The 112,412-nt window shown below is 40.0% G+C and overlaps 9 protein-coding genes across 9 annotated transcripts in view; 4 read left to right on the top strand and 5 right to left on the bottom strand.

Moving 5' to 3' along the window:
* Positions 1 to 965: 965 nt before the first annotated feature.
* LOC102228223 (polypyrimidine tract-binding protein 1-like) lies at positions 966 to 30,523 on the bottom strand. The gene is made up of 15 exons (XM_023339471.1): positions 30,413 to 30,523; positions 20,902 to 20,935; positions 14,376 to 14,436; positions 13,534 to 13,706; positions 12,500 to 12,646; positions 12,260 to 12,388; positions 11,283 to 11,393; positions 11,035 to 11,212; positions 10,010 to 10,087; positions 9,576 to 9,718; positions 8,882 to 8,915; positions 7,108 to 7,200; positions 6,074 to 6,290; positions 5,897 to 5,974; positions 966 to 4,365 (listed from the first exon to the last, which is right to left on the bottom strand). Exons 1-15 carry the CDS (start codon positions 30,487 to 30,489, stop codon positions 4,233 to 4,235), a joined length of 1,686 nt encoding a protein of 561 aa, XP_023195239.1. The 5' UTR covers positions 30,490 to 30,523; the 3' UTR covers positions 966 to 4,232.
* Positions 30,524 to 30,864: 341 nt separating this feature from the next.
* LOC102237041 (SCL-interrupting locus protein homolog) lies at positions 30,865 to 40,656 on the top strand. Its single transcript, XM_023339823.1, has 13 exons — positions 30,865 to 30,908; positions 31,689 to 31,970; positions 32,199 to 32,282; positions 32,364 to 32,450; positions 34,105 to 34,258; positions 34,325 to 34,428; positions 34,505 to 34,613; positions 35,041 to 35,841; positions 36,381 to 36,480; positions 36,550 to 36,727; positions 37,785 to 37,875; positions 38,670 to 38,968; positions 39,983 to 40,656. The coding sequence occupies exons 1-13, from the start codon at positions 30,865 to 30,867 to the stop codon at positions 40,509 to 40,511; spliced, it is 2,862 nt and encodes a 953-aa protein (XP_023195591.1). The 3' UTR covers positions 40,512 to 40,656.
* Positions 40,657 to 41,643: 987 nt separating this feature from the next.
* serpinc1 (serpin family C member 1) lies at positions 41,644 to 48,807 on the top strand. The gene is made up of 8 exons (XM_005808416.2): positions 41,644 to 41,749; positions 43,467 to 43,821; positions 44,945 to 45,160; positions 46,162 to 46,299; positions 46,440 to 46,658; positions 47,538 to 47,712; positions 48,211 to 48,275; positions 48,387 to 48,807. The coding sequence occupies exons 2-8, from the start codon at positions 43,468 to 43,470 to the stop codon at positions 48,561 to 48,563; spliced, it is 1,344 nt and encodes a 447-aa protein (XP_005808473.1). The 5' UTR covers positions 41,644 to 41,749; position 43,467; the 3' UTR covers positions 48,564 to 48,807.
* On the top strand, positions 41,784 to 43,460 carry LOC111609656 (keratin-associated protein 4-6-like). Its single transcript, XM_023339092.1, has one exon. The coding sequence runs from the start codon at positions 42,222 to 42,224 to the stop codon at positions 43,221 to 43,223; it is 1,002 nt and encodes a 333-aa protein (XP_023194860.1). The 5' UTR covers positions 41,784 to 42,221; the 3' UTR covers positions 43,224 to 43,460.
* Positions 48,808 to 53,676: 4,869 nt separating the features above from the next.
* Positions 53,677 to 61,464, bottom strand: zbtb37 (zinc finger and BTB domain containing 37). Its single transcript, XM_005808415.2, has 4 exons — positions 61,096 to 61,464; positions 59,186 to 60,143; positions 57,778 to 57,877; positions 53,677 to 56,756 (listed from the first exon to the last, which is right to left on the bottom strand). Exons 2-4 carry the CDS (start codon positions 60,133 to 60,135, stop codon positions 56,235 to 56,237), a joined length of 1,572 nt encoding a protein of 523 aa, XP_005808472.1. The 5' UTR covers positions 60,136 to 60,143; positions 61,096 to 61,464; the 3' UTR covers positions 53,677 to 56,234.
* Positions 61,465 to 67,813: 6,349 nt separating this feature from the next.
* Positions 67,814 to 71,627, bottom strand: s1pr1 (sphingosine-1-phosphate receptor 1). Its single transcript, XM_005808383.3, has 2 exons — positions 71,410 to 71,627; positions 67,814 to 70,421 (listed from the first exon to the last, which is right to left on the bottom strand). Exon 2 carries the CDS (start codon positions 70,302 to 70,304, stop codon positions 69,180 to 69,182), a length of 1,125 nt encoding a protein of 374 aa, XP_005808440.1. The 5' UTR covers positions 70,305 to 70,421; positions 71,410 to 71,627; the 3' UTR covers positions 67,814 to 69,179.
* A 13,159-nt stretch (positions 71,628 to 84,786) lies between these two features.
* dph5 (diphthamide biosynthesis 5) lies at positions 84,787 to 92,122 on the top strand. Its single transcript, XM_023340109.1, has 7 exons — positions 84,787 to 85,032; positions 86,165 to 86,289; positions 86,686 to 86,794; positions 88,789 to 88,909; positions 90,357 to 90,396; positions 90,476 to 90,582; positions 91,316 to 92,122. The coding sequence occupies exons 1-7, from the start codon at positions 84,898 to 84,900 to the stop codon at positions 91,546 to 91,548; spliced, it is 870 nt and encodes a 289-aa protein (XP_023195877.1). The 5' UTR covers positions 84,787 to 84,897; the 3' UTR covers positions 91,549 to 92,122.
* Positions 92,120 to 102,535, bottom strand: slc30a7 (solute carrier family 30 member 7). Its single transcript, XM_005808382.3, has 11 exons — positions 102,384 to 102,535; positions 102,027 to 102,128; positions 100,981 to 101,094; positions 100,814 to 100,901; positions 100,273 to 100,402; positions 99,996 to 100,190; positions 99,873 to 99,920; positions 98,106 to 98,241; positions 94,199 to 94,289; positions 93,940 to 94,089; positions 92,120 to 92,578 (listed from the first exon to the last, which is right to left on the bottom strand). Exons 1-11 carry the CDS (start codon positions 102,461 to 102,463, stop codon positions 92,531 to 92,533), a joined length of 1,182 nt encoding a protein of 393 aa, XP_005808439.1. The 5' UTR covers positions 102,464 to 102,535; the 3' UTR covers positions 92,120 to 92,530.
* A 3,678-nt stretch (positions 102,536 to 106,213) lies between these two features.
* vcam1 (vascular cell adhesion molecule 1) overlaps positions 106,214 to 112,412 on the bottom strand; it is a 14,948-nt gene continuing 8,749 nt past the window's right edge. The window contains exons 7-10 of the mRNA XM_005808413.2: positions 111,248 to 111,550; positions 110,251 to 110,523; positions 107,733 to 107,993; positions 106,214 to 107,653 (exon numbers count right to left, since the gene is read on the bottom strand). Coding sequence (XP_005808470.2) covers positions 107,493 to 107,653; positions 107,733 to 107,993; positions 110,251 to 110,523; positions 111,248 to 111,550 — 998 coding nt within the window. The 3' untranslated portion in view covers positions 106,214 to 107,492. The remainder of the gene's footprint in view (positions 107,654 to 107,732; positions 107,994 to 110,250; positions 110,524 to 111,247; positions 111,551 to 112,412) is intronic.

Consider the following 112,412-nt stretch of genomic DNA (forward strand, 5'->3'; position numbering starts at 1 on the left):
AATAAAACCAGACTTCAGTCAGTTTTTAATTTGCAAAGTTTCACGTTTTTCTAATTATTTTGTCATTTTAACCACGTATCACATGAGAAACTTTTTTATTTCTATTCAAATATTTCAGTTTGATGGAAAAACAAAAACATTTAAGGCATAAAAACTAATTCATGTTCTAAAACACAATTAAGGACAGGATAAACTTACTCATAAGTACAGTTTTAAAAGTTTATAACTTTTACATTAATCTTAATTTCTTTGCCTCAGTTTCTGTATAAACTTCATGTTTTCTTCTGGAGTTTGGCGCCCTCTGCTGTTAATTGACCTTTTTTATTAATATTTTTGTTCTCACTTTGTGTTAAGTCGTTCCCTGTTATGTCAACAAGAATTAAATTTGTTATATGTGAAAACTGAAGGATATATTCTGGTTAAAAATACACACAGCGCCTTTAGTCTGCAGAGGGATAAAGACTCATCCAGACTCAAAGTCCTCAGAAAATGTAAGGCTTGAAGAATTATGTTTCCTGAGAACCACTGAGGTGATATTTAGAGTATTGTGAGTCCGGACGAATGTATTAGGGCCATCCTGTTAGGCATAAACAGAAGAAAAAGTGGTGTAAATTTCTGCTAAGAAAACTCAAATTATGAGATTAATCTCAGAAATTTTAAAATAAAAGTCCAAAACCCAAGAAATTTGCAGGAAAAAACTTTTCAAACTCAGAAAGTTAAGTTTTTTTCTAGAAAATGTTTTAGACTAATCTCAAAAAATTTTTTTTGTTGTTGCAAATTGTCAGCTTTGTGTTATTCATGTGTTAACTATGAATTTGCACCTCTGGGCCACCGTAGTTTTCAGCATTCACCTGATTTTAAAATCCACTTTTGGACAAAAAACTCCATAAAAATCAAAAGAGGATGTGCTTCTTTTTTATGCTTATGTCCACAAAAACAAACACAAGAAACGACAAAAGTCCAAATGTTTAAAAAAAAAAAAGATTTATTTTTTTTCTTTGTGACACAATGTAAGGCTCAGAACTTGTTGCACACTCAAATCAAAATATACACGTTTCATTGGATATAAAACCAACAATCACCTCTCAGATAGCCGTGTATAAAACATGTATGTACAGTCAGGTGACCTTTGACCCGGTTCGGGCTCCTGCTCCACCGGACAACGAAAGGTCACGATGCATTCAGGTGCACCCAGGGAGAAACTGAACAAGCAGCTGGACCGCTGTGTTCGCAGTGAAAAGCTTCTTCACAGTAAATAAAAGGACTTTATGTCCAGCATTTGGAGTGTTTTCATTGGTCCACTTTACGTCATGGTAGGAAATCCTCGTAACTCTCGACACCAACAGAAACCCTCAAAAACCACATTAAATATATAACCAAACTATTTCTTTTAACATAGTTGCAAAGTAAATGTCATTTAAAGACAAAAATCTATTAAATATAATGTAGTATTCTTTGTTTTATAGAAAACATTTCAGCCAATAAAATGAATTCAGATGTAGTAGGCGTAGTCAAATCAGACCACTGGAATCGACCAACCAGAGGAGACTTCTTTAGCTTCAGCTAAATCAACGTTTCTCATCTATGGAAGAATTCAACTGCCAAAAGTGGGAAATAAATTCAGGAGCATTATTTTTGTTACAGTGAGACATAAAACTCATTCAAACAAGAAACTTAAATGTTAGAGATTTAAAACTTGTCAAAATGAGACATTTTATCGCAATGACTTTTACATCTGATTGTAACACGAGTTTCAAGTTTAACGAGTTTTATATCTTGTTATAACATGAAACTAGTTATAACAAGATGTACTTTTTTTAAAAAAATCACTATAACAGGAAAGTTTGATGTTTTAACAAGTTTTATGTCCCATTTAAAAGAAAAGGTTGTTATAACACATTTTACACCTGATTATAACATTAAAGTTTGTTATAAAGAGTTTTGCATCTTAAAGTTTCTCATTTTAACAAGTTTTATCTCTCTTATGAAAGTCCCTCTTTTTAACAAGTTTCATATCTTTTTATAATGTGAGAAACTTGTTATAACACATATAAAACTCAAGTTTCTCGTCTTAACAAGTTTTAAATCTCCTTAAAATGAGAAACTCTCCTTACGAGTTTTATATATTCTTATGTGAAAGTTTGTCACAAAGAGTTTTACATCTTGGTATAACACAAGTTCCTTGTTTTAACGAGTTTCATATTGTGTTGCGTGTCTCGTTTTAAATTGTTAGAATGTGAAAATTTAATGTTTTGACAAGTTTCATCTCATTATAATGCAAAACTTTTTTCTTTCAGCTCCAAAGTTTCACACTATGGCGAGATATAAAAGTCATTAGGATGAGAAATTCACATAAGACATAGAACTTGTCAAAACATGAAACTTTTGGATAATAATGTAAAACCCTCTCCAACGAGGAACTTTGTTGTTATAACGGAATATAAAACTCATCAAAATGTGAAATTGTCACATTATAACAATGTGAAACTCAGTATAGAGAAAAGGTTTCACATTACAACATGATAAAACTTGTCAAGGTTTCATAGTATAATTAAAAAAATGAAAAACATTTATGATGTAAAACTCGCTATAATGAGTAAGTTTGTTTTAACGAAACAAGTTTAATATCAACTTTCCCGTCGTAACGATATGTAAAACACGTTAAAACGAAAAAGTTTTATATTATAACGTGATAAAACTTGTCAAAATGTGACATTTTCGCATTGTAACATGATTTTAAAAGTCACTGCATTGTGAAATTTTCACGTTAAACATCTGAAATGGGACGTTGTCTCTCTTTTCCTTTTCTAATCGAAGTTCCTCGAACTTTTCCCAGGTGCACTGAACGCATCGCCACCATAAACCTCAGCAGCTCATTTCTACGACGCACTTCGTTCAGACAGCAAAATATTGCGTTACGCTGAAAATGGAGTTGACTTCCGAGTGGCTGGAATGTCGACAGTTTGTAAAATTAAGACATAAATGAACCAAACCAGCAAACTTTGATTAAACTGTCAAAATATTTCACTTTGTGATGTTGCGACTTCAGCGCCAGGTTGCAGGCACGCCGCGTAACCAAACATGAGCAAATCGGTTGAAGTCATTTACATTTTCACAGGAAAAAAAGAAAAACACCACCAATAAAAGCCTGAACCACTATTATTTTGTTTTTTAGTCCTTAAAAATCAGAAACCTGAGGCAGGTGGAATTGTTTGCATCTAAAAAGGGTGTTTTTGGTTTTAGCTGTAGTGGATCACAAACGTATAAATTAAAAACGTTCCGAGAGACACGCAACTAACAAAACAAACAAAACAAACATTCATCTTCGGGTCGAAGAAGGCAGCGGAAACGGCCGAGCTCACCGACAGCAAGGAAAATAAAACAAAAGCTCAGGAATGATTAAAATATTGCTACAATATATGATTACATAATGATTGCATATTTTGGAAAGAAAAGAGCCAGAAAGTGACGAGAAAGAAAAGTTAAATCTAAACGACGTAGCGAAGTTGCTAAAACACTCAGTTCACATGTTTGATGCTACAGTAACCAACATTACAAAACACGAACAGAAAAGCACTGACAACACCAATAAAATACACAAAAATAGGAATATATCTGCAATACATCTCTACAGTAAACCTTTATCAACTGTAAACCTGCTTTTGCCAATTCAGAGGCTTCGTTTTTGTGTTTGAGTCAGAATAAGGCACAGGGGTCATTTTAAGGTCAAAGAGGCGTCTCCAGGGAACGCCCGGGTGAAACGTGACAGTCAGAAGCTACGACTTCCCAAACTGGGATCATCATTTAACAATCTTAATTTTTTATTAAATCAGGCGAGAATCAGAGATTAAAGTGATCATTCTGAGTTAAAGTCAGTTCTGAAGGATTTGTGAAGGCCGACTTTAATCAGTGATTAAAAGTCAAAAGGCAGAAGACGCTAAAAACCTCCCAACAAGGAGGACAGTAAATTCTGACAACCTGACCTTTTATCAAACAGTTAAAACTCAGAATACTGACTTTTCTCTGATTTTAGAGAATAATTACAGGACTTCAGAGAACCACCTCTAAAGTGTTGTATTTATGGGATAATCCTACCTTTCTCTGAAGGTAAAGAGTCTAAAAAATAAAACAATCACAATAATTTAACATCACAGCAGACTTTGTGGTGGTTTCTGCATCGGAATGATTGGAGTGTAGTGGACGCCGTATAAAAATAATAATATCTGTCCGGCTCAGATAGATGACTTGGAGAAGGAGACACGCAGGTGGTGTGTCTCGCCCAGGTCGTGGTTATGGAACGTGATGAGGCAGTCGATGGCTTCCTCCACCGAACCCATCTGGATCAGAGCCATCTTATGGTCCTTCCTGGATGAGAAAAAACAGACGTTTCATCCCAGTACGCTTCAGGAAAACTAAAATTCAGAATCACACGCTGTTAAAGGCTCCTAAAACCAATCACGCCTCCATTTCCCTACAGAATGGGAAAATAAATGTTCGCTAACGGTGACGACCACTGGCTTTAGCCGTCAAGTTGTTAGCATAACACGCAAAATCTTAAATTAGGGCTGGATAATAAATCAATAACATATGAATATAAATAGATAATACATCTGATAGAATATTAAAGATTTAGAATATTCACTGAACTCCGATTCAGAACCGCACGGCATTCTGGGAAATTAAGGCAGAGGAAAGGTTTAACTGTTCATCCTGTCATAGCTAGCTAAGCTAGGCTGGTGGAGTCATCTAGCTCACGCCCTCTTTGGTTACCTAGCAACTCACTCAAAACCTACTTTTTTTCTACTCTGTGTCGAATACGCTAAACACAAAGTAGCTGCCATAGCAACTGACTGGCAACAGCTCTACTAGCACTAAAACACTAAAAACACTCAAATATTTCCCACACAAAGAACAGAACACTCCATCTATTACAGTTTTATGTTTTCAGGCTTATTTTGCGATTATTAATAAGTGATTCCTGTGGTAGATTAGCTGTTAGCTAATTAGCTGTTAGCTAATCTAACAGCAGTGGTTGATTAGCTATAAGCACCTATTCTACTGATGACCTGTCACAGTTGGTGTGTTGGCTGCCAAAGGTTGTCAAAGTCAAGCTAGCATAACTAATCTACATCCCGCTCCTGCCATTTGTTTTCAACTGAAACTTTCTCCTGACTGTGTTATCTAGTTGCTGTAGTGTTTATAATTAGTAGCAAAACACCGCGCCCCTTTTCCCTTTATACATCACACGCAAGCTCTCGCCTTCAATCTTTCTGCTGGAAGGAAAAACCTGTTTGCTGATGACGACTAGCATTGGTTTTAGCTATCAAGTTGTCAACATAATATGCAAAATGGTAAATGTAAGCGTGTTATATAAAAGAAAAAGGGTTGCTGTGCTTTGCTAACTGACAACTAGATAAGATCAGGGAAAAGTTTTATTTAAAAAAACAGCGAAGCAGAGGGATGTATGTCAGCTATGCTAGCTTGACTTTGACCGTCTTAACGTGTAGATATGTTGTGGAATTCTGTGTGTTTCTGTTTAGTTAAAACAACTGACTGACAGGTCATCCGTAGAGCAGGTGTTTAAATGAGCTAATCATCCACTGCTGTGCTCATAAAATGACTTATTAATAATCGCAAAATAAACACCAATCCTGAAAACATAAAACTGTAAGGGACTGAAGAAAAGACAGAACCAAAGTCAAACAATATGACTTGTTAAAAGTTCATAAATTAAATGTAGAAATGGTTTAACAACAGGATACGGTTCTTCAGAGCCAAGTCTGTGGTAATCAAGGTTGGGGATTTAAACTACACACACACAGTTGCTGACGTTTTAGTAACAAGAAGTTGTAATATTATAGGTTTCAATGTTAGAAAGATCAAATCAGTGACTTACTGGAAGAACTTGAAGGCCTTGACGATGGCTCCAGAGCTGGAAAACAGCATCTTCAGGTCGTCTTCAACCACAGAAGGGCTAAAAAACGCAAGCAGACCAGTTTTATAAGAGCGTTGGCACTGTTTTCTTACCTTCCTTCTCCGGTTTGCAGAGTCTGGCTGAGTTCTGGAGACTTACGGGATGTTGGAGAGGTGCAAGGTGGCGGAGGGAGGAAAGATGTTGGAATAGTTTTTGGAGCCGGGCTTCTTGAAGCGGTGCAGCGGGGAGTTGCTGTAGTCTTTGGTCAGGCCCTGGTCCTCATGTCCTTCACGGGGAAGCTGGACGCTGGTGTGTTTGGACAGTGTGATCCGGAGAGGTTTCCCATGCAGCCGCTGGCCATTCAGGTGGCTCATGGCTGCAAGACAAAGCAGGTTAAAGGTCAACACCTCTACATTCATACGTTCACGTTCTGCTCTTAGTTATTAGCTTTATTTATAGCTAATGGCAACATCTAGATGCTACAGACCTTCATATACAGAAAATCCATACAAAATGGTTTCAATAAGTCTACTAGGGCTACAATGATTTATTAAATTTTTGGTTTTGAAGAAATTATTTAGGAAAATCTGGATTTTTAGTTTCATCAATGCACTCCTTGAATGATGTCAGGATGCACATGGCGGCCATCTTGTTTGACAAGTTTGTTTTAAAAGTGGCCCATTATGTTTCCTGGAACAGGATAGGATAGGTCTGTGATGGGGGTGTCCAAAGTGTGGCCCGGGGACCATTTGTGGTCCGTGATAGGATTTTGTGATAGAAGCCAAGAGTGGTCAATTTTTACCATCAAACACAAAATTGATGACACAAAAAATTGTAAATTGTTTTTTTTTCTAAATAAATCTGAAACCTTTTTATGTTTTGGATCATAAATGATATGCAGAGTTCATAAAAAAACATTTTCAATGTAATGAATTTTGTGGCCCACCAGCAGCTTAAATTTGCCACTGCTCTCTGGTCCATTAAAACATCTTCATTACATTTTTTCCACAAAATCATTCTTAGATAATGACATTTAAGTCTGGTTGCCAGGTAACGGGCGGAACTCTGCTGGGGTTGCCAGGTGACGGGCAGAACTTATAGATTTTTTAATCACTTGTTCTGTTCTTAGAAGCAGTAAAAACCCAAATTTAAGAATAAAAATGGGGTCACACTGAGCATGTGCAGACGGTTACCTAGCTGAGCCTGGGTACTGTCACACATCTGGACCAGAGCGTTTTCCTTCTTGTTGAACAGGATCTTCACTCTCATCACGTCTCCATAAACACCTTGACACACAGTCAGAAATTAGAAAAAAACATTTAAATATTCATCTTAGTTTGAGTCACGCTGTGTCATAACCTGCAGTCATAAACCCTACAAGACGTCGTGTATGAAGCAGAACACTGACCCTTCGTCTTACTGGTAAACACGATTTATGGAAATGTTGAACTTTGATGGAATATCAAACTAACATGAAGGAGGCTAGGAGTAAAAAAAAAAAACAACAACAAATTGGTAAATATAACTTTGAAGGCGGGGATTCCTGAATGATTATTCACAGGAAATGCAAGTGAAGAAATTAAGGACAAGGGTCGGAGAAAATTAAATAAACGATGGCAGATTACACCATGTAGACACTGAATTACGGGTTTGATGAAACAAAACCAAGCACAGCTGGTCCAGCACTGAGGACATGCAAACTGAAAGAAACCCAGCATGCAAACTTAAACTGAGGCTCAGTGAACTGAAATGAAACAACAATACATGCAGCTCCTCAGAGTTTGCAGAAGCTCCAGACTGAAAAGCTCCGGGTCGTTTGGAACCAAGACGACTTGGTTTCCATCAGGAAAGCAACTGGAAGGAAGTCCTTACTTTTATTAATATCATCATCATCTTTGACAATTTTTTCATTCTTACGATCAGTACCATTATTATTTTACTGTTTGCCTTATTTTAACCATCTTTGCCATTTATTGCTTATTTTTTACTACTGCTATTAATGTTATAGCTATTTTTGATACTATTTATTATTTTCTTTTACTATTTTTTTCACTATTCTTAGAATTTTGTTAGTATTTTTACTATGTTTACCATCATTACTACTATTTTTTTATTATTACAATTTTTCTATTTTTACTACATTATTTTTAATTTTAGAACTTTTTTTTTATTACTATTTTTACTATTATTATTGTTACTATTACTGAGAGGACACTGAGAATTTCCAAAAAGAAAAAGGTTTTCTTCAGAATAAGAGCCTCAGTCTTTGTATGTTTGGGTTTTGAACAACTAATGGCAATAAAACAGGAATAAGAGATAAGATGGACTTTCAAAATAAAGTTTACAGTTAATCTTCAATATAAAAGCCCCAATTTTTAAAGATGACAAGTGCATTTACTTAAAAGTAATAATTATCCATGTAAAATGATTTCACTGTATTTTCAAAATAAAGCTCAGTCTTACAAATGTTAGCTAATGTATACATTTTCAAATATGGTATTCTTCTGCTTTATTAATAAAATATGTTCATCTGTTAATTGTATATATCAAAAGACAAAAATACTCAAAACAGATGAAAGAAGTTTAAACTATTTTTGCCTTTTTTCAACCACTTAATTAAAACGAATCCAATTAAGTTGAACCTATTTACATGACACAAATATTAAACCATTGCTAACAGGAGCTGATTGGAACGTTTTGCTGAGATTTTGCCAACTTTCAACTTCCAACTGAATTACTGAGGCCAAATATTTAAACTTGAAAGGAGCATCAAACATCGGAGGAAAAGCTCCACGTATTGCAGATAAACTCAAATCAACTCAAAAGGTCGAACAAAACAAGCAGTCACTCATTTCTCATGAATCAAGAAACATAAATCAAAAATAAAATAAAAAGAAATTCAAAACAAAAACCAGAACATCCAGGTGGTACTGATAATTCAAAAATAAGAAGCTAGTGACAACATACCGAAGAGAATAAAGAGGCAGTGGGGCGTAACTCTCTTTAAAGACAGCAGAGAAGGCAGCGGAGGGACAGGACAGGTAAAGGTGGGAGGGCAGGACAGGTGGAGGGTCCGAGGCGTTTCCATGGCAACAAATTAAAAGGGGAAGAGAAAAAAAACAAACAAAAAGACAGGTGAGGGGTCAATCAGAAGGATAAATTACCTTTGGAGAGGATGGGGTTAGATAATGTCAAAATAAAAACCTGAGTCAAGCTCAACATCCAAACTTCTTCAAATCTAACAAAATGGAGTCAAATTTTAGTTTGTGCCTCTGACATTAAAAAAAATGTTTCCAGAGGTCATCAGAGGTCATCAACAGTATCTTCAAAGCAAAAGCAGCACAAGAAAATTATTGCTGCACAAACCTTTGACACCATTTTGTTAGACTTGACGAAGGTTGGGGCCGACTTCACTCAGGTAAAATAATATCATTTCAAACATAACTCAACAGGTGTGTGTTCTGTGTAAGGATGCAGGTGTTGAGGGGCTGATGATGTCATAACAGGAAGTCAGAGCTAAAAACCTCAGAGGAAGTGTTTGTGTTTCAGAGGCAGGAGCTCAGGATTCCCCACTCAGCTCTGTGATTTTAGACATTTTGATCAGATATTTTCAGCAGTTTGGGGTTAAAGCGGGTGAGTGTTTCCCGTCGGCGCCGCTCACCTCAGGGTTCAGGTTGCTGACCAGCAGAACCGAGTGTCCAGCGGGGATGGAGGGGAAGCCCAGCCTGGCGGTGGCGGGGAGGCCCAGGGAGGCCAGCGCTCCGGGGAGAGCCGGCAACGTCAGGCCCGGGTAGGCGGAGGACACTGGGAGAGGAAAACACACCTGAATAAAACCACGACTATTACACCAGGTGTTGGAAAAATCATTTTCATTTTGGGACAAATCAACATCATCAGTGGCGAAATCGGTTTAGAAGAGGAAAACGAGCCGCTTCAAAAACTTTCGGATGAATACTTTTACGTCTTCATCAAATAAACAAAGACAATCAGCTGAAGTTTAGCATCAAACATTTTTTACGTGGAATATTTGATAAAACATTCCCGTTACTGTAACGCTGGCCTCTGATTGGCCGCAGCTCTTCAGGTGAAACTCACTTGCTGGCTGGATCGCAAACGCCGGCGGGAAGCCGTGCGTCGCTCCGGCGTACGGCGCCGCAGAAATGATTCCTGGAGCTGCAGAGAGGAATCAACACAGAAACGTTCTGCGTTATCGGAAAGGAGGATCTGAAGCTGATTCTACTTCCTGTCTGGTTTCTTTGCAACTTTTTTAAAATTCTGTTTCTGTAGATCAGAGACTTTCAAAGTGTGGGAGAGCAAATCAGCAACCGCCTAACAATCAACAGTTAAATCAGATACATAGTTACTAGAAAAGCTTCAAGCTTTCGTCATAGGATTAAATTCATAATTAAGTTTTGCATTAATTACTAATTAGCTTGATCAATAATTATATGTAGCAGACATCAAGTCCCTTATTCAAATACATTCAATAATAAGCCCAGGCATAACAGGCATTTATTTCACTAATTATACTCCAAACATTAACATTTCAAAATGCATCACAAACACCAGAAAATAAATAAATGAATGAGTCAATGACATTTTAGCCAAATTAATAAAGAACCTTAAATTATTATTCAAAATTCACATTTTGCACATTTTGTACTTCAGTTTGTGTCTCTGTTGCTCTAAAGCCAGGTAATAATGCTTTAGAGGGTTTATAAGGTAATAATTGGGCATCATTTTGGTACGGTGAGTGTAAACGCTGAGTCGGGGGCGTGGCCAGCAGCAGCTAACTAGGATTTAAAGAGACAGGAGGCCCAAAAACGCCTCGTTCTGAAAGAACTGAGCCGCCTGAAAGCTGAATATCTAAGAATGATTTTGTTCAAAAAACAGTAATGCTTTGCAGCCAATAGACTGATTCTGAATTATTTAACTCCATATTGAGTTTTAGGATGTAAAAGGCTTCAGCCACTGACAGTCAGCAGTCTAAAGACAGCGCCCCCGGTGGCTGGAGGGATGAACAGGTTGGGTAAATCTTTGTAGTTGCTTTATTTTTGTGAACTTGCCACCCTTTGCAAAGCCCTGCAGACGTCAGCAGACTTTACATGGGCCGTCCTTACCGAAGGCGGCGGCCATGGCCGGGTGCTCCAGGGCGGGCTGGCTGTCTCCGGACGGCAGGTCCGGCCGGGTGAAGTCCCGGCTCTTCTCGTTGTTGTATTTGACGTTGAGGCTGGTGAGTTTGGAGAAGCTGATCCTCAGGGTGCAGCAGCCGTTGTAGATGTTCTGTCCATCCAGAGTCTGGAACACAACAGAACCGTCAAGGAACCGCTCCGCCGCAGCACTGGGAGCTGGGAGCAGCACTGGTTACCAGTTTGGCTGCCTGGGCAGATGAGCCGTCTGAAAACTGCAGCAGCGCCTGGAACTGGTTGTTCTTGGTGAAGATGATGATCCGCAGCACAGTGCCGAACTTTGAGAAGATCTGAGGGTCAAACAGGAGCAGAGACACAATTTCAGATAAAAGTTTAAAGGGTTTTAACTTCAACCAGCAAGTTTTGAAAGACAGGTTCCCTTTTAATTCTTAGAATCATTTCAACGCAGAGCCAATGGATATACCATCAAAAACTATCATCATTTTCAATTCAAATCGCTTTTTTGCTGCTAAATTATTAAATAAATAAACATACAGGCTCCAAAACAAAGATATTAACAGCTTTTAATCTGTTATTCGGGTTCTTAAACAATCAGATTGGATCAAAGTGTTTCAGGAAGTCCTGATCATTCATGAAGCTTCTTTAGAAAAATGGACTGTGGTTGCCGACAATAGCATTAGCTGCTACATGTTAGCATTGAGATGCTATTTTAGCCAACTCCTTTCAGCAGAACTTGAACACAGCGACAGTATTTTCAGTGTCCAATGAGATCGCTGAGCGAAAAGCGACCTCATCGTCCATCAATGTTGTTTACAGATGTTGCTCGCGCGTCAGATTTATGGTTGTACCAGAAACACAATAAAAAGGGAAAAAAAACTATAATTAAAAACCCAACTAACTGTAAAACATTCTAACGTATTAAAATCTACTTAATCAAAATTAACACAATATAAACATATATGCATGTAATTAACCTTGATCAAAACAGTCACGTTTATTCATACTAGCTTATGAATACATGTAATTAATCAAAATTGACACGTTCCAGAAGGCTGACTTTGTAACTGTGTTTATGTGGCTCTGAAGGTTCAAACCCAGATTTCAGCCTGATCTTTAGTTTCTACCTGCCATATCTGAAGCTAATCGTTCCTCTCCAGGTGTAAAAATAACGTCTAGGTGAAAGCAATGTTCTCACCTGGCAGAGGGCGTCCAGGGTGACGGGGTAGAGCAGGTTCTCCACCACCACCCTCAGCACCGTGCTGGGAGCTGCCATTAGCGTGTCCACATGGGAGGAGCTGAGGGCCCTCAGAGCTGCCTGGGCCCTCTGGTAGAAAGAGAGCGGTTAACGGAGGCCACCAGGGAGCCAACAGGGGCCACCAGGAGGTCACCAGGGACCACCAGGGGACCAGCAGACTGGAGACAGAGCGGGAGTTACCTCCTGGTTGGGGGAGTTGTCCGTTTTTAACTCCTTGTGGTTGGAGAACTGCAGGTAGACGGGTTGGTGTCGGATGACGGGCATCATAGTGGAGTAATAACCCACCATGTTCTGAGCTGCTTCCTCCGAGTTCATCTCCAAGAAGGCCTGACAGGCGACACGAAGCAGACAGACAGTCAGGGCTTCTGCAAGTTTTAACAACACCTTAAAGCTGCAGAGTCACTTTTTCAAATGTTAAAAATGCCACCATGTTTGTCATGAGATAGATAATCTAAAAAAAGATTAATCTTTTCCCAGAACTGCTATTGCCTTCTGAAGAAATTAACCAAAAGCAACCAATCAGAGCCAGGAGGCAGGTCTTAGCGCTGTCAATCAACCCTGTGTATGCACTGGCCGCTATAGGAAAACTGCTTATTCACCGTCATCAGTGGCTATGCTGACTAGCTTTAGCATTCATGCTAGGGTTTACTGATAGAGAAAGATGTATCAGGGTGAGCAGCGTGTGCATGGGCATGATTGATGGCACTACAACCCACCTCCTAGCTCTGACTGGTTGTTTCTTGAAGGCAGAAGAGCTCAAATTTTTCACAGATTGTATATCTCATACCAAACTGTCACAACAAATATGTGAAACTATTTTTTATAAAAGCTACACACTGCAGCTTTAAGGCCCTGCTGTTAGCACGTAGCTAAAGATTTGGTTTTTTTTTAGCTTGGATCAAATGTTGGGAAAACACACAAATTCCTGACTTTAAAATAAAATGTTGTGAACCTTAATTTTGTATAAATTTGAAGTAAACCAGTGAAAAACATTTTTTTAAAATGGTAATTGTTCCATATAAACAGCCATTTTAACCAGCTTGCTTCTGTTTCCCTTATGCAGAAACCAAACCACTGGGACAAACAAGTCAGATTCGTATCCACTTTTACCAAAACCAAACAGATTGGAAACATACAGATAGAGATACAGAAACGATATATATTCTTCAGTTTTCAGGATGGGTCGGTCTGGGCGTCATGGCGACGGCCTGTACCTGGTTCTTGGCTTTCAGCATCAGCAGGTTGGTGACGTCGCCGAACGGCAGGCCCAGGCTGATGACCTCGGCCTCTGTGATGTCGCTGGGAAGCTTGCGGATGTGGATGACCCGCGACGGCAGGCTGGGGCCTCTTATGTCACCTTTGAACTTCTTGCTGTCGTTGCCATTGGCTGCAGGAGCAAAACGTCAGAACGTTCAACCACTAAGTGGTGAGGTCGTTTTCTTGACCCCCTGCATGTTATTGTTAATATTCAGAAATTTCGCACATGTGCACAACACCGCAGGGCAATAAGACGGAGGCATTATTAATCCAGTGCAGTGTGCCACAGCAAAGAGAAAATATCGCAGAAAAACCACTGAAGAAGAACTCAAAACCACTCGCATTCTGTTTTCTCGCTCTCTGTGTCGGCTACGCTACACACAAACTTGTTTCCATAGCAACTGACAACAATGACACTTTATGTTTCAAGTTTCAACACCCAAAAACACTGAAATATTTCCTACACAAAGATCAAAACATTCAGTCGGGTACAGTTTCATGTTTTCAGGCTTGATGTTTGTTTTATGATTAATAAGTGATCGCTGTGGAAGATTAGCTACCGCTGCTACTAGCTAAGCTAACACTCGGTGGTAGATTAGCTAATTTAATCACCTGCTCTACTGATAATCTGTCAGAGACTTGACAGCTAAAACCAAGCTTAAACAAAACCTTTTAAACTTGAAATCATTCTTGTGTGGAAGAAATCATGATGCAAAATATCACAGATGATCATATTTAACCAAAATTTAAAATTTGATACAAAAACAATGAAAACTTTCCCTTTAGGTGACTTTCTGACCTGTGGTGCTCATGATATACGGGCCGTTGGAGACGCTGGAGAAAAGCTCGTCAGATCCTCTCTGGAAAAAAAATTAAATTGATCACATTTAATATCGGCCACAAAACATTGAAGTTTTAATTATGGAAACAGTAAAAACAACTTTCTGAATTAAAGAGGTAGAAAATCACAGGTGTGCTAACGAGTTTTCCTCCTGTACATGAGACTGTTGGGCAGAAACCCATTATTACATTCATATATAGTTTCTCCTTTAGAGTCGCTCTCAGGGAAAGTGAAGCAGTGGCACACTTCTACCAGCAGATGGCGACCCACAGATGTAAATGTGGATTGAATTTGAATCAAACAGCAGGAACACTAGAAACCGATCATGTCACCCGAACATCACCTGCAGCCTCTGATTCCCGCCCCACCAGCAGAGGGAGCCGGGGGGTAAATTCCTGAACCAGTTCAATAAAAAACAGATGCTGACAAACAGGCAGAGTCTCATTCAGCAAACTGAACCGCCCTCATCTCCAGCTGAAGGACTCAAACTACAGAGTTCAACCTGAATGTTTCACAAGAAACCCAGAGTGAAGGTTTCAGTTAGGATTCACCAATAAAAAAAGCAAAAACTCAGGTAAACTTTTAAGTATAAAAAATGTTTAAAGTTGACCAGAAACTTGTAAATCTGATGAGGTAATTATGTTATTGGAAGACATTAAACTATGCCTAAACACCAACTATTAACACATAAAAAAGGCAACCATAAACAAAATAGCTTTTTTTAAATAAAAAGGAATTTTTACACTTTAATACATAGCTCCCAACAGGTCTGAACCGGGCATGATCCGCGCCATCTTGGTAGGCAGGAGGACTTTACCCACCACTGTGAAATACTAAGATAAATATCCCTGATATTTACTGTAGTACTAGCAAAATTAGCTTAACTAATGTAGCCTGCGTGTTCGGTTCTACATGTACTTATTCTGCCAGTCACTAAACCTTTTAATTCACCCAAAGAGTTTGTACGTCCTTTAAAAAGCCGCTTAAACACTGATTCTATGTGTTTATAGACTTCAGGCCGTGAAGCTCCTCCAGGTTGGACGCACGCTTCATGTTCACCAGGTAGTTGTATCATAGTATGAGATTACAGGCAGCTTGTCCACGTTGTCTGACATATTTTCCTTCTCCGTGTCATTCGGGTCGATCCTGACAGCCGCCATTTTGTTCATGTATCTTTTCTCTCACATTGGTCAAGATTGTTTGTTGGTCTGGAAGCCATGGATTGATTGCTTGGATTGCTTTGCGCTGTGATCGCCTACCAAGCCAGCGTGGATCACTTACGGTTCAGACTTGTGTTTTTTTTGACAATGGTGGAAAACTGACATATTTGAAATGGAAACAGAGCCGGCGTGTTGATCGGAACAAACATCAACGCTCAAAAAGTCTGAAGAACTATTATTGATCAGGACTTTTTTAAATTTTAGAGGCTGTTGGCTGTTTGGAAGGAGATAAAACAAAACGAAAGTTGGTTTTCAACGTTACGCTACATTTCTCTGCCTCATCGTTTCATCTTTGCAGGAAGTCAAAGGTTTCTGGCTTTTTCTTTCTACCTGTATAAAGCTGCTGGGATCTGCTTACCAATCCCCCCATGAATAATAAAAGCAGCAGAAACCCGAGCGCTTCTCTCCGCTGAGCCCTCTATCTCCGTCTCCATCTCCGGCCGACAGCTGCTGGACAAAGGAGCCGAGCTCCGCTCAGCGGCCGCCAGCTAACCGCCATGAAACAACCGAACCGCCGCGCTGCTCCTCCTGATGACATCACTGATGATGTGGCTGGTTGCTCCGCATTGAGAGATTGAAAATAACTCATTGTTGATGGAAAACATAATAGAAAACTGAAGCTCAGGAATTGTTTCCATGGTTTAAAGAAACTGAAAAGCTACCAGTGCTGATCTGAAGATGTCTCCCAGAGTTATGTAGTAACTAGTTACATTTACTCAGATTTACCCGAGTAATCTTTTTGAAAAAATGACTTTTAGGAGTGTTCTTACTATGCTGTACTTTTTATTTTTACTTGAGTAATTTTATTATGAAGTATCGCTACTCTTACTTGAGTAAAACTTTTGGCCACTCTGCCCACCTCTGCTGCTTCGAGATAAAGCTGAATGTTTCTGAATTAAACTGGTTCCTGTGCAGATTTATGACAATTTCTGCATTTAAGAATCTGTCAATCTTTAAGGCCGTTTTTCCTTGTAATAGTTCGGTGGATTTGGTTTGATTGGTGACCAAAGATGAAACATTTGTTCCATCTCCAGCTGCTGTGGTTGTTTCTCTGCTCTGAGTCAAACCAACCAAACCCTTTGAGCAACCTGTTCCCCTACTGGCCTGTGGGGGCGCTGCACCAAGAACCACTGAAGAAAGTGACAGAAGAAGACACTAAACGCAACTTCCTTCTTCAACAAATGGAAAGAAAAATGGAGTGGCGTCAAGGATTTCTCTTTAGTCTTTTGTTAAAGACAATGAGCCATTTCTCCTGCTAGCACTAGCCTAGCGTGTTTGTTTTGGTTGTATTTACCCAGAATGCCCTGCGCTGTAGTCTACTTCCTGATTTTGTAGTGGTCTCCAGTCCGCTTGGCGTTCACATACGCATTCTAACTGCACCAGAGTTCACTTCAACTGAACCCAGACTGAGGTTTGGAGGTGGAGCGGAGTTCACGCTTCCACAAATGAACTGGACTTTCTAAACAAGTGGACTGGAGTCGGATTAAAGCGGACTGAACCGGGCTGGCGTGAGTTAATCCCAAATCTCATTTCACAGTAAATTACATAGTAGATGATAAGTGTCCAAAGTGCGGCCCGGAAGCCATTTCTGGTCCCTGGACTGATTTATTTTGTGACCCTCAAATCCAATAAATTATACAAATCTGACCAGGTGCTTTATGCAGACAGACTCATTTATCTTTAGTTCAGGTAAATATTACCCTCCAATTAAAGTCTTCTTTCAAGAGACCATATTAGGTGCAACACAGAGTGTCTGTATTTCAATAAACATTCTCATTTCACTTTAATTTCATAGCAAACAGACCCTTGTGTAGTAAGACATCCAACTTGTAAATAAACTTATAAATATAAGGTGATGCATCTTGAATCAGGTTAATCACCAGATTCACAGAAATCATCTAAAAAGAAACTAACTGAACCAGATGAGGAATTGCTGCATGCTTTCCCAAACACTCTCAGATGTTTTTATCCTAAATGTAGGCCTGTCTGAACACGACTCCACCCTGCTCACCTGCTGGCCCCTTCACCATTCATCAAACTAATCACCTGGAAAGAAATGTCGATTGGAACATTTTACCAGTTTTCTTCCCAACATCAGTTTATCTGGAATTATTCCCGACATTCACATTCACTGTTGGGAATCTGGGAATTCCTGAAACCTGCAGCTTTCCTAACTGTGGATTATCTGGGGGTAAGCACTCAGTCTGGCTTCAAGTTACTCGCCCGAGGTGAGAGGAGGAAACCGGAGAGGAACCGGAGCGCCCCCGCTCATCGCATCACTTCCTGCTCTCTGATCCCCTCAGATATTACCGTTTCTCCTGATCAACGCCGTTCAGGAATGAAAACGAGGCAGGACTGAACACATGCTAACAACATTGCTAAACAATAAGCGATCCGCAATCAACACGAAAACAGAAAACCAGCTTAAAAACTAAACGTCTCATAAAGAGTAAAAGAAAGTACGGCTCCATTTTTACTCAGCTGGGATAGTTTGGAAAAAACAATTGTTACAGCTGGATAATAAATCAATAATAAAATACATTGAGACAATATGTCAATATCAAAGGATAATATGTTTGATCCAGAACCGCACTGCATTCTGGGAGATGTATACAGAGGAAAGGATTTTAGCTGAGCAGAAGCTAACTAAGCTAAGTTGGTGGCTTCAACTCACTCACTCATTCTTTGGTTGCCTAGCAACAACCTGCTGAGTAACTTACGCAGCAGCAGTTTGTTTCTCCACCGTCCCTCATACCTGTTTATAAATAAAAAAACAGTGGAGTATAAATTGTACATGAAACAGGAAAGGTTTGGTAAACTAATTATCTATACGTATCAATATCGACTGATATGAAATGTTTATATCGTGATACATATTTCAACCATATTGTTCAGCCCTAAGATATATTAACTTTTATTTATTCTCTCCATTTAAGCATAAAAACTACAAATTTCCACCATTTTCAGTCTGTAAACACATCAAATATAACTTATAATAAATTTGACTTTTTGATTTAACGCCTTGAAATTGGGCCTCTGTCTCTTTAAGAAGCTCCTGCTCTTTCTGAAGCTCCGCCTCCAGAAAATCATCCCAACATGGCCCCTCTATTAACCCTTTAATGTTTTTACCAGTGTTGCTCTGAGCAGCAGCTCCTATAATGAGCTCATCAGATGTTTGCTAATTACTGCCAGCTAGTCCGAAGGAGCTGAGTGAGGGAGGAGCTGTGCCTCGAAGGCGGGGCTAGGTCCACCCAGGCGTTTTGCACAGCTCAATGGTTGCCATGGAGATTAAAGGATTTCTCAAACATGAAAAAATCAAAGGAAATAACATAATAACAGGATGGAAATTTCACATGATACTGCCTCTTTAATAAATGTGTTGTTGCGATTCCTCGGGGTTTTTAGCAGGAATGTGACGCCATTAAACATATCATTCAGTCCCGGTAATAATGCATCGCTGCATTTAACCACTGCAGCGCTGGACTTGTGGTGTTTTTATGCTTTTGGGACAGCTAAGCAGTATGAAGGTATGAGGTGACCTGCAGAAATCCTGACAGTAAATCCACAACTTCCTGCTCTCACCTTGAACAGAAACACTTTCATGTAGTTTCTGAGATGTACAACAGGCTGCAGAGCAATCAGTTTAAACAGCCACACCAAATACAGCAGAAACATATCGCTGGAGCGATCACAAACCTAAACATTTCCTCAGTTAAAAATAAAAAAGTCCCTTGGAGCGTGCTGTGGTGGCGCAGCGGGTTAGCACGCCCCACGTTTGGAGGCCTTAGTCCTCGACGCGGACGTTGCGGGTTCGACTCCCGGTCCCGACGACCTTTGCCGCATGTCTTCCCCCCTCTCCTCCCCCTCCTTCCTGTCTGCCTACTGTCGAAAAAAATACGAGCCACTAGCGCCGCAAGAACTCTTCGGAGAAAAAAAAATAAAAATAAAAAAGTGAAGACTCGTCTGTCTTCAGCAGATCGTCGGCTGTAAATGCTCCAACACGCTCTGGTATCTTCCAGTTTTACTGTCCAATTACTGCATTCCTTAGAGATGTGATAAATCGGCCTAACGCTGTTCACACGATGAGAAACAAACTCCAGTATGGCTGCTGGCGGCTCAACGTGACAAACAGCAAATTAAACGATAATTATCACAACAGATCTGTGGAATCCATAACTGCTACTGTTGAACATTTCTTACTGTGGCAACAGATAAGATATCAAATATGAACCTGATGAAGAGCTTTCTAAAATGAATATAAACCAAGTTTTTAACTTGGGGCTTAAACGATTAATCGTGATTAATTATCAATATTAAAGGAATTACTAACTTAAATCAAGCACCTCTGTCAGGGGTGTTAAAACTGTGGTCTGGGGGCCATTTGTGGCCTCTGAAATAATTTTGATTATTTCAAGCACAAGCAAAGCAAGGTAAAAATTTGGCCAACAAAACAGAAAATTACCAACAACCCTGAAATGTTTTTTAAAATCATCAGTTTTTCGGGTGTTTTTTAGGGGTTAGTGCGACCCATATTTGGAGGCCTTGGGTCCTCGACGCGGCCGTCGCGGGTTCGACTCCCGGACCCGACGATATTTGCCGCATGTCTTCCCCCCCCCTCCTTCCCCATTTCCTGTCAGCCTGCTGTCATATAAAGGACACTAGAGCCACAAAAGTCCCCCTGGAGGGGTAAAAAAAAAAAAGATCAGTTTTTCTTCTTTTACTTTTGTCTTGGATCTCTAAGGATTTATAGATTTAACAGGTAAAACAAAACCACAACATTTTGAAATGCAAAAATGAGCTTAAATTATATTTTTGGCCAATGAGTACCTTAAATTTGCCGGTTTTGGCCTCAGAGGAAAAAAGTTTGGACTACATCTTGATTAAAAAAAATATATACAGTAAATACTAAGTCTAGTAAGGCATTTGCACTAGAAACTAGACCAAAATACTTGGTAAGATTTTGAGTTTTTGCAGTGTAATCATTTATAGAGATCATGAGGATCAGATTTCTCCGTTTACAAACCAGAAAAATCAGGAAACAAGAAGGAATCTGGGTAAATTTTAGGAACTCAAATGTGTTGAACTGCGATTTCTAATCCATCATCATCGAGAACCGTTATTTACCAGATTTAGTTTGCAGTTAATAATCAATAAAAACCACAGAAAGCTTAAAGATGAATCCTCAAACTGGAATGTGAGCAAACAGAACAACAAACCAGCGGCGAGGACAGAAAGCAGGAGGAAGAACAAGCAGAGGTGCCTACCTTAGTACCAACTGTTATATCGTGGTGGACACTGCTGTGAAGAGAAGAAAGCATGTTAGAAGCAGCAGGGAGAAAAACTCAAAAACAGCAAAAAGAAAATAAACAAATAAAAGGGCAGAAAACGGTCGAGGTTAAAGAGACGGCGCGAGCGGAGAGGCAGGAGACGGAGAGGAGCCCAGCAGAGACGGCAGGGTGAGACCAAGCAGAGCCGCTGCACCACCACCACCAACAATTACTATTATTATTATCATGACTCACTAAATACTAAATTAGAACCGTTTCTACAGTTGGAACCAAATCCAAAACAAAAAACTGTGATTTCATTTTAAAATAATCATGTTTTAGACTGGAATTAAACAGCCAAAGTGTAACAATGTGGGTCAGAACTGAAGCCACTAAAGCTGCATTAGATCAAACTTTTCCACTGACTAGTGCAGTTAAAACAACTATCATATTTAAAGGGGCAATGTTATGTGTTTTACAGGCACATTGTTCCACTTTATAGCACAATCAAGTAATTATGTTAACATCAGTTGTTATAAAAATGCCAATTATGACTTAAAAGAAATTTACTTTGTAAGTTAACACTCTGGAAAATGCCCTCTCTTTTTAAAACTCAGAAACAACATGATGATGTGGGTAAAATGGTATTAAGTGTTCTTTAATTCACTTTTGTTGCCCTATTGTAATTTCACTGAGAAAATCACACTCTACGCTGATGATATTGTTTTGTGTTCCATAATACTTAGTTATGCGTTTCCCAGGCACATTGTGCCATTTTAAAGCATAATCAAGTAACTATATTAACTTCAGTTATGAAAATGCTTTATATATCAAATATGACTTTAGAAATTTGACTTCCTGATTTAACGCCTTGTAATCAGGCCTCTGTTTCTTTAAAATCTCCTGCTCTTTCTGAAGCTCCGCCTCCAGGAAGTCATCCCAACATGGCTCCTCTATTAACCCTTATATGTTTTTACCAGCGTTGCTCTGGGCAGCAGCTCCTACAATGAGCTCAGCAATTCCACCAGCTGTTCGTTAATTGCTGTTGGCTAGTCTGAAGGAGCTGAGTGTGGGAGGAGCTGTGCCTTGAAGGCGGGGCTACATCCACCAAGGCGTTTTAGAAACTGAGTGGTTGCCATGGAGATTAAGGATTTCCCAAACTTTGATAAAACACTACATTTGTGAAAAATTAGCATGATTTTGTATAAAAACACAAGGCTGACTAAAAGTAGCATTTTAAAAGTCTGAAAATTAAAGCACAGAGTTTGAATGATGGAGCCTGGACAGTTTGTTGATCCTCATTCTTACAGAAACATAAAAACAAACTCCTGCGTGTCGTCAGGCGATATTTGCAGCAGGAAATGATCTAATGCAAATAATGAACATGAGTTCGATCACAGCAGATGTTTTGTTCCTGTTAAATCTGCTTTGGTTAACAAACCGTTTTCTCCAAAAGTCAACCAAATACAGCCTGATGTCGATCAAAATGCTTTAAATGAACTTCTGAAGCAAACCGCAACAAGTTCAACAGCTTTTAGGAGCATGGTTCTGTTTGTTTTACTCCTACTGGTTCAGGAAAATGTGTCAAAACTTTTAACTGAAAAGATGAAACAAAATTATCGCCAAAATCCTGAAGTAAACCTACAGCAGACAAAGAGGTGTCACTATGCTACAATAAATACAAAACAAGCTTTCTGTGGACACAGAGGAAAATAAAAAAGTTTTAAAAATAAATTGTTCGAACATTTGAGTTTCAGGATGTGTGAAAAAGCTTCAGCAATTCTCATAAAGTAAATCTTTGCAAAAGAAATGAAAGAAGACAATGATTCACACGGAAAAGACACAGTGGCTCTGAGAAGTCTGAAAAATCGACATAATTCTGAGATGCTAAAAGAATTAGACTATAATAAATCCACTTGGTTCAACTGAAGCTAAATACAATAAAAAATATGCAAGATGCACCAGAATTAATATTGTATCAGCTGATTTTTGTCATTTTGAACCAGTCTGTGAAACTGGGCCGATATTAGCAACCAATGTTTATTTCCACCTTGTTGAGATTTTATGTCAAAAAAATTGGTATTGGATAAAAACTGGCAGGTCAGACTCCTTAAGGATTGGTAATCGCCCAGAAACTGCAATCAATGCAGTCCTAGTTCAGACTGGTGTGAAAAAGTCGAATTTGGGTTGAATGATGTCAAACATATGAAAAAAAGTTGTTCTTTACTACCAAGTGTGCGCATTAATAACATTTTAGGGTTATTTGTAACTTGGAAGCACAATAAAAGAAAAGTAGACTTGAGTTGCCTTGGCAAAAACAAAATCTTCTTCTGCATTATAAAATATAAAACTTATTCACCCATTTCTATCAATTGGATTTATTTGCTGATTAAATAATTTTTAATCAAATAAAAACACCCGTTGACAATCGAGAAGAGTGTCATAAGCAAGCAAAGTCGTAAAAAACAAAGAACAGTTCTTACTAACTAAAACTGGCTTAGAGTCGTTCAAAAGAATCGTTTTGCTCTTGAACGACATAAATAATCTCAGAAGGTTTGATTAGTTTCCTCCGATCATATAAATATCGTATCCGCTCCCGAAGCGTGAAATGAGTCTCAAAAATACTCGTGCACTCGTAACCAGATCTGTGCGTAAATGCAGTTTTGTGTGTGTGTACCAGGTGACTTGTGCGTACTTTTTCAACATTTGTAGTTGCAGGAAAAGGTTTATTTTATTTTTAAGGCTTACAAATCCAGTATTACACACGCACAGATACTTTTACACACCCACAGATATTTTGAGACCATTTTCACTCCATAATTATTATTTTTAAATACAATCCTTTGGTAAGCTAGCTGTAGCTTCACACTTTGAGCTGATGTCACGGAAAATAAACAAACATCTACATGCAGTATCCAGCTTTCCACCAGGGGGCGCCCGCTGGAAACCAGTGGCTTTAATTGACCAACATATTTGATGTGTATTGATAATTTTTGACAAAATGTAAAGTTTGTTCTCAAATTACTGACTGTACTTAGTTTTTATGACATTTTGTTTTTGTGTTTTTATGATGTAAAGCACTTTGAACTGCCTTGTTGCAGAAATGTGCTGAACAAATAACCTTGACTGATTGATACATTTTCCACACATGAAGTTTTTGGGTTTAATCTTCCACTTCTGAACAGCGACCTCCAGGTTTTAGGTCAAAGGTCACTGACATTTACGTCGTAACGTCATCCATCTTGAACGTAACCTCAGCTGCTTTTATATGGTGACAATATTAGGAAGTAAAAACATCCAGGTTGCTACAAAAACATCTTTTTTTTTTTTACATTTACTCTCCAAAACAGATAACATGTGGAGAATTTGGAAAACGATTTTAAACGTCACAAACACATCACCAGAGGTGTGTGATCTTTTCAGAGCTACATAGGATGAGTCAGAAACCGGCTGGTCGGGCTGAAGACCCCGCAGGGCCTGATGACTCCTGACGAAGAATATTCTCCAGCTACAGAAGAGTCGCCTGATGGGACCTTGGGGGGTTTATGGGTTCGTTCACAGGCTGGTGATACGGCAAAACATCAAGAGGAGCTAAAACTAAATGCTCAGAGGGTTTAAACTAAGGAGAATAAAAAGTTCTTAAAAAGAAATGGCATCGATGCCTTAAAACTCCTGTGATTTGACCCGAAAGTATGCAACGCACCGCATGTGAAGGTGTGCAAAAACACCCTGGGGAAGTTCAGCTCTGTTCTAGTAATGATTTCATTTAAAATCTGATTATATTTCTCAAACTACTTTAAAAAGTTTTTAGAACTAAAATTAAACTCCTTCAAATCTCAACTCACAATTTGCTAAATGTTTCCTCACGTGTAAATATTGTTCAAAATTGAGTTTTTAATACAAAAAGAAATTAGGAAAAAAGGTCAAACAAATTTTCCTTTGGGTTAATAAGGTAGCTTTGATTTTGATCAAGGCATTCTTAGAGTTATTCTACACATGTTTCTGTCGCTTAAACAAAACATTTATCAAGTTAAACACGTTAACAAAAGGAAAAAAATTAAAACTACAAAAAAGTAAAGAAACAATCAATAAAATCCACCAATCAATGTAGTTTCAGTAATAGAAGTTACTTCCGTTCACAACTTGGGCTCATAAGCAGAACTCCATGTAAAGTTCCAATCATTTAAATTTCTTCTCAATCTTTAAAAGCACAAAAGACACTTAAACAACTGTTTAGCAGCTAAAAATGTATTTTAGCAATAATTCGCTAATTCGGCTCAGAATTATGTCCCGTAAGTTACTTTTTATTTGTTTTTTCACTTCCTCAAAGTGATAAAACAGTAGCAGTGGGCGTGAGACGCATCGTTACCGTAGAGATGAGAGCTGGAAGTTTGAGACTCCTCCAGCAAATTACTTATAAACCAGACATAACCTAGACAAAAGCGGCTATGAAGCTTCTTTCTCCGGGTAAAATATGTGACAGTGTACTGCCGGGTAGTGTTAGGGGACTTGTTCCCGCAGATAATGGCCCGTTGAGAGGCTAGCACTGCGGCTAACTCTGCTAACGTAGCTTCGTTTCCTGTTTTTTGACAAACACACACTTCTCCGACAGCTTCTTTTCACAACAACAGAACCCGATACTCTGCAGAAAACTACACCACCTTTCAACACGTTTGTGTGTCTGGTCTCAAATGGAAGTAAACAGTCAGAAACTACATGTAAGAGGAGCAGTGAAGTCGATGGGATAACTCACCCGTCCATTGCACAACACGGAACTACGGAGCAACAGGTTCCAGCCAGCGGCCAGCAGGATTCCCCCATCCACAAACTAGTATCGACCAACAAAATGGCTGGAGGCGGACCTGTGATTGGACAGATTTACTAAATATGTGGGCGTTGCTTCTTAGACTCGAGAGGGGATTGGCTAACGCGCAACAACAAAGAGGATATGTTCCAAAGAGCAGAGATCGTCTATCGTCTAAGAAGATGTAAGCCTCTGAAGGGCCTGCTTTGCTAGTGGGCGTTGTCCCGGAAAAAAAAAAAAACAAATGCAAACCTGCGACCCCCAAATATATGGAAGCCCGTTATTGCCACTTTGTAAAAACCACACAAATATAAATTTAAGTACTGTAAAAATTAGATTAAAACTACTAGATTAAAAAATCAACAAAAGTTTCTGTAACATTACAAGATAGTACTATTTGGTTATGAATTTGAAACCCGGAGCTTTGTGGTGGTTATTATAAGTTTAAGAAAAATAATAAATATGTTTTGTAATTATGAGATTTTGGTCATAATGCTGAGGTTTATAGTCACAAGCTTATTGTTTTGAGGTTAATCATAAAATAAGAAGTTCAACATTATGAGCTTTAAAGTCTTAATGAAACTTAAAAACCAAAATTAAGAGCTTCAAAGTCATAAATATTAGAGTCAAGTTGTAATAAAGAAGAAAGTTGTAATTTGAGTCTAATATCATAAATAAATGTGAGTCCTGGGACATCCGTTGGGGGTTCTGTTCTGTTATTATTATCTGCTTGTTTCTTGTCTTAATTAAGGGCAATAGTGTGCCAAAATTTTTTAATGCCAAAATAAAAGATATAAAGTTGTAAATTGAAGTTTTAAAGTTATACTCAGTAGACTGAAAGCTGTATTTAGATATAGTAAAAAACATTCGATTGAGACTCATTATTTAGACATTTTAAATTGTACATTTAGCCATAGGCATTAGACAGGTTTTCTAATTGTTCCTTCTAAGTGAAATATTAGTGAATTAGACATTTTTGTTTACACACAAAAAATTTGGGTGAAAAAGAAAATTGAAACTTGTTTGCATTGTCTCTTTAGCTACTGACAGAAAGTAAATGAAGTGCTATTTATTCAAATTTCTCTAAATGCATAAAATAATCAGCACTATTAGAACGATTCCAAAGAAAAACGAGCTCATAATAGTAGAAATGAACAGAAACTGGAGGTACTAGGGAAAAAAGTAAGAGTGGGAGGTCTGACAAACAACAGGAAAAAAATTATTGTTTTACAGAAACAGATCTGACACAAAACCTGTCATCATACATTTGATCTTCCTGTTTGTGTACAGTCATCAAAAAGTCATATATAAGGAACTGAGACTAAGAAAGGACAGAAGTTGCTCTTGTGAGAATTTCTATCAGCATTTTTACCAAATCTATTCCATACTGCCTGAACTATGTACAAAGAAAAGTGACATTTCAATGTATATTGACAATTTTAGCATAATAAACATCTCAAACAATCTATAAGTCTGCAGAAAATATCTGGATAAAAAGGTATAGTCACTTATTGACTATTGAAGTGTTGAAAAACATTTTTCAACTTGGTGCATTGATAATGTAAGAGAAGCAAAGATCCTAAATAGGCAGAATGTTAGAGAACTAAAACTACAAAATGACAGAGGTTCTGATCCATTCAAAGGTATTACCATAGCAGTAGCTGGTTCTTTCTCTGTGCTGCAGCCGAGTCATGTAACACGCTAATAAATAATTCCTCTCTGCATCGCTTTTCAGGAAATGAGTCTATGTGATGGTAAATGATCCAGCAGTACACAAATAATTCAGAGGGTGCATACACAAGATGCATTTTATAATGCCTGTATCCATGGAAACACATTTAAAAATAAAAGCTGTCACATGACATGTCATTGTTGCAAGATTAAAAGTCACAATCAAAAGTTATATTGAGGAGATTCAAAGTCACAACTAAAAGATTTAAACTCATTTGTTTGGACATCATAAATGTAAAGTGATGATGACATGAAAGATAACAATGAGTTTAGAAGTCACTATTGTGAGCAAATATGTAACTATGAAATGCAAAAATAACAATTAACTAAATCCTAATATAATTCTAATTTAAAATAAGAGGTAATTGTGAAATCAAAGTTCTTGTTAATGAATGCCAAAAAGTAGTACAATTTGGATTAAGCCATATTTGGCGTTTCTAAAGTTGATAGAACAGAAAAATGTAAATTATTAGGTTTTAATGAGTCATAAACATAAAACAACTCTAAATCATCAAAAATTCATAGTGCCAAAAAGAAAAGAAAAATTGCAATCATTTTATGAAAATAAAAGAAAATTGTCATTGTGAAGTGAAATTACATTATGTGTAGATTTATTTATTTGTATGTTTATTTTTAGATACCAATTTTAAAAAGTAATCTCAGCATTATTTCATTATTTCAAAACCTTTATTTTTAAAAATTTATTTTTATGAAAAAAATTGAAATGTGAAATACTGCTAAAAAAATAATATTTATGAGACTAACTAACTAACTAAATGGAGTATAAACAGTCACAATATTAGTTTGCAAGTCATAATTATAAAAAGCTAAAAGTAAAGTGATTAAAAGTATTATTTAACAGATAATGTATTACTTATTGGATTGGAATTTGCACTTTGAAATACTTTATACATCATAAGTATGATTTTTGTTTACATTTATTTATTTATGGACCTTCTTGCCCAGCGGTGCTCAGTCCGGTCCTCTACAGTTCCCAGCCTCCCTGCTTCAACACACCTGGATCAACTGAATGGCTCGTTACCAGGCCTGTTCGGAGCTGATCCGGTCTGTTGCAGGAAGGATCCACCTTACAGCTGCAGGATGCAGGACATCAGCGCCCCTGTTCTTGCCGCTTATAAAGCCGTCGACGACCATCATGTTGTCATGGCAACATGCTGTTAGGGGTCTGAAAACCATATTTTTCCGTCAGCCTGCAGAAGGCAGTGTCGAGTAACAGTTTGCCCCATTCGAGGACGACAACTGCTGACGCGAAACAAAGCGGAAGATCATTGGTCAGACTGAATGTGAGGCCATTTCTTATTGGTCCATTCCTTCACCCCGCCAGCACGACATAGAATCAGCGCCATAATTAAACGGCGTTTGTCTTTAGATGTCAGTGGATTTTTGTTTTTATTTTTTTTAAAACAAGTTCTAACAGACAAAGATGAAAATAGTTTTTGAGGAAAACGTCTCCTACGTCCATTAGTCATCTAAAGGAGTGGCGCTTTGCCCGGTACGTGGAGCTAAGACGGAGCCGATGCGGCCGGAGCGGGAGGTTAGCAGCGGGCGTTAGCTGCGGGGACCCCGGTGTTACCGTCCTTCATCCACCGCCCACTGCTTCACTTCACCGGCCTCAGCAAGTATGAGCTACCCGGTGAACCTGCAGGCCCTGCCCGGGGAAGTTCTTCAGGAGGTTTTCACTCCAGAAAACATGAGAAGAAGGCGAGTTTGTTGTGATGATGTTTAACTGTTAAGGTGATTTAACTGTTATGGTTTCCACAAGCAGCCGAGCAGCGCTGAGGTTTAATGGCGTCACTGTTTACAAATACTTCATCCTAAACAAGATGTCAGCGTTTGGACCATTTCCGCCACTTCTGTTCTTTATTGTTATAACCAGGTTAATATAAAATATTTAGCATACGAGTGTGTTAGCATGAGAGTTAGCAACCAAATCCAGGAGATTAAAGGTTCTGAAAACTTTTAAGCTTTAGCCCTTATGAACATTAATTTGTTGCCAAGAGCTGGATGCATTTAAAATTTAAACTCGTTAAAAGGCGCTGCATTTGAGGAACACAAGCTAAATGACGTGAGTAAAAAATATGAGGACAGTAATAGTTTAGAAATAAAACTGTCTTAATTATGAGACATGAACTCATAAGTTTTTGGTTATATTTAAATTTTTACTTTAATCTCGAAATTGTGACGTTTTAAATTCACATAATTCTGACTTTCCTTTCCAAGGAACTTAAAATTAAAATCTTTGAATTTATTATTGTTTGTCACCGTACACAATGAGATTAAATGTAAACTTAAAATTGTGATTAAGCTCATTTAGTTCTTGGTATTCTGACTTTAATTCAATAATTCAGATTTTTTTCCCCTCAGAATTCTGAAAAAAAAAAGAGTAAAAATTCTGATTCTAATTTTCTCGGAGGGAAGAATCGGAATTATGACTCAAAATTCATACTTTTTAAAGTATTGTAATTCTGACTTTATCTCTCAGAATTTTGAGAAGAGTCAGAAATGTAACTTTTTAATCTTATGATTGTAACTACAATCTCAGAAATATGACTTTTTTTCCCAGAAGTCTGACTTTTTCCTGTTTCCAACCAGCAGGCGCTCCGTTGGTTCCCTCACTCAGCTGGCGTTCCCTAAATCTCGCTTGGCTCTGTGGGACGGCAGCGCTGCGGGACAGAAGCTCCGCCTCCAGCTCTGCTCACACAGGTAAACGTTAACCTGTTGCTAAGTCTTCGCTAGCTCAGATTTGATTGGAGTTTAATTATGGAGGCTCGTTTTAAAATCAACTAAATAAACAATCTGACTGCAATTATCTGCTTATAGCTGTTTATTTCAGGTTAAAACATTTCACCCAATCTTATTTATAATAAGAATGGTGGTTTGGTTCTGGTTAGTGGTGCAGTGATTGAATCGGGTCGTTGCCTCTCAACAAAATTGAGATCTCTGACCTCTGACCTTTGCCTCCTTTCAGGAAACCTCGGCTTGTCCTCCTGGAGAAAGCTCTGCGCCTGGCGCAGCGCCACGCCCGCCATAGCAACAAGCCCCGCCTCCACTGTTTCCTCCTGGGGTCGCTCTCTGTGAACGAAGGTGAGAGTCAGTTCCCATCCTGATCGATCGGTGCGCTATTGATCGATTGGTGCGCTAATGACCCTCTAGCGATCCACAAAAAAATAGCTATTGGGTGGCTAACGAGCCTCTAGCAGTCCATTATCAACCTGCTAATGATTAGCTAACGATCTGCTCCATGTCATGACCTCTGCTGTGACCCCCAGATGAGGATGGGGTCACCGTGACCTTGGACCGCTTCGATCCAGGTCGGGACCAGGCCGGAACCGCAGCGCCGTCTGCTCTGCTTCCTGGAGACGTTCTGGTCCCCTGCGTGGTCGTCCAGTCCGAGACGCCGCATGATGCCGTTGTCCAATCAGAGGCTGAGCTTCACCACTGCTTCAAGGTGATTGGTTGATTTCCAGGGTTTGTACAGGTGCTGGAATTTCATTTTGGTGTTTTCAAGGTTTGGAAAGTTCTTGAATTCTGCATAAAGTCCTCCAAATGTGCTTCAAACTGCAAAGTTTATAATAAAGTGCAATCTAACGTTGGATTAAAGGACAAAATCTGGAAAACTTGGCAAACCAGGTTTTTAAAGATGATAAAAATGTATTTTTTAAATCACTGTCTGAAGGTAAATCAGACTAAACTTCTCTTGTTTTAGGTCAGTTAAAATTAGTCAGTTAGTTTTTTATATTTGCTAAACGGCAGAAAACTTTGTGAAAAATAATTTCAGACTTTTTTTTTGTAATTTTCTTTGCATATTTGTGTTTAAGCATTTAACTTGAGCTGAAAAGTTGTTTACAAATCTTAACGAGATTGTTTTTATGTAATGAATATTTATTATTCCTAATGGCTCAGTGACTTATTGATTGTCGTTTACTTTATATGTTGAAGTTATTATTGTTGTAATGTTTTTGGTAGTGGTGGAGCTGTGTGAGTGTTGGACATTTCAAAACATACATTTTTGTCATATTCTAGGTTTTAGAATGTAGAATCAAAAAGTATTAATAACAGTAATAAATGACATCATATGACAGTGAATTAAAATGTGTCATTTAGTTAATTTGTATTGTTTTTATCTCTAAAGTTTGGAAAGTTTTCACATTTACCTGGAAAGTTCTTGAATTTTTCTGTGTTTAAACCGTTTTTTATTCTATTTATTTTTTGAAGCTTTATCCTCCAGATGTTGGATGTTGAGCCGATGGTTTCTGTTGTTTCAGGCTCTGCAGCAGTTGGTGAGCAGCAGACAGACTCTGGATCTGTCCCAGCTGCTGAAGGTCAAAGTTCACGTTGTCTGCCGGCAGCAGGCCGACGCCGCCACGTTCAGCCTCAGCTGGTCGGCCGTCTGTCCTGCCGTCCCGCTGGACGTCCAGCCGGTCCGCGCCGTCCCCATCATCCCCACCGCCCTGCTGAGGGCGCTGACGGGCATCGGCCGACCAGCGCCCCCCGCTGGCCGGCAGAGAGGGTGAGAGACAGCTTTACTCTGACCTACGGCTGGGAAATTAATCAGTTTGATCAATCACAAAAATTTGGGTTTTGAAGCATTTAACTTTTGGAAAATTCAATTTATTTTTAATTTTTTTTACCAGTGAACGTTTTGGGTTTCCATTGTTCCCAGTAAACTTGTTTGTATTTTGAAACTGCCATCTTCTGATGGCGTCACTTCCTGCTGGTGTGTTTGTGTTGCTGGCAGGTTTTTGACCATGGATCAGAGCAGAAAGCTGGTTCTGCTGCTGGAGTCGGACCCCAAAGCCTCCAGCCTGCCGCTCGTCGGCCTGTAGGTTCACAAACGTTTTCAAATCCACAGAAACGGACGATGAAAAGCCGCTTACTGACGTTTCCGTCTTTCTTCCATCAGCTGGCTGAGCGGCGTCACACACGCCTACAACCCTCAGGTTTGGGCCTGGAGCCTCAGGTTCATGTTCGGCTCCGCCCTGCAGGACAGGTGAGGCTTCTGGTTCTGGTTCTGGTTCTGGTTCTGGTTGTGGAAGGTGAGACAAAAAAATCAATCCACAAAAGAATCCTGATTCGTTTTTACTACAATTCAGAGCCAAACGGAAGGACAATGAATCAATAACTGAATATCAATAGATAATAGAGTTGATGGAATATTCACTGAACTCTGAGCCAGAACCCCGTGGCATTCTGGGAGATGTAGGCAGAGGAAACCTCTCAAGGCTAGCTTAGCTAAGTTGGTGGAATCAACTCACTCGCTCTCTGGTTGCCTAGCAACAGCCTGCTGGGTAAGAAGCAGCTCCCCCCAACTTTGGTTACCTAGCAACGGGCTGCTAAGTAATGGACCTTACCAAGCTCCGCCCACAACCGACCCATGTGACCGCAAGTCTCACAAACAAAGCCTCGTTGTTTCTATGTAAACATGACTGGATCAGTGAATCATTTCTACCAGATTTTCACAATATATCAGCTGCTAAATGAACAGAGGAACTAACAAGTTCATGTTATCATCTGGGAGGAGGTTACTGGTTTCTCAGTCATAAGCTGGTTGCAAACCTGAGGCCAGCAGGTGTCAGTCAGTTATGGTAGATCTGAACTTTGACCTCAATATGAGAAGCTACAGACTGATAGGAGGAGCCAAAGAGCTCTGTAAAGGTAAAGGCAAATCTTCTGAAGTTGGGATATAATTAATTTAATTTCACATAATTACCGCGGTAGAAGCCATTTGTTTGTTAAAATTTTATGAAATATATTTGTTCTATTTGATGTTTGTTGTGAATGACGTAAACTCACAAACTAACGAGGTAATTAGTCCAACGGTTAGAAACTACAGCGGCTGTAATGAGCCACAGCAAAGGGAAACAAAGGTAAAATAACCTGAACAGGTGATCAACTCAAAACCACTCCTACCTTTTTACTCTCTCTCTCTCTGTAGTTTAAGCACACCTGTTACCGTGGCAACCGCCTGCGCCCCGCAAGACGAGCAAAGATTAGTTAAAAACATAACATTCAGTCCGTTATGATATCAAGTTTCCAGGCTTGATATTTATTTATCGATTATTAATCAGCGCTTCCCTGAACACAGCGATGGTTGACTGACTAGCTGTACTTGGTGCTAACGTGGCTAACACGAGTAACAGTTTAGTCCAAAGCCTTTTCTGCTAAAATAAAATCTTTAGTGTATGTCAGATACAGACACATTGCATATTGATCTGTTTAGCTAACGTCAGACTGTGTAGCAGACAGGCTTCAAGGTGTAGAAGTTGTATCAGTTCTGCTATTATGCTGTACTTAGCTAACGGGAAGCTAAGTGTGTTTGTGAGACGGCCACGTAGAATGGGCATCAGCCAATGAAACGTGGCTCCTCTGGTAAGGTCCATGGCCAGCAGCAGTTTAAAGTTTCCATTAACTGATGTTGACAGCCCTAATAATTACAAAATCAGGTCAGCCCTAATATTGCATGCAATCAATCTGAAATTTAAATGCGATAATATTACATAACTCAGAAACTAAAATAAAATAAAATCTATCTCTATTTTCAGCTGTTCCTGAATGGACAGTTGTTGTTTGTGCCTGAAGACAATTTGATGTGTTAAAAGTTTCCGGGCCGTAGTTCTGATGATCCCGTCTCCGCTGCGTTTCAGGGTTCTGTCTGAGCTCGGCTGCTTCCTCCTGGTCGTGTTTGGCTCCACCCACAGAACCCCTCAGTTCTTCCAGTGCCGAGATTCCCGACCGGGACCGGGAGCCCAGCTGGACTTCCAGCTGCTGACGGCCTCCCAGGCCGCCACGCTCTACCAGGTAACCACCGGCTCTGGTTTCTGGACCTGCCGGGTTGAGGTGCTGGGTAACAATGTGTCCGGTCAGCAGGTGGCGCCAGTGGACGGCGGAGCGCTGCGGTGCGAGTTGGTCCCAGAGGATCCCAGCAGGCAGGGCGAAGCGTTCAGAACGGCTCACGCCGCCTTCAGCAGGTCAGAACTTGCCCAGTTCTTTTAATTGGACCAGGAAGAAGACAAGTGTGGCGCTGATGTTCAGTTCTGTTGCCAGGGCGACGCCTCCAGCTGCCGGTCCGTCCGTCAGCGATCAGGACTCTGGAGTGGAGGATGAGGACTTTTCTCCCCGACCGTCTCCGAGCCCCCACCCTCCAGCAGCTCAGGTGATTCACCCCTCTGACCTGAAGCCACTAAATATCCATCCCCTGTATTTCATTACAAAGAAAATTTAATATTATTTTTATTGTGATTAAATAAAACTCCCTTCACCCAACTGGATAGACCCAGCCATTAGAGCTGCAGACCATTATAACCAAGACGATGCACCAAAGTCTGCAGAGGCTCCTCAGGTTTATTTTATAACAAATAAATGAAGAACATTTAAAGGGGCCAATATGCAAATTTCACGTTTTGTTTGTCTTTGTTTTTCTATTTGAGTTTGTAGTGCTTCTAAAAAAATTACCATTTCTTAAAAAAAATACACATAATTTGATGTTTTTTGGTGTCAAGAAATTGAGCTGGAAGGTTGTTTGTGTTGCTAGGCAACACTCTCACTTCCTGTAACAACTCCGCCATCCGTTTCGGTTCCAGGCTCGCCGCGTCCAGCCGTCCGTTCCTGAACTCTCCCTGCTGATCGACGGCAGCTTCTCCTCCAATCACAGCGGGGGGCAGCACTCTGGCCCCGCCCACAGGCTGCCTCCAGCCAACAGGAAGCCGGCTTCCCCCACCGCCTCTTCATCAGCGGCACAGCCTCCTCCTCTTCCTCACCTCCACAGCACACCGAACTCCAACCTGCAGCAGCCCTGCGCCTGCTGCTCCGCCCACAACTGCACCTCCATCTTCCCCTCGCCAGTGCTCCTCCCTGCTGCCGTTGCTCCTCACATCCAGCAATCTGCTCCTCTTCGTCCCTCTTCCTTTCCGAAAGCATCTTCGCCCCTCGCCTCCTCTCAGCACTACACCCCCAAACATCCATCCACTCCTCCTCTTCCTCCTGTCTGCTCCTATAAACAGACTCCTCCTCCTCTTCTTCCTCCCTGCAGCCATCCGTCCACTGCTCCTCTTCCTCCTTCTCTTCTTCCTCCCTGCAGTCATCCGTCCACTCCTCCTCTTCCTCCTCCTCCTCTTCCTCCCTGCAGTCATCCGTCCACTCCTCCTCTTCCTCCTTCTCTTCTTCCTCCCTGCAGCCATCCGTCCACTCCTCCTCTTCCTCCTCCTCCTCTTCCTCCCTGCCCCCACGCTCCTCCTGCCCCCCTGTGGCACGCAGACCCCCCCTCCCTCGCTCGCCCCCCCTGTGGGAATCCCTGCTGTGAGAAAGTGGGCGGAGTCCTGACCTCTGACACCTACCAGCTGCTGCTGCATCAGGACCAGCAGCTGCGCCTCCTGCAGGCTCAGGTAAGAACTGCAGCTGGGCTCTCATCTCCTTGGCCGCGGCAGCATCATGCTGAGGGTCTGGAGAGGAGGAAGCCATCTTTAAAAACTCAACAGCTTGATGGGTTTCCCAACAGAACACAGATCCAAAGCATCCAGAATATTCCCAGTTTGATATTTTGGTGTAGGAGTTCTTATAAAATTACTATTTTAATGCAACGACTTTCTCATGACATTACAACTTTATTCTGATGTTATTATGACGTTATTTTGATATTACGACTTTATTCTCACAGTATTTAACTTTTTCTAGAAGTAATCTTACTTTGCTAGTAAGATTAAATCTTTATGTTACTGTTGTACCACTTTATTCTCTCTATATTATTGTGAGTCTTTACATTTTTCTTCTTTATTGTATAAAAACAGCTTTGCTCTGTTCTCCGGCTCAGGTTGAAGCTAGTAGAGATGAAATGCTCTGTTGTCATGGCGACGGGTTGTAATGCAGCAGAATCGGATCAGAACATGCAGTGTCGGGTCCCAGATGTTCCGGTTGTCTCCTGCAGGTCCAGATGCTGCTGGAGGCCCAGGGGAAGCTGCAGACCTCCGACCCGCAGGTCCAAACGGCGCCGCCCAGGAGCACCGCCAGCGTCGCCGTGGGAACGGGTGAGCCTGCCTCCTCCAGCAGCTCTGACCTCCGTGTGTTTCCTCCTCTAAAGTCGCTGCTGTTTGCAGGCGCCAGTCTGTTCTGGGGTCAAAGTCCCGACCGGCTGCTCCTGCAGGAGGAACCAGAACTCAAACCCGACCCCAGAACCCCGCCCTCATTCTCCTCCAGCGCCTCCGCCTCGTCACATGACCTGTCGCTGCACAAGCCAGAGGAAGGAGCGAGCTGCTCCCCATCCGACCCCCACAGGTAGACGGCAGGATCCCACTGGTTCATCCCACTGGGATGAACTGGGATCAGGTGGCTTTATACTGGGCAGACGACCAGAATAGTCCAGTTAAGTCTCTGCTCTTAAAGCTGCAGTACGTAACTTTTATAGAGATAATCTGTGAAAAAAATCTAGCTCCTCTGTCTTCTCCCAGTGCTAACTAGAAACAACCAATCAGAGCCAGGAGGCGGGGCTTAGTGCTGTCAATCACCCTCTGCACAGCCTGTCATGAATGCTCAGGCTAAGTAGCATAGCCACCAATAATGGCAGATAAACGATGAGTAGTTTCTCCGCCATTTAGCAGTTCGTGCATGAGATTGATTGGCAGCGCTAAGACCCTCCTCCTGGCGTTGATTGTTGTTTTTGGTGTATTTCTTCAGACAGCAACAACAGTTCAGGGAGGAGGATAATAACAAACTGTCACCACATGGAGACAGTTTTAATAAACACATAAAGTTACAAACTGCAGCTTTAAGAGGTGAAGCTTTCAGTCATTCAGGAAGTTTGTTTCTGATTGGAAACGATACGAAAGTCAAAGGATAGGATGGCCTTTAAGGAAAAAAAACATTAAATATAATTTCTGATTTGCAGTTTTGGTGATTCATCACCATAAACCGGATGTTTATGATAAGCCTGGTAGCAAAGGTATCAGTCAGGAGAAGGCTACAAACATTTCTACAATATGTATGAACAATGAATCAAAAGATTCTTCAGTAAAGTTTTGGTTGGGATCAGTGTGTCTGGGTTTAATAATCCTGTTATGGCCAATAACTGATATTTCCAATATTGGATATTTCTCCCAAACTTTTTGACATCATAAAAACTCAACCACACCGCCAACGCTGCATCTCTGCCTCCGTTAAACTACCCACAATCCTTCACTGCATCAATGCACAGGACCAAACAAACACCCTATGACCAGTCGCCTCCTGAAACACACGCTGCGGCAAGATGGCCGTAAATATCGGCCCGGTTTTACTGATCGGATCGGTGCCGATACTGCTGATCTGTAACCCGTGTTCTGTTGGTTCTGTCCAGCACCAGCGGCCTGCAGAGTCCGGTTCTGGGAGAGAGTGTCAGCATGTACGGACCTCCAGCAGAGCAGCAGAGCTTCTACCAGAACCTGATGGTAACACACTTTTCTGATCGGATCAGAACCAAAAAGACAGAAATCTGAGCTTTGCCACGCTGGGATTACCTCATCTGTTAGGGATTAGATTAACCAGCCGATACGAAACACAGAAAGGATTATTCTGGGATTTTTCATTAAATTTTTAAATATTTTAAGAGATTGTGTAAAAAAATAAAAATGTCACTTTTATGGTTTTGTTTACTAAAACTCTGATGGAGTGTTAGAGAAACAAAACAATAACGTTGAGAATAAAGTAGAAATATGAGAGGAGTTGTATTACCTGGATAACATGAGAGTCATGAAAGTTATAGAAAAGTCATAAGATTATCCAAAGTTATAATTGGAGAATAAAATCTTAATATTACCAGATTAAAATTACAACAGTTGCAACAATATTAGTATAAATTCCCAATAATACAAGAATAAAGTCACAATAACTCCAGTATAAAGTAAAAACTTACATTAAGATGAGAAAGTTGAGCATCTTGTGAAGCTGTGCTTTGTATCAGTTTTAATCTTTTTACTCATCAAATTATTATCAGCAGAACTTTGAGACGATTGAATCTGTTTAGAAGAACCGACCACAATCGGGTCACGTTAGAACCTCATAACCATCAAACCTTTTCCTCCTATTTATACTTTTTTATTCTCATAATTTCACAATAAATAAATGAATATGGCAGTCTGGCCGTATTTCTCCGTCCGGTTGAAACAGGTTGATGTTTTTGTTGGATCAGATGGTTCTGATGGGTTCCAGCGGACCGGTCCTGATCAACCTTCTTCCTCCTCAGACTCAGCTCAGCAGCCGCCTGCAGGAGTCGGACAGCAGACAGGAAGAGGAGGACGACTCCAACAGGAAGAGCCCGTCTGCGTCCCACCACTCCCAGTCCTCCCACCACTCCCAGTCCTCCCAGCTGTCCTCTTCCTCATCCGACAGGGAGCGGGACCAGAAAAAGAAGAAGAGGAGTCCGGACGGTGACGCTGTGACCCGAGCGACGCTGCGGCGGCTGCAGCAGCTCGGCGTCGCCGTGGATACGGAAAATCTGACAGAGTCGGACAAGAACCGAATCAGAGCGGTGGAGACGGCCAGGTACGGATCTCACCTGGATGGCTGCTGGTTTATAGAGGTTTATACGACGTCACTGCAGGAAGCCAGCAAAACTACACTGTTCTAACTATTTAAAGGGGCAGTGACACATAAAATCCACTTTTTATCTCTCCATTATGTTTTAATGTTTTTCCCTCATCAAAAACAATCCTGGAGGGTTAGTTTGATCCTTTCATGTTTGAGAAATCCTTCAATCTCCATGGCAACCATTCAGCTGTGCAAAACACCTTGGTGAACCTAGCCCCGCCTTCCAGGTGTAGCTCCTCCCCCACTCAGCCCCTGCAGACTAGCCAGCAGCAATTAGCAAACATCTGCTGAGCTCATAATAGGAGCTGCTGCTCAGAGCAACACTGGTAAAAACATTAAAGGGTTAATAGAGGAGCCATGTTGGGACGACTTCATGGAGGCAGAAGCTTCTTAAAGAGGCAGAAGCCCAATTTCAAGTCAAATTGGATATATGTAGCATTTTTATAACAACTGAAGGTAACATAGTTACTGGGTTGTGCTATTACAATAAGGCAGTAAAGATAAAGTATAAAATATTAAAGGAAAAATGTAATCATATATTTTAAAATCTTTCAGTTGAAAACTGAAAAAGTTTTGTATATCAAATGGATTATTGAAGAACAATTGATCATGAGTAGATAACAACTTTAACACCATTTAATCATCTTATTGTTCTGTAGTTTCTGACCACTTTGCTATAAAATGGCACTCAGTGCCTAGAGGTCACATGACTCCGCCCCTTTAAAACGTCCGGCCTCCTCCATCGGTCCGGAGCGCGTTTGGGTCGCTGATGATGTCACCTTAACTTATTTGATCACGCTGTGATCAACGGTCGTGGTTCGGTGACGACACGCTACCCTGTGTTAAAGCAACAAGATAAATGCTATCAGTAACCATGGCAACCAGTGACCGTTTAAAGTTGCTGTATTTACAAACAATCGATACTTTTAGGTGACAATTGACCTTTGACCCGTTGTTTCTCTCCGCCAGCACCTTGGCGACCATCAACCCAGCGGCGGTCGTCTCTAGGCTGACCGTCTCCGAGGCGACGGGCAGCGGTCTGTTCGCCGGCGGCAGCGTGGACCTGAGCCTGGAGGCCAACGCCATCGCCCTGCGCTACCTCAGCCAATCACAGCTCAGCAGGCTGTCCCTGGGAGGCCACGCCCCCTCCGGCTGCGGCGACTCCCTGCTGTCTCCTAGCAACATGTCCCTGGCTACCAGGAAGTACATGAGGCGCTACGGCCTGATCGAAGAGGAGGAGGATGAGGAGGAGGTCAGAGGTCAGGAGGCCCGACAGCCGCTGACTGATGCTCTGAACCTGCAGTCCCTCCCACAGAGTCAGCTGATCCGGGAGCTGCGGCCCAAAATGCAGCTGCTGGCCGGAACCAGAACCGGCGAGGAGAAAGAAAACCGAATGGTGCCGGTGGGCCGGACAGGTCCAAACGGGCCGCAGCCGGAGGGATCGGTCGGGAACATCCTGGACCTGAGCCGCCTGAGGCAGCTGCCCAAGCTGTTCTGACCCAACAGAACCAGAACCAAACCTGGACTTACTTTAATACATGTGAACTTTAGATGAAATCAGGTTCTGGTTCTCTTGGACCAGAACCCGGTCAGATCAGCTGATCGTATTTTTTTTGTTTTCTGGTTTTTATGTGAAACTTCTTCTGCACTTTTTTAATATTTATAATTTCACAATAAAATTTGCTTCAGATTTTAAATAAATTGTTTCTGGATGTTTAATTACAGAAAACAAAAAATACAATTTAACAGAAAACAATTTATCAATACAAACTATGGCATAAATTATTACAAGATAACTTTTCAGTCTTATAAACTGATAAATATCTATATTATATATTTAGCTCTGCTTTAAATATAATATTCACCCTGAATTAAATTATTTCTGTTTATTTTTCCTCCCTTGTTACAGCAGCAACTTTCATCTTTTTATCAAATGTTTACAGGAAAATAAACTTAAATATCAAATCCAGTTTTTAAATCCTTCCAAATAAGATTTATAAAGTTAACAAAATATTCTCAATATTTTAGTCTCAAAACACAGAAATTATAAAAAACATTTGGAACCAGCCATCAGAAATATACATTTTGATGATTTCTTTAAAAAGGTATAAAGTCAGAGAATTTCTTGTGAATTTATTTGGTCTCAAGTTTATTCTAAGATAGTTTTGTTTTATTTAAAGTGAACTAAGAAATTTTCACATGAAACTAGACAAAAATAATAATTCAAATCAGACGTAAACAGCCACATTCTGTGTTTAAACGTAAAGTAAAACAATTAACTAAATTTAGCAAAAAGTTACATTTTTACCCAAATTTAAAATTTTCTGCCCAAAGTTTCCTTTTCCGAGAATAAATATATCATAAAGCAAATATTGGACCTGAAAATTACAAATATTTTTGAAGTTCAATTTCAGCAAATTTTTATTTATTCAGGCTTCCAACTTAATGTAATCCCAAAAGCAACATTTTTTATTTTATTTTCTGCATTTAAAATGTATGTTAAAGCTTTTGCAGCTGGAAACAATTTCAGTCCAGTTTAACATAGTTTTGTTCCTGGGTCTGAGTCCTGACCCGTTCAGGTATTGATCGGTTCCGGAGGGGTACGTCGTCACGGTGATGGCGGCGGGTCGATGTTTCAAAGGTTGAAGTGGATTTGTCGTTGCTCTGCAGGACAGTGACCTGTTTACAGCTCAGACTGCTCTCTCCTCCTGGACTCGCTGCGACGTACCTGCTCAGGTAAATTCTTCATTTTTAGCAGAATGATTCTGGTTCTGGGTCCGATTCTGGAAAATTTGTGTTTTTTTTGTGTTTTTGTTTTTTATGTTGCTGAAAGTAAAAGTTACTTGAACTTCAGCCATTTGGCCTCATTGATGTTTGATCAATATCTGCAATCTGTTGCCGTTTACCTCAAGTTTCTGATCAATAAGCGAAGGAAAATCTTCCTCTGTTTGTATCCGACTGAAATCTGAAAAAAGAAAAACTTTATTGCTCAGTTTGTTAAAACAGCAACGCAACCTGAACATCTGAAAAAGTGATAAAACGTTAGAGGGAGCAGCTGATATCAAATGTCTTTATCGTCATTCTGCTTTAATTCAGCCGCATTGGAGGGTTTCCCAGCCTGAGTGGCCTAGTTAAAGGCTGGCATCAAGTCCAGGCTTTAACTAGGTCACTTCAAAACATTCATGTTTTTGTTATTTGTTTTGTATCAATGCTGAAAGTCACGAGTTCAAGGTCACAACATGGCTTTAGGTTGGTTCTGCAACTGTTAAAGACATTTGCTCTAGGAAGTTGTTATGTTAGGGACAGTTGCTGTGTTAGGGGCAGTTGCTGTGTTAGGGGCAGTTGCTGTGTTAGCGACAGTTGCTGTTTTAGGGACAGTTGCTGTGTTAGCGACAGTTGCTGTTTTAGGGACAGTTGCTGTGTTAGCGACAGTTGCTGTGTTAGGGGCAGTTGCTGTGTTAGGGACAGTTGCTGTGTTAGCAACAGTTGCTGTGTTAGGGGCAGTTGCTGTGTTATGGACGGTTGCTGTGTTAGGGGCAGTTGCTGTGTTAGCGACAGTTGCTGTTTTAGGGACAGTTGCTGTGTTAGGGGCAGTTGCTGTGTTAGGGACAGTTGCTGTGTTAGCGACAGTTGCTGTTTTAGGGACAGTTGCTGTGTTAGCGACAGTTGCTGTTTTAGGGACAGTTGCTGTGTTAGGGGCAGTTGCTGTGTTAGGGACAGTTGCTGTGTTAGCGACAGTTGCTGTTTTAGGGACAGTTGCTGTGTTAGGGGCAGTTGCTGTGTTAGCGACAGTTGCTGTTTTAGGGACAGTTGCTGTGTTAGGGAGATTTGCTGTGTTAGGGGCAGTTGCTGTGTTAGGGACAGTTGCTGTGTTAGGGGCAGTTGCTGTTTTAGGGGCAGTTGCTGTGTTAGGGAGAGTTGCTGTGTTAGGGGCAGTTGCTGTTTTAGGGGCAGTTGTTGTTTTAGGGGCAGTTGCAATGTTAGGGACAGTTGCTGTTTTAGGGACAGTTGCTGTGTTAGGGACAGTTGCTGTGTTAGGGGCAGTTGCTGTTTTAGGGGCAGTTGCTGTGTTAGGGACAGTTGCTGTTTTAGGGGCAGTTGCTGTTTTAGGGGCAGTTGCTGTGTTAGGGACAGTTGCTGTTTTAGGGACGGTTGCTGTTTTAGGGACGGTTGCCAGAGACAGGTTTTGCCGGACGTCTTGTTTTTCTAGGATCTTTTTTGCCTACTTCCTGTTGTCAGTCAGGTTCTAATAGGTGATTCTTTTGCAGGTTGTGCGGTAATCAGGTCGAACTGAACCACATTTGGTTAATTATACGTTTTCTTTTTCAGTATTTAATTACATTTCCAGGTTGCGTTTATTCTTGTTAACTTTGCTAAAACGTTTTGGCACCCTTCAGCGTTTCTGAAATCTTCTGGTTTCCTAAATTGGTTTGCTAATCTCTCCTCCATCCAGGATGAGGACTACTAGTTGCTGGTTGCTTCTGGCATTGTTGCCGTTGCTTTCCAGTGCGCAGCTTCTGGACATCTGCAGCGCCCGACCCAAAGACCTTGCTCTGGAGCCGCGCTGCGTCTACCGCAGCCCCGACCCAGATGAGGCGGACGAACCGACCCCGGAGCCGCGGCCCGTCAACCCCAGGGTGTGGGAGCTATCGAAGGCTAACGGCCGCTTCGCCCTGGCCTTGTACAAGCAGATGGCCCTCAGCCGGGCGCCAGATAGCAACATCTTCATGTCGCCCCTCAGCATCTCCACCGCCTTCGCCATGACCAAACTGGGAGCCTGCAACCAGACACTGGAGCAGATCATGAAGGTCGGAATCCCTCAAACATTAGCACAGAGGTGGCTACCGCTAACTTGACAGCTAGCTGCACTAACCCTGAAGCGCTACTCATAAACATTAGCTCTGCTAATGCTAAACTGCTAAAGCACTTAGCCCACATGATATTTGGAAGAAGCTAATGCTAAAGCACAAATCATGAGCATTAACTCTAGTAATGCTACACCAGCATGATATTTATAGAAGCTAGTGCTAAAAAGCTAATCATAAACAGTTCATAAACGCTACAGCGCTGAAGTGCTACACCAACACTATATTTAGCAGAAGCTAATAGTGAACTCTAAAGCACTACACCAACATGGTATCAATTGAAGCTAATGCTAAACGCTAATCATAAACAGTTCTGATAATCCTAAATTGCTGCACCAACATAACATTTAGTAAAACTAATGCTAAAGTACTGGTCGTAAAAATTAGCTTCACCAGCACTAAAACATTATGGCAACATGGTATTTGTCAGAAGCTAATGCTACAGCACTAACCATAAACATTGGTCCTGCTAATGCTAAAGTGTGACACCCACAAGGTATTTAGCAAGAGCTAATGCTAAAAAGCTAATCATAAACATTAGTTTTGCTAACAATAAACCATCAACATCACGGGTGAAGAACGTGAGGAGAGGAAACAGAACTGCTGCTTAAACACTTCAAAATAAGAGCATGTATATAAGAGCATGACTACTTGAATAATTTTAACAGCTAAAACCCAAAACTTCAACATGGATGTTGAATTTTACTCAACTGAAAGTTCAGAAAGCAGTCAAGAAAATTAGCGCTTTAGAATTTAATTTGAAAAAATTACTAACAAAATAGCATTTTCAAAGTTAAGAAAATGCTAAACTAAAAAAAATAATAAATCAATTTCTTTAATTAAAACATTGTTTATTTTATTGACCAGGTAAGAATTGGACAAAAATCACATTAAGATTATTTTAGTGTTTTTAATACAACAAATCCTATTTTCAGTGATTTTAAGCCCAAATTTTAAAACTCTGTAACATTTAAAGAAAAGTGAATAAAAATTTAGGTGAAATCTGTTTCTGCTCCACATCCAGTCCGTAGTTACCACTGACCCGACCCGATGTTTCCATCTGCAGGTGTTTCAGTTTGACACCATCAAGGAGAAAACGTCAGATATGATCCACTTCTTCTTCGCCAAACTGAACTGCCGACTGTACAGGAAGAAAGACAAAACGACGCTGCTGGTCTCCGCCAACCGCCTGTTCGGGGACAAGTCGCTCCACTTTAACGAGACGTACCAGAACATCAGCGAGACCGTGTATGGAGCCAAACTGATGCCTCTCAACTTCAAGGTCAGAAATTATTAAACCGTTTCAAAATGGCTCCAGATTAATAACTACTGGAAACCTTAACAGGATGAAACGAAACGTTTGATTTGGACAGGAAGTAAAGTTAATACTTTGAATATTAAATATGTTTTTCTTTATGTCTAATGTTCTTTGATTAAAATATTAATACTATTCTAAATTTTAACGCAATTAATCATTTTTAAACACAGGTTGCAGAGTCTCATTAATTAATTAATTGCATTTTAATTTAAAACCGTTTTAGACAAAACAAGCAACGTTTTCAATTCAAAAAACATTTTTGCTGCTAAATTATTGAAAAAATGAAACATATCTATGTTGCCGTATTGAGGCCAATGTGGACAGAAAGACAACAAAAAAGGAGGAGTAGATTTCTGAAAAAAAAAAAAATCTCAGACATTTTCTAGAAAAAACTTGGAAATTTTCTGAGTTTCAAAAATCTAAATTGTTTGACTTTTCAAAATAATATAAAAAAAATATTAATCTCAAAACTTAACTTTGAATTTAAAAAGTTGCCTGTATTTCTATAATGGTTTTCAAATAAAATGCAATTAATTGATTCATTAATTAAGCCCCTGTAATTAACTTAATTAAAAATTTTAATTGAGTCTCACGTCTCGTTAAAAACTAAAATAACAGCATCTTCTGCAAAATTAGAGTAGTAGAATATATTTACTTATATAAATGAATTATAATTATATTAAAGTAATTATTGATATTGTTAAATTATACTTAAAATTAGAATTTATTTATAATACAATTAGGAATAAATAATTTAATGTATAATCGCAATTAAATTATTTAAAAAAATTCCTTTAATATTTTGAACTTTGTTTGTGCTGCCCTATTGTAATTTTGCTGAGAATATTACCCTCTATGCAGATGATATTGTTTTGTGCTCCTAAAGTCTTGATAGAGTTCAGATAAGGAATCTGCTGTTTTTTTAAGTCAAACTGGATCTGTACCAGTAACTCCTCTGTTGGCAGACAAACCCGGAGGCGGCTCGGATCACCATCAACGACTGGATCTCCAACAAGACGGAGAACAGGATCCAGGACACGCTGCCGTCCGGCGCCTTGGACTCCAACACCGTTCTGGTTCTTGTCAACACCATCTACTTCAAGGTTGGCAAAGACCTGAAGATAAGGCAACCTGGATAGAAATCTGTTTTAGGACATCAGAGATAAAAAGCAGGATATCATCTGCATACAAATATAATCTAATATTCCTGAACACTGAGCAACAGTTTTTGTTTCCCTTTCAGGGTTTGTGGAAAAACAAGTTTCCCAAAGACAACGTGATGGCGTCAGACTTCTTTGTGGATGACAGTCGCAGCTGCGAGGTCAACATGATGTACCAGGAGACCAAGTTCAACTACAAGGACCTGCGTGAGGAGAAGGTGCAGCTGCTGGAGATGCCGTACCGGGGAGACGACATCACCATGGTGATCATCCTGCCAAACAGAGGCCATCCGCTCAGCCAGGTAGACTTCATTCCCTCCTTTACAAAGAGAAAATTATCCTGTAGCTTTGGTTAAATGTCCAGGTTGTAAATAAATTCAGAAGTATTGCAGAGAAAAGTGAAAACATAAAAAACTGTTACATATTTTAGCCAGAAGTTACTGGAATTGAAGTGTAGAGCGAGGAAACAGGGTGATGAGGTGAAGGTAGAGATTACCTGAGACGTTTGGTGAGGCATTTCTGCCAATATTAGGACAAAAAAAATTCAAACGAGTCATTCATCAGGCTTGTGAATATTATATTTTCAACAGGAAAGCAGAGAAATTTTACATTAAAGCTGCAGTATGTAACTTTTATAATTTTTTTAACGTGTTAAATCTGTCATGCCGTGACAGTTTGTTATAAGACAAATAATCTGTGAACAGATCGATCTCCTCCACCTCCTGCCTGAGCTGCTGTTTGAAGAAATTAACCAAAAACAACCAATCAGAGCCAACAGGAGGGGCTTAGCACTGTCAATCATCCTCATGAACATGCTGCTAAATGTGTTAATTTAACAGAAACAACTCACCATTACAGGAAAACCATTTATCCACCATCATTGGTGGCTATGCTAGCTGGCATTAGCACTCATAACATACAGAGGGTGATTGGCAGCGCTAAGACCCGCCTCCTGGCTCTGATTGGTTGTTTTTAGTTAGCAGGATCATTTTTTTTTTCACAGATGATTTGTGTTATAACAAACTGTCACAACAACAAACATGTAAACATTTTTTTTTAAATAATAGTCACACACTGCAGCCGTAAGCTGAACCTCCGACCAGAACACGCTGGAGTGAAAATCAGTCCTTGTTGAAGGAATTGGATGAATGTCGGATTATTTAGTGAGTTTTTCCGTTCAGGTGGAGCAGAATCTGGACCAGAACAAGCTGAAGATCTGGCTGGACCAGATGAGAGAAACCACCGTGTCCGTCTCCGTCCCGCGCTTCAGGGTGGAGGACAGCTTCAGCCTGAAGGACAAGCTGCAGCAGATGGGCCTGACCGACCTGTTCAGCGCCGACACGGCCAGCCTGCCCGGTACCAGGCAGGTTCTGGTTCAGAACCAGAACCAGAAACACAACCACATCCAGAACCTGAACCTGAACCTGGGCCAGAACCAGAAACACAAGTAGAATCAGAACCTGGAACAGAACCAATCCCCATAGAAAGTCTCTTTTTAATTACTAGAATAAAGTCATTAGCTGCTAATTCTGTATTATCAGAATACAAAAGCAATAATTTATTGATGTTAATAGATGAAGCATTTCCATATTTATAACCGATAAATTGTTTCAGCATTTTATTTTTAAGACAATTTGTGCAGAAATTTTCATAGAATTATTACTTTATTCGACTAATTTCATGACTTTAATTTGGTATTATTACAACTTTAAGCAACATCAGCAAATTTAATCTCCACACTGAAATATTCATTAATGTGAAATTCAGTTCCACTGATTTTTATTCAAATTCAAATTAAAAAACATTAATTATTGATTATATTTATGAGATTAATAATGGGGTCTGTTTTTTCAGGAGTCCTGGAGGACGGCAGCGACTCCCTGTTTATCTCTGATGCTTACCACAAAGCCTTCCTGGAGGTCAGGAACACAAAGTTCATGTTTTCTGTTTGTTTTCACTCAAACTGCCGCTGATTGGTCTAGTTAAAGTTTAATCTGATCTGTGTGGGCTTGTTGTTTTTTGGTTTCCAGGTGAACGAGGAGGGAAGCGAAGCCGCCGCCTCCACCGCCGTGGTCGCCGTCGGACGCTCCCTGAACCTGGACCGGGAGTATTTCCTGGCCGATCATCCGTTCCTGGTCATCATCAGAGAGTCGACGCTCAACACGCTGCTGTTCATCGGCCGCGTGGCCGAACCCTGCCAGCAATGAAACGACCCGAATCATCCAGAGGTCAGGAGGGTTTAAGGCTTCCATGGCACCAGAAACAAACATAAATCAGTTCCAGAAGAGCTCAAATAAAACATTCATGTATTAAACTTACTTTGAATACTTAATGTTGACTAGACTTGGACTAGACCACTTTGATGGTTTGATTTCAGCTTCTCTGTCCCTGTAAATGTAAAATCCTTCTTTGTTTGTTTAGTAAAATCCCAATAAAATACACTGAAGTTTCTGACTGTTTAATAAAAAATGCACAGAATAAAAAATAATTGAAAAAAGAAAAACGGTGGTGAATTTCTGGCCCAACATCTGGGATAGTTTAGTTTATCATTTACTTAATATTTCCAGAATGGATTTAAACCCACATTTTCTGGTATTAAATTCAGAAATACTTTATAACCAAAGGAAATTAAATGTTTTAAATTAAACATTTATTTCATACTTCATTCTCCTAACACTACAGCTTTATTTTGTTGATATTCTGAATATATTCTTTACTTTAGCATTATTATGACTTTACTATTTTAATATTACTTTATTTTCATATTATTCCAACTATTCTCTTATGACTTTATTCTGTTAATATTACCACTTCACTCTCTTAACTCTGACTTCATTCTCCAACAACTTTTTCTCGTAATCTTTCTTTATTCCCAAATCTTCTTTACGACTTTTATTCTGGTTTAATTCGTAATTTATTTGCTTTATTTGACCCGCCGTAACTCGTCTCATCCAAGAATCTTCAGCGAGTCGATGGAAATGATGCTGCGGTCAGGAGGGATCTCCAGTAGCAGTCAGTCTTCCAGCTACTCTGAGTAGGCCTCTGACTTAAGGCAGCTGTTTAATCTGCTAAGAGCTAAAATATGAAGAAAGGAAAAGCAGAGTCACCGCAGCTTTACACTTAAAGTGCTTTATTTCCTCTGGCGGAGAAACAACCTGTGAGTGATCTAGTGGTCATCGTGAAAGAAGCTTCTTCACATTTTATTTTTTTTACTTAAACTAATCGACCTTTGGCCTTCACACACGACCCCCTCCCACCCCTGTTTCCAATATGATTTAGCAACAGACACATGCAACATAAGAGCTTCACATAAAACCTTTCAGGTTCGTCTATTAAGAGCTCGTCAGGTACCTCCTTAAAAAACAAACAAAAAGTACAATATTAAAAGTTCATTCACTAAATTTCATTTTCTGCTTCAATATATTATGATATACTTTGAGGAATCAACAGTAAGGAGTAATCTCATTAAGTGATTATGTTTAAATGATTTGATTTATAATTAGGCATATTGTGGTCAAAGTTACTGTATATTATTTATACTAAACATTAAATTCACACAGTAAAAAATATTAAAAAGCAAGTAGTTTCAGACTTAAGCTAAAGAAACAAGAAAACAAAGTTTGGCATGTTGTAGAAAAGCAGAGTTACCCAAAACAAACAAAATGGAGCCCAGATGATGATGTAGGTGATGAGGTTTGGCTGTTTTTCACAGTTTAACATGAAAATATTTAGAGAATAAAAAATAAAATAAACTCAGAGGGAAACGTCGGATTTTACGAAGATCGGAGGCAGGAAGATCGTCACTTCACAATGACTCGTTACAATTTAGCAGTCGTTTGTTTGGGATTTATTTTGTTGGGAAATGATAAAAATGAAAATGGAAGAGAAGGAAAAAGTTCACAGCAAAAAACGAAAACGTGGATCCGACTTTTCCCTCTGGATTCCTTAAACCACATGTGTCAAACTCCAGTCCTCAAGGGCCGCTGTCCTGCAACTTTTAGATGAGCCTCTGCTGCACCACACCTGAATAGAATAATTAGGTCATTAGCAAGGCTGGGAGAACTGATCTACACAAGGAGGAGGTAATTAAGCCATTTCCTTCCAGCATTTCGTACCTGTGGCACATCTAAAAACTGCAGGACATCGGCCCTCGAGGACTGGAGTTTGACACCCCTGCCTTAAACAGAACCAGAACCAATCTGGTTTGTTTCCGACTACCTGGCTTAAAACAACCTGTTGCTAAATGAAGAGACCTCAGCCAAACCAAAAACAACTAAAAAAGAAAAATTAAAAGGCTTATCGTGGCATTTTTTAAAACTGCACCTTTAAATAAATCAAGACTTTCACATCCTAAACTTAAATGTTTGTTCCTGAAGTTTCAGGAAGACAAACTGGGTTAATGTCTTTGTGTTGCTAGCTGGGCAACATTTACTTTTTATATATAGTATTTTTAAAATATATTTTAAAAACACAAGATGTCTGAGCCACAATTAATACAACTTAATTTTACAGGAAATCAACCACTAATAAAGCTTTAAATAAACATAGCACATGTCTCTAAATTTAAAATCTTCACATTTATTAGCTTTAGCTCGCTAGAAGCTAACAAGCTAACAATGGGTTAGCATCTCAAACAACCATTTAGACGACAAGAAAGTGAGGTATTCGGTTACAGGGATATTATATTATATTAATAATACTTATAACATGGGAAGTTTTTAATTGAAGGATTAAAAAATAAATCAGAAATCTTACAAAGAAAGACTTGAACTTACCGTAGCGTTATTTTATTCCTTTTTCTTTTCATAGTTTTAATAACTCTCAAGATATGATTCATAAATATTTGTACATTTTTATTGTGTTTACATATGTATCTATAATTTAATAATCCATTTGTGTTGCAATTTCAAGTTTTAAATCATGAGATCAGTCTAAGACTACAACATGAAAATCAGCAGCCAGGCCATTTTGACAAACGGAGCCAGTCGGAACCGGTTCAGACCGGTTCAGATGGTTCTGGTTTGTCTTATGGCATCTGCAGATACTCTGTCATTTATTTACTTTTTTAGAAGCTAAGTAATTGTGTATTTAAAATTTATATTTTACACAAAAAGACAACTATTAGAGTCTAAAACTTACCAAGGCTAAGACCAAATTAGCTATAACTTTTTTAGTTAATGCTATAAAATTATAATTTTTTTTAGATTTCTTATTACTTTAATCTGCTTTGTCTTGAACAAATATCTAGAAAGGTTTTACCACTAATTACAAATTAGACTGGTTCATTGACTGGCTTGAAGTTACAGTTTCAAAGTGTTAGGTAATGCCAATTGTTGCTATATTTTCAGATTTTACAAAGGAACAAAACACCTTTGAAATAAAATTTAGGTCAATTTCACTTTGCTTAAGTCTAATTTTGGATAATAATGTTAGCTAGTTGTTAGCATTTTAGCAGTTTCTGAATATGAAGTCTCATCCAAATGTGGCCAGATTAGATTCATGTTTGTTTTTTATGATGCTTGGAGGAAATGAAAGTAAAAACTGAGAAGCAGTTAACCAGATTGTGCTTTTTACAGAGATTAAAAGCACGTTCTTTGATGCACATCATAAAGATGAATGAAATGTTGGATTTGATGTATAAAAATGTTCAGTTTCATTTAGAAATCTCTTTTTAAATGACACACCCAGCTCCAACTGGTCACTTTAAGGTGAAAATTATTAAATTGCAATGTCAGCAATATCACACAATAAAGTTTCTTCATTTATAACAAACACAAAGTCGAAATCTATGAAAGTCACTAAATTTCCATTAAAGTCTGTATTAAATGTGGCTGCAGTACACCTACAGAGGTCTTGTGGTTTTATTATATTTTCTCATATTGCCCAGCCCTGTTTTTGTATTTTCTGCAATCCAGTTGTCCCTCACAAAATTACTATTTTATATTTTTTTACCTGCTGCTAGCGTGTACATGAATATTTTATTTCTGCAGTGTGCAAACTGCACTGAGGTTTAACCGTTAATGCTCTGCTACAAAGGGAAAACACCAACAGAAAACAGAGTGACTAAAGAAGGAAGTCTTTATACCTGATAGATCCTGGTTAGGCCTGAATGTGAGCGTGGCGGCGGCGGCTCTGGTTGTGAGATCCGAGAGGAAAATCTCGAGTCGCTCAGTGTGAGGACGGAGCCGCTGGCTTCACTTGCATAAAAAATGTTTTTTACTGTCCACTGAGAATCAGATTCACAGTCCTGTAGAAAACAGTAACAGCGGATCCATGTGCTACCTCCCACACGCCTCGATTAAACTCATTTACATTTAGAAGCAAAAAAAACAACATCTTAGTAGTTTAAATACATCTGTCTGATAATATCTGTAGATTTGTTATTGTTCTGTTTTTAAAAAACTTTTTCTACCACGACTCTTAGTTGCCGTTAAGTGAGGAAGTTTGGGTGTTTCGGAGGACCAAAATGGCCGCTGTCCTTTGGTTGCCAGTTGCTCTGACATGCAACGTCTGGAGGTTTAAAACGGCCGGGTTTTTACATCCATCTGGTCTGACAGGGTAGAGCTCCGTTTATTCGTTTTAATCCCAGATCTTCAGCCGTTAATGACGCAGTACGTCTAATGCACTGTAAATAAAACCACGTTTAATTAGCATCTGTTTAAAAATCACTCAGGTTAGCTGAGATTCACCTGAAAACAATAATCCTGCTTCTGAAATTATGTCTGAAATCTATTTAAGATCAGGCTTATAAACGTTTAACAATGACGTCGCTTTCCATTGTTTTTCAAAGCACTAGCTAGCTGACGTAGCGAGGTAACGGCTAGCTAAACAACGTTTTCAGTTTCTTTGCTCTACTTTTTATTTTGTTTTGTTTCTGATACATTTTATTTTTCTAGGTTACAAGTGAAATATCCAGAAACAGTAAATATGAAATAGCATCAGCTAATTATATTAGCACTGGCTAACTATGTTAGCTAAATTAGCAACAGAAGCCCAAAGAAACAAAGACGCTCTTTGAATCAGCAAAATATGAAATGCAAAGTGTTTTTTTGAGTCACAAACTTTAAACATTCTTATTAATATCTTAAATAATTATCAAAAACTGATTTTGTTAGCTTTTAAAATATTTTTATTCCACTAGCTTATTCTAAAGAAGTTAGCCAGTAGACAGAATAATGTTGGATTGAAGTCATTCTACAGTTTAACTGATCAAACTAAGCTCTGTTTAATACTCATTATTTGCATTTAATTACATTTATTGAGACAACTTGTGATAAAAATTAGATTTTTTTAATCTAACTGGATTTTTAAATTCTTTTTCTTTTCTAGGCCCAGATAAGTTGTATTTTGTAAAATTGATTGATTTAGAAAACTATTTTAAATGTAATATATGGCCAACTTAAGCATAATATAACAGTATGCTGTATTATTAAATAAGGTGTTTTAATTAATTGTTATGGTAAAATGAAACTTATACAGTAAGTTATATTTTAGGTGGAGTGCAGAAGATTTAATGCGTCATTAACTGACAGATTTCTGATCATTTCCTCCTTTAAATAATAAGCTTCATTGTCAAAAGCACAGAGGTGTACAGTAATGATAGAGAAACAGAGACCTGTCTATAAAAACGATCTGAGAAGACTGACGGGGATCTGAGCGGACCAGAGCGCCCCCCGGTGGTGCTGAGTGAGCAGCAGCTGTATTGCGTAGTGATGAGAGGTAATTATCGAGCTGTGTAGCTTATCTGAGACTGTTTCTGTCCTACTGGGAGTTTGTTCGGTAGTTTGTCCCGCTGCTAGGTGGTTCTGTCTGAATCTATGAGAAACTTGGAAGGTTTCACCGCCACAGTTAGCAAACATCAACATGATCGGTTAAATATTTCACAGCCAATTGAACTAATAAACCAGAGCGACTGGAGTTTCTCTGCGGACGATGGCTTCAAATGTCAAGGCTCAAAATCGTAAAGATCATGTAGATCAGAAGCTGACAGTCCAGGGTTCGGATCCCTCTGCTCTGCTTTCTGCCCAGATATTAATTAATAAAGACCTAAAAGAAAAGGAAAAAACTAAAAACAAAAATGATCCTCTACATAACATTGTTTAGCCTAACTCTGATTTTTTCCATAGATGTGTCTTTTATTCCCGCGTTTTCTTTGTTAGAAGGCAATTTCCCAGATTTTTTGCACATTTGATTTGAATTATAGCTACTAATATAATATTTATTTAGTACAATTATTCCTTAAGCATAATTCTAAACAATAGCTATTGTAATTTTAAAATAAGATATCCTTCAGAAGAGAAACTTTGATGTTTTTGTTTATAAATTCTGGTTGATATTGATATCCGATATTAGTATTGCTGCTATAGCCGATAACTGATATTTACCGGTATTATATATTTTCTCAAATGCTAACATCTGCTAACTCGCCAAGAACCGAGCTAATTTTTAGCTTAGCTTTTTAGCTAACTTTTAGTCGTTTAGCCTACTTAGCTTCGCCTAAATTAATATTTCTGGATCCATTTTAAAGCACCAAGTTTATTAGTCGTTTTGTTAACTTTTAGTTTTTATTACTGAATAGTTCGACGTTTAGATTCATGCTTTTATTTTGAAGTGTATGAAGATAGTTTACGCAACTGTTTCACTTCCTGTCCTCACGTTCTCTCTTTTTTCCCTCAATAAGTTTTAGTAAGATACATGAAGAAACAAAATAAGATGGACAGGAAAAGATATAAACATAATATATATTCTAAAGATATCATAGCGCATTAGGTTTAGCGTAACTAGCTTTTTGTTAGCATGGCTAACTCCCTCCAGAAACAAACTGCAACAAAATGAAAATAAACATCGTTTGTTTATATCGTCTCAGTTTTACTTATCGGATAAAATAGCTAACATCGGCCGATAGCGATGTTGATGCTAATATCGGGCATCTCTAGTTTTCTGTCTTACTTTGTCACTGATGTAGCATTTAAACCAACAAATTCAGCATTAATAGAGCTGAAAGATTTCTTTTGATCACAACTATTGATTATTGATGATGAAGATTTAAACAGTAAATCTGAAAGTCAAAATAATTTAAACTGAGATATTTGAAGCCACCTTCCTGTAAGCAACAAAAATAAATGGATAAAACGGTAAACGGAGCAAAATGTTTTGAAACTGAGGACAGAGAAGTTAGAGCTGCAGTTTTATGTTTGTAGTGTAAAAAATGAAATGTGACAAAGTCAGAAACTCCAGTGGCGCCGAGACGTAACTCACCCAACGAAACCGTCATCGCTGTGGCACTTAGAGCGCAATAATTATTATTATTATTATTATTAACCTGACTGCTCCGGATTGTCTCAAGGCAAATAAAAAGAATTTGAACCGTAAAACTGGCACTGAGTATCTTGGCAAAGCCCTCCTTCTCTCCCAGATTCCCCGGACGGTCGGGATTAGAGGTGCACCGATAAATCGGCCCGATTTCCTCAAAGAAAGGTCTAAAAATCAACCTGTCCTCTTCTGCTCCGATGTGCGAGAGGTTTGACCCACTGTTGCTAACTCGGCGATATTTAGCAAAATTCAGATAAAAATCAAAACCGGCTGTAAACGGTAATCGGTGCACCGCTAGTTGTGATGCTGCGTTGTGAACCCGGAAATCCAAAAAGTAGAAACCTGCAACATAAAGTTGACGGCGGCGCTTCGCTGAGCGTTGTGTGTGTGTGTGTGTGTGTGAGGTTGTAGGAGTGTGTGGCGATTCTTCATCTTTAGCTTAATCTGTTCTGTCTGGTTAGTGAAGGTAGATGCGGTTTAAAGCGGTAAGAATCTCATTTCGGACTCTGAGGTGTGCGTTGACTTCAGACGGGACCAGCGCGGCGTTCGCCTCGTTTCCGCCCGGGTCAGTCGGGCCCCGTGGTGGAAACCGAGGTCTGAGGGCCGTCTGCGTAATGGCCGCTGTTGCTCCCGCCGCCGGCCTCGGGTTCCTCCTGGCTGGGCGAGGCCTCGTCACTCGGGCCGCCGCCGCGGGACGGGACGGAGGCGGTGGTGGTCTCGGGCGAGGCGCTGTGGGCCTCCTGCGGCGCGCAGCCCGGGTGGTTCTTGCGGAAGTGTTGGTTGAGGATGGCCTGGAAGGGGAAGCTCTTCCCGCAGACGTGGCAGTGGAAGGGCTTGTTGCCAGTGTGCTTGCGGATGTGGTACTCCAGCTGGTCCTTGCGGGTGTACTTCTTCCCGCAGATGCGGCAGACGAACGGCGTGATGCCCATGTGCAGCCGCATATGGCGGTCCAGGCTGCCCTTCTGGTTGAAGGACTTGCAGCAGTAGATGCAGGTGAGCCGCGGGTTGTAGCGGAACCAGCGGTCGCCCACCTGCTCCCTCAGGTAATCCTCGTAGCCGCCCATGTCGAACGCCGCGTGCTCCTCGCCCTGACGGACACACAGACAAATCAGACTGACAAAAACAGGATCAGGAGCTAAAATAAACTAAACGAGATCATTTAGGTTTAACCAGAGGAGAGCAGAAAACCCAAAAACTGATCACAGTAAGAGAAGCAAATCTGCAACATGTAAAAGTAAAAAATATCCGGACAAGAAAATACTTAAGTAAGACTAAAAAATAAAAAGTTTACTCAGGTACTGAGTAACTGATCAAATCATCAATCACTTAATATTTAAAAATTACATCATCAGATGGACCAAAACAGAAAGTTAAGTGGAATTTTTGGTATTTTAAGGATCAAAATCACAATAATTCATATAAGTAAAAAAATAAAATAAAATCAGGCAAAATAAATTTTTCCAAATTTTTTATTCTATGAATAAGAAACTTTAACAGGTGAGAGTCAGTCTGGTTGATTTCAGGTTAAAACATGTTTGTTTTTCATTCAGTGGGCAGAAAATCCAAAAATTTTACTCAAGTAAAAGTAAAAAGAAAGACACAGTAATAATACACTTAAAATAACTTTATTTTATTTTTAAAACTATCACCATGCCATGACATTATGTTATGAGACAGATGATCTATGAACAGATCGATCTAATCCCTGAGCTGCAGTCTGAAGAAATGCACCAAAAACAACAAATCAGAGCCAGAAGGCGGGGCTTAGTGCTGCCAATCAACAGCGTTTACCTGATGTTAAATGTGCTAATCACTACAAGAAAACTGTTTATCCACTATCAACAGTGGCTATGCTAACTAGCCGTAGCAGCTATGATTGGCTATGCTAGCTGCAGTGTAGCAGAGAGTAAGAAGCAGTGATTGACAGCACTAAGACCCGCCTCCTGGCTCTGATTGGCTGTTTCTAGAAGACAGAGGAGATTGATTTTTTTACAGATGACAGTTTCAACAAAAAAAGTATTTTTGATAAATCAGGTTTTCAGACTGTGGTAGATCTGGGTCGGTTCTGGTCGGAAAGCGCCTCATGTCGCCTGATGTTCGGGTTCTTACCTGAGAGCTCGGCTGCCGCAGTTCGTCGGCTCGACTCGGAGACTCGCTCTTCGCTCTCTGGCGCTCGGTGAGGACGACCACGCTGCCGGTGGGACTGAGCCTGGACAATCACCATTAATCACCATTAATCTATTAATTAACTAATTTAGTAATTGATTTTTATTTGAGTAATTTATCACGATAAATGAAAACTGATATGATAGTTGTAGTTGGTAGGATTAGATCTAAAATGTTTATTTTCTTATTAAGGAAGGAATTGAACTGTTTGTTTATTTGTATTTTCTAGGTTATTCTATAAAAGATCTGCAGAGTGGCAATTATTTTAAAGATTAATCGCCAGAATAATCTATTCCTACACTACAAATACACCAAAGGTATTTACGTCGAGTTTCTAGTGGAAATATCTTAAAAATAAGACAAAACTTACTGACAAGTAACTTTTGAACGAGACATGGGAGCTTGTTTTAGGTAAATAATTCATTAATAATGAGAAAAAACTTTGTTCCACTCACGTCTGTCACAGTAAGCAGTTAATTAATTGCAAGATAAATTAAAATTGCCTCGATAATTTTCATTCTGATTAACATTTTCTGAAGGACGACTTCGTTTACAGATACCATTTTATTTATTTGTGGGTCTTTGAGAAGATGAACTGTCATTATTATGGTATTGAAACATCAATATTATGGTTTATTGTGATAACTTCAGAGACAATTTATCGTCCAGCAATATTTGTTATTATGACAGTCCTAGTTAAGTTTTATTTTGATATCTAATGTTAAAGTTTATTAATCTATGAGAAAGTGTTTTTGCATTATCATCCCGTTATATTAAAGTTAGTCTAGAAAAACAGCGATATTATCATTTATCGCAATAACTTCAAAAACAATTTATGGCCAAACATTGTTATTGTGACAGGTGTTTTATTTTGGATATTTTATATTTAAAAGTTTAATTTTCAACAAAAGGGCAAACTTGTATTAATGTGTCATTTTTATATGACATGAAAACTTTCTCAAAAACAACATCAATGTTTATCGCAATAACTCGTGGGACAATTTATCGCCAAATTTGTTATCTTAAGTTGTTTTTTATGTTGGATATTTAATACTAAAGTTTATTGGTTTTTGCATTATTATCCCTTTATAACCATTAAATTAACTAAAAATGCTCACAAAATCAATATTATTGTTTAGAAAACAATTTATCATGCGCTGCCTGACAAATGCAGGATACATTTGTGATTATAGTTTGTTTTTATCTTGAATCTTTAAAATTTAAGTTCATTTGTTTTTGAGAAACTGTACTTGCATTAGTATGTAATTTATTTATTATATAACACGAGAACCATCTTAAAACAACAACATTATCGGTTATCGCGATAAATTATCATGTGGTTCCGACTCACCGGTCCGTTTCGCTGAAGCTGGAGGACGCCTGTCCGCTGCGGGTTCCCAGCCCGCCCAGCGGCGCCGTCATCAGCGTGCTGCGGCCCGACGTGTCGATCATCACCGTGGCTCCGCCCTCCTCTGCGGCCGCCACCTCCTCCTGGTTCCCTCCGGCTCCAATCCAGTCCTCCATGCGCTCCGTTTTGATCCTGATGCGGTCCACGCCACCGCCGCCGCCGCCGCCGCCCTCCTCGGCACTGTCGGTCCTCTCCGGCTCGCTGCCCGTCTCCATGTACCACTGGCCGGCCCGGTTGATGCGGAGAATCGGCTCCTTGCTGGCTCTGCTGCTGGTGGCGCCAGGTCCCGCCAGACCGCTGTGCTCCACAGTCGGCGGCGGGCTGAGTGGCTCCTCCGCCGGGCTGATGACCTCGCACGCCTCCGCTCCACCTCTGGCGCCCAGCAGCCTCAGCCCGCCGTGATGGCCGCCGCTGCGCACCATGGCCTCCATGGTCCTGACGGGCCGGGCCGCCCGTGGCGGCGCGTCGTCGTCGTCGCGTGTCGCCTCGTCCACGTCGGCCAGGCTGATCTTCAGGTGGATGCCCTCCAGGATCTGGGTGCAGCGGTCGATGATGTGCTGCATCTGCAGGAAGCTGGCGGCGGTCAGGTAGCTGATGATGTCAGCCAGCTGCAGGCAGAGGCGGCCCGTGTAGCAAAAGGTCAGCAGTTGCTCGAACACGGACGGGTTGCGGATGACCGTCAGCGACACGGTGCTCATCTGGCTCAGCGACATGTGGTCGCGGAAGTACGGCGAGCTGGCGGCGAGGACCACCTTGTGCGCGCGGAAGCTCTGGCCCTGGACGTTGACCACGATGTCGCAGAGGCGGCCCTGGACGCGCAGCTGGTTCAGGTGCGACAGGACGGAGTTGCTGAAGTCAGGGATGTCCAGCTGGATGCTGCCGGAGCGCTCCATGCCGCCACCTGGTGGAGAACAGAGGAAAACATCATCAAAAAGCTGGTTTTAAGCAACAACAGGGGCATTCTGGGTAAATGCAACCAGAACAAACATGCTAGCTTAGCGCTAGCAGGATAAATCACTCATGGTCTTTAGCCTTAGACTAAAGAGAAATCCTCCAAACACTAAAATCTGACACCACTCCATTTCACAAAAGAAGAAGTTGCTCTCAGTGTCTTCAGAGGTTTTTTGTTGTTTCCTTCACTGGTCCTTAGTGCAGCGCCCCCACAGGCCAGGAGGGAAACAGGTTGCTCAAAGGATTTGGTTTTTTTAACAGTGAAGTGTGAATTTGGGGTTTAGTGGCAACACACAAAAATCCTGGTTTGGTACTTTGGTTTTTAAGGTCCAGGTGTATTACACTTTAACCAAGAAAAACAATGGTTTATAAATGTTTCATTTTACTCCTACATGTCTGAAAAAACTCATTTTTAATTCAGTAAATACAACATTAAGGGCCTAATGAAGACGGATATAAACTTTTCAGACCTGGAAACCGTAACACTAGTGGCAGCATCATACTCTGGGGTTGATTCAATCTGATTTCCAGATCAATCAGGAAATTTCTTCTAATTTCTTCAACTTCACCTCAGATCATCAACATAACTGACATTTAACCAAATATTCATCCGTTTTTAAGTTCATGTTTGTGTGCAGTTTCATTAAATCCTAAAAATATGTAGGTTTTCGTGTTTTTAGTAATTCCTGTAATTTGTTTTTTTCACTCAGGAGGAGAAAAGTTTAAATAAATCATTAAAGCCTCATTTTAACTGGACGGGAACTTCTGGTCCGAACTGTTTCTGCGTTACTAAGACGGCGCCGCTTTGATTCGCTCCAACATGACACCGAACCAGAACCAGTGGGTTTCCCGGCTGAATCCAGGTGCCAGCTTGAGCCCAGGTGTGCAGGGAGGGGTCTCACCTGAATGCGGGCTTCAGTTCGGTTCTGGTTTCAGGATGCGGTCGAACTCTTTAGTCCCGCAGGTTTCTCTGCATCGCCGGCAGGCAGGACGGTGGATGACAGGAACTCTCCTCGGCTCGGTTCGGTTCGGTCCGGCCCGGCGGGGCTGCAGCTCCACCCGCCCCGCTGCTCCAGGCTGGTCGCGTCGCGTTCAGGGCCGGGGTTCGGCAGCTGGGCTCGGCCTGCGCTCCGACAGCAGCCGCTCCGCCGACATTCCTCTGGAGGTCCGGTTCGGTTCAGTGTCGGTTCTGTTCGGGGCTGCAGCGGCGGCTTCTCATCTTCCTTTTTCAGCTGAGAAGGGCCGAGGCTGCAGGAAGGAAGGAGAGGAGGAAGAAAACGCGCTAGGAATTGTGGGAAATGTAGTTATGTGGTTAATCTCCGCCGACTTCGTTCGGTCTCAATAAACTACATTTCCCATCGTGCCTCTGTCTGCGGAGAGGTCATGGTGGCACTTTAAGAGTTTGGCAGAGTACTTCAGTGAAAGTACTAATGTTGAAATAATACTTTTAGGTACAAGTTCTGATTTTATTACGTAAAAACTGCAAAAGTACTTTTAAATATTTTGTTTTTTTGTGTTTTGTTGTTATAGATGCATTCAGGGCCGGAATTAGGAGGGAGAATACATCCTGGGCTGGTTGAAATTTTGTAATATATAAAATATGATACGAGAATATGGAAGAGGATGAAGTCCACTGATAAAAAACATTCTGATTTTAATCTCTATAGAGTATTTGGGCTGTCGAGTTCTCGGGGACAATTCTGCCAAAATCTCAGAAATTTTTAGATTAATCTCGGAAATTTTCTATAAAAAAAACCTCGGAATTTTTGAGTTTCAAACGATGAACACAAAAACTCAAATTTGACATGAATCTTAGAAAGTTTCTATAAAACGTGAAAATTCCTGAACTTTTCTTTTGTCACACTGTAAACAGAAGCAAAGCAGTCTGCGTGCATGGGAATTAAATGAATGATTTGCTTCAAGAACTTTATGGTACATTTAAAACAACTTAATTTGATCAAAGTGCAGTTTCAAGAACAAAAAAAAAATCCTGAAAAAGAGGCTTTGCTTTAGGGGACGAAATGTGAAAAGTATCAGTAAAACCGTGGAAACTGAATGTGGCCAAATACAGAGCCTTGAGGTACAACTGAAGAAGGTCAATAAACAGAACATTTCTTTCCCCTGAGCTCAATCTGAGCAATTTCAGGGTAATTCAAGTGAAACACTGATTGGAAAAAAAAACCACAGCAGCAGATTTACATTAGTCAACATCTACAAATAAAATGTGAACAATTTTTACAACGTTTTCCCACCTGATAGTCCGGTAGACGCAGTTTGAAAAATTTCTTACATTTTCAGCTTCATAAAATGTAAACAAAAACGGAGTAGCATCAGATTTTAGTGGTTGTAGAATTTCTCTTTTGTCTTTGCTAAAATCCAAAGTCATTTCTCTCTCTAGCGCGTTTGTTATTTACCCAGAATGCCCTGCGCTGCAGTCCATTTCCTGGGTCTCTGGTCAGTTCTGAGATGCGTACACACCAAACCGCGACAGAGTTCACTTCAACCAGACCAGCATGGATGGTCTTCAACCACTTCAAAATAAGAGCATGAATATTAAGGTAACTACTTGAAGAGCAAAACTTCAACACAGAAGTCAAACTTTATTCAACTGAAAGTTTACAAACAGTTGAGTAAATTAGCGGTTTAGATTCTATGTAGAAAAGTTAATTTAGGAAAACGTAAGAGCGCTAAATGATTTCATATTTAGCAAAAGTGCTAAATTAAAAATGAGCTCCGTTGCTAGTGAATTAGTGGAAATGTGCCTTAGCTGTTAGGTTAAGTGGTTAAATGGATGGATGATTATTTTAAATTTGAATCTTCAAATTTTATTCTTCTGACTTTTCTTCACAATTGTTTTTTATCTGAGCGGTTCTCTGTGGATCAGGTCTTGTTGAGTTTGGAGTCTAGTTGCAGGTGTTATAACATGACTAAACTTTGAGCGGAAACAACAGCTTGAGTATAAAACTAAACTAAGTATAGAAAGAAATGGGTCTGGTACAGTATACCTGTATACCTTCTATATAAGGTACAAAACGGTATTGTCGGGTTTCTTATCAGATACTTAGAGAGTATTTTCAGTTTACTTGCAAGGATCTTACATGGTGCCTAGAAAGTATTTGCAAAACTCAAGTAGTAGTTCCTGGGTAACTGCAAGTCATTTTCAGGGAATGCCCATGGTATTTATAGTGTACTTACCTGGTACCTATGAGGTTCTTACTGGGGGCTTAAGTGATTACCTGCATCTATTGGGAACTTGCAGGTACTTAGGGAGTGCTTTGGCGCTGCACTAAGGGAACTTACAGGGTGCATACGGGTTACTAATGGTATGAGGATTACTTGTAGGACAACTACGCTTTTCAGGGTATCAACAGAATACTGATAGAGTAAATAAGGGAAACCAGTCCCTCCAGTTTTTTGTGATTGCAGAAATTCATACAAAATCAATAATCTACAGGGACCAAGTTGTTATTTTTTCCATGTACTTATAATGCAAAGGACAAGCAGAACCCAGTAGTTAAAACCAAACACCTAACTTGGCATCATACTAGTCCGATGACAAACGTGACACACTATTATATCTCAGTGACGTCTTTCTGTCCACTGATCAATGGACTAATACCAGTAGCTTCACGCTAACCATACCGTACCATTGTCCTGTGGACCTACAACTGAAGGGAGGACAGGAATGGTGTCGTATGGGTCGGTTGTTTGTGCCAGTTTAACAATGGAAACAGAAAAATAGCTCCCAACTGTACCACTGAGAGGAATTAGCATATATGTCTATGAAATTATGAGCCCCAAACTGTTCCTTACGATTTGCTGCTCATATTTCCTTCCTCTAACAGTAGACATGCCGACTACAAACACCAGCTGGTGGTTGCTGCACTCAGAGCGGATGGAGAGAAATTCGTCGGGGTGGTGGGTGCAGGTGAGGTTGAGAGGAAACAGCAGCGTGGGCTTCTGAAACCTGGTGAACTCTCCGAAGGTCATGTTACTGCTGCAGGATGCCTTCTTGAACCCATACTCCTCTCTGTAGAAGAAACAGGGGACACCAGAGGCGTACAGGTGGCTTCGATGATGTCGTCAGGTGACACAAAGTGATGCTGATGGACAGACTGGGACTGGTACCTGTACGGTAGAGAGTGTTTTTATGTACTTTCATAGACAGAGGTACTTTCTAGAACCTTTACAGGCTGATTAACTCTCACCCAGACAGTCACGGGTATGTCGTCGCTGGAGATGGAGGTGTACTCCTGAAGCCTGTAGTCACACCTGAGTCTGAGCGTGCCGCCTACCATGTAGTTTCCCAGCAGCTCCTTTGACGTCAGATTGAAAACACACACAACTCGTTGCTCTGATCACCTGGAAGGGACGTTTAGTGTTCTCTGAAGAGACGGCAGAGCCTGCCTGGGAACAAGGCAGCTGATTTCCACCGTTTCTCCATCGGTGATTTCATTGCTCCGCAGGATCTTAGGTTTACCTGCAGAGTAGCAGCATAAGCTACTTTAAATCACATGAAATTACTATCATAATCCATCAAAGATTAACATGAAGGATACGTTCTTGAACTTTCTATTGAGTCAGAAGTTTAATGTGTAGTTCTCAGGACTTTAGATTTAACATCAACTCTGAACCCTAAAGGATTTAGTTTGATTAAAATTATGAGTCAAACTCATGTCTACCTAATAATGATTAAACTGAAGAAACAAAAATCCACAGCCTTTGGCCTACTCCATAACAAAAGACTAAAAGGGGAGTTTCATGACAAGATTAGCTACAAAGTATGTTCAAAAGGAACTTAGTAGGTACATAGAACCTGCTGGTACTTACTGGGACCTGAAGGGTTACTTAAAGGGCTTCAAATGCTTTACTGGTGAGAATCGGATTGTTACTTTATGGTCTGACGTTTCCACCACCAGTTGGAGTCTCACTGGGCAGGTGGGTTAAACCCAAACGCCTCACCTGGTGTGATGCTAGAGCAACAACAAACATCTTCATGCTCGACTCTAACAGAGACGTTTTCTTTCCCCCAATCAATAGACCATGTTGTGTGAGTTGAGTTGTGCTAACCATACCTTACCATATTTTTCTTCTCCTTGTTGGTTTTGCTTTTGGTCCAACCATCAAAGCTACTTGACCCTTCAAAATAAAATGCCTTGTTTACACAATACCTGATGTAAGAAATTGGATTAGTTTTTTTAATGAAAGAAAACCTTTTGAATATTTTTACTTCAATGGACTGCTCCCATTTTTATAGATAATTACATCAAGAAAGCTCATAAGTTGCGTTTTTGGCCAAAGTTATTAAGAGGCATGGTGTGAAGAAATAACTTTTAGACTTTTTCACCAGAGTTTTAGCTCCTAAATCAGACCTGGCATCTGCTGTCCAATCTGTCAACAAATCAGAGGCAAACTGGAAATCAGTGAAGGTCATTTTGATTTCAAACTAAAAAATCCTTCATTTGAGTTTTCTAATGTATTTAATATCAGAAACTGAGACGGCTTGTTTACTTATTAGTGAAATTAATAACATTGTTAGATCTGAAAGTTCCTCATTATGAGTTGATGTGTTGCTGATGGAAAGAAAATATTTACTCACAGCAGAGACAAGGTGACGAACAGAACCAGATCCATCCTTGGACTTCTGAGGGACGAACCTCCAAATCCAAATCCTGCTGGAGTTCAGTTCTGATTACACATTAACTCCTCCTTTAATTAGCAAAGGGTCCAGTCCAGAATCGTTGTCCATGATCCCTCTGGGATTTTATTTTTTGCACTTCTGTCAACTGTTTGTTGTCCCTAAGCAGCTTGACTCTGAAATATCTTTAATGAACAGTTTTTATTTGGACTTTTCACAAATTTTACTCCCGATTTATATTTTTCACAGCAGGAAAACAGATATTCTCGTGTAGTTTCCACATGTGACCACATGGGGGCAGCAGCTCACTATCTCGTTGTTTTTGATCCTGTTTGGCTCATAAAAGAAGTTCGGCTGCACACTTCTGGTTTCCAAGCTGATCCTGGACTGAAAAAAGCCCCATGCGGAGAGAAACCGGTTCTAGTTTTAACAATTAGCCCTGAAAATTACAGACTAAAACAAGGAAACAGAAAAAAAGCAAAAAAAATCTACATATAACTTATTATTATCCTCTATTTGGTCAGGAATTCTGATTAGACTGAAAATTAGAAAGGAATTTGAAAAACTTGGGACAAAATAGTCCCACAGCATAATGCCACCAATACCATGCTTTGGATGGATGGATGGATGGATGGATGGATGGATGGATGGATGGATGGATGGATGGATGGGCTGATGAACAACCTTTATTTTTTCATTGGTTCAGATGAAATCTGTGTTTTTATTCCTTCTTTTATTAAATTCTAATGATCAATCAAACATCTGGAGTCAAACAGCAGGAACATCTGGACTGCTGACAGAAAAACCTACGGGAGCCTGTTTGTGCCAAAAAGCTGCTCAGGGTCCTGAGAACCTGAGCAGCACTTTTCCATTCTAAGATTAATTTTCTCCTTTTGTTCTCACTTTGTTTCGGTGACCTCTGTGCTCATAACGGAATCCGTGGATCCGTGACATGAACGCTAAGAATTTATTTAAGTTTTTAGATCAATTCTAAAATTGATCTAAAAATTTTTAGATTAAATTTTAGTGTCACATATAAATTAATAAAAACTAATCTAAGTTCACCAGCAACACAATAAACACACCAAACGTAGAAAACACATTCAGTCAAACAGATTCTACTATTTTTACCAAAAAACAAAACAAAACAGTTTTTACATGAATGTAACAGGTGAAAACATGAATTTGGGTCGTCATGCTGTAAATAAACTGGGAATCCAGAAAACAAAAATGCAACTTATAAAACTCTGCTACATGTACTTTGTGCCAATGATTTAAAATCAAGTTTAATCCGTGTCATTTTTCAGTTTCACATGTTGATTCTGTAATTCTGTAAAATTCTTTATTTCTGCTTTAAATAAATGGAAACGGCAAAGAAAAAGTAATTTTCTGAATCTTCAAACCAAAGAGGCTAAAAATCAATTTTAAAAAGTCTTAAAATGTCCTAAATTACATGAAATCACAAGCACTTCTAAGCCAAACGGTTTCCACTCAAACCTACAACACACTGCTTGTTTTTTCTTTAGCCGCTTATTTTACTAGAATAAAACAAATTATAATTACTAATTATTGTTTGGGTTTTTTATTACCAGTGGAAAACATAACTGGGCCAAATAACACAATAATAAAGCTTTATATTAAACATTATTAAACATTTCATAATGATCAGAACTGCTTTCTGGGTGAAATAATAACCTAAAAAACTGTGAAAATGTCCAATTATGTGAGCAATTTCATAATTAAATTAATATATTAACTTGAATTTATAAATTTCATTAAAAAAAGAAAATGCATCAATTAATAATTTCCACCCTAAGTGTTTTTATTTTATAGATAAAAAATGTGATAACTTATAAAAAATATTGTGAAATTAAAATGTACCCAGACAAATAAGAAATAATTATCAATTCAAACATCAATTTTTATTATTTTTTAAAACTTTCTAGTAATTGCTTAGTTTAAAACAAATGTTTTTTCTCATTTATATTTTAATTTTTACATTTTTTTTTTTTTACAAATAAACCGTTTTTTCTTATTTGAACTCGTTAGTTCTTGAATGGTGTAAAATGGCTAAAAAGTTGATATTTTTCCTCTATTTACGAGATTAAAAAGCAAACAGGAAACAGCCTCCTTCTATGAAGGAGAAATGGGGCCAGAATAAATCATTTTCATTATTACTATTATTATTACAAGAATAAAGTCATAATATTAGCAGAATAAAGACACAAAAATACCAGAAAAACATAAAATTACTAAAAAAAGTTATTTAATGAGTGTAAAACTTCAACCAGCTCGTCTGGTCTGTGAATGTTTCTTCAAATTAATTATTTCATCTCTGGCACATTTTGATACTGATGTGTTAAAAGATTAAGTTTCCTATGTCTAATATTCCTCATTATATTTTACTATTTTTCATAGGAGTTATAAATTTACTACTTCAGTCTACAAATATAATAACAATTCTGGTAATATGAGTTCATTCTCATATTATTACGACTTTATTCTCATAATATCATGATTTTTGCCATATGACTTTTTTCTTAAAACTTTTATTGTATTTTTTTCTTGTTTTATTCAGATTTTTTCTCATTCTTACAGTCATACTATGACTGTTTGTCGAACTTTATTCTGGTAATATTATGAATTTATTCTCATATTATAGTGGCTTTATTTTTGTAAGATTTTTTTCTTGCAATAATATGACTTTTTATGTATTATTATGACTTTATTATTGTGACTCTTTCTTGGCTTGTTACGACTGAATTCTCGTAATATGACTTTATGTTGTACAAACGTTTTTCTTGAAATGAGTTTATTTTAGTATTTTTGACTTGCTGTATAAGGTTTTTTCCAGTAATATTCATTTATTCTCGTTTTTTTACTTACTGTTGTACAACTTTATTCTGGTAATTAGATTTTTTTCCTCAGCCTGATACAGAGATTTCACACCCAGGTCTCCAGATTATGGTGTTTCTTTAAGTGCAGTGGATGAGGAGAGACATTTTATAGGAACTAATCTCTTAAATAATTGGCAGTAGTGTATTTAAGTGCTACAAGTTTTAGTTGGTCTAGAAGGGTGAGAATAAAGTCTGGTTAAAGAAAAAACCCGTTTCCCTTCTAGAGCTGGTCTAAACCTTCCCAGTGCTTCCAGTATCCCGTCGCCTTCTCTTCAGGAAAATGTTCTGTTTCATCCACAACACCAGTTCACATTGGACTGGGTTCAAAGTTACGGACATTAAGAGCTACATGCAGAGTGGATTTCCACTAATCGGGTTTCATCAGTTTGAAGAGTCTCCATTAGTCCAAAGAGTTCCGATCCAATGAGTCTGACCCGTCCAGTCTCTGGGTTTATGACGACGAGGTGAGGTTCCCGGACGACACCACCGTCGTCTCCTTGGGTGAGTACTCCGCCTCCTCCTTGTTGGGATGTGAGGAGTTATCGGACTTGCTGCGGCTGAACTCCGCGCCCATGATCGGTCCCGTGAACTTGGGTTTGGGCCGGATCCAGGCGGTGCAGCAGAGCAGCGTCTTGAGGAAGGCCCGGCGCATCTCGTTGCTGGTCAGCGTGTAGATGAGCGGGTTCATGGCGGAGTTCAGGACGGCGAGCGCCAGGAACCACTCGGCCTTGTAGAGGATGGGGCAGGTCAGGGTCTCACACGCCACGTCCAGCAGCAGCAGGACGAACAGCGGCGCCCAGCAGGCGATGAAGCAGCTCAGGACGATGATGACGGTCTTCAGGAGCGCCATCGACTTCTCCGAGCTCTTGTTGTTGGCGCTGGCGCTGCCTCGGCCGTTGGTGACTTTGCGGAAGACTAGTTTGCGGCTGCGGGTGCGCACCAGTGCGTAGATCCGGGCGTAGAGCACCACAATGGCCATGAGGATGATGCTGAAGACGGTGGTGCAGAACAGGATGTAGGTCTTATGGTACAACGGCAGCACGGTGGAGCACTGCGGCATGCTCCGGATGCAGTTCCAGCCCATCACGGGCAGTCCGCCCAGCACCGCCGCGATCATCCACACGGTGCTGATCAACAGGAAAACCCGGAACGTGTTCCCGTTGTTGTGCAGCTTCATCTTCAGCATGGTGAGGTGGCGCTCGATGGCGATGGCTAACAGGCTGAAGACGGAGGCCGCCAGCGCCACGAACATGCTGCCCTCCCTGAAGAACCACTGCGTCGGCGTCAGCTTGTAGGTGTTGGCGCCGGACAGCAGGATGTTGGCGGTGTAGACGACGCCGGCCAGCAGGTCGGACAACGCTAGGTTCCCGATGAAGTAGTACATTGGTTTGTGGAACTTCTTGGTCCTCCAGATGGTGGTCAGGACCAGGATGTTCTCCATGATGATGAAGCAGCAGACGATGATGAAGATCACCGAGTCTGCCTTCAGACCCGAGTCCTGCTGGGTCGACTTGCGGAACTTGCCGGTGTAGTTGTAATGTTTGGCGATCAGGTCGGAGTAACTGGGCTCGGCCATGGCCTGCAGGTGCAGCCGGAGTCCAGCAGGGGGTGCTGTGTCCTCAAACCCTCAATCCTTCATGTCATTTGGTCGCCTTGAGAAGGAGCAGAGCGGGATCTGCCGCTGGTCATGGTCCTGCAGAGAGCCGATCAACGCGTCAATAATCCATCTTAGATTGAACAGATTCATCTCATACACGGAAATATAACTAAACCGATCAAATCTGACCCGCTCATTACAAAAACATCAAATTCAGCTACACATATTCCACTGTGTGACACTTTAATATGCGCTCCAATTCAGTTAGTATAATTTCAAGAAAAAGAGTGAAAACCGGAGAATTGTGTGAATTTATGTAAAAGTTAGAAAAATCTGTGAGTAAAACAGCTGCGGCGCCGTGGAGAAAAACCTGGTCACTCCGTCCAGTTACCGGACAAAACATCCACAACATCAACAGTTTAAATTATTTTCTTCATTGTTCAGTTTGACATTTTAGACTGAACAAAGTTCAAACTTTAAAGGGAATTCATCAGATTTCCTTTAAAGTTCTCATTATGACAAGAAAAGCAACATAAACAGTTTTAAAAATATTTTAAAACGCAAAACAATATTCATAATCCATGAGTTTATCACTAATTCTCATTTTTAATAAATAAGTAGTTAAGGAAAGAGAAAGTTGATCATGTTTTTTTTAAAATCACATTTCTGTTGATTGTTTTTGGTATTTTAAAGCCTCCAATTAAAAAATAATCTAATTGATTAAAACAAGAGATTTCACGTTCAAAGCCTAATCTGAATTTTTAAATTTCACTCACTGACGCGACAAAAACACTAAAATAGTTTCATGTATAAACTCTGATCATTATCTGCAGCCTTCACGTCTAATCCGGGATTTTTTGTGCATTAAATAAAGCATTTAAATCACATCAAGATTTTAAATTCAAGTTTGTAAAACCTAAAAATAAAAGCATCACCGTAAATGTTTCTGATCCAGACGTTATATCACCATATAAAGTTTATTTTCCAGATATTTTCCGTCTCTCTCGATGCGACTTCATGGCACATTTACATTTACCAGAGTTTTTATTCTCCATTATAATGAGATTTATTGAATAAAACTGACCTGGACTGAGCAGATCCTCCACACAGACCATGGCGCGACTCCCAGATTTCTGTTTTCTTCCCCAAGAAAAGAGGAAACAAAACCGGCGAGTTTCTGCAGAAGCTTCGCATCGACGCTCCGGCCGCCGAAAACTTTGTTGTGTAAAATCTTATTTCATATTTTCTGCCTTCAGTCAGAGTCCGAAGCAAGAAGAGTCCAACAGCGGAGTGAGGGAGAGTACACACACCCACACACACACCAACACACACACACACACACACACACACACACACACACACACACACACACACACACACACACACACACACACCAACACACACACACACACACACACACCAACACGCACTGCGCATGAGGAGGAGGGGGAGGAAGATGATGCCGCCCTCTTCGTGCTCATCGGCTCTGCTGCTCTTCAAATCAATGATCTCATATTAAAAACGATAATAGTAGGAAGAATAATGGGGAAAAGGCCAGAAGAAGTAGATTAAAAGCAGAAGTAATGATAAATATGTAACTTCAATAAAATAAATGCTTCCTGTTGAAAAGAAAATGAAACATATAGTTGCTCCAACCAGAACACTTCTTACATTGGCTTCATAGAAGTTATGATAGAAATAAAATCTTATTTAGTCAGATTTAGTCTCAATATTATCTAGTCTTTGATATTATTGACTGAAAAAAATCACAATAATTGTGTTTTTGCCTGCGATGAATTTATGTTGCCATATTCTGGTAATTTCTTTGTCCATGATTGATACAAAGAAATTGTTCAATCCTGTTTCTTGAATGTTCCCATTTATTTTCTTCAATTATTGCCACTCTGTATTTGGTTTCTACATCTTTTGAGTCTAGTTTTCACACCTGATAATCTGGTATAATCTGACTGGGGACCAAAACTGCACCATTTGTTACATTTTCAGCTGCTGCGGTTCCCTTTCACACTACTCTGAATTAAAGGAACCAAACCTTTCATTAACATATTCCCCTCGTTTCTCGCGCTAGGCTAGCACGTTTGTTTTGGTTGTATTTACCCAGAATGCCCTGCGCTGTAATCCTCTTCCTGCTTAAGGAGTTTTCCTGAAACACAAAAAGATTAACTTTACACCAATCTGATGGTTGGAGAACCTGGATAACAGATTAAAAACAACAATCTTTGTTGTTGAGCTCATGTGTCTGATTATTCAATAATTTAGCAACAAAAATGTTTTTTAATTGAATCTGTTGCTTATTTTGTCAATATTTAGGGTGTGTTCACTCCAGTCCTGTTTTATCTGCTTTAATCCAACTCCAGTCCGTTTGTGTAGAAAGTCCAGTTCGTTGGGGGAGGCGTGAAATGAACTCTGGTGCAGTTCGAATGCATATGTGAACGCCAAGTGAACTGGAAACCATTTCAAAAGTAGGATGTGGACTACAGCGCAGGGCATTCTGGGTAAATGCAAAGAAAACCAACATGCTAACTTAGCGCTGTGGGAGAAATGACTCCTGGCCTTTTAACAAAGAAACTAGGGCGTGCCGTGGTGGCGTAGCGGTTAGCGCGACCCGTATTTGGAGGCCTTGAGTCCTCAATGCGGCCGTCATGGGTTCGACGCCATTTGCCGCATGTCTTCCCCGTTTCCTGTCAGCCCACTATCATATAAGGGGCACTAGAGCCCACAAAATACCCCTGGAGGGGTAAAAACAAAGACAACTAACCGCTAAAATCTGACGCCGCTTCATTTTGGTTTGCATTTTGTTAAGAAGGAAGTTGCACTCAATGTCTTCTTCAGAGGTTTTCATGTTGTGTCCTCATTAGTTCCTGGAGCAGCGCCCCCACAGGCGAGGAGGGGAACAGGATTTTCAAAAGTGTAGTTCGTTTGACACAGTGAAATGTGAAAGCAGCTGAAAATGGAACAAATGTTGCAATTTTGGTCCCAATCGAATCAAATCTACCAAACTATCAGGTTTAAAAAACACCCTTTGTTTTCAATTAAAATGTGATTGATTAATTAATTACAATTTTAATCGACTAATAATAAAAACCCAATAACCTGTGCTGAAGTATGTGGGTTTCAATGTGAAAAAAAAGTTCAAGATGCATGAACATTTCTTATGCAGTGACCTGTACTGGTAGTGTATACTGGTATCATACTGGTGTGAGATGTGAGACCAGTCCAGAGTTTGGTTGAAAACGACCAGAAAAGCGATGAGGGGAGGAGCGGGGGGTTGTGGGTAACAAAGGCCTCTTTCCGCGAAGCTGCTGACTGTATTCAGGCTCTGCATAGCTGAGCGTCACCATGGCGACCGGAGGAGGGAAACGGGACCGAGCAGCAGAAAAGCCCTGAGAGAGACGGACAAAACAGAAATCACTTCCAAACTCACAGAAAAAGTCTGAACTGACACAGAAAGGCCCGGCTGTACTTGTGGTTCTGGTCCCGGTTGAAGGGTTAAAACATGATTTAATGTCCAAATTCACTTCCATTTGCACTTATTGTTTAAATATCTGTTCTGGTTCTGCTCCATATCCCGGTTCCTCATGGGTCTGTAACTCTTTGGTGCAGTGAAAATTTAACTGCCAAACATCTGCAGCCTGTAATTATGGTTTGGACTGATTCTGTGTGTGTGTGTGTGTGTGTGTGTGGGTGTGTGTGTGTGTGTGTGTGTGTGTGTGTGTGTGTGTGTGTTTTAGTGTTTAACAGGAAAGCATTAGCCAGCTTCTTCCTCTCGGACTTCCTGGGATGTGATTCGTTGTTTTCCCGGCGGTGAGGAATGTGGCAGCTTGCCATGGCTGCCCTCGTTGAGGGGCAGAGAGGAGTGGGAGAGGGGAGATGGATGTTTCTGTTGTTTAAAAAGAAACTCAGAAAGCTGAATCTTGTTTCTGACATTCAGGATTGTTAATCGTCCTGTGTGTGTGTGTGTGTGTGTGTGTGTGTGTGCGTGTGTGTGTGTGTGTGTGTACGTGTGTGTGTGTTCCTGTAAACCTAAATCATGGGGTCCATAAATCCAGACAAGACCAACACTTTGGGGACCCAATTCCTCTAAGGAACAAAAGTTTTTCCTGAAATTTAATTTACATTCAGAAGTGGTTACAGTACCCAAAATATGTACTCAAGCAAGACTAGCACTTCTTCAACATGATTTTACTTAAATAAAGGTAAAAAAAGTAGCCATCCAATAAATTACTCAAGTAAATGTGATCTATCTAAAAGTACTTTATACACAAAAGGTACTTAATATACAGTGTAAGTTATGATGTCATCAGATGGAGAAAAATATACTTTTGTGTGCAGACTCTGGTATTTTAAATCATACAAATAAATTACATGATAACAAAATAAATGGCTACTCAGCTACTGAGCAACATATCAGTATGTCTGATTAAATACTTAAGAATAATATTTGGCAGACAAAAATTTTAAGTTTTATACAAACTTTACTGTATCAGAATTTTAAAGACCCGGATGAAGAAATTAATAAAAATAAATAGCATAGTTAAAATATAACATATTCATGGAGAAGAGGCATTTTCCAAATCATAAAAAATCCTATAAAACTAATACTTACAGCAGGTATTGTTAATATTCTGTATTTCCCAGGGTGAAGCACTTCCAATGCCAAAGGGACACATCTCAAAAACATGCAACATGCAAATTCACTAAGAATATGTACATTTTGGTTAAAGAAAGTGGCTCTTTGCTGGGTTTTTTATGAATCATGAATTTGTCTTTGGAGACGTTAAAAACTGTTTAGCGTCTGTTTAGCGTCTGTGTGGTGTCTCTAGGTCTTTGGTTGTCACAATAAACACAGGAGCAAAGATGTGACCAGCTGATTGGATCTGTTTACAAACTCAACAGATAACCGTGACGAGTTTCTGCACACTAGTGTTGTGCTGCTGAATCTGTCCTACCGTAGAAACAGATAAACTGAAGCAACAAACCATTATTTGTATGGATAAAATTATGCATTTTCTTTATTTAACGTTTTTAGGCAGAAAAACAGAAATCTAAAAGGATTGTTTACACGCAGCAGAGTATCTGGGAACGGATTTATTTCTTTAAAGTTAATGGTTGATTTGTACCACAGTGAAAGTTAGGGAGGAATAAGAAGGAAAAAATGTAAATGTAATCAGTTTTTTATTTTGAAAGAAAACTTTGTTTTGTTTGCAGTTGAAAAGCTGCAAGATGTAAAAACTCAACAAAAACATATTTTAAAAGTTCATAACAAAGACAATTAACAGCAGATCTGTTAACAATCACTTAGGTACTCCTACATTAGCTTTGCTGATTTATAGCGATTATTGTTTGTGGGTTTTGTTTTCCAGGTTTTGTCTTTCATATTAGAGGTTAATTTCTGCCAGAAGCAGAGGACTACAAGTATTTTGGAGTTTTGGACAATTACAGACTTGAACAAAAAAGGGGTGCTGGAAAAAAGAGATTTTGCCAAACCAAAAGTTAAAGATCCAAGATCTTTACATATTTCATGCTGTTCATGCTGCCCTGGCGGGGGAGTCGTTCCAGTTAAAATATAAAGTGAGTGTACTGGAGCTGGAGGGACCCATCAATGCATCAGCGTCAACGCTGGAGAAACAACTACTCAAAGAATAGAATGCAACAAAAAATAGGATTCAAAAAAACAATGTTTAAACCCTGTATGGAAGGCTGAAAGAGTCAAAAAACTAAAATAAATAAACTGAGTTACGACCAAAGCACAAAAACCCATGAACCATTTTCCAACCAAAGGGACACCAACTGACTTTCTACTGCTGTCCAGTGTAGTACAAATGTTAAATATTTGTACTACAAAGGCTGAATTCTCAAGTGATTCAATTAAATTGTATATTACATCTAAAACCTTTGCATTTTTCTCTTTTCTCATTTTTGTGGTTATTGTCCCTGTTTTGTCAGTTGACTTGTAGAAAATGTCACATTTAGACCCTTTTCAATTACCTGAAGTGTCCTAATAATATAATATCTACCTACAGGAGCTTCTTCACAGTGGAAGAAAATAAAAGACATCTTATCTTGCAAGTGATTTTCTTTGTTGTTTTTACCTCTTCTGGATTTCCAGTTGCCTGTTTTTTAGTTTTTCTTTAAAGGTGACCTATTATGCTGCCTTGAACAGATTAGGATAGATCTATACAAAACATGTTCATTACATCATTTTTGCACAAAATCATTCTTTGATAGTGAGATTTCGGACTGGTCAGTTCTCCTTTCAGAATGAGATATTTTAGGGCATCTTGTCACGTTAAATCCAAATAAGCTGCTGCTGGCCACGCCCCCCAAACTCAACCTTTACACTCACACATAAAGATGGCGGCAAACAGATGCGCAATTATACAAACATACATCTTTGAAAAGAAGAAGTGGAGCCTCCTGCACAACCAACAAGAATGCACCAAGTGGTTAAACAGTTTTGTCACATTTCAGCCATTGTTCTGGCATGAAGACATAAAACCAGCTGACCAAACGTTCTGGAGCTCAGCTTGGGTTGCTAGGAAATGGGACTGAACTCAAGTGGGGTTGCTAGGTAACAGTGTGGCATCTGTCGATTGTGACTTAACAATCAGGAGGTTTTTGAAATGGCTCATTTTCCAGACACCAAAGGACATAAACTTATTTTAAAAAACGACTAGGTGTTTTTTTTTTCAAGCGTTTGGTTGTTATTAGAAGCAGTTGAAACCCAAATGGAAGAATAAAAACATTCAAAAAGTGAAATTTGCACAGTAGGTCCTCCTTAGTAGATTCTCAGTTGTAATTATTGCTGGATAATATTAAGTTTTTGCCTTGTTGTTTTTTTTTTTTTCCAATTTCCAACTTTTTTCTCTCAGTTTTGATTTAACTCAATATAACTTTGCAGGATTTTGAATTTCTTTTAAAGGTTTTGTTGGCTCTAGTGGCTTTTATTTGAAAGCAGTTCAACAGGAAACAGAGTCATGAGAAAGACATGCGGCAAATGTTGCCAGGCCAGGAATCGAACCTGTGACCACCGTCACGAGGACTAAAGCCTCAATACGTGGGTTGTGCTTTGCCTATACGCCATTTGAATTTTAATTAATTCTTCAATGTATTTTTTATTTGTTTTCGATCCAAAGCATCTGAAATCCTCTGACAAAATGTTAAGATGTTGATCTTTGTTTCAGTCCACAAACATCCGAGTTCTGCTGCTATTTTTGTAAATCTTTGAACAATTGTTGAAGAGATACTATAAATTCATACGATTTCTTATTTAAATATATAAACATGTATAGTTGGTGGTAGTAATCTGAAGATTTAGTTTGGTTATTAGTGTACAGTTTAAAATCCAGCACTTCACTCATGTTCACTGGCTCACTTTAGTTTCCTCTTCCTCTGAGTCGGTGTGTGTAGATCTCCTACCTGACTGACAGTTGGCCTGTTACTGTGAACCACATCCTGCTAGTGATCGACTTTAAACATTAAGAGCAGGAGGTTGGGTGGGAATAAAAGGCTGAGATCAATACAAATATACATTTTAAATGATCCTCCATCTCAGCAGCTCTACACAGGTAAAGACATTAAGCATTATAGCCTGATGTAGAAATGGATTATAAATTACAATCTATCTTGGATTTACAGATTTAATGGTATTTGAGACACATTTACAATCTAGGCATTTAAAAATGTGCCATAATAAGAATGCAGGTGCTTTCTAGCCTCATATGCCGTTAAAGATGATCCTCAGCTCTACTGGAACCACAATGGACTATAAAATATGGAGCCAAATATTAATATGGTTTACCTGGAGCAAAACAGGCTGCAAAAACACTTTCTCCAACCAATTAGTCCTGCTGAGTGAAGTTTAATTTGATTCAAGCAGCAACAAAAACCATTAACTCTGTATTAAAGGGGTAATATTATGTAAAATCGACTTTTTGAGCTTTCTGTCACGTTCTAACCTGGAGTGTTGGTTTGATTCTTTCATGCATGTTTAAGAAATCCTCTAATCTCCATGGCAACAATTCAGCTGTTCAAAACACCTGGATGGACTTAAGCCTGCCTTCGAGCCTCAGCTCCTTCAGACTAGCCAGCAGCAATTAGCAAACGCCTGGTGGAACTGCGCATGTGCTGAGCTCATTAAAAACGTTGTTAAAGGGTTAATAGAGGAGCCATGTTGGGATGACTTCCTGGAGGTGGAGTTTTAGAAGGAGCAGGAGCTTCTTAAAGAGACAGAGACCCAATTTTAAGGATGAAATTAAGAAGTTACATTTATTTCAATTCATACAGTATATATATATATATATATATATATATATATATATATATATATATTGTTGTTATAAAGCAACAATTGTTATAAAGCTTTTTTATAACAACTGAAGAGACAGAAGCATCAGACTGAAGACTTTTGACATCCAGTTTTTGGTAAAGAGAGAAAAAAATCCCGCTAAATTATGAAAATGGAAATGATTGATCTCGTTTGAATTTATCATGCCATTAATTGATTTATTGCTTATTGCGACAGGCCTAGTCATGTTTGCTCGTCTTACTGTTGCCAACTCAGCAACTTTCTTGCGATATTTAGCAATATTTCAGACAAAGAAAAATCAGATGGTCAGGATTTTTAGAGTAATCTGTGATCGGCCAGAAAACTGCAATCAGTGCAGCCCTACTTAAAAAGTAGAAGTACCAAAGCTCAGGGATTCTTTCCACCGAGTTAAATCTGTTCTTTAACTTTCAGGCTTTATATTAGCAGCACTGTTAGCTCCTGTCCTGGTTTCATTTGTGCTGCGACACGGCTGTGGGACAGATCAGGACCGCTGCGTTCTGAAACAAGAGGCCCAATCTGGCTGTCCCGGTCCAGAGGGTTACCGGGTGGTGTGTAGGCTGTGGGGGGGGCGAGGCCTCTGCAGCACCCCGGGGTCCTTTTAGCATTCAGCCGAGCGCTCATTAGACATGCAAAGCTGCAGGGTTTGAGCTGCGGGGCTGAAAGAGTTGCCTTTGTCCTGTAATTGGAGATGGTTCTGTGGGAGCTACAAAGAACGCCGGGCCTCCTCATCCTCTCCACTCCTCTCTGATTCATCCCGTCCTTCCTCCTCACACAGTTTGGTAACTTGTTGCATAAAGATTCAGCTTCCAGGAAGTGATCCAGTTAAAATTTCCAGCTTGAGAAACAGCAAAGCTAAAAAGAAGGACCTGACCCAGTTACCTGGAGTGGCTTAGCACTTGTTACCATATAACAACATGAAATCATCACAGGGAAGCAAAAATAACACATTTTTCTGGAAGATTAAAAGAAAATTCAATCATTTCAAAGTGAACAAATCTTCATTAGGTTGTAAAATGAATTTTATTTCAGAAATACTAAACTAACCAACTTTTGGAGCCACATGTAGCAGCAACTTTACTGCATCATGGCGCTTTTTTTTCCATGTCAGTTTTCTTGCTTCAGGTCTGCTAAGGTCCCAACTCTGCGACTGTAATTACGGCCATTGGAGGAAGAAAAACGGAAAGGAGGACATTTCTGTAGAAAAAATCTGAAATTTTGAGACCAATCTCAAAAATTTGCTAAAAAACTTAGAGATTAACTAAAACATTTCTAGAAAAAAACTGAGGAATTTCGATTTTTGATTTTGGTTTCTAGTCGGTTAGATAGATAATGTCAGGTTTTAGTTTAGCCTGGTAAAAGATCTGCTAACCTGCTGTTAAACACCTTTTGATTATAAAAACATTCCCAAAATCTTCAGAGAAAGTTTTACCTCAGTCCAACTAAGTATAATTTCAAAGATAAATTTTGTTTTTTATCCTGTGAAAGTTTCTGCTTTTTTAGTGCCCTCCACTAAAAAAGCAGAGTTCTGTCATCATCTGTGGCTTTGTGTTCCTGTGACGTGGTTCTGTCCACGCAGCCCTGCTTCTATTTCTGTCAGTAGGAACAGCTGATCCGTGAACAGCCTCTGTGTGAAATCCCCTCTGACGGTTAGAGACGCCGTCCAGCCCAAACGTGTCGCGGAGCGAGTCGTCGGCCTCAGGGTCGTAATTAAAGCTGCAGGAACGCCCTGGGAGATAAAACAAGCGTCCACATCCTGTCACATTAAACCCGGGGGGTCGCAGAAAGATCAACCTCCAAAATGACCTCAGAGAGAGACACGTCACAGGGATTTTCTTTCTGCCGAAAAACCCAAACGAAGCCGGGAAGTTCAGAGTCTAATTATTACGTCCAATTGGCTTCATGGGTTTAGACGGATTTCAGTTTGATTTAAACTGGATTCGTTTGTCACAATTACTCTATTTACCATAACTATGCTACTTTAGATACCATCCATGAATGAATGAATGAATGAATGAATGAATGAATGAATGAATGAATGAATGAAGGTTCATCCCTGATTCCTCCAAGCTGAGATAATTGTATGAAACCTCCAGAAAACATGAAGAATGTAACCAAATGTTGTTCGGTTTGAGTTTTATCTCATGTTGTCGTGTTTCTATGAGCTGTTGATAATCTGAAACCAGAGATTACAGTTTATTCTGCTCTCTAAAGGGGAAATATGCAAATCCCTTCCAACGTTTCTTCGAGGACTTTTGTTTTTAATCACTTTAAAGATTTTCTCACAGATCCGCAGCCAAGCTGGGGATCCTCTGGACCAGCAACAATCATCTGTTTGACACAGGATGTTTCCCTTTAACAATCTGTTTTAGTGCTGAAGCCTGAAATTCAGAAACAAATGGTTTATAACATCTGAAATTAAGCTGGAAACAGAAACAATGAGACATTTAAGGCTCAGAGTGTCTGATAATGAATAAAAATCTGATATAAATATGAGATTTTTTTCCTTTCATTTGTTTTCAAACTAACAGTTAAACTGTAAGTTTGAAACATTTCGACTCCAGAGTGTTAGCTGGGCCGCTGTGGAAGCGCCAAGGATCCACTTGTGGCCCAGGAGCCGCAGGTTGCAGACAGAAACCCATGAAACTGAACTTCAGGACAGTTTGTACCAACAGAAGCTGAACTTGAGGTTCGTCAGATATTTGATCTCTGCTGCAGCTGATCTGAGGTCAGATCTAAACCCAAACAGTAAACAGGTTTAATCCTGATTATCAGTTTTAATCCTGTTTCTGTCTGAGGCCTGACCTCACATCAGATCTGTGATACTCACCAGGCAGGATGTCAGAGTTTCGATCCTGGGTGCAACTTTAAATCTTCATCAGTTCGATGCTGTTTGCAGAGTTTTTCTCTTTTCTCCAGCAGGAGAAAAGAAGCTGGTTAAAAGAAAACCAGCTTGAATAAAACAACCAGTTTCTACCAGGCTACGTTCACATAGCAAGCATTGATGACAAATCACAATTTTTTTTTTTTAGTTGCTAAAATCAGATTTTTATTATTATTATTTTAGTTTTTTGCGACAGTATGTGCTGCTAATTAAATGCGACCCCAACGATCAATTCTGTTTACGTCCCCGAAGGAACCCGCATGCGCAGAAGAAGAACGTTGACGTCACACCGTCACGCTGTTTACAGAAACAATAATGGCCGCCGCTGTTTATAGATCAATTTTAAAGTTTACTCAGCAATGGGAGCCGACAGTATTGTCAGAAAATCATAACTAGATGAATGAAACTCATAAAAGAAGCAAAAAATAATAGCAACAACCTTTTTGTGTAGCATTTTGTAGAGAAGCCAGTTTTATGTGGAGTCTGAACTGGGAATAATGGGATTGGGATGTGATGGTTCACTGACACAGACTGCTTTCATCAGCTCAGGATTATCATCTTCTGCCATTGTTTACGTCCAGATTTACTGACATTCGGTCCGGACTGTAGACCTGCTCTGTTTTATCTGGAAAAAGCCCAAATATCGAACAGCATCGTGTGAAAGATGAACTTTAACTTCTTTTGACCAGAAAAGGCCAAAGGGCCTCAGCTGCTGCCCCAGCAAGGCGACCCCAGCGAGGCGACCCCAGCGAGGCGACCCCAGCGAGGCGACCCCAGCGAGGCGACCCCAGCGAGGCGACCCCAGCGAGGCGACCCCAGGAGGTCAGCAAACGGGAGGAGATAATCAATTAAACCAATAAGAGCTAAATCATAAATCACAGAGCTGGATTTACTTAATTTATCAGAAATAAGATTATAAAAGAGGCTAAACCTGACGTGCAAACCTTCTAGTCAACTATAGAAATATTCCATACAAAATCTAGAATATTCACTGTAAAAAAAAACAACTAAACAACTAAACACTGGTAGCGGTAAACTGTAAAACGATGAGTGAAAATTATTTTGATTTTACGATTAAAATCCATGAACTAAAATAAAAATGAGTCTTTATATATATTACAACGTAAAAGTGAATGTTTTACAGTGTAAAACATTATTTCACTAAGTTTTACTGTAAAAGAAAATGTCTTAACTTCTGCAAAAACAGTTTTTCTCAAAACAAACAAAACAACCTATAAAATGAATGTACAAATATAAAATGTACAAATCACTGACACTTCACATTAAATGAAGACTTTTGATTTGTTTTATAGTTTACTGATTTGTCCTGTCACAATTTTACAGTTTATCACAGCTAAACTGTGATAAACTGTTTAACTGTTTATCACAGTTAAACAGTTAACTGTTTAACAGTTAAATAAATGGATTTTTGTTGTTGTTCTTTTCCTGCACATCATGTCTTTATACCGTTTTAGCAGACAGGAATAAGATCCCATCTCTGACCTCTTAAATCCAGACTTTCGTGGATTTCTTATGATTTTTATTTAGTAAATGTTTGCTGTTTTTTTTTAAACCCACAGATATTGATGGTTTTGAATGATTCTGAACTGATTCGGTTCATCTGAGACCCAGAATCCAGATCCAATCCCCCAACGGGACCCAGAACCGAAGAGAGAAACGGTTAACAGAACCGGAGCGTCGATTCTCTGGATGACTGGAGCCAAACAAACCCTGAAAGTCTGCAACAAAAGGCCGCAATCCTCCTCCACCATCCCAGTCATTCACTGGTTCCCAGTTCGACGGGGCGGCGGGGATGTGGGCGGAGTCACGTGTTCCGGAGGCTTGTTTACCGCAACAAGGGGCGACCGAGAGAGAGAGCAGCTTTTCCCACCGACTCATTCAGAACCACTTTCACACGCCGTGCTGCCGACAACCGTTACCATGGAAACGAAAGGATGACCAAGAGCAGCAGGGGAGAGAGAGTTCATTACATTTATACCCATGTGACCTCAAACAGGAGGATGAGTAAAAACAGTCAATAAACATTTATTTCAATTGTAGATACAGCAGAACAAATTAATTTAATTATTTTTAACATTTTCTTTTGTTTAAGTGACTTAAAACTGAAAATAGAACTGAAAATTTTTCATTTTTGTTAAGTTTATCCTCAAAACAATCATAAGAGGTGATTGTAAAGTTCCCAAAAATAGTTCTCAAGTAAGAGAAGCACTACTTCAGCATAGTTTTACTTAAGTAAAAATAAAACGCAGCCATCCAAGAAAATACTCAAGTAAGAGTCAGAAAGTATTTGGTAAAATTCTACTAAAGTACTAGTAACTTATCAAAACTTACATTATTTCATATTTAAAAATTACTCCATCAGATGGACCAAAACATAAAGTTATGTGGAGATATTGGTAATTTAGAGACAAAAATGTATTAATTCATATAAATATTAAAAAATACTGAATGCTTTGTGTTTGAGTAAAAGCAGGCTGATATTTCTTCAAAGCTAAGACGAATTGAGAAACGTTGATAATAAATGGGAATCTAAAAAAGTCTAATAAAGTCTCTAAAAAGTTTCCATCTCCATCCTATGTTTGGGGGCCAAATAAAATCATCCAGAGGGCAGCAAATGGCCCCCGGGCCACATGTTTACCACTTTCTGCACATACTTGTTAAAATAATCAACAGTATTAATGAATAAGCTTTTATACACTGGAATGTATATTTCATAATATCTAAGTTTATATTCATGATTTATCATATTTTGGACTTACTTTTAGATTTTTTGTGTGTATTGATGAAAAATAATTAAATGTCATAAAATTTTAACTAGACTGGGTTTTTTGACAGTAAAAATATGTTAATTAAAAATATATATTACAATTTCAGCTTCCACCATGAAGTCTTTAGATCGGCCCTCATACATTTTATTATACATTTATGACTGAGACTTTATGTTGCAAACCATTCAGATTTGATACACAAACAGCACCAACAATGTTTTAAAAAGATGACATGCTAAACAATTTCTCTATTTATTGTCAGCCGATCTAAAGGTAAGATACAGTTCTAACAAACTTGTCAAAACTATTTTTATTCGCTCTCAATTCAGCAGTCAGGGAAGATTATTTTTAAATACTCGGTTTTGCTAATAAAGTTCGGCGCAGTGCGAGGCAGTTAGGCCGTATTGCGACTCTAGCTGTCGTGACTGTAAACATTTAACAGCATGCCGTATTGAGGGCTAGTTCGGTGAGATGAACACGTGAATGTGTCAGGACGTGAGTATTTAGCTATTCTGGATCCGTGTGGTGAAAAGTTTCCGAATCGGAGCCGGCGGGATGTTGTACCTGATCGGCTTGGGGCTCGGAGACGCCACCGACATCACGGTGAAGGGTCTGCGGGCGGTGAAGAGCTGCTCCCGGGTCTACCTGGAGGCCTACACCTCCATCCTGACTGTGGGGAAAGAAGCGCTGGTGAGTCCGGACTGAAACCGACCGGAACCCAGAACCGGAATGCAGCGAAAATAATACAGATCCGTGCAAACTTATTCACGTTGCAACCAGAAAGATCGGAAAGATGTTTGAGTAGGTTTAGTGTCGTGAAATAGAAAGTAAATCATGAATGCTTCTCTAATATTTTTGTTTTATATAAATATCTTAAAAGTGTGGCGGAGATGTGTATTTAACAGTTACAGCTACAAGTGCTTCCTCTTTCAAATGTTAAATAAACTGCGATTTTAGCTCCTTTCTCTTGGATGGAGAGTCTGAAGGAAACTGTTTATATCCTGGCTCAAATTATCAATTGAATTTAGATACTGACTTTGACTAGGCCGTTCTAACAACATATTTCTGGCTGTGTGCTTTGGGTAGGTTTTCTGCTGGAAGGTAAACTTTTACTGCAGTCAGTTTATTTGTTATGACACATGTGACTAAGCCTGTCACATTGATGATTAATATTTATTATTGTTTATAGAAACCCTTTCATTATGTTTCAGTTGTTTGTGTCTTTTATTTCAGTTTTATTGTTTTGTAGTTTCTTTAGCATTGTTAGCAGTTACTTCAGTAAAAAGCTGGATGTGCTAATAATTTTAGTAGGTTCCTTTCTTTGGTGCTTGTCTTGGCGTTTAGCTACTTCAGAATTGTGTTTGTAGTATTTTAGCTTCTTTATATGATACGTTAGCAGCTAACAGTTGTCTTTAATATTGTTTCTTTAACAGTTATCATTATTAGCAGTAAGAGCAGAAGATTTGTTATGTGTGTTAGCCTATTATTACCATTGTTTTTGCTGCTTTAGCTGGGTTCTAAAATAATGCTAGCCTTAGCAGATAGCATTATTAGCAGTTATGTTAGTACTACTAACTAACTTAGTAGTTTGACTAGAAGATCTGCTTTATATGCAAACAAGTTTAGCCTCACATTACCACTGTTTTAGTCATATGTTCTGTACAACTTGTGGCTGATTGAATTGCTTTTGCTGTATCTTATATTAGTGAGGTTTTAGTAATTAATCAGTATTTGTTTCATTTAAAGACATTCTCATTGGGTAGTTCAGGACCATCAGCTGTCCAGACACCAGTAAAAGCCCGGTCCGTGTGTTTCCCCCCAGGAGGAGTATTACGGGAAGCAGCTGATCCTGGCGGACCGGGATCTGGTGGAGCAGGGAGCCGACCAGATCCTGAAGGACGCAGATGTGACCGACGTGGCCTTCCTGGTGGTGGGCGACCCGTTCGGGTGAGCGGCGTCACCGACTCGAGGTCCGCTGTGTCAGCACCCCGAGCAACGGCAGAACCCGACGCCGCCGCAGGGTTGATGTCACAGCTGCTCCGGCCTGTTTCTGAGCTTTTCTCCCAAAAACCACCAGATTCCTCAGAGTTAATAACAGAGCAGAGCGCAGTTTGGCTCAGAAACCCCGTTCAGTTTGAGGAATTACATGAAAAGTTTCTGATGTTTCTTTTGAAGAGATTCCCCCGGTGTGTGACCTCAGCATCTGAGCATCACTCTGTAATTCTGCTCCTCTGGGCTTTTCAGGAGAAAAACTAAACATTTTATGCTTCTGACCTTTCAGAAAAAACTCAGTAGTTTTTTTGACTGCTGAGCTGAATTTCTAAATCTCGTTTTCTCCTGCAGAGCCACGACTCACAGCGACCTCGTCCTCAGAGCGGCGAATGCTGGGATACCGTACAGGGTCATCCATAATGCCTCCATCATGAACGCAGTGGGCTGCTGCGGCCTGCAGGTGACTTTACTTCTCCCATCAACTAGCCTGCAAGTCAGTACTCAGGGAACAAACCCACGATCAGGGTTTGTTTCAGGATAAGTTTCAACAAACACGACTTTTACAATAAACTTGACTGATTGGTAGAACGCAGCAGAGCCGTTGTATCAATCAGGCAAGTTTATTTGTACATCACATTTCAGCAGCAAGGTTTAAGGTGCTTTACGTAATAAAAACAGAAAATTACAAAAATATTTTTTGTAATTTTGTAATTTTAATCTACATTTAGTGTAGATTAAAAAAGCAGAGTGTTTTTGCCAAAAAACCTCAAATTTAGGGCTTAATTTCATACATTTTTAGAAAAAAGAAAACTTCTGAATGTGAAAAGTCAAAAACTTGTTAGAAAAAAATACGGAAATTTCTGAGTTGAAAATTTGCTGGGAAAAAAAAAACTAAAAATTTGAGCGTGATCTCAAATTTTCTACAAAAACAAAAACATTTGTTAGAAAAAAAACACATTTTGGGCTTAATTTCAGACATTTTCTAGAAAATAAGTTTCAAAAGCGGAAAATTTTCAACTTGAAATTCAGAAATTTCCAGGTGTTCTAGAAATTAGTTTTATTCTAGCTACATTTTTCTGGCTTAGTGTTTTTTTTTGTTAAAGTCGGCATATTTTGAAAGATTTAGCCCTGATGTTATGGAACGATGGTCAACCCTCAAAAACAGGAGATAACGCAGCTTTTTAAGAAAATGGTTGCTTATCGGTTAATAATTAGTCGATTGATGAGACCAATCAACTTCAGATTAACTAATCAATAACTTGTATCACTAGCGTTGCTGCTCTTAGCTGGTTTTTCTTTTTATCGGCTTTTTCTCCTTGTTATGATTTTGTTGCGATGCTGTCGGCTCCCGTTGCTCAACAAACTTTAAATTGATCCATAAACGGCAGCGGCCATTATTACTTCCACAAACAGAGCTGCTGTGTGACATCATCGTTCTTCTGCGCGTGCGGGTCACTTTGGGGTCGTAAACCGTTCTAACAGAAGTCTCATTAATTAGTAACATAAAAAAACCATCAGATTTGAGTAAAAGGTTTGCGTTTGGCACCAGGAGCTGCTGGCTGGACGTTTCCTAAAACATCCCATCTGCTCCTGATGAAACTCATTAAACTGTGTTAGCGTTTCGCCACTGAAAGCATCAAATTAATGTGACCTCATCAATAACTGAGCTGTCAAAGCGACCAATCAGAGAGCAGGACCCAGCTGTCACAGCACACACACCAACACACACTCTCCCAGATTTAACGCTGACACGGCGTCTCCGCTGGGATGTAGTTAATATGCTAATGAGGGCCAGGATATGCTAATGAGGTGCTTCAGTCGGCCCCTGCTGTCAGAGGGGGGAAACCCCTCCAGGTTCTGGACAAAGGTGAAGACACGGCGCATTAGGAGGTTTAAGCCAAGGTCGTTACAGTTAGCTAAAGCTAATGAAATAACAAACACATTTTCATAAATAAAAACAGTACTTAATGGGAAAAACCTGTAACTAATTGGAACTACATCTATAAACTACGTTTATAAAACAACAACAACATACTTAAATGATAGATATAATCTCCTTCATTTTTGTGTTTATTAATCCATTTATTGGCCTTTCAAACTGATGTTAAATTGATTTTTCTTCCATCGTTTCGCTCCAGGGGCGAAAACACAAGACTCACTTTCAATCATTGAAATGTTTGTTTTTCACAGTTGTTGAGTATTTATTACGCAATCGATGTAACATAATCAAAATAATTTGAAATCTTTGAATTTTGCACCTAAAAATCAAAATATAAAAAAATCAAAACTACTAAAAACTAAATGCTATTTAACTAATAAAAACCAGGAAACACTAAAAACCAAAGAAAACTAAATGAATCAGACAAACAATAAATGAAATAAAACTAAACTATAATGATAGTTATAATAACAGAGTGGTAACAGCTGACCTCTGACCTTTCTGGGGTTTTCCAGCTGTATAACTTCGGGGAGACGGTTTCGGTGGTGTTCTGGACGGAAACGTGGAAACCTGAAAGTTTCTACGACAAAATCTGTAAAAACAGAGCAGCTGGACTGCACACACTCTGCCTGCTGGGTGAGACACACACACACACACACACACACACACACACACACACGCCAAGACACACACACACACAGGTTAGAAAAATAACAACACAATTAGATTAGAAAAGCTAAAAATTAATGAGCCATACCAAACATAATCCTCTATTTGAGCGGCGAGTGACTCCTAACCCCCCAGGTGTCGCCATCAGTCACTTGGGGCCCCTGAGGCCCTTAAACCAACAGTCTGCATGGAGGTGGAGGGCCTGCTGGTGTCTCTCTGCTGTTAATATTCATTAGAGGAAATAAAAGAATAAGGCAATAAAGAGTGAAGACGCTCATCCATCATCTCTACAGAAAGCCGGTTGTTTTATTGCAGGGGTTAATGGACGTCTAATGCATTATGTGGTTACATCAGGAGATAATTACTGTGCAAAAGTTTTCATCCAATTTTTATTTCTGTGCATTTTCCTTCCTGGCAGGCAGAGCTGCTTCTAATAAAGAGATATGAAAGTCCAAACTCAGCTAAACTCAGGTGATTTAAATAACTAAAATAGAGCAGACCTGGTAGTAAATACTTACTGAAGTAACTTTTTGGAAAAATGTACTTTTAGGAGTATTTCTACTATGTTGTAATCTTGAGGAACATTTCTGGACTCATCTGAGCAACTTCACTGAATCAAGAACAAACATGTTTTAACCAGAAATTCACCAGACACACACCTGCAGTTTTTGTTAAAGTTTCATAAATTTTATATTGAAAATTTATTTGGATAAAATTTTCTTTTGCCTGATTTTGCTACTTTGTCATTACGTTATTTATATGAATCAAAAACATTAAAATTTCCACTTTGTATTTTGATTCGTCTGATGATGTAATTTATAAATACGAAATGATTGATAATTTGATCAGTTACTCAACCCACCTCTAGAATAACATAAAATACATTTAGTTTAGCTAACTTAGCTCACATTAGCCTAGCTTATGTACAATATGAGAAAGTTAGCTAAGCTAACCTGTTTTAGCATACTAAGCTACCAGTTTGTATAACATTAGCTAAGGTAAGAGTAGGTAAGCTAATTGAATATATGCTAAGCTAAAGTCGGTTTAGATAAGCTAGCTTAAAATGAGGTTAGCTAAAGTCTGGCTTTATCCACACAGATTTTCCGAAACAATCAATTTACTATTTTGTAAACATAATTTCTATAAATATATTCAACATGAACTTGTTCCAAAATAAAACTGTAATTATGGATGATTAATAATTATTTACCAAACATTTTATGACTGAAGATGATGAACTGACTGCAAAACAAGTTTTCAGAAAAATGCTTAAAAATGAATCTGTAAGCAATTAGATAATTTATTAAATACCAAAGTAACAACAGATGTTCAGTCTTGGCTTGTTTCGACTCCAGCAGTAAAAACACAATGAAAGTTGAAGTTTCTTCTAAATGTTTCTTGTTCTGTTTGTCAGATATTAAAGTGAAAGAGCAGAGCATCGAGAACATGATGAGGTAAGAACCGGACCGGACCAGAACCAGGACCGGACCCGTTCTCCCGGTTTGAAAGCAACACTTTGATTATTGATTTCAGGGGGAAGAAGATCTACGAGCCTCCGCGCTTCATGACCGTCAGTCAGGCTGCAGATCAGCTGATTCAGATCATCGAGAGGAGGAGGAGCGAGGAAGAGGAGGAGCTGGGTGAGTCCAACATGATCTGATCAAAAACCAATCAATCATCTGTTGATTGATCCTCCAGAGCAATGATTCAGCCATTTTGTGTTTACCGATTATTTTAATTATCGATTAATCGACTGTTCAGACGATTAATCGGATATAAAAGTTGGCATTGCACAGATTTATCACTTAAGCCTTTTTAACAACATTAAAAACAAAAGATGCAAATAAATAAATAAAAAGAAAACCATTTTATTGTAATAACAGCATGTCTTCAGCGAACGCTTAATTTATAGCAAATAAATCATCTGAAATCTAACTAAAAACAGAAACTCAATCCTTTCTGCCTGACTGAAGCAGATAAATAATTCCATAGCAAAAGGTCTTTTCCCAGATTTTGAACCAAGTGAAGCTAAAACTTCACATTTATAAAGTTTTTTTTTAATTTACATGCAAGAAGTTTATTTTTGTAGTTTTGATTTCTGTTTCTGATTTCTGCTCTCAATATGTTGCTGTTTCAACAGAAGTGCCTCTTTGTTCAGTTAGTGATTAATCACTAAAATAGTTACTTGTTTGAATAATCGATTAATCGTTTCAGCGCTGCATTAAAGAAAAACTGAACCTCAGTTTTATTTGGAGGTTTATTTTAACAATGAATACAGTTTCATTCTTAATCAAAATGTTGAGAAAACGCCACACACGCCTGTTTCTGATGGATCTACTTTGATGTTCTCCTTACTTTTCTGTCCCGGTCCAGGAGTGACGGAGGACACGGTGTGCGTCGGCCTGGCCCGGCTCGGCGCCGACGACCAGGCGGTCCGGGCCGGGACGCTCCGCCAGCTGGCGTCATGTGACCTGGGCGGGCCGCTCCATTCGCTGGTGGTCACCGCCCGGCTCCACCCGCTGGAGGTGGACATGCTGCGCCTGAACGCAGAACCGGACGCGCTGCAGCACCTGCGCATGATCGACAGCTCCACCTACACATCCTAACAGCGGCCGACCCGGTGGGCCGGGAACTTTCACCTGGATGAGGTCGGAACAGAATCCGTCTAACAGGAGCAACGAACTCGATCATCAGTGAAATGAAATAAAATCCATTAAATCAAAACAGCTTCACTGTAAAAACACAAAATCAACTATTTTGGTCCAGTTTATAGAACAAACTCCTCAGTAAACTTGAAATAAGACAAAACTAACTTACAAACTAATTTAAAACAAGTAAATAATTCCTAAATGTTGATAAAAAATCCACTGGCAGATTTTACTCATATCTGTAAAATGTTTTGCTTTTAGTTAAATCAGTGAAACTTAAGGAAGTATTTACTTGTCTTAAATTTATTTGTAAGTTAGTTTTGTCTTTATTCAAGTACATTAAGATGTTTGCACTTAATGTACTAACAATTATTTCAGTAATTGATTAATCACGATTAATTGTTTCAGCCCCATGTTGCACTAGAACCTGGACAAAAGTACTTGGTGAGATTTATTTTTTGCAGTGTAAACAAACTTTGATGCACCTGTAGCCATTTTGTAAACGTCAATAAAGATTAAAATCAATAAATGAGCAGAGAAGTTGATTTATTACAGTTTAAAAAATCCCACTAACAGGTCACATGATTTGGTCACATGGTTTGGCACAGTAAAAAAAACAGAAAAAACCCGGTGACATTACACTGAGCCAATCAGCAGACGCCAGGTGTGATGCCACCAATAGTGGGAGGGGCTCAGATTGTCTCTGATGAAGGCACTTACCCAGAATCCTTTGCTACAAACAAAGAGAAGGGCAGGAGGGGTGAGGCGGACGAGTCGCCCACCAAACTCAGTACATTATTTATAAAACCAGCAACGTGGGCGGGGCGTTTGAGTTCATCAGTTCTTTGTGTCCCCCCGCACCCCTCCCTTCTGCAAAGGGGTCAAAGGTCACCCAGCAGCAGATAACTGATTGGTCCCAGGATCGGAGGAGGCGGAGCTTCTACATGGCGGCCGTGTCGATCTGAACGTACAGCTGTCTGACGCCGACCTGCAGAGGAAACCGACGTTACGAACTGGTTCCAAGTTCAGTCTGAACTGAATCGTTCATGTTCATAGTTCTTTTAATGCTAGCTTAATTCAGGCTAGTTGCTCATTTTAGAAATCAAATCTTCTAGGTTACATTTTGAAAAGTAAAGTTTGGTTTACAGACGGTGAGCGGGGTTCTGCCGAGAGGCTGAAAGTAGCAAATACCCTAACTAGCTGCTACAGATAAAACTTCACTTTGTCACAGAGATTAGCTTAAGAGAAAACCAGAGATCTGGGGTCACAATGGACCTGAAGATGGGTAAAAATAAGAAAGAACCAGCCAATATTTTAAAATATAGAAATGATAACAGATGGAGGTTTGAACCGTTTCATGAATGAAAGACTTTTCAATCCCAGTATGTTGATTATTATTCAGCCAATGTTCAAACAAAACTTTGAAATTGAGTCAAAATTTGTTTTTGAGCAACCATTGCTTTTTTTATCATCTTGTTTCAACTACAGAAAAATGCTGCAGTCCTTTGCTGCGCAGTCCAACGAGCTCTAAGCTTTTCTAAATGAAAATCAGTTACAAATTTAATTTCAATGTGTATTTTTGAACAATCACTGGTTTTAATCCTGCAGTTTTTGAAATCTCCTGACTAGTTTTTATCATCTGATCACAGTAAAATAATATTCTACTATGGTATGCACTTATGTGATTAATTCAATCATTATATATGCTGTAATCTGAAGTAACTATCAAGATGCATCCACATTATTTACCAGTTTTAAAATTTTACCTATTAATTCTTAATACTAATAATTACTCATTTACGTTCCTTAGTTGCCGAGTGTCGCTAAAAAGCTTCAAACCCAAAACCAGAAATAACTTTAGAAATTTTGGTCACATTTATTTTAATATATCATATGTAGAAGATATTAGTCAACTTAAATATGTTTTATTGCCTAATCCAGCTCAGGGTTGAGATTATTTACTGAGTTTATCCCATGTAGTTCACACTCCAACCACTAGATGGTATCAAAATACTTCTAATATCTTTAGAGGCAGATGTGTAAACCAACATTTGGAGCATTCATACTCCAGATGCTGTTATACTTTCTGTTTGAGATGCAGAGGAGGAGGCTAGCTAACCGAGCTAACCGAGCTAACCGAGCTAACAGAGCTAACACAGAGCACGTAATGCAGCGTGCTTGGAGTTTAGCATGAAGGCCTTAACAAACATGTAGAGGTAACTTTATTAATGTCTGTTAAAAATGTGTAAATTTAAGTGAACTTGTTCAGATTAAAGGACCGTGAATGAACTGAACCAGTTTCTCCTGGTTCCTCCAGCTGCTCCAGGTGTTGGACTCGTGTCCAGATACCTGAGTGAAGATGTTGTGCGTCTGGCTGAGGATCCAGCGGGTGTCTGCGTCCGGCGCCACCAGCAGCTTTAACGTCCCGATGTAAACGTCCGTGCACAGCGTCCAGAAGTGAGGCTCCTGTAGGTTGTAGACTCCCTGCAGCTGCTGCACCTGGACGCGCCAAACCAGGAGTTAGACACGCCCGTAATCCGGATCTACAGCTGGAGTAAGAACTGAACAGGTGGGTTTTAGTGGGCGGGGCTTATCGTCAGGTACGAACCCTCTGGTAGCACTCTGGCAGGGCGTTGTCGAGCGACGGCGGCGTTCTCTGCATCAGGATACCGATGGACTCCTTCAGCAGCGGCACCACACTGAGGGTCAGAGGTCAGGATGGGACTCAATAAGGATTTACCAATTCCATTATCAATATCACTTATCGATTCCCTGAGTTAGGAAATAAACTCTTAAATTAAAAAAAGGCACCATGTTTGTAACCATCATTATAAATGAGTTTAGATACCCGTTATCCTAACCCAGGGGTGGGCAACTCCAGGCCTCGAGGGCCGGTCTCCTGCAACTTTTAGATGCATCTCTACTTCAACACACCTGAGTCAAATAATGAGGTCATTAGCAGGACTCTGGAGAACTTGACTGCACTTAGGAGGTGATTGAGTTATTGGATTCAAGTGTGTTGGACCAGGGAGACATCTAAGATTTGCAGGACACCGGCCCTCGAGGACCAGGAGTGCCCACCCCTGTCGAGGATGTTGGAGATATTTCATCCTTTCTTTGTGATTAAAAACTCTCCACATGTTGAAACTGGCCTACTATCGTATTTTTTGTGAAATATAATCATATTTTGGAACCTTCTGCCGCGACGCCATTTTACAGTTCTTCTAAAGAAACCACGAACCGGGTACGTCGTCACGGAAATATGTCACACGTTGCTGGAACCGATTGTAGCAACCAGCTCATCCCGTTACTAAGCAACATGTCAATCACAAAGTACAAACCAGTTGAATACTGTGAGGTCAACCGTTTGAGGATGCTGACGGTATTTCATCCTTTTTTGTGATTGAATCTCTGCACCATCGTCTTTGGAGTGCTTCTTCCACGACGCCATCTTGGATATTTCTAAATCAAAATGCGGAGCTTATAAAATACGTCATCACACAAATATGGTTTCACATTATTGAAACCGACAAGCGGGAAGATCAGCGATTTGAAGAATTGAACTACTGATGATTCCTGTTCTGACTAGTCAGAGGTCAGAGGTCAGAGCACATCACAGTAAAACATTACAACGGATCGAAACAGAATCTCCAGACTTTCAGCTGACGTTCGGTCCGACTTTCTCCACATCTGCAGGCGTTTAGCACCGCGGTGACTCCGACTTTCCAGCTGCGGAAAGCTGATCTGTGCGGTCGGGTGAAGGCCTCCGGGCTGACCACAGCTCCAGTCTGCCGAGTCCTGAAATATGCGGCTCCGCTCGCTTCCAGCCGTCAGACTGCATCACGGCGGCTCGATTTATCGCCGAAGCTTCGGAGAAACCCGACCGCTGGTCAGGAGACGCAGCACGGCTCCAGGACGGCCATTAACCGCGGGCTGAGCGTTCTTTACATTAGTGGAAACCAGCCTCCATAGCCGCTTGGCATCAGGGCTTGGATTGATTTTCCTGCTTTCAGGTCTGAGGAATGAGTCTGCAGAGCTGAAACCTGAGAGGAAACCCATCAGCGTGTGTTTTCATCTGCAGAGTTTAGATTGAAGATACAGGCTGTAAACTCTTCTTCTGGTGTTTTAAAACACATCCAACCTGCAGCAGAACAAACAAAGTTTGCTCCTTCATCTTTGCTGAAGTTCTGTAGAAGCTACAATGTTGAGGCGGTTCAATGTTTCCTGGAAACCCGTTTGGGTTTCTTCTATTCGTCGCCTTCAGAGGTAGAGCTTTGGTTGTTTTTAGGGATCTAAAGAAAGATTTTTAAATAAAAAAAACCTTAATGTGGTTTAAGTCCTGCTTTCATCATCTTCAAAATTCTCGCTTTCTGAGCCGCCTTGGCTTAAAAACGTGACACATTATGATATTACAGACCCATAAATCTGTGGCCTACACAAAACACGTCTGCACAGTTCTGCTTTTATAATGAGCTTTTGAAGGCGTCTTGTCACTTTAAATCCAAACGAGCTGCTGCTGGCCACGCCCCCATAACTCAATGTTTACACTTGCACAAGAAAATAGTTGCGCAATTATTCAACTGTACATCGTTGAAAAGCAGAGGTGGAGCCTCCTGCACAATCAGGAAGAATGCAGCAAGAGGTTTCTGGATGGCAAGTCAGCAACAAAACGTGTTTTCCAGCAGCCATTGTACAGAACATGCAGCAGTAAATGTTGAATGCGACTCAATCGGGAGATTTTAAAAACGTCTAATTTTCCACACGAAAAAACATGAACTTATTGCCAAAAAATGTCTATTTCTTTAAAATCACTTGAATTGTTTTTAGAAGCAGTAAAAACCCAAACTGATGTACAAACACACAAAAGTGAATTTTGCATAATGGATCCTCTTTAACAGATCCAGTTATGTCAGAGCTTTGAAATCAGTCGGCTCTTGAATTTATGGGATGAATAGTTTGCTTATAGCTGTGCTATTACAAAGGGAGCCACCAGGGGGCGCTAAAATGAATACAAGTTTAAATCATACATTTTTAAATTATAATTTTTTTATTATGAAATCAACTCTGTTTTTCAATCAGTATTATAAAATATAAATTACAAAAACTAATTTGACATGTTCTTTCTGATTGGCTCCTCAAGCATTTCTGTCCAAAACAAAAAAAACCTCAAGAACTCGTGGCCAGCTAAAATCAGACTGTAAGGCAGTATTTATGCTAAATGAATGAAATAATTATTGATTAGTGAATAAAAGTGAGGAAACTGTTGATGTTTCCATGTTTTTAGTGTCGTCTCTGGGTTTTAAAAGAGGCTCAGAAGCTCAAGATGTTGGGAACGTTTGGGAACCTTTTGGTTAAAACGCATGTTGAGTTCGGATGGAGTTCAAATTCAAGCTGAGTGGAAACCTGAGTTGTTTTGAGGTGAGGATGTTTGTGCTGCTGAGGTATTTTATAGATTTATTAATTATCCGTCTTCAGAGATGAATTTGATCAATATCTTTTCTTGGTTTGCGAAATCGTCGTGCTGGACGCTAAGGAAGCCCTGGAGGCCGTTAAAGAGAATCTATCGATCATTTTACACCCAGCAGGTCTTCTGATGATCAATAAACTGGATCATTGGAGAATTTAAGGTCAATAGTCGACTGGTTTTAACATTTGGTTTTAACAGGAAGAGGCTTCAGGTTGTTCATCAGAAATGATAGAAAATCCTGCTGAGCTTCTGGTTTGATTATTGGAGTCATTAGAGGTTAAAATTAAAAGATCCACAGATTATTTAACTAACCATAAAAACATTATACATGATTCACATACATTATACATTTTTACAAGATTAAATAAACTATTCCACTGATTTTCAGTGATTGTTTAAGGATAAATGCAAAAGTATACAATGAATTTTAGACTTACTCAGAGAGATCAGGTGAAAATATGGAAAAACCATAAATTGAACAGGAGGAAGAACAACTGGACAGAATAATCTGGGACGGATCAGCGAACTGGACCAATGGATCAATGAACAAATGGATGAGCAACTGGACGAACGGACAACTGGACTAATTATGGATGGACAGTTGGACGGATGGACCTTTGGATCAACTGGACAAGTGGATGGGTGAATAATTGGACGAATGGACAATTGAACAGACTGATGGTTGGACAAAACGCTGTTTTGTGAATCTTTTCTTCACCTTAAAGCTTCTGAGTGAAACTTTATATTTTCAGATGTTTATCCTCTAGAAACTGGAGCTTCAGAAATCATGTTTTTATTCTCCAGCTGGACCAAAGTCCAGAGTGAAGGAACCCTGAGGGACGGCGGCGGTTCCTCGGGTTCCCTCTGAGTCTCCAGGAATTTCAGCTCAACGTTTAAAACAAACCAAAGCAGCAGCTTCCCCTCTGAACAGGAAGTGACCTCACTCCATTGTTCCCCTTCGCCTCATCACAACCCGACACGGCCGGACGCTGGAGGTTCAGAGAGCCGATTGGTTCCCTGCTGAGGCTCCGCCCACCTGTCAGCTCACCTGACTCCGATGAGGAGGGCGATCAGCATGGAGCAGATGGGGTCGGCGATCATCAGGTCGTACTTCTGCATCAGGAGGGCGGAGATGATGACGCCGATGCTTCCCAGAGTGTCGGCGATGATGTGGAGGAGGACGCCTGCAGAGAAACCGTCATCCACTCAGGAAACGCAACCAAAACGCAGCTTTTACGCACAATTAATGATTCATTACCATTATTACAACTAGGGCTGAAATAAATAATCGGATTAATTGTGATTAATCGATTATTGAATAATTGTCAACTACTTTAGTAATCGATTAATCATTAACTGGAGAATAGAGACTCTAAAAAAGGCCAAATGTTTGAAGGAACAACATATTCAGAGCAGTAATTAGACCCAAATTGTGCAAGAAATATATAAATACATTTTGCATTCAACAAATATATCCCACCCAGATCTCCTCTAGAGGGAGTTTAAAAGCACCTTTTGCTTTCCAATCATTAAATCTGTAAATAAAACAATAATCAACAGATCAGCTCTGAACGGTATTGATAAGTCAAGCAGAAAAGGCTGAAATTTTCTTTGTTGGACTAAAACAGGAGATGGAATATTCTAGTCTTAAATGTTTTGTTTTTATTCGCTGTTAGCAGAAAATCATTATAATTAATGATTTTTTTAATGAAACATTAACCTTTGTCCAATTAATCTACATAATGTTTTGCTTGTTGAGTAAAGGAACTTTTCCATAAACTTCAGTTTTACTGAATGGCTCTGGATATGTTTAGCTCTGAATTTCCCTGCTGAGGAACAATGAAGGGTTTTTCTATTCATCGATGAAAACAGGAAATCTGAGCAGCTTTTCAGTTTAAATCAACAAACCTTTCAGATAAAACTTCTTTGTTCTGCTTGTAAAGAAGATATTTTAAAATAAATTCAGGTCAAACATCGAACTGCTGCAGTTCCAACCAGCTGTGAAGGCAGCAGCTACATCAATGTGGTGTGAGAGCGCCCCCCGGTGGCAAAATCAAGCAATTTGAAATCAAATTGCCTCTTAAGTACATCAAGGTTTTTTCTCAAACTTTGGTTTGCTTGGAGGCAAGCGGAGTGAAACCGTCTCTGGTTCTGATCACAGATTTCTCCACAGACTGAAAACTAAACGATGTTTCCAGATGAAACAACGAATCAGAAAATCCTCAAAACAAAACGATTCTCTGGACTTTTCAAAACCTGCCTCCATTCATCCCGACAGCAGGGGGTCGGCCAATTACGCAATTACGTTGCCACGGCAACTCCAATTGGTAAAGAAAGTAATAGTACACACCATGAGATCCAACTGCAGATTTAGATATAGATATGTCAATCTAGATATCAATGTGTCTCTCTAGACCAGAGTTTCTCATCCCGGCCCCCGGGCCCCCAGGCTCCCGGCCCTCAGGCCCTGCATGTTTTAGGTGTTTCCCTGCTGCCACACCTGGACTGAATCTGTGGTGATTAACAGGATAAGCAGGACTTGATGGTCATGCAATCATTTGGATCAGCTGTTCTGAAACAGAGACACATCTAAAACATGCAGAGCAGGAGGCCTGAGAAGCTCTGATCTAGACATAGAGACAGAAAGATAGAGATATGTAAATAGATCTGTGTTTAAAAACAAACATTTTAAGTCAGTTCAACTGTTTTTCCATATCAGATCGTTATCGGCCGATACTAAATCTCAGATATCGGTATCGAACCTGATGTGTGTTTGTAGGGGTGTGTGGGGGTGTGTGTGTGTGTGTGTCCTCACCCTGTAGGATCTGCTTGCTGGATCCTTCTCCTGGGCGCTGAAGCTCATCTGAGGAACAAAAAACAAGTTCAGATTCTCTGAAAACGTCTCGACTGACGGAGAGGAGACAGACGTTTGTCTCACTGTGACAGTCCTCGTGTCCTCCATGTCCATGTCCGTGTCCCCCGTGACTGTGTCCATGTTCGCCATGTTTGTCATGGCTGTGCCCGTGTCCATCATGGCTGTGTCCGTGTCCATCATGGCTGTGTCCGTGTCCTCCATGTCCTCCGTGTCCGTGGCTCAGGCTGCCGTTGAACAGAGAGTGGCTGTGACCGTGACCTGCGGAGCGACAGGTTTAGGATTTTAGGAAAGCGACTCGTTAGCTTGGCGGCGGGTTTGTCTCGTCTCCAGGTGGGACTACCTCCGTCCCCGTGCGAGTGTCCGTGTCCTCCGTGCTGGAAGACGAAGATCCCGACCAGGTTGACCAGCAGGCCGGCCACAGAAACAGGAAGCAGCCGCTCGTGGTGAACGTCTGGCGGCTCCAAGGCTCTCTGACACAGACAGACAAATCAGAAAACTGGAGGAAATGATTCATGATTTCAGTCCAACATGGAAACGTTTTCCTCCAACAACCAGCTGATGGCTGAACTGCCTCCACTGGGTGGCGCTGTTCTTCCTCTACTGGTTCCACATTAGATTGATTTATTTCCTGTTTTTTGCTTTCCTAGCTCATTGTTTGGAGTTTTTGAGATGTTAATCAGCTGCACCAAGTTCTACAAACGGCACCTTGTTGCCACGGTTACGCATCCTAACAACAGTCTGATTGCTAAAAATTAAGAGTAAAAACTGTTTCGGCTGCTCAGCATCCAGATCCGGACCAAGCGACGCGGGTCCGGATCTGGATGCTGACCAAAAGGTTGAAAGGTCATGTATCCGACCTGCGATGATGTCATCGCCCTCACCTCCACTCCTTCTGAGAAGATGAAGAAGGCGGTGAAGATGAGGAAGAGTCCGTTGACGAAGCCGGCCAGAACCTCGGCTCTGACGTAGCTGGGAGTGAAACAACGCAGAGCGATCAGACCAGAGCAGCCGAGCTCAGAGCGGCGGAGGGAACGGGGGCGGGGCTTACCCGTAGGAGAAGCTGTCATTGGACCTCCACCTGGAGATGACGGAGGCAGCCAGGCCGGCCAGCAGGGCGGTGCAGTCAAAGAACATGTGGAAGGAATCTGAGATGAGACCTAAACTGGACCCGGAGGAAGAGGAGGAGATTAATTCACTCTGGCTTTTTAAGACTTTCTTGTTGTTTGTTATTTTTAATCATTTTATGGTGTTTGTCTATTTGATTTGACTGTTTTTGCCATTATTTTATTTTTGATCATAAATATTGAAATGTTATTTTATTTTATCATGAATATCTTGTTATCTGTATTCACCATTTATAGTTTAGGTTTATAACTTGTATATTTTGATCCTCATCCTATTTAATTTGTTCATTTATTTTATTACTTTAGTGATTTTTATGTCCATTTGTTTTTGTTTTAACTTCTTCAAGGTTCTAAAACTTTATTAATGTCTCTGGATTGTTGAAGTTGGATAAATGTTCAGCTGAATTAACTTAAACCTTTTTTTTGTAAATAAATGTACCGAATTACACATTTATTTTATAACTCTGCATTTAAGCTTCACAATCTTGGTCAAACATGTAGAAACAACTTTAATTTGTTCAGCCTGTGCAGTCAGGAGTATTTCTGTTTCCACCCACATTAGGACTTTGCTTTATTTTGTTATACCATCTACTGCTTAATGCACTGCAGGATAACGTCGCCACCAATGCAGAGCTTGCTCAGTTCTGACAGGAAGTGATTGCACACATTACAGGAAATTTACAAACACATCTTAAAGTTTAACTTTTAGCTGCAAATGTGAAGTTTTATTTGTCTTGATTTAAAACGGCCACAGACAGGATGGAGGGATAAACTTAGAGACGAACATTTCCTTTAAAAGCTTTAATATCTGATGACCCGAGGAGTTTCTGTTGTCATGCGCAGTTTGAGTTACTGCAGCGTCTCAGATTAAAGATGACGGACACACACACACACACACACCGCTAACACTTACGTGGCACATCCACAGAACAGAAATCACACAGAGATGCTGCTCGGGCTGTTAGCCTACCTGTTACTCCAGATGCCGTAGGTTAACTCCACGAAGGCGAATGAGAGGTTGAGGCAGAGGAAGAAGAAGAGATTCCTGGAGGTTTTATCAGCTAAAATCGACCTGAAAAGCAAACAGAAACAAACATGCAGTCACAACAAATAAACCCACGAAGGAAGCAGGGACTAAAAACTCCAAACAGTCAGACACAAACACGCAAACCGCGGTAAAAAGCAGCCAGTCTACAGCCTGACAGCTGAATAAAAACAAGTTTGAAGCAGATTGAGCTGCCAGAGGAACGCGTCTGTTCAGGCTAACCGGTTAGCTTCCGGCTAACAGTCCCAGCTAGCGGCTAGCTGCTAGCAGCGCTCATCTTACCTGAACCACCCGGACAGTTTGAGCAGCAGGTTGAACTTGGCCGGTTTGTACTCATCATCCTTGATAGATAAAGGCAACATTTTTACACCTGGACGCTCCACAGTCTCACTGGGAACGTAAACTGGCTGAGATGCTAACTGTCAACTTCCGGCGAGGACAGGTTTCACAATAAAAGCGCCTGAGCCTTCCCCCCTTTTAAAAGATTCTTCCCTTTTGGGGGTTTAGTGGGCCAAAGAAAGAAACATGTTGACTAAGATTAATGATCAGTCACTGCTTTTTAAAAAATGTTATTTTTGGAGAATTATTATAACTGTTTTGCCTTTATGCCTGGTATTTATTCATTTATTTATTTCCATTGAGAAGGGACATCTCAGTAAATTAGGATATCCTCAAAACGTTTCTTATTTTAATAATTGAGTTCAAAAGCGTACACTCACAAGTTCAGTACTTTAACAATTAATTAAAAGTTATTTGTTGCACTGCTAGGTTCAGCTGTTTTTATCTGCCAGGTCTACAACCACCTGATATATTAAAACAACATATTGAATGTTTGGATTCTTTCGTTCTCTACCTCCATGAAAAAACCCTGGGCCCCTGGTGAACTTCCTCTAGGACCGCCCCTGTGTGTGAAACTGATCATTCTGATGATTACAATGGCTGAAACCCAAAATTAGAATATTACATAAAATCAATGAGTTTTAATACTTTGTGGCCCACACAATAGTCCATTTTAAGATGTAGCCAATATCCCAGCTTCAGTTGAAATAAATTAATCATTAAATTACGTTTTCATTTACGTCCAACAGAAATAATTCAGAAACCAAATTACCGTCTCAGCACTACTGCTTTATAGGAAGAAGATTTTTGAATATATGCAGAAAATGCATGTTAATATTTTTATGGTCATTTTAAAAATTCAAAACTCAATTGATTTATTTTTAGCTTCTTTTTTATTTTTACTTTGGGGCTTAAAAAAATTACTTCACCTTTAAGAGCAAAAAAAAAAAAAATTAGAACCAAACTTTTCTCATAATTTGTTTCTAATTAAAAATATTTTCCATGTTTGTCTAAAACAGACACAAAAACATGAAGGCAACTGAACCATAATTTATCACTAATTTAGAAAAAAAAGTGAACTATTATTATATGTATTTATAAAGTTTCTGAGACGTTTACAGGTTTTACAGGAGACGGAAGTGCGAGCAAATCAGGAAGCTCGGATTGTCTGACATTGATTTAAAATAAATAAATCTTATTGTTTTTAAGGTTTAAATGAGATGACCAGCAGATGGCGCTCCTGTGCAGCAGACAGAAACTGAAATATGGAGCAGATTCTCATTTTATTCAGCAGATGATGGCAGCATCCTCATCTGAACTGTTGGTGCACTTATTTATTTTGTTTTATTTTTTATTTTGTAAAAGTTAATAGAGTGGAGGTAAAGTCAAACATGGTTGTATTTTATTTTTTATTTTGTCTCAAGTCTTCTAACAGGTTTTCAATCAGGATTGTTAATTTGTTTTTGTTTTTTAAAATCTTTATCTATCTTGTTACACTGCAAAAACACAAAAACTTACCAAGTTATTTTGGTTTAGTTTCTAAAGTGAATATCTTAGTTGACTTGAATTAAGATGAAACTAACACACGATTTTTCAGCAAAACATAGGAGTTTGATTTAAGTCAATAATTCCTTAATATTGATGAAAAAGTTATAAGTAAAATAATTGGACATTTTCCCATAACGAGTTAAAATCACTACCAGAACTTTTTCCTCATTTACCTAAATAAAGCTCATGTTTCTTGCTGAAAAGTAACTTGTTAGTTTTGTCTTATTGTAAATGTACTAATATATTTTTACTATGAACTGGATCAAAATTATGTAGTAAGATTTTGTTCTTGGTGAATTTGAGATAAAACATCGTCTGCTTGTTTTAAATCTAATCAGAGTTTCTGCAGCAGCTGCATTAAATTTTCCCTAAAAATGTTTTAAAAAAAAAATCCAGTTTTATTTAAGTTTGTGCTCAGATTACAAACCTGCTGAGTTCAGATTCGCTTGTTTATATAAAAGCAGAGCCTGGACTGAAGTTGACCTCTGACCTTGGCCTGCAGGCTCTTGGTGACTCTGCTGCGCTGCTTTCTCCAGATTCAGCAGAATCATCATAATGGATGTTTCTTTTTGCTCCATCTGGTGTTTTTCCACCGCGTGGCGCTCGCTGCCCCGCCGCGTCGCTGCGACCTTTCACCCTGCGTGCGGAAGCGTTTTGCTGCGTCTCGTCGTTTTAATCTCCTGCTGGTATTTCCTGTCGCACAGTGAAGATGGAGATATTTGGTTCCCTGACCTGAAGAATCTCTGCCTGCAGATTTTAATTTGGCTTTTTGTCTCTTTAGAGCTGCAGATTTCTGCAGGATGGAGCATCTTTAACCTTTGACCTTCAGGGTCGTTCAACGAGTCAGTCAGAGTTCAAGACGTTTTGCTGCAGTAGATCCGACAGGCGCGTCTGTTTGGAAAACTTAAGTAGGATTTTAAGAGGTTCTGGAGAGTTTCACAAGTTTCTCCTGTAAACATTTCGTGAAACGTTTTTGTTCCTGCAGCCGTTTGGTGTCAGAGCTGCTTCTGGGAAAATATTAGCTTTGACTTTACAAAAGCTCTGGATGTTTTTGAAGTGGAAGATTTTATTTCTATTGTGAATTTGATTTAGATCAAGTTTTTCTAATTGTTCTTGAACAGATTGCACTAAAATATTTCATCCTCAAAGGAAGTTTTTAAAGTTTTTATTGCTGTGGATTTGGATGCAACATAAAAAAAAATCAAACAAGTCAATTATAAATATCTTATTTACTCCAAAGGGAAATTCAATGCAACTCATATCCAAATATTTTCACAGAGTCGTTTTGGGTGGTGATGCTGCTGAAGGATCTCCAGTAGCAGTCAGTGTTGCAACGCACCTGAAGAGGCCTCTGACTGAAGATGGTTGCTGTATTCCAGCTTGATGACCATCAGGATGCTAACAGGTTAACATCTAGATAGCAGAGACCTGGATGACATCATCAGCTGTTAGCCAGCTCGGGCTGTTGGGTCAGAAAGCCGAGCAGAACCATGAAAATTTTATTATTCTTTCGCAGTTTGTTCCAGATCTGCAGGTTTTACAGTACACTGTAAAATAAAAAAAGAAAAAGGTTAAACGTAGCGTAGAAATGTTCAGTTCTTTTAACAGATTTATTTCCTGTGTTTTCTATTTTCTGTCAATGTTTTTGTGGATAAACCGGAGAAAAATATGGAAAATTTCACTTCGAGATGAACAGAAACATGAATAAATTTAAATCGGGGTAAAAATTTGTGATTCAACCAGATTTTTACAGTTCAAATGAAGTAAATTTATAGGACATTTACAGCAGGCTCAGCTGACCAAAGTGCTTCACAACAAACCAAACATCACAGGTAGAAAATGATAAAGTGGGAAAATAAAATTAAGCCTATTAAACATAATGAGGCAATCTTAACATCTGCAGGAAATACCAACAACTCTCAGGTGTCTCATGTTTTTAGTTCTGCTGGTACCACACGGCGTGTTCCGGTTCTGGTCTGTAAACATGAAACCTCTCCTGCAGCTTCCCCTCATTTCTCGCCTTCTGGACCTCGCCTGGTTGCCATGGAGACCGCGTCACATGACCGGAGGGGTCGGCGTTCCAGTGACGAAACAGACCGCCACTGTGTGTGTCTGTCTGAGCTGAACCGGGTCCAGCGAGACCAGCGAGGGACCCGGTCCACTTCACACCTCACGTCCCAGTTTCCATGGCGACCAGCGGCGGAGACAAAAGCCGCCAGAAACGGCTCCTTTAAAATCATCTGGAGAAACGATTCAAACTAACCTGGTTTAATCTGCACTGAAAACAACTTCTGGTTATTTAGAGACGAAGTTTTTATTTTTATCTCATCATCGTGAATTAAATAATAACCTGAGCAAAAAGCCGTTTTTCTCTCCAGAAACCGTGGAAAGTTACCACCGTCGCCACGGTAACCGCCGGAAACGACCTGGAGATTTCCAGTAAACTGCAGCAGAAGCAAAAGTAAAAGCTGGGGGGAAAATCACAGGGAATTCCCAGAAAATACAAATCCCAAGATATCAGATGATGAGGTCGCAGAGGAAGAGGCAGGAAATAAATATCTTTATTAAAAACAAGGAGAGGGGAACCGAGCAGCGCTAATAAACAGGACAGTACCAAACACACAGCGAAACTTTTCAGCTTTTTACATGGATCTGGAGCATCAGCTGGGAAATACAAGCAGAGCGGACAGCTGCCTTTCCAGATGTGCAAGGAGTATTTACGTTTCCATGGTTACCGCTGGGCTCGTGACAGAGGTTCAAAGGAAGATGAGGTAGAAATGGGGAAAAGGCAGCGACACGTTTAAACGCAGAGAGTTTGGTTTTCACATCCTGACAGGTTTTTACCTGTTTAAATGTTTCAGTGTGTCGAAGCAACACGGGAGTTAGCTTTAGCATTAGCTTCTGCTAAATACCATGCTAGTGTAGCACTTTAGCATCAGAGGCACTAATACTAATGATTAGTGCTACAAGGCTAGCACAGCTAACTTTTTAGCTAACGAATGATATTTACAAAAAATTGTTTTTGATTTGACAAGAGAGTTAAATACTTTAACAAAAATCCAGGCTGGTCTGGTTACTTTTTACCTTAATAAATAAACTTATCAAACAGTTGTCTCTTCTTATCTCTGTTTGATATTAATTTTGACTATCTCAAACATTTAAATGTGACTAAAAACAGGAACTCTGTGAGGGAAAACACCAGCGTTGGAGCAAAGTATGCTGGGAAAAGCGGGACCTCTGGAGAAAGCTTGAATCCAGAGGGAGATTAGCTTCAGTCACACGACGACGTTATGCAGGAAATCAGAGCAGAAAAGCGCCAGAGATCGCCTCCTCACATCTTCAGTCAGTCGCTCCGTCGCCACATTTCAGCAACTCAAAGCCCCGCCTCCTCTTCCTGCTGCTATCAGACACCAACGCTGTAAAACTTCAGCAACTCGTTCAGATGTCCCAGAGGGCCGAAGGAGAAGCAGCCATGTTTTAGAGTCTGTTAGCTCACTGCTAGCTTCAGGCTGACGGCGGCGCGGACTGCGGCAGCTGGTAGAAGCCTTTCTTCCTGGATCTCCTCATGTAGTCGAGGATCAGAGCGGAGGCCGTCAGCCCGGCGGCGACGCCGGCGGCTGAGATGAGGATGATGCTCAAACCGGGAGGAAATCCGGTTCTGACCTCTACAAAAGAGATACCAGCAAAAAACCAAATGAAATGCGACCCGAGGCCTTCGTTTAGTGAGTTGGTGATTCTACTGACCTCTGACTCTGATGCTGAAGACTCTGACCTCGGAGCCCAGGTCGTTGCTGACGTTGACCTGGTACAAGCCCGAGTCGCTGGAAGTGACGTTGACCAACAGGAAGGTGCCGCTGGTGGAGAACAGCTCAGTCCCGTTGCTCAGCTTCTTCAGGATCACCGCCGGTGGAGGGAAGCTGATGGTTTGGCAGCACACAGTCACATTTTGGCCCTCCTGGACTTCCGTAGAAGGAAAGATGTGGACGGTAGTGTTCCTCGGGGGAGCTAAACGAAACCAGAACGGAGGTGTTACTGTGTAGGGTCCAATGCCAGCCCTGTCCGGTCTCCTTTCTGCTTCCTTCAGGCTCAAAGCCAAACATGATCCTCTATTCGCCGACATGCTGATGACGCAGCGATCTATGTCACCATTCAGCCTACAGACAGCATGAACTCTAGCTCTTTGTTGAGACAAAGCCAACGAGAACATCTCCAACATCTGAATACCGAGAAGACTGGATGTGTTAAGGCAGGGGGGCCCAAAGTGGGTCCTGGAGGCCCGGCATCCTGCATGGTTTAGTTTCTCCCTGGTGGCAGTAACAACCTTTTCAGCAGGTCAATGTTCTACTAAGGCCTCTAACCAGCCACCATTGGATCCAGATGTGTTAAACCAGGGAGAAACTAAAACATGCAGGATGCCGGGCCTCCAGGACCCACTTTGGGCCCCCCTGTGTTAAGGTAAGAAGGTAATCTCCTACCCACCTCGTTACCTAGCCACCCTCCTACCTGGTGGCCAGGTAACCAGGAGAGTTACTGTATGCAGGTGTTTGTTTCTGTAAACTGGCATTGTAAAGTTTTCTGCAACATGCGAGAGAAAATGGTCAAATGTTGCGTCACATCAGAGTTTTGCTGCGGTTTGTCTTTTTAAAAGTCTCCTGCTGTGAGGAAGCGGTTATAAAATCTCTGCTGCTGCGGTGATTCATCCTCTGCTGCTGGCCGAAGTGATCGAGGCTCCGGCCGTCTCTCAGCACGCTGACATTAACTGTGATAAATCTCTGAAGCGAGTGGGAGGCGATGTTGTGACTAATTCCAACACTTTAAGGAGGTTCTGACCGAAAACAGTCAGGAGAGGCGTCAGGAGCGGAGCAGCTTGCTGGTCGCCCTGTCGGCGTTTGGCAGAAACCTGAAGCGTTTTGGACAAAGAGCTTCTCAGAAATGTCTTCCGGCAGCGTTTCTGCTGACAGGTCGAGAATGTTAGCAGCAGCGGGTCAAAGCCTTTCAGATGAGGCCTCTTGACCTGCTGGTTGACCTTTTAACCAGCACATCATCACCTGATAGCGAACAACCTGTCATCAGACTGGAGGTCAAACTGGTTTCTGCTAATTTCCTGGAAGATCAAACAGCTTTAGGAAAAGATTTTTACTAAATCACAACGTCAGAACATCTGAAACGAAAATGATCTCCAGTTTATTTATTTTAAAAGATAGCTAATATTTCCGTCCACTCCACAGAGAAAACACATCGACCTTTAACCTTTGTTTTTAAACTAAGGCACAAAAACAGGCAGAAAATACATCAGTGACATTAATGTAAAGTTTAGGAGGTCAGGATTTGTTTTGCTCGTCACGGTTTGTCGGCTTTTCTACGTTTCTTTGCCTCCTCTGACTGAAACACTTCTGGGCCTTTAGATCAAACCGACACCCAGTTCGATCCGCCGGCTGACGGCTCAAGAGTCTCGTGACTCAGGAGTTGGATCAGAGTCTATTTCTGTCCGAACATCTTGTGGAAAGCAGCCAGAGGTCGACTTCCTTAATAAAACCCGTCAGAACAGAGAAGAAACAGGCGGCAGAAGAAGAACAGAGAACTGGATGGGAGAAAGTCTGCAGAGGTTGTAAACCAGACCTGGAGTCTGTTAAGTTATTTGGGGAAGGAAATTAGCTGCACTGGATTATATTTTGGTACATCAGCAGTGATGGAACCGCTAATCAAAAAGTTGGCAGCGCTAATCCTAAAGCACTGATCATAAATATTAGTTCTGCTAATGCTACATGGTAATTAGCAGAAGCTAATGCTAAAGTGCTAAATCCAAGTGCTTCAGAGTCAGATAGCGCCCTCAGAAGAGTGAAAGGTGTTACTGCAGGCCTTCCTGTTCTGTTTGGACGTGATTCTTTGGGACCGAAGTTTCCGTCACGGTTTCAGTTTGTTGAGTTTTCTAACGCTGTAGCTTTGATCCAAAAACACATCAGTGGATTTTTAAACTGTTCCCAATGCATTCTGGGTACTGAATAAACATCATTTTCTGCACAGGAAAGTGGTTTTCAACCTTCACTTACTTCAAAATAAGAGCATGAATATAAATGTCAAACTGTTTGAATTCTTAATAACCAAACTGCAGCACAGATGTTAAACTTTATTCCACTGAAAGTTTAGAAAAGAGCAAAGTAAATTAGCGCTTCTATTCAGAACATTAAGATGCTCTAAATGTTTTAATGTTTCAGTGCTAATTAGCTGCTATTAGCAGGTTAGCATGAATGTGTATTCTGACCTTTGACGGTGATGAAATTGGAGACCAACTGGGAGCCGTACTGGTTGGAGGCTTCACACTGGTAGAGGCCCGACTCCTCCAGCAGGGTGGAGGAGATGCTGAGGGAAAGCAAGGAAGAGGAGTTGGCGTCGCTCCTCAGAAGCTCCTCCCCATTTCTCCTCAGCACCACGGCGGGGGGCGGAGCGCCATCCGAACGGCAGGTCAGCGTCACCCGCTGGCCCTCCAGCACCTCCTCACCTGGACAGACGGACAGGACGGTCGACCTCGGAGGATCTGGGACAGAAAAAAAATCATCTTAAAGGGACAGAAAAAATACAATCTGAAGCAAAAACTAAAACCAGTTTTGACCAGGAGTTAAATAAGATTCTCGTAGAGCTACAAGTTAGAAAACCTCTTAAAAAAAAAACAACATAAAATTTTTTAACAAATATCTCCTTCAGGAAAACGATCATTTTTAAAGAACCACATTTTATTTCAGTTTTTAGATTTAAAGCAGCAGTATTATGTTTTCAAGTCACATAGTGCCATTTTATTGCACAATCAATATGTCACCATCAGTTACTGTAAAAATTATATATATATATATATATATATATATATATATATATACTAACCTAACATTCACTACAGGCTATGCTAGTCACAAGGAGAGGTGATTGTCAGCGCTAAGCCCCGCCTCCTGGCTCTGACTGGCTGTTTGTAGGAGGTGGAGGAGCTCAGTTTGTCAGATTATCTGTCTCATATCAAACTTTCCCAACATGGTGACAGCTTCCACAAATATGCAAACATATATTCTCATAAAGGTTCCAGACTGCAGCTCTAATGTAGTTTATATGTTTTGTAGTTTTAACTTAATTATTGCTCTGACTGTTGTTTTTTTTCCCAACAAATTGTCTTTTTGGTGTTTGTATTCTCTAGTTAGCGATGAATCGATTACTAAAGTATTTCAATCCATTGATAGTTTGAGCCTGGATTCCCTGAAACCCAAAAGACTCACAGTGGATCTGCAGAGGGACGCTGGTTCCTCTGGACCTCCAGACGTCTCGGTCCGCCGTCAGCAGCTCCACGCTGCAGGTCACGACCCGCGCCGCCTCCTCCGCCTTCAGCTGCAGGACGGACGAGACGTTCTGCAGGGAGCCGGAGAACCTGTGCATCTCCGCCATGAGAGTCCGGTTCCCCGACAGCCAGCGGAACCGCAGCTGATTGGCCGAGAAGATGTCGGTGACATCACAGCGCAGCTGGACCTCCTGGCCCAGCTGGACCGGACCGGGATCCTCCAGAACAGGGTCAGATGGGAACGCTGGAGAGAAACCAGTAAGAGGAATTCAACATCCAGCTGCTCATTTATTTAAACTGTAAGTTTATTACTTAACCTTTTTTATACAATATTAGAAAAACATTAAAAGACACAAATAAACAATTTTATTTCTATTTAAATAAGAAAATAAATATCTTATTGCCTGAAAAACAGTAAAATTTCTTATTTTAATCTGGAAAAACTAAAATTAACTGGACCTATATTGTGTGTTTAAAACATACTGAGATTATAAAGATTCTTCATCTTATGAATCTATTTCTGTAGAACTGATGCGTCGTAGTTTACGTCAGATTACGGCGCTCCATAATCCTCCTTCAGATGGTACGCAAAATGTCGACAGCAAAAGTTTAGAGAAAATCCAGTCAGCTGGTTGTTCAACAATAATTGGATACATTTTTTGAAAATATTATCTTGTGTTGAATATTCATTACTCAGGCTGTATGTACGTTTTGCCAGAATTTGAACCAGGTGAAGCTAAAACTGCCACTAGATGAGCTTTGGGTAGAAAATATTTACAGCTGAAGAATTTAGTTTTTTGATCCTAAAAGCTAAATTATTACACTTTTCTGTATAGTTTTGTCTTATCGCTCTGAATGTGTTGTTTTTTCAGAAAATGATATTTTTTTTAGAAGTTAATTAATCAATTAGCAAAGTCCTCAAAGATTATTTTGATGATCGATTAATTACGATTAGTTGCTATTTTCTTATTAAATGACTTCATTAATATTTTTTTTTCCCTTTTTGTTTTTATTCCAAACTTTTGAAACCATTTCTTTTTGCACCGGCTGAACCAGGTTGGATTTTGTTCCAGTGTCTTTAAACCAGACTTCTGCTTTAAAGCATT

Source organism: Xiphophorus maculatus, chromosome 9 (assembly GCF_002775205.1).
Source record: "Xiphophorus maculatus strain JP 163 A chromosome 9, X_maculatus-5.0-male, whole genome shotgun sequence".
In the NCBI taxonomy this organism is placed as follows: domain Eukaryota; kingdom Metazoa; phylum Chordata; class Actinopteri; order Cyprinodontiformes; family Poeciliidae; genus Xiphophorus; species Xiphophorus maculatus.

Coding starts and splice junctions, on each gene's coding strand:
- LOC102228223 (XM_023339471.1), bottom strand. CDS start 30,489: ATGGCGGGCGTGGCGCTGCGCCAGGCGCAGAGCTTTCTCCAGGAGGAC. Junction 12,389..12,499: donor ACAACTCCCCCAACCAGGAG/GTAACTCCCGCT, acceptor TCTTTCTACCAG/AGGGCCCAGGCAGCTCTGAG. Junction 10,088..11,034: donor GGCCATGGCCGCCGCCTTCG/GTAAGGACGGCC, acceptor TCCTCTCTGCAG/CTCCAGGAATCATTTCTGCG.
- LOC102237041 (XM_023339823.1), top strand. CDS start 30,865: ATGCCGTTGTCCAATCAGAGGCTGAGCTTCACCACTGCTTCAAG. Junction 34,429..34,504: donor GCTCACGCCGCCTTCAGCAG/GTCAGAACTTGC, acceptor TTCTGTTGCCAG/GGCGACGCCTCCAGCTGCCG. Junction 35,842..36,380: donor TGCGCCTCCTGCAGGCTCAG/GTAAGAACTGCA, acceptor TGTCTCCTGCAG/GTCCAGATGCTGCTGGAGGC.
- LOC111609656 (XM_023339092.1), top strand. CDS start 42,222: ATGCTGAAAGTCACGAGTTCAAGGTCACAACATGGCTTTAGGTTGGTT.
- serpinc1 (XM_005808416.2), top strand. CDS start 43,468: ATGAGGACTACTAGTTGCTGGTTGCTTCTGGCATTGTTGCCGTTGCTT. Junction 46,659..47,537: donor GAGGCCATCCGCTCAGCCAG/GTAGACTTCATT, acceptor TTTTCCGTTCAG/GTGGAGCAGAATCTGGACCA. Junction 48,276..48,386: donor ACCACAAAGCCTTCCTGGAG/GTCAGGAACACA, acceptor TTTGGTTTCCAG/GTGAACGAGGAGGGAAGCGA.
- zbtb37 (XM_005808415.2), bottom strand. CDS start 60,135: ATGGAGCGCTCCGGCAGCATCCAGCTGGACATCCCTGACTTCAGCAAC. Junction 57,878..59,185: donor AGCTTCAGCGAAACGGACCG/GTGAGTCGGAAC, acceptor GTGATTGTCCAG/GCTCAGTCCCACCGGCAGCG. Junction 56,757..57,777: donor TGCGGCAGCCGAGCTCTCAG/GTAAGAACCCGA, acceptor TGTGTCCGTCAG/GGCGAGGAGCACGCGGCGTT.
- s1pr1 (XM_005808383.3), bottom strand. CDS start 70,304: ATGGCCGAGCCCAGTTACTCCGACCTGATCGCCAAACATTACAACTAC.
- dph5 (XM_023340109.1), top strand. CDS start 84,898: ATGTTGTACCTGATCGGCTTGGGGCTCGGAGACGCCACCGACATCACG. Junction 86,290..86,685: donor GTGGTGGGCGACCCGTTCGG/GTGAGCGGCGTC, acceptor TTTCTCCTGCAG/AGCCACGACTCACAGCGACC. Junction 86,795..88,788: donor TGGGCTGCTGCGGCCTGCAG/GTGACTTTACTT, acceptor GGGGTTTTCCAG/CTGTATAACTTCGGGGAGAC.
- slc30a7 (XM_005808382.3), bottom strand. CDS start 102,463: ATGTTGCCTTTATCTATCAAGGATGATGAGTACAAACCGGCCAAGTTC. Junction 98,242..99,872: donor CAGCAAGCAGATCCTACAGG/GTGAGGACACAC, acceptor GTTTCTCTGCAG/GCGTCCTCCTCCACATCATC. Junction 94,090..94,198: donor TGCCAGAGTGCTACCAGAGG/GTTCGTACCTGA, acceptor TGGCGCGTCCAG/GTGCAGCAGCTGCAGGGAGT.